This window comes from Cheilinus undulatus, linkage group 10 (genome assembly GCF_018320785.1).
Source record: "Cheilinus undulatus linkage group 10, ASM1832078v1, whole genome shotgun sequence".
Lineage (NCBI taxonomy): Eukaryota > Metazoa > Chordata > Actinopteri > Labriformes > Labridae > Cheilinus > Cheilinus undulatus.
Window position 1 is genome coordinate 1,804,204 of NC_054874.1, and position 144,179 is coordinate 1,948,382.

General features: G+C 38.9%; 2 protein-coding genes across 3 annotated transcripts; both read left to right on the plus strand.

The window, feature by feature from the left end:
* Positions 1 to 5,028: 5,028 nt before the first annotated feature.
* Positions 5,029 to 8,702, plus strand: nkx3-2 (NK3 homeobox 2). The gene is made up of 2 exons (XM_041797813.1): positions 5,029 to 5,634; positions 7,629 to 8,702. The coding sequence occupies exons 1-2, from the start codon at positions 5,262 to 5,264 to the stop codon at positions 8,051 to 8,053; spliced, it is 798 nt and encodes a 265-aa protein (XP_041653747.1). The 5' UTR covers positions 5,029 to 5,261; the 3' UTR covers positions 8,054 to 8,702.
* Positions 8,703 to 20,930: 12,228 nt separating this feature from the next.
* Positions 20,931 to 90,534, plus strand: rab28 (RAB28, member RAS oncogene family). 2 transcript variants are annotated; one of them, XM_041798259.1, is made up of 7 exons: positions 20,931 to 21,361; positions 36,383 to 36,479; positions 44,710 to 44,798; positions 49,285 to 49,414; positions 78,065 to 78,168; positions 80,918 to 80,995; positions 89,069 to 90,534. In XM_041798259.1, the coding sequence occupies exons 1-7, from the start codon at positions 21,287 to 21,289 to the stop codon at positions 89,159 to 89,161; spliced, it is 666 nt and encodes a 221-aa protein (XP_041654193.1). In that variant the 5' UTR covers positions 20,931 to 21,286; the 3' UTR covers positions 89,162 to 90,534. The 2 variants fall into 2 exon arrangements, with proteins under 2 accessions (XP_041654193.1, XP_041654192.1); XM_041798258.1 differs by lacking the exon at positions 89,069 to 90,534 and adding an exon at positions 87,105 to 87,549.
* The last annotated feature ends 53,645 nt before the right edge of the window (positions 90,535 to 144,179 follow it).

The following is a 144,179-nucleotide window of genomic DNA, read 5'->3' on the forward strand; positions in this document are numbered from 1 at the left end:
CAGGAAGCTTTGGGGGGCCTGATGTGGCCCCTGGGCCCCAGTTGATGATCAATGATTTACAGTATCGTGTTTTTCTTTACCATCGATAAGAATTAGAAACCCAGATAAAGAGAATATGTGAACACTGTAAATAAGAACTAGAAAAGGAAGTCCACTATCCTCGTCTGCTGTGTGAATCTGTCAGGAGGAGATTCTTCAGCCAGCAGCAGAATCACAGGAGGAACCAGTGAGACTGAGCCACCGTTTACACACTTAACCACAGGTTTGGCTACTGAATACCTAACCTTACAAAGGAAGGATCGGCCAGATTCCACATCTGTCATCATACTCCAGTCTGAAACAGTGCCAGGTCTGAAAACAGATCTGACCAATCAGCTTCATTTGTGGAGAACAGGGTGGAAACTACAGGCAGGTTTAGTTGTACAGTTAGCCGTATAAACAATGGCTACCGCCGCTGAAAGGCCCAAACACACGTACACGGACGGACTCCACAGAGGTCTGCGCAGACTCAAAGTGGACGTCTGCAAGGCCCGCGCAGACTCCGCTCTGTGTACTGGTGTCACACAAAAACACTGCTCGGCATGTAGTTTTCACATCGACCCGCATTAAATGTGACACCGACCTGCATTTTGTTCCTCTGTGCAGCGTTGACGGGTGAGCGGTGACTCCCAGAGTGGAGAAGGAGTGGGGCTAGGCGCCCAACTACATCAGCGAACTTTTTACGTGTCATTCGGAAGTACTGAAAATGTTTTTCCACGTCAATACTTCGCATGTCCTTCACCAACGTGGCATACTCCCCTTCCTCGTCTCTGGTGGCATTTAATGGCCGTACATACCACTGTCTCTTAACTTTATTGCTTTGCAAAGCCAGCAGGCTTCGTCAGTGTAGGACGCCATGACAGAAAAATGTAAACAATGCGCAAGAATTGCGGGAAATGTAGGATTTCACGGAAATTTCACAGGAAACTACTACGTGGCAGTGCGCTCGACTATGGAAACTCTGATGACTGCAGAGGTTCAGCGCAGAGTCCGCTCCGCTCACAGTACACTTGAGTGTGTTCAAGCCTTAACGATTAGCTTGGATGTAGCCGTAGTAAAGTGGCAGTTTAATCAGAACTCTGAACGCTTTTCTTGTCCTGGCTTAACCCTTTTCACACCGCCGTTCGGCGACTCCCCACCTCCAGTCATTTTAATGAGGGAAGGGTGGCAGACGGGAAGCGGTTTTAACCGCGGCAGTACGACATAGAAGCGGTTGCCGCCCACGTGAATGCGCACAGATTTTACCCTGCTGCTCGGAGTTCAGCGTGTTGAACTTTCTGGCAGCAGCCAATCACATCGAAGGAGGGAGAGAACCCAGAAATAGCAGTTCTCGTGGGTCAACGCAAACAATGGAGGAGCTCATAATGTTGGTGTCGATATCCTGAGCTCTACAACACGGCTCTACCGCCGTACAAAGACAACCAGAAGAAAAACTGTGGAACCAACCACTGAAACGTATTTTCTAGGGGGGATTATTTTGACGACGGAACCGTATTTACCTTCGTTTTATGGTACATTATACATGTTAATATACAGAGATTGTGAGGTATTTTATGCGTTTTTTTGAGAAGGGGGGGTTGTGATGGACTCGTGGGCGGGCTCTGCTGTGACCTTCAGCACCTCTACGTCATTGCCGCCATGTACCGCGGCGGCAGCAGCTGCTTTAAAAAACGCTCGGCATTTCGGGGGACTCCTCCAGCAGGGAGGCGGTTTTCAGGGCAGTTACTGCGGCGGTGTGTAACCGGCTTGAGTTCTATCCACCAACAAGCTCCACCTCTTTTGAATGCAACAGCGCCCCCACTGCCAGCTCAGGTAACTACCAGAACTGCACACGTCCACTACCTCATTTTGATTGGCTGTAATGAATGTGATGGACAGAATGCTCGTCCAGTCACCTTCTGAGAATTTTTGAGAAGCCCTGCCCTGGCCAATCGCTGTGTTCGGAGGTTCCTCAGATGAAATGAATCCATGCATGAATAAAACAGTCTGTGACATGTCAGGTTAGACAGATTATTAGTTAGACAAACTTTGTTATTAGACATAATTTTATCTTTCATTTTAGACCGTGTCTTTATTAACGTCCATGCATGTTAGTATTCATTTAATATTTTTAGGTGATTATTTGGATTAATTTTGCTTTGTCAGCATCTGTTTTGACCATTCATGCTTCTCTCTCACATAAAGCCGTTAAATGAAGCTGTGTTCCCTCCTTCTAAATGCTGTTGTGGGTTTTTAGCACTCACTGAGTCTGAGTGTGGTTTTTCTGACCTCCATGTCAAAAGTCCGGATGAGGAGGTCTGTTCAGCGGCCACTAGATGGTATAATGTATGCATGCTGCAGGTCTGCAGGTCTGCAGGTGACGGACAGACAGCAGCAGCAGTTTCATGGATGGAGTTTGTTTTTCACGATCAGTCTCTAAATGCGGACCTCTTCTGAACGCGTTTACCGGTCCAAACACCGCGAGATTACAACCTTAAATAACTTCACTGTAAGAGGAGATGATCGAACCTGCAGGGCAGCTGGTTTCTCTTTTTATTGACCTTTCCTTTGTTTTACTCCATAAAATGAGCAGCGCGAGCCAGGTTTGTGAGAGCGGCTGGGCGCGTGCTGCTGAATTTATGAGGAAAGTTAAATTAAACTTTAACTTTAGGGTCAAAACAACTGAAGGAGTCAGCCAATAAAAATGAAGATGTCTTTTTATTCTCTGTTGTGACGTCAGCGTCGATGTTTACCTTCTTTAGAGGCGCTCGAGCTTTATTTATTTATTTATTTATTTATTTATTTATTTATTTATTTCAGTGAAGGACACGCTGTTACGTTTTAGATTTAAAAAATCGGATAGGGAACTTTTAGGCTTTATTATTATTATTATTTATTTAACTATCTAATTATTTATTTTTTATTTTCACTATTACTGTTATTATTATTATTATTATTATTTTACTACTATTTTTATATTATTATCATCATTATTATTATTATTGTATTATTATTATTACTATAAAGTTTTTACTATTGTTATGATTATTATTTTATTATTTTTTCTACTATTATTATTATTATTGTAATTCTTGTTATTATTATTTTATTATTATTACTTTTATTAATATTATCATTACTGTTATTATTATTGTTATTATTATTAATATTAATATAACTGTTATTATTATTATTTTTATTATTATTTTATTATTATTACTTTTATTAATATTATCATTACTGTTATTATTATTATTATTATTAATATTAATATAAATGTTATTATTATTATTTTTATTATTATTGTATTATTGGGCCTGTTATCAGGAGGATAATTCTCTCATTTACCTCTAGATGTGAAACTTTCTATCGATGTTTTCTTGCTACCAAATTATCAGGCAAAATAAAATCTAATTATTTATTCTTTTAAACGGACGAATCGAATTTTTACATAATTTTTACGAAACTTAAAATCATTAAAAAAAATCTGATGACCAAAAGGGTTATTTCTGTGGCTGTAAGAATCGAACCAGACTTTGATAAATGTTCTGGAAAGAATTTCATTTAAAGGGAATAAAAAATTAAATCTTCTGTCTCTGGTGAATAAATATTAAAAACAGGCCTCCAAGCTTTCTAACTTTGTTTAAGTCAGAGAGAAATGAAATCCCAGCGATCCACCAGGGCGGTAAAATCTCCAGCATTTGAACATCCTCGTGCGTCAGCAGCCGTTAACCTGGTGATTTTTAAAACCATAATAAAAACTTCTTTTTAATCCGTAGAAGAAGAAAAGTGCAGCGCAGCTGAGATCTCTCTGTGGAGCAGAGGTCATGGAACAGCAGAGGTCAGGGTTCAGATCTGCAGATGAGCTTTAACTCTTAAACTGAGCTCTTATTTATGGAAGATTCTAGACTCTATCATTAGAATAATTCATGTCCATGGTGTTTCTGTTTATTCAGAGAATGGAAACACGGGGATGAAAACGTTCACATTTACTTTAACGCTGAAAAAGCGTCTTTAAGGATAAATGAAAACTGTTCAGAGAGTAAATATTCTGTAGAGATAAATTCACTCTCAGTGTCAGTGACTCCTGCTGAGATTTCTCAGAGGCGTGCGTCTCTGTTTCCGGTTCTAAACTGGAACTAAATGAATTTATAATTAGACGGATGTCTCACATTTAATGGAATAATCCAACAGCAGAGGTAGTTGAAGCTGACAGGAGCTTTACGCGCTGCTTTCACTCAAACATTTTCACTAAAATCAGTGAGTTCGCTCCTCTGCTGAGGCCTACCTGTCCCTGGAGGCTGTGGAAGCAGGCTGAAGATGTGAGGAACAGAAGGCATCTGTGAAAACATGGCACGGACAGGTCAGTGTCCAAAATGGTGCCAAAAAGGACAAACGCGTCAAATTACGCACCGAACTCCCACCGGAGGTGTTTGGATGATAAAGGGTTAACCTATAGAAGGATTTCAAATTCCTACTGATTTATTGTCCTGGTGCTACATTCAGGTTTTGGAGGGAAAATAGGACATGCAAATTTCACGGTTTCTTTGAACCAAAACTCATACATGATGCTTCTCTGGCGCTTCAGACTTTTACGCACGAGAATCTGCGCGCCTTGGTGAACTGATTAAGAAAGTTAGGCGAGCAAAGCAATGTGCCACATTCACAGATGAAATCCAACATAACTGATCAGAATCAATAAGAAATGTTGCCATCACCAGATGTGTGGAGGCAAAGTTCGCTCTCTTTAATCCGGATGAGCTTCGGTTTAAATGTGATTTGGAGAAACGTGCTTGTCATTTCAGTCGGCATTTAAAAAAAAATTCTACTAAAATTTTTTTGAACCTTTTTTCCCAACTCGGTTGAAAGCAGCATGACGTCACGTACAGTGGCCAATCCTGGAGCTACTTTCTCCCTCTCTGGACCAATAGGAGGCGATGAGGAGTGCCTGTCAGTCACAGGTGAGGGTGGATGTTTAAAAAAATTGGGTGAAAAGGGCCGGAAAGTGGAGAGAGCCCGAGCTGATGGCAGAGCTATGCGGAGGAGAAGCATCGTGCCTGTGGATGTAGCAGGAACTTTCCAGAGCTTCTCCCGCGGGGATGTGAGCAGGAACCAAACACTGGAGGGAACCAAGCAGCGCCCAACGGAGGGAGTAGCCTAAAATGTGGATGAACTGACATCCACTCCTCTATCCGGGTTGGTTATTCACGCAACTTGAAGAACCAGAGCGCAAATTTCTGAAAATGGCCGTTCGTGGAAACTCGCTGATGCCTTTTTCGATCCAAGCCATCCTGAACAAAAAGGACGACAGCAGGCACTTACCAGACTTGGACATGTGTTTCTCCAAAACGGCGTGCTGGAAAATATTTGGGGAGATGAACGGGGGCTCTCGCGGAGCCGATGAGGAGGCTTGTGAGCCCGCAGATCAGAAAAGCTACGACTCGGACTCGGGTCTGAGCGACGACAACGACAGCAAGACTCCGGCGGCGTGCAAGTCGGAGAAGGACGGGGATCCTGCATCGGACGTGTTGGAGGAAAGTTTTCAGGAAGAGACGGACCATGAGTCTGCAGCTGCGGAGAACGCGAAGAGTGACAGCGAGCCCAATAATGCCACGGGTGAGTAGGACAAGATGCAAAAATGAAGTAGTGATTTGAATAAAACCGCAAAGACTGATGACTTCTCCTGGCTTTATGGCGCAATTGAAAGCGTCTGTCAGTCTTTAAATAATGCCTTCAGTCCTCCTGGTGCAGCTGCAGATTGAAGAGTGCTCTGGGTGTGTTACTGTCTGATCTCAGGCCTGTTTGTAAACTCTCTGGCATCCTGATAACTTTTACGCACAGCGTTTTTAATTTTACGCACAATTATTGACGGATACCCTTAGTTAACATGTGAAAGGCTGGAGCTACAGCACTCGTTTAGGAGTCTCTCGTGGCTTGAGTTACATTATTTTACAAAAAAAAAAAAGAAGGATTTATGTATTTTAAAATTGGCTGACGTGATTGTGCTGCACATTTCTAGAAAGTACACAACCTAAATTTTAAATTGTCAAACACACTCCTGCTAAGGCCCCAATGATCACTCATGTCAGACATTTTCTGCATTTCTCCTGGCTTTGTGGCGCAATTGAAAGCGTCTGTCAGTCTTTAAATAATACCATACAGTCCTGCTGGTGCAGCTGAGCAGATTGAAGAGTGCTCTGGGTGTGTTACTGTCTGATCTCAGGCCTGTTTGTAAACTCTCTGGCATCCTGATAACTTTTACGCACAGCGTTTTTAATTTTAGGCACCACTATTGACGGATACCCTTAGTTAACATAGAAAAAGGCTGGAGCTACAGCACTCATTTTGGGAGTCTCTCGTGGCTTGGGTTATAATGTTTTACAAAAACATTGTTATGTATTTTAAAAATAGATCGGCTGACGTGATTTTGCTGCTTATTGGGGCACATTTCTGGAAAATACACAATCTAAATCTTAAATTTTCAAACATCACTCCTGTTAAGGCCCCAATGGTCACTCATGTCAGACATTTTCTGCAAAGACTAGTGACTTCTCCTGGCTTTATGGCGCAGTTGAAAGCGTCTGTCAGTCTTTAAATAACGCCTTCAGTCCTGCTGGTGCAGCTGCAGATTGAAGAGTGCTCTGGGTGTGTTACTGTATGATCTCAGGCCTGTTTGTAACCTTTCTGGCAACCTGATAACTTTTACGCACAGCGTTACGCACGACTATTGACGGATACCCTTAGTTTCCATGTAAAAGGCTGGAGCTACAGCACTCATTTAGGAGTCTCTCGTGGCTCGGGATAAATAATTTTTTAAAATAAGGATTTTTATTTCAAAAATAAGTAGGCTGACGTGATTGTGCTGCACATTTCTGGAAAATACTCAATCTTAAAATATCAAACACCACTCCTGTTAGGGCCCGAATGATCAGCACAGATGCAAAAATGAAGTACTGATTTTTATAAAACCGCAAAGACTAGTGACTTCTCCTGGCTTTATGGCGCAACTGAAAGCGTCTGTCAGTCTTTAAATGCTGCCATACAGTCCTGCTGGTGCAGCTGCAGATGGAAACGAGTGCTCTGGGTGTGTTACTGTCTGATCTCAGGCCTGTTTGTAAACTCTCTGGCATTCTGATAACTTTTACGCACAGCGTTTTTAGTTTGACGCACAATTATTGACGGATACTATTAATTTACATGTAAAAGAATGGAGCTACAGCACTCATTTAGGAGTCTCTCGTGGCTTGGGATAAATAAGAATTTAAAAAAAGATTTTTATGTCAAAAATAGATGGGCTGACGTGATTGTGCTGCTTACTGATTCTAAAAAATACACAATCTAAATCTTAAAATGTCAAACACACTCCTGTTAAGGCCCGAATGGTCACTCATGTCAGACATTTTCTTCTTTAGACTTAAACCTTTAAAACTAAAAATTCAAGCTAATTATCATGTAGAAATAAAATACAACAACCTGCTAAAAAATTAGAATTGTTTGGATAAAAACGCACGAGGCTCCCTCCACACAGGTCGATCCCAGCTGTGCTAAGATGACAAACAGGTTCAGGGATTAACCCCCATGTTGCATCTGCCTGTCCCCCCCTCTCCCAGACTCCAGCACCCTGGACGAGAAGAGCCTGGATCAGCCCAAACAGCGGAAGAAGCGCTCCAGGGCCGCTTTCTCTCACGCGCAGGTTTTCGAGCTGGAGCGCCGTTTCAACCACCAGCGGTACCTGTCCGGGCCTGAGCGCGCGGACCTGGCGGCTTCCCTGAAGCTCACTGAGACTCAGGTCAAGATCTGGTTCCAGAACCGCAGGTATAAGACGAAGCGTCGCCAGATGGCCGCCGATCTCATGGCCTCCACCCCGGCTGCGAAGAAGGTGGCGGTGAAAGTTTTGGTGCGGGACGACCAGAGACAGTACGGCCCGGGGGAGATCCTGCGGCCCCCGCTGCTCTCCCTGCAGCCGTCCTACTATTACCCCTATGCCTACTGCCTCCCTGCGTGGACACTCTCTGCGTGCGCGGGGAACCAGTGAGAACTCGGTGACTGTATTTATTCATTTTTCTTAATATTTTCACTCCCAGGAAATTCAAGTTTGTATTTTTCTGACAAGAGGAGGAGCGTCTCCAATGAACTGCCTCACCGCGGTGTTCAGGCCAGATCAGGGTTCCTAAAACATCCCAGAATCCTCACAGTGACTCCTTCTCTCATGTAGTGAGTCTGTCCGGAGGAGCCCGGAGTCAGAGGACTTCTCTGATCCTTTAGACATGAAAGCAGAATGTAAATGAGCGGGAGACTCGCTGGAACACTTCAGTCTTCTCCTGGGAGACTTCTGAGACTCCTCTTAGGGAACATGTGGCATCAGACTGAACATGCCACCTTTATTTCACACGCGCCTTCCTACCTCTGCAGTGATTGGATACAAGCATATTCCGTTGACCTTTCATAGAGTTGTTCTGTTGCAGGGTGTGTTTATGTGTTGTTTCTTGCTGTGTTTGTAAAGGTAAGATATTTGGGCACCTTTGAGCGTATCCGGTTATTATTTCAGTGTAAAAATGTGCTCAGGTGTCGGACTGAGAGGAGGGGGACTTTCTAGTCCTGACAGCAGACAGACCAACTGAACTGTACCTTTATTATCGTGTTCAATGACTGTTTAGACATTAAAACATATCAGGCATAACTTATTTGGATGATATTTTATTTCAAGCTTTTACAGTTTAACGCAATGGCGTCACCAAAATCAGCTTTAACCGTAAATCAAGGATGCGTTGCGCACAATTTTTGAGCAGAAATCTTTACCTAATTATGACGCTGAAGCCTCGCTAGTTTGCCTTTTTGCGCAGAGGGAAAAAGAGCGCAACGTGATTCATCGAAAATGACGTGAAATCGCCATTTTGTCATTTTGAAGCTCCCACAAATAACTTCCAATTTAACCAGAATATCACAGTTTTCTGTTATTATTGTTTCAGACATATGCCCGGCCCACATGGGCTCACATGACTCCAAGAACTCAGACAGAACCAGGATCAGAGTCCATCCCTGTGGAACCGAGAGGAAGATGGAGACGAACTGAAAATGAGTTCAATAAAGTATCTCGTCTTCTTTTAGGTTTTTTACACTTAACGGGGAATTTGTTTTGGTGTTCTTTGGTGCAAAGTACGATTACATGGTAGATAAAATAGGAGAAAATAGATAGATGGGCAAAAGGTAAAAATAATAGAAATAAGGTAAGGTGCATGCATTCATAATTAGAATAAAATAAATGATATACAGTTATTCACATAGTCATAAAATAAGACACAGTCTTTACGTCACACTGTGGGTTAATGAACCCAGCCTGAGTTCGTGCATCCCTGGGATGTCAGTGACTGAGGGGCTGCATGAAGTTAGTGGAGGTGGAGGGTCCAGGCTTCTGAGACAAGATTAGCAAGCTTAAACACATCAAACTTAAACAGACATTCCGATTTTTGCTCATCAGTCTGCAGAATTTCAGGATTTTGACGCGCATTTCATGGAGCAGTACTTCTCTTAAGTCATCTTATTTGGTACAGTGGAACATAATCATAATTATATTTGTGTTTAATAAACTGACAGCTTTCTTCCTCTCCAAAAACCTGCAAAATCAAACAGAACCCGCCCTAAGCCTTAATCTATAGTAATAGAATAATACAGTAAGGTTTGTCCCATCTGTTTTCACACTCATTCAGCTTCATCGTGCGTAATTTTGCGCGTTTTCACCAAACCGGAAAGAGGCTTTTAAAAAAGAAAAGAAAAGAAAATCTCCATACAAATGTGAAGCAGTTTTCATTTTGGCAGATATTTTTATTTTTAGTCTCTAAATGAAATGCGTTTTAGTTTTGGTGACATTTTAATCATTTCTTTCCTTTTTAGTTTTAGTCCATAGAAGTCCTCACATTTCACTCCAAGCATTTATTCTCTTGTCTAAATCTGGTACCAAGTCATGGTCCCGTGTTCTGTGCCAAACCTGGAGTCCCTGCTCTCTACCGCTGAGGCTGACTACACTGTAAAACACAACATCCATTTTACGCACAAACACTGAGTCGAAATTCCTCAGTTCTTTGTGATCTGTTCTACTTATTATAAATAAGTTACTTTTAATTCTTGGCCATGACAGCTAAAGGCTCAACTGACTTGATTTTACTTGGTTTAAAGAAATTCAGTCAAAACGGGGTCAAATTTCAACTCTATTTTTATGAGCTGATAGAACTCATGTTAGTTTTAAGTGAAGGTTTAATTGAAGTAGTTTTTGTCATAACTCATATTATTTGAGTTATGGCAAATCTGCAGTTTTCCCAGAATGCCTTTGGGCACAGAACCTTTATGCACCCTGTATCTGTGGGTACAGATGCATTGTTTTTTAAAGATTTACCCAGAGTGGAGAAATATCACGGATTTAGAAAATCCGTCCAGTGAAATCTACATTACATTTCAGTCTAGTTTTAGTCATCGCGGATCTATTTTTGTTAGTTTTGTTAGTGTTAATAAAAGGCTGTTGAAGATCATTTTAGTCAGAGTTAGAGCTGATGAAATGAACACTGATGTGAAGGTCCTCGTGAAATCGACATTTTCTTAAGAATGAAGCTCCCACAAATAACTTCCAATTTAATATGACTGTTATATTTGTGTTTAATAAACTGACAGCTTTCTTCCTCTCCAAAAACCTGCAAAATCAAACAGAACCCGCCCTAAGCCTTAATCTATAGTAATAAAACAATAGAGTAATGTTTATTCCATCTGTTTTCACACTTATTCAGCTTCATCGTGCGTGATTTTGCGCGTTTTCTCCATACAAACGTGAAGCAGTTTTCATTTTGGCAGCTATTTTTAGTTTTAGTCTTAGTTTTAGTCACATTTTAGTCTTTACTTTTAGGCCAAGCATTTATTCTCTTGTCTAGATCTGGTACCGAGTCATGGTCCTGTGTTCTCTGCCAAACCTGGAGTCCCTGCTCTCTACCGCTGAGAGGCAGAACAGATACAGATGTGTTGTTTTTTATTTGGGTTTTGAATGTCCAATGAAAACTAAATTTCATTTTGGTCATCTTGATGAAAACTAAACTTATTTTTGTCAGTTTTAATCATCACAGATCTGTTTTGGTTAGTTTTTGTTATGGGAAAAGGCTGTTGAACATTTTTAGTCACAGTTTTAGTCGACTAAATGAACACTGACGTGACGGTCCTCGGGATGAGCCCCACACCTTGCAGATGTCCTCCGGGCCACTATGCCCCCCCCCCCCCAAACACAGCTGTCAGGTCATGATGAATAGCTCTGTGAGTCCCGGACAGGGCCATCTGACAGCTACCTTTAGGGCTGCATGTCAACACAAGGAGAGGAGGATTCCGGGGTTAAGGAGGCCCATGTCACAGCGGTGGAGAAGACTCAAGCTGTTCAGATGGGCTGTTGGTGGAAAGCAAACTTAAAAGCTGCTCTTTAGGATCTTGTGCGTAATAGTGGGAATAAAGAATGAACGGGAGGACATCTAGCTGCTCTTCTTCTTTAGTAACAGCCTGGTGTTAAGTCGGGTCAGCAGAGAGCTGCAGAACATTTATCTCTGACCTTATAAAGCACCAACACTGACACTCTAGGAGGTGGTGGCTCTGTATCCGGAGGGGAAAGGCAACAAACACAGATGAGACCAAATATAAATAATATTCCTGTCAGTTGTAAAGGAAAGTTATTTCTTCGGTGTCCTGGTGTCTGTGCAGTGAAAATACCAAATATTATTTTAAACTGAGAGCAAAGCAACATCTGCATTTTAGCAGCTTGCGAAGACGCTGCGCCTTTACGCACACACTTTTACGCACAGGCCTATATAGACACGCTACTACAGCCAGGTATACTGAGGGTTTTGTTTGAGTGCCACATCTCCTTTAACCCTTTATGGTACACACAGAGGGCGCCTATATGTCCTAAAATCTGATCTCCTGGATGCAGGTACAGACGCCACCAGAGGCCATCTCCTGCGCCACTGATGCTCCTCATTGGCTGTGAGAGGACACAGAGGGATACTGAGGTGGACCGTCCCACATCATTCTCTTGTCATACCTGCATGTGGAGATATCTGATACAGAGGGACACATCGAGGCTGTTTTTTCCTTCCTCTGCGTGCGTTGAAATGCAAACACCCTCATAGGTTTGCGCCAACAGCATCCCCGCGTCTCCAAATTTAGAAGACTTCCTGATCCAAGTTTAGCGCGTGGAAAATAAACTTTTACAATATTTATCAAATATGCCATGATTGTACCATTTTATCAGGTTTAGAAAAACAGTTTTAAAATGTTCTCTTTTATTTGTTTCTTTTTCCGATTTCACCAAATCCATTACGCACGCTGAGCAACTTTGCGCACAATTCTGTTGTTTTTTTTTTCGTTACCAAGAGTGACTCAGTTTTTTTTTAAATGCAGGGACAGAAGGAAAAGAAGAAAAAATCGGGTTTAGAAGTTTGGACAGAAAAACAGACTGGCTGTGAAAGTCCAAACAAAAACATTTTCCTTCTTTTGAAATGTCTTCTTATTTTTACGCAGACCTCAGCCCTGCTTTCTCACTTTTATTTTGTAAGACATATATTTGACATTTTTGAATATCATTTGCTTTACAGGGCGTCTGTCGTTCGGTTAACCGAGCTTTTTACTACAATGGCTCCAAACAATGGCTGCTTTAAACAGATGAAGACTGTTTGTGTTCTTTGTTCTGGAGGAGGGACCGCAGAGAGGGGCGCAGTCCTGGGAAGGTTAGCGGACCTTTAAAACGCCACCGTGTCCTCTAGCTGGAAGTCTGAATGGTCAGCGCCAAAAACAATCAGACGAGGCAAATTTACGCAGATATAATAAGTTTAATTTCATTTAAAGGCCTAACAGCAGAGAGCTGTGTGTTTATTGGTCTTATTGAAAAACGGAACACGGAGGAAACATAGGTGCGCACAGAGGAGAGACCCAGACATGGAAACTCTCAGAAAAGGAACATTTTTAATCATTTTCCTGCGATAAACAGAGTCTGACTTTTGTGTCCGAATCAAAAGCATCAAACAGGCCTCACCATTATTATAAAAAACACAAAAATCAATCATTTTAATGTATAAAAACTCAGAGAAACAGAAATAAAATGTGCGCAAAATAAGCGCACTTATGTGCGCATTCTGCACCAAACCTGCAGATTTTACACCTTAAACTGGACTCTGCGTTTCGGCACATAAGGCTGTTAAACCCCTTAGAATTCTGGGTAAATCAGACAAAAATGTAGGAATAGCCAAATTAAACTGAATGCTGAGTCCAGGCACAAAGAAGGAGTTTTTAGAAAGGTGACTCTGAAGGTTCCCTAAACTGTCAGACTCAGACTCACTGCTGCTGTTTATTAATACAGCAGAATCTAAACATGGTCTGTTCAGGTTTAAAGATGAGAATAAAGAAGAGAAAATGAGGATTTATCACCTGTTTTTATGAGGAGAAGTTCAGCTGTTTCAAACTGGAGACTCCAGGAAGGATGGAGGACAGATTTTCATAAAACACAGCTAATAAAAAAAAGACATTATAACAGCAAATAGAGCAGAGTATCAGAACAGAAACAGCAAATTTAAATGATACACCAGTCTGTGATCTCTATGGATGAGGTCCTGGTTCTGGACTAAACTGACTGGATTTAGACTGTTGTAGATGAATGTGATGGTTAGGAGCGAACAGGAGAGCCTCCAATGGTGAGCTTTATTATTATTATTATTATTATTATTATTATTATTATTGTCTGTAGTCTGATTCATGCATTCATGGTCTCTGCTGGGGGTCAGAATCCTGAGAATCTGAGCTTTCTGCTGCTGTTTAACATTTTAGATTGACATTTTGTAAATAACTGAATATTTGCTAAAATTTTTGGCCCTCAGATTTTCATGGATTTATGCTTTTTTATTGGCAGAAATATTATTTCTAAGAATTTAACCCTTTATGACCTGCCGTAGAACAAGTCCACCAGAGCATATCTACATTTTTACATGCTGGAGTGTTTGAATTGTCTATACACCAATACAACCCTTAGAACCCACATTTTAACATGTGTGCGATTAGTCTACAGCGGCGTTACTCAACCAAAGAGCCAAAGTGTTGAAATGCCTTTGCAAGAGCCAAAATCTAAGCAGTGAAGAGTGGCAAAAACTGATGAAAGTGGAAATAAAAGTAAGTTAAAGGTGGCAAATAATGTGGCAAAACAGAGCAAAGTAGGCATAAAATGGCAAAAAGTGGAAAAACAGGGAGAAATAGTGGCAAAACAGGGCAGAAAGTGGCAAAAATGGGTGAGAAGTTGCCAAAAAATGAGTCACAGGTGGCAAAAGAATTGCCAAAACAGCAAAAACATGGCAAAAAAATGAGCATAAAAGTGAGTTTAAATGGGCAAAAGCAGCGAAGAGTGGCAAGAATGCTGAAAACAGTGGCATTTAATGGCAAAGCACTGCTTAAATGGGCAAAAAGTGGCAAAAAAAGGAAAAAAATTGCAAATAGCAGGATAAAAGAGGCAAAACCTGGTGGGATAAATGGGATAGAAGTAGTAAAAAATGGGCAAAAAGTGGCAAAAAGAAATGGCAAAAGTGGGCTTTAAGCAGTAACAATGGATTAAAAGTGGAAAAAAAAGAAAAAAATTGTTAAAAAAAAAAAATTCAAAGAAGGATCCAAACTGCTTAATGTGACAATGGATAATTCTGAGGTCATAGTTTCCCTTTACAAAGATTTTCTTAGGAAATAATATTTCAAATTAAGACACAAAAAGAGCCACATGTTGAGCATCACTGATCTATGGTAACAAATTAAATTCCTGAAAAGTGAAAAAAAAAAAAAAAAAAACACAAGAAAATGAAAAGCGTTTTTCTTGAACATATTTTCTTGAACACAGAAATGTCAGCTGTAGCCCTTAAAACTGTGATTGTAGGAAAGTTGCACAAGATCATTTCAAACCACAAAAAGTATTTTGAGTATGTTCATAACTTTATTTTTGAAATACGCTCATCTTTTTGAACTGTGGCAAAAAACAAAATAAAGTGAAATTGTGCTCAATTTGCAAAAAGACAGCATCTTTAAAAATCTATTTATATTAGTGGCATCAAATCTCTGAGTGTGCCAGAGACTTTTGAGCATTCGTGTGTCTGCAGGAGATCATGTTGAAACAATAATTAGTGCGACTTGTGACCTGCAAGAAAACATCACAGTTATCGCCTGGATTATGTTCTATTATATTGTTTTTGATGTGTGTGCTTTAAACTACATTTCTGCAAAAGAAGGAAGGATCTTTCTAGAAGGAAGCAGAACTCTGGGACACACTGCCTGAGTGACATGTTAGTGTTCCTCCTCTGGTTTTATATGCAAAAAGAATTAATGCTCTATATCGTTTGGTTACGATTCTACCTGCGGTTAAAAATAGAAATGCCAATGGGAGCACCGGCGCTCCCGTAGGTTTCAAAGGGTTAAAGGGCCAAAAATGTGCAGACTAAATTCTGCTTAAAGAATTAAAAGAAACCACAGGGCCTTTTAGACACTAATAGTTTTACTTCTAACAATGACGTTGTATTTTTACAGTGATAAACTCTCATATTAATGAACCATTTTATCTTAATTATGGCTGCTAGTTTCTAAAAGTCTCCCTCTAGAAGAGATGGAGTATTTCCTCCATAACTTCACAGAACATTTGCTCCCGGCAGCTCGGCCTTCATCACGCCGTCCTTCAGCCTGGAAGAGAAAAAAACCATCATCCTGATTTTCCTGCGCTGCTCTCTGACCTGTTGGTGAGCTGTCAGTCACACCCTCATGAACATTTTGTGTCAGTGTAACTCTCCTGACAGATGCTGTCACCTGCTGCAGAGTGGCCCAGGTGCAAATTCCTCCTCACCCCTCATCCTGCAGCAGCATCCCTCCTCTCCTCCTCTCCCTCCTCTTCCTCCTCAGCAGAGAGAATTAAGCTGAAAGAGGAGAAGTAAAACCATAAAGCTCATCAAAATGATCAGGAAACATTCCAGAGGAAGACTCCAACTAAACGCAGAACCAGGCATTTTTTTCTGGAACTTGGGGGGTTTTAAATTGATTTTTGGGCAAATATCTGGATGACCTTGTGTCTTTTTAATTCCAGCCCAGCAGGTTATCCCAAAACCTTCTCTGTCATAATTTCCTCTTAAAAAGATTCCTAACAGCCGTGTTATTTTAAGTGCCTCACACCTCTGTTTTTTCCTTCTATTATTATTATTTTTACTTACATTTTTGGTTTATTGTAACTCATAGAAGTGACAACAACCCTGACCCTGTTTCCTGCAGAATTATATTTCTGAACTCTTTTAACCGTTTTGACTCTGGAGCCTCATTTTCCAGCATGATCCTGCATTTATTTTAAGAACTGAGTCTTGAACCAATTAGGAATAATTTAATAACAGCCTGTGGCGGTGAAGTGTCACAGAGTTGGCCTGCTTGGTCTGATTGGTCGGTGTGATTAATAATGGTAATATTAGTCTGTCATTGGTGGATTCATTAGTGCGTCAGTGAGCGATCACATCACACAGCTGCTGATCTATTTCTCTGAGCTCGGCCGTGTTTTAGCAGAGGATAGAAACAGGCCTGTGTGTCTCTGAGCGGGACGGTGAAAACCTTCATTAACACTGAGAGTGTGACAGTTTGAGGGCAGAGCATTTAGAGGAGGTTTAAGTGTTTGCTGGCTCTGACTAGAGACCGTTTCCACTGCAGAAATCGCTGTTTTTCAGTCATAACCACTCATTCCAAGATTTCTGATATATTTCTGCTAGTGTTGGGGATTTAGGACAACAGATCAGCTGACAGCTGAGTGTAGAAAGTGTTATTAGTCCTCAGATAAAGTCTACTGCAGCTACAGTCCGATCATTCTTACATAAACTATGAAATATTACATTTATGTTTGAATATAAACAGGTTTTAATGATGTCTGATTATAGAGGCATCAGCAGATTTTAGCTTAAAAAGTCCAGTCAGTATTTACTGATATGAACATTTCTGCTGACATCAGCGGTAAATATCTGTTTAACCTCCTCAGACCCTGGATCCACATATGAGGACTTTACATCTGGTTTTGGTATCGGCTGATACCCAGTACCTTGGTAATGGAACATCCCTACTTCTGTTACATGATTAAATAGATTAAACGTGTTTTAGTCGTTTATTTTTCTTTTTTAAAGATTTAAACTGTAAAGTCAACTGTAAAGTCAGAATACGTTTTCAGACCGAGGTTCTGGGTCTGAACTATATTTATATGTTCTGGTATCTGCAGGTCTGACTCTGCGAATGTCTGACAGATTTAAAGATTCATTTTAGAAGATTCTAGAAGATTCTAAGACACAGAATGTTCCTTTCTGAGCCCCTATCCCTGCGTGAACCAGGTCACAGGGATCCTCTGGTGGAGCTCTGCTGGCAGTTCTAAACTCCAGTCTGGGAACCAGAGGAGATCGGAGGAGACCAGAGCCCCCAGACTCTGGACCAGAGGTGACCAGAGGAGACAGAGCCCCCAGACTATGGACCAGAGGAGACCAGAGGAGACAGGGCACCCAGAATCTGGACCAGAGGAGACAGAGCCCCTAGACTCCGGACCAGAGGAGACCAGAGCCCCCAGAATCTGGACCAGAGGAGACAGGGCCCCCAGAATCTGGACCAGAGGAGACAGAGCCCCTAGACTCTGGACCAGAGGAGACCAGAGCCCCCAGAATCTGGACCAGAGGAGACCAGAGGAGACAGGGCCCCCAGAATCTGGACCAGAGGAGACAGAGCCCCCAGACTCTGGACCAGAGGAGACCAGAGGAGACAGAGCCCCCAGACTCTGGACCAGAGGAGACCAGAGGAGACAGGGCACCCAGAATCTGGACCAGAGGAGACAGAGCCCCCAGAATCTGGACCAGAGGAGACAGGGCCCCCAGAATCTGGACCAGAGGAGACCAGAGGAGACAGAGCCCCCAGATTCTGGACCAGAGGAGACCAGAGCCCCCAGAATCTGGACCAGATGAGACCAGATGAGACAGAGCCCCCAGAATCTGGACCAGAGGAGACCAGAGGAGACAGAGCCCCTAGACCCTGGACCAGAGGAGACCAGAGGAGACAGAGCCCCCAGAATTTGGACCAGAGGAGACCAGACTTGCAGAGTCAGCCCCATGTTTTACTTCTTTACATTCTTTTAAAAAAAAAGCTTCAATTCTCTGATTTTTAAGTTTAATTTTTAATACTTGGTCTGTTTTATTTCTGTTTTTTTGTTTTTGTTTATGTTCTTGTATCATTTCTTATTTTTTCAGTTTGCTCTGACTGTGTTTTAATATTTGTTGTCTTCTTTGGTAGTTCTGTTAAAAAGTTTCATACAAATAAAGTATTCTTTTTCTTCCTCTCTTATTATTGCTGTTATCATAATTATTATAATTATCACTGACACATCAGACACCAGCAGTCAGACTATCTCTGCATCTGTAGAATTTTGTTAGAATTAGGATTTATCAGCATGATGTCAGCAGATAAAGAGTTTGTTATTAACAGCTGCAGACATGAACGTTTCTGCTGATGTTTACAGGTTATATATCTTTAAAGCACTGGTTCCCAACCTGTGGTCCAGGCTCCCTCAGAGGGGGAACAACAAGTGAGTGCAGGTCTTTCAGTTAAGATTTTATCGATGAAAACACTTTAAATTTATGATTAGGTTTAATCTAGCGGAGTTTTCAGGCTGGACTAGCAGACCGATGTCAGCTAAAGTCTTAAACTTTGAAGGTTTTCAAAGGACTAAAGTTTATTTTCTGTGTTCATCTTTAAAGCTCAGAATGTTTTAAAGGACTGGAGTTTAGGTCTGGATAGAGATGTCAAAGAATTTAAACTTTTAATTGGGATTAATCTCAGAATTTCTGCAGCTGATCATTAATAATTAAATTCTTTTCCCCACATTTTAATTTTTCACTATTTTGCCTTCAAAACTGTTTTTGTGTCATTTTGGTTTTAAAACTAATCTTTTTTTATCCATAGATGGAATATTTTAACAAGAATTTAACCATAAAAAATAACTTGATATGGACTAAAAAGGACAGAATGAAGCAGAAAAAGGTAAATATCTGCTAACTGAAGGTCCAGAAGTCTTCTGATGGTCCTCTGAGGTTTATCTATCTGTGAGGTTTTAAAGGTAAATGGACATTAAGGAGCAGTGGTGGATTTAGTTACATCACTGCGGCTGCAGAGAGAAGCTGACTTTAACCAAAGTTTGCTGAAAAAGACAAAAAAGAATGAGATTCACTGCATAAAAATGCATTATTTGTGGACTACTTTTAACCTATTTCTTGCTTTGTTGCTCTGTATTACCTCTCTTTTGCCACCTTGTGCCCATTTTTCTACTGTTTTGCCACTTTACACCCATTTTTGTCACTTCTTTTTGGCATTTTTAACCAAATTTTACTGCTTTTTATCCATTTTGCCTCTTTTCCCCACCACATTTCACCTATTTCTTTTTACTTATTTTCAATTATGTAATTATTCTCCATCAGCGCTTTTCAATTATTTCTGTTGTATTTTCTGGCGTCCTGATGCTTTCATAGAAATGGTTTGTTCATTTTGTTTAAAGAGAAAGGGGCTTACATTAAAAAAAAAACTACATTTGTACTACAGCATGAATAAATAAAAGTCATTTGTCGTAGCTTTAATAGGAGTGGTTATTATTCAGGTTAAAAATGAAATACAGTTATCACAGCTGACCTTTACAATGGACCATCATATTTCTGGCCCCCAGTTTGGCAGGACCCTGTTTGTCCACTCTTCCTTGCACTTTCGTCCAATTTCTTCAAATTTGTTTCCCCCTCAGGAAGCACTCTATTCTGCAAAATAATGCAGTACATTTATGATGGATATATATATACAGTATATATATTTATGTGATTAATTGCACCATTTTTAACACATTTCAAAATTCCAGTATTTTGCTCTGAGAACTTTTTTTCTGTATTTTTCTGTTGTCTTTATCTAGAGGTAGCTGAACTCCTGCTTAGAATCCTGTTCATGACATAAACTTAGTCACATAAAAAGGAATATGTATATATCTGTGTATATGAATATATATTAAAAAATTATATATATATATATATCAGACCACCACCCAAAGTAAGGTTTATGCCAGTTAATGCCAGAGAAGCCCAGTGAGCCGGCTCAAATTTGGGTGAATTCAGTTTGAAATTCCTCATTCCTGTTCAAAATGGTAAAACGTGGAGAGCTGACTGAAAATGAAAGGGTCCGCATTAAACACTTCATGATGCTGGATGGTCTCTGAGACAAATATGACAGGTGGTCTAATACATTTGTTAAGCACTGTATTTGTAGTTCTTCATTTTTAACTCTTAAAACTTTGTTAACATGATGCAAAATGTAAATAACTGCCATACATTAAATGTTCTAAGTATTGTGGAAAAATGGGCAAAAGGACAAACTCGCAGGACATTTTCTGGGCTTTTATGGTTGAAATAAGAAAAAGAGTCTAGAGACTCAGGAGTTAAAGGGTTAATCTGTGTTTAGTTTTAGTTTTCTATCACTCTACACACACACACTCTCTCTCTCTCTCTCTCTCTCTCTATATATATATAATACATAATCGTAGAACTATTATAATCATTACATAAATAAGAAATTGTAAGAAATTTCTTAATTGTAAGAACTTTTCTTTTCAGAGCAAAAATTCAACTTTCTTAAACTGACCCCATTCACCTGAATTCACCCGCATATAAAATAATAGAAACTAACACGACCGTATCGTAGTGGACTATTTAAGTTAGTAAATACTTCAAACCACTGATTTAGGATGAGCTATACTGTCAGACTCACTTTAGTCCAGCATGTTTAGGCATTTTACGTTCACACTCAGTTACCATGGCAACAGCTACGCGTCACGCAGGACGCAACCAAAGCAGCAGAGAGGTCTCTGTCCTCCTGTTTTATCCTCCTTGTGAAGGGCTCTGCGGTAAAAGTGGACTGTTTGCTACATGAACCACCAGGTCGTGAGCTCCGGTTTGTGTCCCGGTAGCTGTTAGCTCGGTCTAACCGTAAATCACTGCAGGCTGAAGTGAGTTAGAGTGGAGCATACCGAGCCGAGCCGAGCCGAGCGACGGCGTTAGTAGAGTCAAAATGGCGTCTGTCTGCCCACTCCACTGTCGTTTAATCCATCTGTGAAAGCTCCGAACTGCAGCTACCTGTGCCTGTTTCCCACTGTTTCCTGTTTGTATTCGTCAGCACTGATTCTGTTGGAGCACAGCTCATCATGTCGGACTCTGAGGAGGACAGCCAGGACAGGCAGCTCAAGATAGTAGTGATCGGAGACGGAGCCTGTGGGAAGGTGAGACATCACTGACACGGAGAACTTAGACCCAGTCAGCCTACGGGGGGGTAAAAGACTCCGAGCTTATACCTGTACACACCTAACAGTGTGTTTGATGTCAGTAGGACGGCTGTTACATCAGTCTGCTTCTGTTTACACTGCTCATCCTGACGCCGCACTGTCCTCACAGTCACCATGGAGACCGACGCTAATACAGCTAGCCAAATTAGCTAGCAGCTAACACCATCACTGGCTAATAGAGAAAGACTACATAATGGGATATAAGTAACGCCATAGTGGTCATGTAGGATTAACTGAAGCCTAACAGTAACTGTGTTAGCCTATATACACTAGCTGTAACTTAAATACGTCCTATGGGCCTTCAAATCATGAAACTAAGGCAACATCTGAAGGTTACTTCCTGTGCCTACTGGTCTAAGAGTTGTATAAGAATCTACTCTCTACTGCAACAATCACCCCATTTCTGCTCTATATTCTTATTAGAAAGCTTTAGACTCTAATTAACCCCTTCAGATTCAGACTGTTCTCCTAAAAACATCCATAACAAATACATTACTGCAGCTGTAGGCTGTTTTTAAAAATTAGTTAGGGTTATAATCACACGTTTCATCACTTTAAGTATGATACTGATTCTGATTCTTGGACAGTAACTGAATATTTTCTGATATCACAAGGTCTGCCACAATAAGTTGAGATGCACAATATTTGATATTTGCTAAAATGATACTGTATGATATGGATATTTGGATATAGTTCAAACTTAAATCATTAGTTCTTAAAAACAGTTTAGTGCTTTAGCCTGGATGAACAAAGAAACAAAAATCAGTCCTTAAAATAGACTTAAAAAAATTTAACGATTAAAGAAAACTTCTGCCAACTAGGAGTGTTGGTTTAGTCTAAAACCCGAATGACTCATTATTCATACAGCTACTATTTGACCAGCTGATAAAGGCCGATACTTGCTGGTTACATGGACCAGTATATACAGCAGATGTATGCCAATATTTACAGCTGATATTGACCAAAATTTACAGCTGATATAGACCAATATTTATAGCTGATATTGACCAATATTTATAGCTGATATTGACCAATATTAACAGCTGATATTGACCAATATTAACAGCTGATATTGACCAATATTTATAGCTGATATAGACCAATATTTATAGCTGATATTGACCAATATTAACAGCTGATATTGACCAATATTAACAGCTGATATTGACCAAAATTTACAGCTGATATAGACCAATATTTATAGCTGATATTGACCAATATTTATAGCTGATATTGACCAATATTTATAGCTGATATTGACCAAAATTTAAAGCTGATATTGACCAATATTAACAGCTGATATTGACCAATATTTACAGCTGATATTGACCAAATTTTACAGCTGATATAGACCAATATTAACAGCTTATATTGACCAAAATTAACAGCTGATATAGACCAATATTTATAGCTGATATAGACCAATATTTACAGCTGATATTGACCAATATTTACAGCTGATATTGACCAATATTAACAGCTGATATAGACCAATATTTATAGCTGATATTGACCAATATTTACAGCTGATATTGACCAATATTAACAGCTGATATTGACCAATATTTATAGCTGATATTGACCAATATTTACAGCTGATATTGACCAATATTAACAGCTGATGTTGACCAATATTAACAGCTGATATTGACCAATATTTACAGCTGATATTGACCAATATTTATAGCTGATGTTGACCAATATTTATAGCTGATATTGACCAATATTAACAGCTGATATTGACCAATATTAACAGTTGATATTGACCAATATTTATAGCTGATATTGACCAATATTTACAGTTGATGTTGACCAATATTAACAGCTGAAATTGACCAATATTTATAGCTGATGTTGACCAATATTAACAGCTGATATTGACCAATCTTTATAGCTGAAATTGACCAATATTTATAGCTGATGTTGACCAATATTAACAGCTGATATTGACCAATATTAACAGTTGATATTGACCAATATTTATAGCTGATGTTGACCAATATTAACAGCTGATATTGACCAATATTAACAGCTGAAATTGACCAATATTTATAGCTGATGTTGACCAATATTAACAGCTGATATTGACCAATATTAACAGTTGATATTGACCAATATTTATAGCTGATATTGACCAATATTTACAGTTGATGTTGACCAATATTAACAGCTGAAATTGACCAATATTAACAGCTGATATTGACCAATATTTACAGTTGATATTGACCAATATTTATAGCTGATATTGACCAATATTTACAGTTGATGTTGACCAATATTAACAGCTGAAATTGACCAATATTTATAGCTGATGTTGACCAATATTAACAGCTGAAATTGACCAATATTTATAGCTGATGTTGACCAATATTAACAGCTGAAATTGACCAATATTTATAGCTGATGTTGACCAATATTAACAGCTGATATTGACCAATATTTACAGCTGATATAGACCAATATTAACAGCTTATATTGACCAAAATTAACAGCTGATATAGACCAATATTTATAGCTGATATAGACCAATATTTATAGCTGATATTGACCAATATTTACAGCTGATATTGACCAATATTAACAGCTGATATAGACCAATATTTATAGCTGATATTGACCAATATTTACAGCTGATATTGACCAATATTAACAGCTGATATTGACCAATATTTATAGCTGATATTGACCAATATTTACAGCTGATATTGACCAATATTAACAGCTGATGTTGACCAATATTAACAGCTGATGTTGACCAATATTAACAGCTGATATTGACCAATATTTATAGCTGATGTTGACCAATATTTATAGCTGATGTTGACCAATATTAGCGGCTGATATTGACCAATATTAACAGTTGATATTGACCAATATTTATAGCTGATATTGACCAATATTTACAGTTGATGTTGACCAATATTAACAGCTGAAATTGACCAATATTAACAGCTGATATTGACCAATCTTTATAGCTGAAACTGACCAATATTTATAGCTGATGTTGACCAATATTAACAGCTGATATTGACCAATATTAACAGTTGATATTGACCAATATTTATAGCTGATGTTGACCAATATTAACAGCTGATATTGACCAATATTTATAGCTGATGTTGACCAATATTAACAGTTGATATTGACCAATATTAACAGCTGAAATTGACCAATATTTATAGCTGATGTTGACCAATATTAACAGTTGATATTGACCAATATTTATAGCTGATATTGACCAATATTTACAGTTGATGTTGACCAATATTAACAGCTGAAATTGACCAATATTTATAGCTGATGTTGACCAATATTAACAGCTGATATTGACCAATATTTATAGCTGATGTTGACCAATATTTACAGCTGATATTGTCCAAAATTTACAGCTGATATTGACCAATATTTACAGCTGATATTGACCAATATTAACAGCTGATATTGACCAATATTAACAGCTGATATTGACCAAAATTTACAGCTTATATAGACCAATATTAACTGCTGATATTGACCAAAATCTACAGCTGATATAGACCAATATTTACAGCTGATATTGACCAAAATTTACAGCTGATATTGACCAATATTAACAGCTGATATTGACCAATATTTATAGCTGATATTGACCAATATTTACAGCTGATATAGACCAATATTTATAGCTGATATTGACCAATATTTATAGCTGATATTGACCAAAATTTAAAGCTGATATTGACCAATATTTACAGCTGATATTGACCAAAATTTACAGCTGATATTGACCAATATTAACAGCTGATATTGACCAATATTAACAGCTGATATTGACCAATATTTATAGCTGATGTTGACCAATATTTATAGCTGGTATTGACCAATATTTACAGCTGATATTGACCAATATTAACAGCTGATATTGACCAATATTTATAGCTGATGTTGACCAATATTTATAGCTGATATTGACCAATGCTAACAGCTGATATAGACCAATATTAACAGCTGATATTGACCAAAATTTACAGCTGATATAGACCAATATTTACAGCTGATATTGACCAAAATTTACAGCTGATATAGACCAATATTAACAGCTGATATTGACCAATATTTATAGCTGATATTGCCCAATATTTACAGCTGATATTGACCAATATTAACAGCTGATATTGACCAATATTTATAGCTGATATTGACCAATATTTACAGCTGATATTGACCAATATTAACAGCTGATATTGACCAATATTTATAGCTGATATTGACCAATATTTACAGCTGATATTGACCAATATTAACAGCTGATATTGACCAATATTTATAGCTGATGTTGACCAATATTTATAGCTGATATTGACCAATATTAACAGCTGATATTGACCAATATTAACAGCTGATATTGACCAATATTTATAGCTGATATTGACCAATATTTACAGTTGATGTTGACCAATATTAACAGCTGAAATTGACCAATATTTATAGCTGATGTTGACCAATATTAACAGCTGATATTGACCAATATTAACAGCTGATATTGACCAATATTTATAGCTGATGTTGACCAATATTTACAGCTGATATTGTCCAATATTAACAGCTGATATTGACCAATATTTACAGCTGATGTTGACCAATATTAACAGCTGATATTGACCAATATTAACAGCTGATATAGACCAATATTTATAGCTGATATTGACCAATATTAACAGCTGATATTGACCAATATTTACAGCTGATGTTGACCAATATTTACAGCTGATATTGACCAATATTAACAGCTGATATTGACCAATATTTACAGCTGATGTTGACCAATATTAACAGCTGATATTGACCAAAATTAACAGCTGATATGACCAATATTTATAGCTGATATAGACCAATATTAACAGCTGATATTGACCAATATTAACAGCTGATATTGACCAATATTTATAGCTTATGTTGACCAATATTTACAGTTGATATTGACCAATATTTATAGCTGATGTTGACCAATATTTACAGCTGATATTGACCAATATTAACAGCTGATATTGACCAATATTAACAGCAGATATTGACCAAAAGAAACAGCTGATATAGACCAATATTAACAGCTGATATTGACCAAACTCTACAGCTGATATAGACCAATATTTACAGCTGATATTGACCAATATTTACAGCTGATATTGACCAATATTTATAGCTGATATTGACCAAAATTTACAGCTGATATTGACTAATATTTATAGCTGATATTGACCAATATTAACAGCTGATGTTGACCAATATTAACAGCTGATATTGACCAATATTTACAGCTGATATTGACCAATAGTCACAGCTTATATTGGCTAATATATACAGCTGATTTTGACTGATATTTACCTCTGATACTGACCAAATTTTATAGCTGATATTTACCAGTATTAACAGCTGATATTGACCAATATTTATAGCTGATATTGACCAATATTTACAGCTGATATAGACCAATATTTATAGCTGATATTGACCAATATTTATAGCTGATATTGACCAAAATTTAAAGCTGATATTGACCAATATTTACAGCTGATATTGACCAAAATTTACAGCTGATATTGACCAATATTAACAGCTGATATTGACCAATATTAACAGCTGATATTGACCAATATTTATAGCTGATGTTGACCAATATTTATAGCTGGTATTGACCAATATTTACAGCTGATATTGACCAATATTAACAGCTGATATTGACCAATATTTATAGCTGATGTTGACCAATATTTATAGCTGATATTGACCAATGCTAACAGCTGATATAGACCAATATTAACAGCTGATATTGACCAAAATTTACAGCTGATATAGACCAATATTTACAGCTGATATTGACCAAAATTTACAGCTGATATAGACCAATATTAACAGCTGATATTGACCAATATTTATAGCTGATATTGACCAATATTAACAGCTGATATAGACCAATATTAACAGCTGATATTGACCAATATTTATAGCTGATATTGCCCAATATTTACAGCTGATATTGACCAATATTAACAGCTGATATTGACCAATATTTATAGCTGATATTGACCAATATTTACAGCTGATATTGACCAATATTAACAGCTGATATTGACCAATATTTATAGCTGATGTTGACCAATATTTATAGCTGATATTGACCAATATTAACAGCTGATATTGACCAATATTAACAGCTGATATTGACCAATATTTATAGCTGATATTGACCAATATTTACAGTTGATGTTGACCAATATTAACAGCTGAAATTGACCAATATTTATAGCTGATGTTGACCAATATTAACAGCTGATATTGACCAATATTAACAGCTGATATTGACCAATATTTATAGCTGATGTTGACCAATATTTACAGCTGATATTGTCCAATATTAACAGCTGATATTGACCAATATTTACAGCTGATGTTGACCAATATTAACAGCTGATATTGACCAAAATTAACAGCTGATATAGACCAATATTTATAGCTGATATAGACCAATATTAACAGCTGATATTGACCAATATTTACAGCTGATGTTGACCAATATTTACAGCTGATATTGTCCAATATTAACAGCTGATATTGACCAATATTTACAGCTGATGTTGACCAATATTAACAGCTGATATTGACCAAAATTAACAGCTGATATAGACCAATATTTATAGCTGATATAGACCAATATTAACAGCTGATATTGACCAATATTAACAGCCGATATTGACCAATATTTATAGCTTATGTTGACCAATATTTACAGTTGATATTGACCAATATTTATAGCTGATGTTGACCAATATTTACAGCTGATATTGACCAATATTAACAGCTGATATTGACCAATATTAACAGCCGATATTGACCAATATTTACAGCTGATATTGACCAATATTAACAGCCGATATTCGCCAATATTTACAGCTAATGTTGACCAATATTTACAGCTGATATTGACCAAAATTTACAACTGATATTGACCAATATTTATAGCTGATATTGACCAAAATTTACAGCTGATATTGACTAATATTTATAGCTGATATTGACCAATATTAACAGCTGATGTTGACCAATATTAACAGCTGATATTGACCAATATTTACAGCTGATATTGACCAATAGTCACAGCTTATATTGGCTAATATATACAGCTGATTTTGACTGATATTTACCTCTGATACTGACCAAATTTTATAGCTGATATTTACCAGTATTAACAGCTGATATTGACCTATATTCATTGCTTATATACACAGATATTTAAGTTGATATAGACCAATATTAAATTTGATATAGGCTTAGGCCAATGTATACAGATGATACCTCAGCAGAAATGTACACATCTGCTGATATGATAATAAACTTTTTAAACTCACATCTGCTGATTCTGATTTGATGTTGATCATTTTTATTATCTCTAATGATGAGCTTTTATTTCCATTCAGGAGTTTCTGATTAATACCAGGCAACAGTACGCACCAATATCAACCAGTTAAAACAGCAGTTTTGACAGTTTAGTGGCTGAAAGGTTTCTGTGCAACATAAAGACTTCATTCTTTTTTTAATACTTCAATTAAACTTAAAATATTTAAGGTAAATATAGACTTTAAGCCTAGTTATTGATTTATTGACTGATAATGTTTTGTAGAACATCTCAACAGAACTCAGAAAAAAAGATTAAAAATGAAAATTAAGGGAACCTTTACATGGTCATCTTCCATATCCAACATGAAACAAACGTGGCTTAAATCTTCTGTTCTAAACGCGTTAGGACTGACAGACCATAATAAAAGCTGTAGATGCTGCTGAGGGTAGTGATGTGTTGTAAACTTAATGCTGTTGCAGTAACTGGACACTCTTGTAAATTAGATTTTTGATCTCAATTAGGTTTTCCTGGTTAAATAAATTAAAATAAATAACTCAGTGTTTTGGCGATGCTGTCATTGTATTCTGATGCTGGAAGCTCATCAGTAGGTGTGATCTTAGGGCTGAGGTTTGAGGGAACAGGTCGTTGTTCTTTTTTTACATTTGGCCTGACCCTGATCTTGCTGCATCCTCAAACATTTATTAATCAGCCAAACCAGATCCATCACTCATTTATGGCCTGCTTTGGAAAGTCTATGGCCAAATTAAACAAACAGTTTTCAGACCAACATACGACGTGATCTCCAAGTAGTGTCTTTGACTTAAATGTTCCTTTTAACCGTCTTCTACAGGAAGTTAACGCTGACTTTTCCCAGTCTGTCCAAAACTTTGGGTCTGCAGTCGCTGCCTGGTGATCGGGGGGTAAAACGCGGCGCTGTACAGTGTTACACAGAGTGTGACAGTTACTTAGCCAGACTCTTTTAGCTGCTGCTTGTTTTCCATCAGTGCACCTCTTTTCTCCTGGCCAAGGACCCCTGAATGAATTTGGCTCCAGAGCGAGGCCCCATTTAAGAAAATTATGTCTGGACAGCCCATGTGGGAAATGTTTCTTTTTTTTTTTACTGGGTAGAATAGAATAACAAGAACAAGAAGTGTCTGAAGATGTTTAGTAGAGCTGCCTGCTGTCTCTGTGCTTCATAAGGTTCCTCACAGCTGATTCTTTGCTGGACTGAATCTAACATTCTTTTAAAATAATGAAAATGTTGCAGATTCAAATCATTAACCTACATCCAAATATTTTCCTGGTTACACAAAGCAGACACACTGCAAAGTAGGGCCGGGAAATTAATCTAAATGATATTTTGAAGTATTAAGATTTTAGCTATTGGTCTGTATTCATATTAGGGCAGAGAAATTATTCACAAATAATATTAAATCACAACATGGCCTGCTGCAATATTCAAATCGCAGACAGTGCAATATTTCTTTAACCTGAAATGTGTCAAAATACCAGTCAGGCTACATTTTTTTTTGGCAGTAGATGTTTTATGATCTACACCATATGCAAACATTAGAGTTTCTTTCGTTGTTTTTTTTTTTTTTTTTTTTTTACAAAATCCTTCTTTTCTTCTTCATGTATGTGTTTTTCATTCGTGACTTCTTATCTAAATATTTTTACTCCTTACTTTTCAGATTTTGTGACTTAACAAGGATATCTTAAATCATCAGGATAAGTTCACATTTTTATACTGGAGGAAATCTGCAGACCTCAGACTGATGGGACAGTTAGAACAGAAATATGAGATCATCTTGCGGGCCGGATTTGGCCCCTGGGCCTCGAGTTTGACACCCGTGCTTTGTACAATAGCAATCACACATTACCAAACCGTGCAGCGCTCCTGCAGAGAGGAGGATGTTGTTGATCACTTCTTCTGCTCTGCATCATGAGTTTCCAGAAAGATCTGCGTGAACATGAAGCAGACACCTCAGGTGTCTTTCAGCTGCACATCTTTACCGACTAATCTCTCCTTCCTCTGGGAGAAAGAAAATGAATGTAGCAGTAATAGAGACCTATGAGGAAAATGAATGTTCTCATTCTGGAAAGTTGACATTTTCTTTTTGGGGAGGGGGGATTAGAGAACACACACAACTCAGTTCCCAGTAGATACGCTACATTAATAACCCTCCCCACGGTGCTGCCAGCTCGTCACTGTCTGAATGACTTACCTGCTTGTCTGTTCTGGGCAGAAAACAGGAGCCCTGCCCCCCATTTTGAGCCGGCAGCACTGACTGACATCTTGAATGCTGTTTCCCCCCTTATTAATGTCAATTTGCTCGGCAAATTGCAATCGGATCAGTTTTTCTTGGACAGCCTTTTGGGCGGTATTTTTGCTTGTGGTTGGTTGTCCATTCAGAAATACAGGGAGATGTGGGAAGGCTTGTCCACCTGAGCGCCATGTTTTTAAAATACGGACTCTCACATTTTGCCAGGTTCTTAAGGTGCTGGGACCGACTTAAACACACGTCTGTTTTTCTGCCTGAGTTATAAGCCTCTCAGTTTTTCTGACTATTTGCTGTTCTCTTACCCACAAGGTAAAAAGAGGCTTTATAGAAACAGCTCCCACACATTAAAGGAGACTTCTGCATCTAGCTCAGCGTTACTCAACCAAAGAGCCAAACTGTTGAAAAATACCTTTGCAAGAGCCACAATCTAAGTGGTGAAAAGTGGCAAAAACTGATTAAAGTGGCGAAAAAAAATAACTTAAAGGTGGGAAATGTGGTCCAAAAGTGGCAAAAAATGTAGAGAATAGTGTTTAACATGGGCAAAAAGCAGTCAAGAGTGGCAAAATAGGGCAAAAACACAAGTGGTATTTGGGTAGCTTAAATGGGCAAAAAATTATGACAAATGGACAAAAATGGGATGGAAGTGGCTAAAAGAAGTTGCAAAAATTGGCAAAAAAAGAGAAAACAAGTGGTATTTAATGGGAAAAGGTAGCTTAAATGAGCAAAAAGTGGTGAAAAAAATGTGAACGGGGCAAAAATGGGGAAAAGAGGGTCAAAAAGAAGTGGCAAAAATGGGTAAACAAAATAGGAAAAGGGGGCATTAAATGGCAAAAGGCAGCTTAAATGGGCAAAAAGTGGCAAAAAAAAATGGTGAAAGTGGCAAAAATGTGGAAAAAACTGAATAAAGTAGCAACAAAAATAACTTAAAGGTGGTTAATAATGAAAAAGTGGCAAAATAGGGCAGAATGTTGCAAAAATAGGTGAGACGTTACCAAAAAAGTTACAGTTGGCAAAAAATGGCCAAAAACACGCAAAAACATGGAAAAAAAATTGTGAAAAAGTGACTAAAATGGGCTAAAATCTGGGGAAATGGTCAAAAAGCAGCAAAGAGTGGCAAGAATGCTGAAAACAGTTAACCTGACATGTCAGATGGATTTGTTTCACACATCCATCTGGGAAAGCTTCAATAGGAAACGTTTGAGAAGAGGCAGAGGCTTTGAAAAAGACTTGGAGTGTGATTGGATGAACGTTCTGTCTGTCACATCTCCACTGACCAATCAGAGCAACAAAACACATGACGTAGCCGCCATCAAGCTGCGCGTGCGCAGCTACTAAGGAATAACGCGAAACATGGCGACTGTAGACATGTCAGTACTCGACTTTTGTGGTTTTTGAAAAGAAAACAACTCACTGCTGTTCTTTGTTCTTCTTTTAACGAAGAAATGTCATCAAGTTCTGATAAAACTGGCGCTTTAGCAGCATCCACGCTAATCTCTTTCTCCATAACTGCACCAGCTCTTGCTGCTGCTTGTTTACGTCATGACTCTGCTGCACCTGAAAGTACAGCCCCTCGTCGCTGATTGGTCCTGTCACTTTTTTTTTTTTTAAAGATTTATTTTTGTGCCTTTATTAGATAGAGGAGGACAGTGGATAGAGTCAGAAACAGGATCAAGAGTGGGGGTGAGACATGCGTTAAAGGGCCTCAGGCCGGATTTGAACCCAGGCCGCCCGCGTACATGGGGAGCGCCTTTAACCACTAGGCCACCTGCTCCCTGGTCCTGTCACTTTCTAACCAGGCCAAAACAGTTCAGATGGGAGCTTTGCAAGATGGATTCACCAGTGAGAAACAAGGAAACGGGCGTATCGATCTGCTTTGCAAGGTTAGAAAACAGTGGCATTTAATGGACAACAGGCGACTTAAATGGGCAAAAAATGGCAAACAAGGGAAAAAAATGCAAATAGCAAAAATCAGGATAAAAGAGGCAAAAATCTGGTGGCAAACATGGGAGAAAGTAGTAAAAATGGGTAAAAAATGGCAAAAAGAAATGGCAAAAGTGGGCTTAAAGCAGTAGAAATGGGTTAAAAATTGCCAATAAGGACAATAAGAAATATACATACAAAAAATAAAGGTTTAAAATTAAAGCCAACTGTATTAATGTGGGGATTCAAGCTGATTAATGTGACTGTAATGGATAATTTCTGAGGTCATAGTTTCCATTCATAAAGGTTTTCTGGAGGTGTAATATTTCAAACTGAGACATAAAAGAGCCACGAATCATTAAAAAAGAGCGTTGAGTATCACTGATCTAGCTATGAATACCCGCCACTCTCCATCAGATAACCAGCGTTTATTTTCTCCTGTTAAAGGAGGGAGGTTTTGATACAGCGCCTCAGAAACTGCCCTGCATCTCTCCTATGAGTTGCATCACATGGATTCAGTCAGCATGCCATATTTTTTTCATCCTCTAAGTTTCTTGTTACAGCAGAACTTCCCCCATTTCCCGGCATTGGTATGATGGGTGACCCTGTGCTGTTCTCTGTTGGAGTGTCAGGATTACGCCAGCTTTTACATTCGCTGGTTAGTTCCAATTGTACGCTGGAAAAAAAGGGCTACGTTCAGGGAGGAAAGCCAAGCTACTGGAATGCCAAGACAAATGGCCGAGTGGGCCAACGCCAGCATGTGGAATACATTTTTGCTGTCCGAGCTTGTTATTCCTGTGTTGTCAGTGATTGTTTGGGCTACTTAAATGGCCGATTTTCTCCTTGTTGCGTCAGTCACCTCTAGTAATTTTTCAGTCACTCTTAAGCCTGTGACACGCTCGGCAGGCTAGAATTAAACAAACCTGAAGGTGAGTGAGCTTTTACACGAGTTAGGCGGATAAAACTTTCTGTTACACCTCAGAGGAAATCAAGAAAGCCATTTGCAAATGACAGGGTTACACAGCAAAAAGGATTTTATTGAAAAGAAAAAAGTCTGCATCTCACTTTATCTTCCCTGGAGAAAGAAGCCAAGCTGTATTAAAGACTATTTGGCAAACTGAAGCAGATAAGTGCTTCAACTTAAGTGAAAGCTTGGTTGACTGAGAAAAAGTATTTAGTTGTAAATCCTTTTACCCTCAGAGATTGTCAAGAACGACGTTAAAATGCATTTGCTGCCACATGAACACTCAGGGAATCCCACAGCTTCACGTCTGTGTTGTGTTTATGTAAGCACGCCGCTCTAAAGATAGCTAATAGACGTTCAGCACTTCATTTTTTTCCCTCCTGTCCTCATCCATCAAAATGAATTAAACTTGGCGTGTCAAGTCTGTGCTTTGAATTCCCATGGATTTCAGGAGAGCTCCTAACACTCTGTGTTTTTTTTCTCCCTGAAACACGACAGCGACAGCGATGGAGCTTTTATAATTTGTGGCAATTACTGGGTCTGCAGTCTGGAGACGTGACACATGCAGCGACACCTGTTTTTGTAATTCACGTTGATTTTGGCTGTCAGAGCGGTGGCGGAGCCGTGAGACAGCGGAGGAGGAGACGGACGGTGACATCAGCGTGCCGTCCAGTCAGTCAGGACTTCTCCAAGCTTTATTCAGTGCATTTTCAGAAGTTTTATAACTTCACATATGGCACATTCAGAGCGTTAAATTTAACACTGTCCAAGTGGGTTTAGTCCCATCTGGAATAGGTGTTAACTCGTTTCCTGGTCTTAAAATTTTGGAGTTAATTGATCTTATGATAAACTAAGTTAAATATTCAACACCTGCCTGTACTAAAGAGCAGTGATACTCAACGTAGGCTCTAGAGCCACATGTGGCTCTTTTGTGTCTAAATTTGAAATATTCCCCCGGAAAACCATAAAAAAGGGGAAATTTGACCTCAGGATTATACATTGCAATGTCCTAATTGTTAAACCTTATTTTTTTTGTTTGTGTTTTTCCATTTCCCTTATTTGCAATTTTTTGCCCGTTTTTTTTTTTTTTTTTTACCCTTTTTGCCTCTTTCATCCTGCTTTTCACAATTTTTTCCCCTTTTTGACACTTTTTACCCATTTAAGGTGCCCCTGCCATTATACGTCACTTTTTTCCAATTTCCCCTTCCTTTTTGCAGCTTTTTGCCAATTTTAGTTATTCTTTGCTCATTTTTCCCCACCTTTTAGCAGCTTTTTGCCAATTTTAGTTATTTTTCACTCATTTTTCCCCACCTTTTTGCCGCTTTTTGTGAATTTTAGTTATTTTTTACTCATTTTTCCCAACTTTCTGTTTTTTTTTTTGCCAATTTTAGTTATTTTTCACTCATTTTTCCCAACTTTCTGTTTTTTTTTTGCCAATTTTAGTTATTTTTCACTAATTTTTTGCCATGTTTTTGCTGCTTTAAAAAAAAAAAAATTATTGCCACCTACTTAAGTCATTTTTTGTGACCTCTCACCCTGTTTCTGCCCATTTCTGCCACTTTTTCTCCACTTTTTTGTCAGGCTGGCTACCAGCGGATCAGGGCTGGGGTATGACTTTAGTGAAATAACACTAGACTTCATCAGTTTTAGATAGAATGAGCCATTTTTTGCTCGTATTGCAAATGTGAAGTCATTTGCTTTGTTTAAGGGCGTTATCAGTTTTCTGTCACTCATTTTGATGAAGAAAAACAGACATAAAACATAAAAAGGAAGATTTTTTTAAACCATTATAAAAAACACTTGAATGTTTGCATAATGTGCAAAATCTCTGCCACTGCAAAAAATTGATTTATTAAACTGGTGTTTTGACACATTTCAGGTTAAAGAAATATTGCAACTTCTCTGATTTGTAAATTGCAGCAGGCCATATTGTGATTTAATCTAATTTGCGATGAATTTCCAAGTCCTAATTCATACTATCAAGCATCAGAAGTGAGGAATGCTACGGTGAAACTGATCTCAGACTTTGCATTAAATAAAACTGTTGTGAATGAGACTCACAATTGTACCTTTGTGTTTTTAGAAATGTTAAAGAGAAATAAAGTTAAAAACTTTCTTTGGTGTCCTTCTAGTGTCTGTGAAAGCAACCTTTTTCTACCTCTGTGCACCAGTGAAATACAACTTTCTAAAGAAGTTCTTCTGTTGTGTATTTTCTTTGGAAGGCGTGCTTCAGTATCTTGAATCATGTATGTTAAAGGACTATTTTTACTAAAGTAATATGCACTAAAACACGTTTTATTTATTCTGCAAACATTAGAAAGTTACCTGCTGTAAATGAGGTCTTATTTCAGACCTGCTGATTACTTCAGCTCTTCTGGCTCTCATTCTGCGTCTCTCCCTTTGTGTCTCTGTTTCAGACATCACTCGCCACCAGGTTTGCACAGGAGGCCTTTGGGAAGCAGTACAAACAAACCATCGGCCTGGATTTCTTTCTGAAGAGAATAAGCCTTCCAGGTGAGACACCTTTATAATCTTTAGGGAGCGCTCTCTTTTTCAGAGACTCAGCAACATTACTTGTGTTTTAGACGCTGGCAGTGATTTCCTGTAGACTTGTTCATGCTGAGGATGGACTAGTCTGACTGTTAATTTGGGATTTATACTTAAAGGGGCTCTATGTAAGATTGTTGCTTTAAAACTTCACACTTTTGAGTATATAATGGTGCACTTTTTCCAGATGTGAAGAATGAGGCTCTTTATGTCTTCCTTGTTTGCCTGTATAAGCCTGTGGAGTCATTTCTCTGTGAAGAACTCGGGCCGAATTTTCCGCGAAATCTCAACGGAAGTGACGTCGCGTACTGTGTAATGCGCGCACCCCGTTGTTCTGTTTATACCTGACAACGGCGTGTTGAATGGAGAAGGCTGCTTCCGCGAGTAAACGACCGGCTAGCTCAGCCCAAACACCCACACAAACTCCAGGAAAACATGGAAAAACTGAGACATTTTTACCTGCTGCTAAGAGAGAGTGTGACCGAGGCAGGGGGAAATGGAGGACAAATATCGATGGATCATTTGAGAAACAGAGGGAGCTACGCTCGGGATAAATACTGATCCAGAGATGGCCGTCTTACTGTGGAAAAGGTAAAGCATCACCCCGGACCATGAAATACAAAGTAGTGTTTTATATTGTAGAAACCCTATGCTACATCACGTTAGCTTGCTTAAAAAGATGCTATCCAAACAACGAGAATGTCACGTTGCTCATTTAGTGTTTTCCGGATAATATTGCATCTTTTTCTTGCTTCCTGGCACTGGACTCAACTTACTGAGTTTATTTTTTGATACTTAGTTCATAAAATATCTTCAACACATAATGTCAGCTATCTGATATCCGTGGTTGAGGCACCATTATCAGAGCTACGCAATGTTAGCCTGTTGCTTCTGCTGTAAAATGCATCCCATTCAATACACATCACACATTACAATAAAATTGGTCAATGCTGCACTAAGTAGCGAAGTTATTCATTCATAGAAATGGTCGCGAAAATATCGTCCTTTTTTAATCGCATTTGTGCCGTGTCCGCAGAAGAGGTTCAAATATACTTTATTCATTTTCATTTTTAGTTGTTGGATCTTTTAGGTGTTTCTTCACTTACCTCCTCTGTATACATGATGCCGGTAAATCACCTTGGTCTGCGTGTGTATCAGCTGATAAACCGGAGGCTCGTTCATGAGCAAGGAGCGCGCCGTCGTGGACGAGCAACACGATGCTGTTGTAGTGCCCCTAATGGCCGGCGGTGTCGCTACACTGATACTTTTCTAAATCTTGCATAGAGCCCTTTAACGTTTTCATAAAAGAAGTATTTTAAAGAAAAGTCTAACAAAGAGACCGTTGGCATATTTGTATTCCTCAGATTTCAGGTTTTGTTCCTTCCTCCTTTACCGTTTAGAGCAGGGGTGTCAAACTCCATCACAGCAGAGATTCTGAAGCGTGGATGCTGCTAAAGCGCCAGTTTTATCAGAACTTGATGACATTTCTTCGTTAAAAGAAGAACAAAGAACAGCAGTGAGTTGTTTTCTTTTCAAAAACCACAAAAGTCGAGTACTGACATGTCTACAGTCGCCATGTTTCGCGTTATTCCTTAGTAGCTGCGCACGCGCAGCTTGATGGCGGCTACGTCATGTGTTTTGTTGCTCTGATTGGTCAGTGGAGATGTGACAGACAGAACGTTCATCCAATCACACTCCAAGTCTTTTTCAAAGCCTCTGCCTCTTCTCAAACGTTTCCTATTGAAGCTTTCCCAGATGGATGTGTGAAACAAATCCATCTGACATGTCAGGTTAACTGTTTTCAGCATTCTTGCCACTCTTTGCTGCTTTTTGACCATTTCCCCCATTTATTTTGAGAATTCAAGGTCAACATGATCAGTTAAAAACTCAAAATCTGAGATAAAAAGTCAAACTTAAAAGTTTTAAAGGTAAAAAAATGACATTTAAAGTCAAAATAATGTTTTTAAATGGCAAAATATGAGATAGAATACTGAAACTATGATTTTTAACAGTCAAAAAATGAGATAATATTAAAAATCATTTGTTTTAAAGGTCAAAATATGACATAACAGGGAAAGATATGAGTTGAAATGGTCAGCACAAGGGAGATCAAATTCAAAATCATGATATTTAACAATCAAAACTGGAGATAAACATTGAAATCGTGAGTTTAAAATGTCAAAATATGAAATAAAGTAAAAAACCATGAGCATTTAAGGTAAAAAAATAGATAAAAGTCAAAGTTAGGAGTTGAAAAAAGGTCAAAACATGAGATAAAAATCAAATCATGACTTTAAAAGGACAAAATAGGGTTTAAAAATTTAAATTATATATCTAAAAGGTAAAAATATGAGCTAAAAAGTAAAAGTTATGATATGTAAAGGTGAAAATATGAAATAAACAGTCAAAACCATACCTTTTAGTCACAATTGTGAGATGCAAAATTGAAAATATAGAGAAAACACAAATTTCTCCTACATTTCTGACTTTGTTTCAAATTATATTTACTGTTTCCTTTTTCTAATTTGTAGGACTCAGAGAGGATATTCTAAATCATCAAGGTGGAGTTTACATTTTTATTCTGGAGGAAGTCTGAAGACCTCATACTGGTGGGCCAGTTCTAATAAGAATATCATATGATCTGGTGGACCGGATTTAACTGCACCACGGGCCGGATTTGGCCCCCGGGCCTTGAGTTTGACACCCCTGGTTTAGAGGCCCAGTTTGTTCCTCACCTTTACTGAATGTGTCTTTTCTGGGAGCTCCTCATTGTAGAGTGTCTGCCACTTCTCAGGCTTATTCGCTCTGAAGGCTCTTCTCTCCTGAGCAAACAGCACACTTTTTTATTCTGGACTCCACAAGGCCAATGGACAGCTTATGTCCAAACGAGCGAGCCCTGCTCATAATCCTGCGGGCACAGTTCAGAGTAAATACATTAACATTTTATATCCATTTCACCGGTCCCCGAGTTCAACCGATCTTTGTCCTGCACCACATAAAACATTCATGTTCCTATTTGTTTATGTTGAACCCGCAGGAATAAAGCCACACTCTGTCCCCCCTCAGATCTGTAAAATCATGTTTATTGACTGATGCTATATTTAGAAGAAAGCGATCCATTTTTACTTCCTACCCTGTGAAACTGAGGATTTTCAGCATTTTAAATTACATCTTGAAAACTCTGCCAGTGCCTAAGCTCCAGAAATCTGCAAAGTGCTTCCATTCTTTCATTACTAATAAAACAACATTAAGCGAGGGCGAATTAAGTGCTAAAAGTAAAAGTTATGCCGGTTTGTGAGTTGGCTGCAGGGTTGTGTTTTGATTTTGTGTCAGTTTCAGCTCATGAGGCTTAGGAGAACTAAACCCCCAAAAATGTTGTGGTGAAGTCGGGATGAAAAGAGCCAACCATAAGCACAGGCTGCTCTCAGCTCCTAATGTGAACTCGAACAAATGCTATTAATCGTTTGACCTCTCTTTCCAGTAAGTTTCTCCCCTGAAACCCTCGCCGATCTCTCAGTGTGAAAAGTTTGAATGCAGCGCACAGATGCCTGAATCACAGGAGCAGCAACAACACCAAGGCCAACATCGGAGTTGTTAAATAGCCCATTTTCTGGGGAATTGGGTGTTGATGAGCTGATGAAGAGGAGGGTGGCTCTGCTAGGTGGGTGGTCCTAAACTAGGACCCCCACCCTGGCCCGTATCGGAGAGGTTGTGGCTCTATGGGTCTCGGTGGGGCTGTTAGGGTCTTTTGCAGCGGGGGGGGGAGAGGAGCATATAGCCAGCGTTGGCCCCTCTCACCATGAAGGCCCAGCTTGTCAAAGTTAATGTACATTTTCCAACGCAGGGAGAGGTGAGGCGAGGCCGACTGGCACACAACAGCCTCCTGTGTGTGTGCTTTTTATAACAATACCTCCTCCAGATGTCTCTGCCAAACCAGTGAGGTACAGGCGCTGAATGGGAGCGGCTACAGGGGAAGTGTTCCTGATAACTTCTAACAAACTCTAACGCATAGGCTGCACTCTCTTTATATCACTTTAGACAGGGGTGTCCCAACTTCATATATATAAAGATGTTGGCACCACTTTAATATCCACAAGGTGAGGTATATCAGAGTTTGGAAAATCAATATAATGCTTAGTGATGAAGTATGCCTAAATGTGATTCGCAGCTATACATATTTCTTTCCATTTTTGGAGTCTAGGACTCTGGGTGTGCAAAACACAGTGCAAAAGATAACTATATACATAGGAGACAATTAGTGCAAATAAAGGTGGAAAAATGCATCCTCAACATTCTCAGTAACATATTGTTATTGCACATGACAGACACGCACAAATGCCACTATGTAATGCTATTTTTTGAAAACAAACCACCACTCTAGCTCGCTCTCCTTTTCCTCTCTTCCTTCACTCTCCTTTCTCACTCGTCTTCTGCCAAAGCTGCTGTTTTCGCGGTGCTGTTTGACATTACCGTACTATATTTACCACACATCATATATCGCCAGAAATCACAGATTCTCAGCTCTCTGTCAGCGTTGATATTTTTTAGATTGAGCAAACTTTCGAGGAGTTACGGTGTTGAGAATCCGTGTAGCGGTCTCGCGATACTTCTGGTGTTTTGCTATGAATGCCCATGTCATATGGTTGTGAGTACCATAATGAACCATATATGTGCGCATGCCCACAATTCTCAGCTTTCCAACACCATTGGAATTTTTCTGATCGGACAAACTTTGACAGAGTTACGGTAATAACACTCCAGACGTATAAAACACAGTGCCGGCTCAGTAGGTAAAGGGTTAAATATGAGAATTATATAACAGGGCTTGATGCTAACTCTTTTCCCAAGGAGCACATGTGCTCCTAAGTTGAAAAAGTTAGGAAGTTAGGAGCACATAAAGAAATTTAGGGGCAGAATGAAAATTGATCAAATAATGTGTTTTCCATAATAAATGCGATGCAAATAGACATTTATAAGCAAAATTATTTAATGAATTTGTATACAAAATGTACAAAAAGGTAAAATCATCAAGTTTTGAAAAAGTATTTCAACTTAATTTTGTCTTTAATGTTATTAATTTTGGTACTTTAAATTTACTTAAAATTTGGCAACTTCAGTCGAAGTCGTTCTAAGAGACTAATAGGTGTCATTTTGCATGTTTTGTATCGTCCGGGGGACTCGGTCTGCTTTGGTTTGGTTTGCATTCACACTGCTCTTGGCCAAACGGATTAAAGCGTCTGAACACCTACAGCCTCTGTCCATTAGGGGCGCTATAGTCACAAACAAACGGTGACCAAGAAGAAAAGCCGGCGTAGAAGAAGAAGAAACGGGGAAATCCAGCTCCTTCCACTGGTCTTTTTTCCACATAAACAATGATAAAACACTGAATTACGCTGTCTTGGGGTTTCTGCTCTTGCACTGGGGCATTATGAGCAGCCAGCAAGACAGTGAGCTGTCCCACATGTCGTTCTTAACATGAGATGAATAAATTAGCACGGACGACGACATGTTGCTATGGCTACAAAGAGGCCAAGCAAAGCGTCTCTCCTCCATGGATCTCTCCTTTGGCTGCTTTGGCTGATTTTTTTATGCACACATGTGCCCCTAAATATTTTTTACAGTTCGCTCACATCTATTTTTAGGCGCAAATGCGAGTGAAACGCTCGCACTGTTGAGCCTTGTATAAAAATGATCATTCCCTTTGATACAACAGTTCAATTCAAATGTGCAAATTGAGTAAAATATCATCACAATTTGATATTTTTAAAAAAATTGTTCTGCCATATTTAATCTAACATTGTGCTGGATATCATATAGAATGAATTGTTGCTTGCTTTAGTTGTAAGATGCATGAGATGAGGAACTTGAAATAATCGCTTATCAAACCGCACTTGCAATATTAGAAAAAAAAACGCGGTTAGATTGTTTTCCCAAATCGCTCAGTCCTAGATTTTAGGGGGCCCTGTGGCCCTAGCTGCCACTGGCTCCACCCCTGGAATGCTAATGGCACTGATATTTGCAGCCATAACCATCAAGGAGTTGGAAAGCAAAATATTGTTTTTATTTTGGCCGCCATTGTGTTTACTGTGTACTGTTGTCTCAGTTTAGTCACAAAAAAACACATCAATAAATTCTTGTCAAGATGTTTGTTTACAGAATTAGCATGCTAGCAGCACCTTGTGCTGAAACTATGAAGTGGAATACAGTCAAGCACAAGCTTCATGTTAAAATATGGGCCATGTTTCATTTCATTTAAAGAATTTGCCGAGGGCTGATCCAAATTGTACTGCGGGCCGCATTTGGTCCCCGGGCCATAGCTTGGACACCCCTGCTTTAAGAGGACATTCCTGGTATAAATGGCTGCTACACTCTCACACGGCTGTGACATGTAAAATATCAAATCTGTTGAGTCAGCATGAATCCCTTCAAACATAAATAAAGCCAGTGTCCAGACATGGCTGATGGGTGGGGATGGCTCTCTATAACACTAGGGAGCGTTATTCATCGCACTCCTCAGTGTAGCTTTACATTGACACTGTATAGTCTAGATGTAGTGACTGTGAACCTCAGCGTTTCCTTCCTCTGCTTTAAAAGAGGGCTTATGAAGGGGTTGAGTCGTCCAGCCATGTCCACAGCGTACGCTCTGCTCCCCATCGCCGCTCCAGCCCAGCGCCGGGCCCTCATCCCACCAACATAACCTCCTAGCTGCCTGGTCCTCCCTCTTCCTCTTCTTCAGCCACCCCTTTCATTTTCCAGAGGAAGAAAATATGCGTTTGTTTTTGTGCTCTTCTTCCTCCTAACCTCATTTTTCCTCTTTCTCCAAACATAAGGACAAGAGAGGCTTCTTCTGCCCGAATTTTCTGTTTAATTATTGCTATTTTCACTAACAGCACGTAATTCTCATCACCCCTGAACTTGGCAGAACATGGCGGCATGAAAACAGCTCTTCCCAGGCTAATGAGAAGCAGTTTTTCTGCTACCAGGGTAAATAAGAATGCTTAAATTAGAGGGTACACATACCTATTCATGCTCCTGATCACTGGGCTGGATATTCTTGGATGTGAGGTGTGGGTGACCTGCCAGGCAAAAGTGCTTAGCATGAAAGATTAATGTCTGATTTATTGTTTCCATCATGCACATCAACAACGCTGACTTTTATTGTATGAATCTCCTACCAAAAATACAGGCTCCAGTTACAGCTGACTCATGATTTCTAAGCTTTATTAAAACAACAGAAACAAATCCAGGATAAAAACCCACAAATTACTTTTTTAAAACCCATTTAGACTGTATAGAACAGTGATACGCAACGCGTGGCTCTTTTGTGATGATTTGTGGCTCTTTTATGTCTTCATTTTAAATATTATTCCCCCAGAAAACATTAAAAAGGTCAACTTTAACCTCAGAAATTATACATTATAAGTCACATTAATCAGTTTGTTTTCTACTCTTGCACAGTTGGCTTAAATGTCGACCTTTATTTTTGTTTGTATTTTTCCGTTTATTGCAGTTTTTCCCCATTTTTTTTGCCACTTTTAATCTATTTTTACAGCTTTTTAAGCACAAGTTTGCCACTTCTTTTGCCCCTTTTCACCTTTTAAAAAAAATTATTTTCTTTTTTTTGCTTTTGCTATTCGCAATTTTTTTCCCCTGTCTTGCCATGTTTTGCCCCTTCTCACCCATTTAAGCTGCCTTTTTCCATTGTTGCCACTTCTGTCCATTTTAGCCTCCTTTCACTCATTGTTTACCACATTTTTACAGTCTTTTGACCATTTTTGCCAGCTGCAACTAATATTTTAAATAAATCTTGCCCCTTTTTCGCCTATTTTTTTTGCGCTGGTGGCCCAGGTTTGAATCTGGTCTGTGGTCCTTTGCCCCACTCTCTTCCCATTTCCAACTCTATCCACTGTCCTCCTCTGTCCAATAAAGGCACTAAAAAGCCCCAAAACATATCTCAAACAAAAAAAAGAGGGGGGCAGAGGTAGCCTGCCACTCTGAAACAATTAGCTAATGTCCTAGCATCAGTGCAGTCTGCAGCCATTCTGCTTCAGGAGGAGGAACAGGACCAGAAGTCTTAGATCTTAGGGAAACTCTATGACATATGAATAAATTTACCTTACTTGTTCTTACATCTCCAGCATTCTGGGGTTTGCCACTCATTAAAACTAAGGTATTTCTTCTTCTGTTTCTCCTACAGGAAATATGAACGTCACCCTGCAGGTGTGGGATATCGGAGGCCAAACGCTAGGAGGAAAAATGCTGGACAAATACGTATATGGAGCTCATGTAAGAACACACACACTAACATTAAAATTAGGGGTGAGCTGATATCTGATATTTCTACACTCATGTCAGCTGTGACCGATATACTCACTGCTTTTTATTGTAAAAATACCAAGTGTCTTCAGTGTGAAGAGAGCCCAAGAGAGGAAGTAGACAATCTAGTAGCTGTTTTGCGTTCTGGGCTTTATTCTCTCATGCTGGACCTCTTTTAGTGTGTGGAGTCCTAGACTACCACCTATGCCTGATGGTACAGTTGTGCTGTTTGCTGATACTTAAGACTGACACATGATTTATACCACCTTTATGTATGAGAGTTGTTCTGATTACTACGTCTGACTGCTGGAAATGTGGTCATTGGTTACAGTGAGTACATGCACCGATCCGATCCCACTTTGTTTAACTTTATATTTTGCTTCATTATTTGTTAGCGTTAGAAGCCAGACATTTTTTGCAGCTCAAAAACACTTTACACACAAACTACTGTTTTTAAAGCAGTGAAAAAGAACCAAACCCACTTAGCAGCAAAATTTGGAGACAACATGACATTTACTATTCTCTGCATTTGTAAAAGAAAACCCTTCCAGACTGGAACTGTATACGACCGAGATTATTAGAAGTTAAATAACTTTTGAATCATACATCGCAGCTTCTTTAGCCGCTGTGCTGCTCCTCTGTGTCATTGTTATTTTAATATTCAGCAGTAAAACTCACAATAATGAGCAGAAAAAACAACTTTAAGTGTCACAGAGAAATTAAATTACAGTTTCATTTGTGGCACTTTTCCCCGGCACAGTCATTCTAGAAAGTTTACTCCAGTATCGGATCAGTACTCAGTGGTGGTCGATACACAACACTTTGGTACTGGGATCAGTATCAGGAAGGGACAAATGGCACTGGAACATGTCTAATATGCATGGCTGACATATCAGCTGTAAATATGGGCAGAAATGTTCACATCTGCTGATACTGATGCTTTTTACTTTTTAAGCTAATATCTACCGATACCATGCCCATAATATTGTGCATCCATAATAAAACTTAAAGCCAATTTCTCTGGTGCTTCATGCACCTTTTTCTGCAGCTTCTTCCTCTGCTTTCTGGAAGCTTTTCATTCCTTAAACATGGAGCATGAAGAAAACCAGTCTATACCTCAGTATAATAATAAAAATAAAAATAATAATAAAAATAATAATCTTTGAGTGGTTTAAGGTGCAGGCGCCCCGGGTTCAAATCCGGCCTGTGGCCCTTTGCTGCATGTCTCTCCCAACTCTCACCACTGTTTCCGAGTCTATCCACCGTCCTTCTCTCAGGGGTTCTTAACCTTTTCAGCCCGCGACCCCCAAAATAAAGGTGCCACAGACCGGGGACCCCCACTGTACTTGAAGGTGGTTGGACAGCCAGGAACATTCAAGAATAGTCATGTGCAGACAAGACCATCCATAAGGGGGGATAAAGGGGATTAATAACCACTCTTATCAAAGAAACAAATATCTTTATTTATTCATTTATCCTTCTTTAGATGAAAAAATCTTTTGTTAAAAACATTTAAATGGGGTTAAAGTTGCTGTAATTAGTTAGTAATGGCAAAAAATGGTGAAAAAGTGGGGAAATTAGATTTTCAAAGAACATAAATGAGTTACAAGTGGCAAAAAAAGGGTTAAAGTGGCAAAAATTAAATGAAAGTGGCAAAAAATAACCAAAAATGGGTTAAAGTGGTAAAAATAGGCACAAAAAAAGAGGTAAAAGGGGATTCAAAAGTGGAAGAAATGGCTTTAAAGTACAAAAAATTGGTGGAAATTTGGTGGAATGGGATGAAAAATTGATATCAGCTGGCAAAAGTGGGTTAACTGTGGTTGAAATGGGCAAAAAAGGGGTGTAAAAAGGGGTTGATAGAGGCAATAATGGGTAAACAGAGGCAATGATAGGCAGAAAGTCAAAGTCAAAGTAAACTTTATTGTCAATCAGGCCATGTAAAAAATGAATTAGCCTACACAGACGATCGAAATTTCATTTCCCCAGCTCCAAATGTGCAAATATCACTTAACACACATCATATAACATAATAGGACACACAGACATCAACAAAATAGCAGTAGACACAACAGACAGACAGACAGTGGGTAGCTGCATTATGCAGGATGGAATATTTACATTCACAGTATGCCAGAGGTGTATTGAAAAAAAGAAAATTTTTGAGGTACTGTATGTTAAAAATTTTTGAGGTATGTTGTTGAAGTGCAATTAGTGTAATATGGTAAAGTGCAAGTGCAGAATGGCGGCATGAAAGTGTATGTAAAAGGTTTAAAATAGACAAAAATGGGTTTTAATTGGCAAAAACATGCTACTATTGGCATAAATGGTGTTAAGAAGTGATGAAAAGGGTTAACATTTGGTAAAATTGGTGTAAAGTAGCAACAGTGTCATCTGAAAAATATTCTTAGTTTTTTTAAGGCATCTGGTGACCCCCAAGTGTCTCGCGGCCCCCAAGGGGATCCCGACCCCAAGGTTGAGAACCATTGCTCTAGCTAATAAAGGCACAAAAACACCCAAAATAAATCTTAAAAAAAACCTAGAGAAAAATCAAGAAAGGCTCTTTGATAAAAGTACGTCTTAAGAAGAGATTTAAAAGAAGTCAGTGACTCAGCCAATCAGATTTCCTAAGGCAGGGAGTTCCAGAGCCCCGGGGCCCTGACTGAAGAAGTCCTGTCCCCTTTAGATTTCAGCCGGCTCCTGGGACAGTTAAGAGACCCCTGCCTGAGGATCTCAGTGTACGGGCTAGTATAAAGATTTTAAATTGACATAACTACTGTAAAGTTGTTTTATTGTGAAGGAACCTTTGCAAAGGAAAATGTTGACTTGTGATCTAAAATGCAAAATTAAAATGCCTTTTATGTAGGTGATGTTATGGTGTTAGGCAGGAACATTAAAAACAGAGGCATGTTAGTCATGCATTTACAACTACATAAAAGGGAATAAGCACAACACTCCCAAGTTATCATCTGAGTGTGGTTATTGCAAGACTCAGCAGCACTTCTACTCTGCAGTCTTTCATAACTGTAGATGTTTGTTTAAAATTACTGGAAGCACAAAATAGATGAGTGTATTATGACTCTGTTCAGGTTTGTTATCACAGCCTCGGCAGCTTCATTCAGAGCCTGCCACTCCCTCCATCGAGAGCCAAAACATAATAAACTGTTATTTGGATTCCTAGTGAGCACAGCGTCTCTTATGTTTTAAGTCAGACTTAAAGAAATGAGGATGATTTTGTATTTGCACACAGTGTTTGGGAATAAGAACTTAAATTTAACACACATCAGACAACTCAGTAGATTAAAGGACAACCAGCTTTCTGATGTTTTTGCTGCGACATGAGAGTTGACAGGTTGCTTGTTGTTGCAGACAAGTGCTATCTGTCACCTCCAGAATGCCTCTTGTTTGAAGAGGCTTACTTAAAGATCTCGCTCCGTCTGAGGCTGCAATGAAGATAGAACATGGCGGCAACTACATGCAAGCACACTTCTGCTATTAAACTGGCTTTAGACTAGAAAAGGTGGCCATATTTCTACAGTTTCTGCGCTATCATACTGCTTCTCATACTCCATCCATGTCTGTAGCACTCCCTATACCGTCTCTCCTCTAAAGCAATATGTCGTACATCACTGCCACATTACGACACTTTGCTCAGGGAGTTTCTCGTCAGCGTTTCATGGAACTTTCACACCTATTGTTCAGCACTGTGCGTCCTGTAATCAATCATGGCTGTTAGCAGAGACTGGCCGTAATTGTCGGAGGCATGAGCTGTCGTCACCAACCTCGCGTGTTGTGACAGTGCGTGTCTGCCGAACAAAAAGCAACAGACACCCCTTCAGTCGTGTTGCATCATGCAGTAAAAGTCGAGACATTCACCGCGGCTTACCTTAATTTCCAGCAGAAGCCCGAGCGGTAATCGCAGACAGTTGAGACATGTGATTATTTATCTTGAATCATGCCCACAGCTCTTGTATCTGTGTTTACCCTCTGATTAATTTATGTGTCCGTGTAAACCGGCCCAGTGTTTGCTCAGACACGGATCTGGTTTTGTTGCATGAGTGTTTCTGCTGTGCATGCAGTGTTTGGGATTACACAGGGAGGAGGGAAATATCTTCAGGGCAGACAGCCTTCATTCATTAGCTCAGATAGTTGGAGCTACACCTCTGCTCTGCGGTGAATTCTGGACCATGGGTACTAAGCTGAAATGGTTTCTGGAACTTTTATTATAGAAAACCTTTTATGAATTTACAGTCTGTCTTACACTGAAACGATCTGTATGATACCTGAGATTATTCGTGACTGTGTCTCCTTCTGTCTGAGTCTGTCTTCATCTTAGAAGAGGAGCAGTGCCACCTACTGTTCCCTTGCTCCCTGAGTATTACTCATGTTGATATGTGGGCACATGAAGTGAAGACATGATCTGTTTGAATTTATTTCCCTTCATGCTTTTTTCTTGCAGGGGGTTCTCCTGGTTTATGACATCACAAATTACCAGAGTTTTGAGAATCTGGAGGATTGGTTCAGCATGGTGAAGAAGGCCAATGAGGAATCTGACGTCCAGCCTGTCGTCTCCCTGATTGGGAATAAAAGTAAGAATAACACGTGCATTAACCCTCAAACATACATGTTCTTATAGTAGAAAGGCTTTATTTAGAAGTAAGCTGAAAATTAAATCAGGTTATCTTATACAACACCAACTTCCAAAAAAGTTGGGTCACTGTGCAAAATGTAAGTAAAACAATGCAAGGATTGTTAAATCTCATAAACCAAACTTTTGTTCACAATAGAACATAAACAACATATCAGACGTTGAAAGTGAGACATTTAACCATTTCATGAAAAATGAAGCTTGGCGTAAGTTCATGTAAGACACCGTAGTCAGACACCCAGCTGTGATCAGCTGACAGCCAGCTGATCCTAATTACCTGCTCCCAGCTCCCACAGCCAATCAGCTCTTTCTCTCAACACCCGTCCACACGGAGACGAATTCAGGAGTACATGCAAAAGTTTTTGTCGTATCATCCACATGGAAACGGCATTTTGAGTGACTATAAATGATACTTTTTGAAAATAGGTCCCAGAGTGCATAAATCCATAAACAACTACCGTTTTGTCTCCGTGTGGATGGCCAACCGCATCTTTCTTGAAATGATTATGTCACACATAGCGTAGCTCTATCTGAAGACGCCTGTGCGGGTCTGGCCAAAACAACAATGATGGATTACAGCGGTGTGTTCATGCTGCAGAAGCTACTGAGCTTGTTATGGCTTTTACAGAAAAATCTAATGCTCCTTTACCACCACTGCGAAACGCACACACCATATGTTCTTAAATCCAACGGGGAGAACAACCAGAGGGGCAACTAGGAGGAAGTTTGTGTCAGTTTTCTGTGATCTTCTTCCCTCTTTTGGTGTATTTCTGTGGCAACGTTACAGTGGTTCCGTGCTTACACGGATATTTCCTGAAACTATCCCATCTTTACAGAAAACTTTTTCAAAATGAAACGGCAATATTTCCTTTTCATCTCTGTGTGGATGGGGCCTAAATATGATGTACTTTTCACTTATCCCTGCCTGCATTAATGCTGATCCACCATACTGCTGCTGCTGGCAAAGCCTAACCTCCTCCACCCCAGCCTCCTCCTTTATGGTATAATGCTTGTTGCACCCTCATTTTCAGATTTATGCTACTATGGATTAATTGCTTGTGAACTAATTTTATAGTATTTACCACACATCGTCATAAATGTATCTATCCATATGGGGTTTCTACCCTAGAAAGTCAACACATGCTGCTGACTAACCCAGGGAGCATCTTTAGATCAGAGCCTTCTCCAAAAAGTATAACTGTAGATCTATTTTGCAATAAAATGGTTAAATGTATGATGAGTGTTCCTGACTGAAATATTAGCTCATTTTGAATTTGACAGCAGCAACATATCTCAAAAAAGTAGGGATGGAGCAACAAAAGGCTGCAGAAGTAAATTTGACTTATGAAGAACAGCTGGAGGAGAATTTTGACACTAAGTAAGTTAATTGTTAACAGGTCAGTAACATGACTGGGACCATTTTAGAGAGGCAGAGTCTCTCAGAAGCAGCGATGGGCAGAGATTCAACAATCTGCAAAATACTGAGTCCAGAAATTGTGGAACAATTTCAGAAAAATGTTCCTCATTGTAAAATTGCCCAGACTCTGGATCTCCCTCCATCTACAGTCCATAATATCATCAAAAGATTCAGAGAATCTGGAGAAATCTCTGTGAGCAAGGGACAAGGCTGAAGGGGCCCTCAGGGGCCACTGCATTAAAAACAGGCATGATTCTGTAGTGAAATCACTGCATGGGCTCAGGAACATTCCAGAAATCATTGTCTGTCAACACAGTTGGCTGTGCCATCCACCAATGACAGTTAAAGCTGGATCATGGAGAGAACAGGATCTAGAAACACCGCTGTCTTCTCTGGACCAAAGCTCATTTAACATGGACTGAGGAAACATGGAAAACTGTTCTGTGGTCAGAGGAAACCACATACGCCGTGTCCTGTGGACTAAAGAGGAGAGGGAGCATCCAGCTTGTTCTCCTGGCTCAGGTCTAAAGCCTGCATCTCTGATGGTATGGGGTTGCATTAGTGCCTATGGCGTGGGCAGCTCTAACATCTGGAAAGCAACTATGAATGCTGAAAAGTAGAGAGAGCTTTCAGAGCAACATATGCTCCCATCCAGACAACGTCTCTGTCAGGGAAGGCCTTGACTGTTTCAGCAAGATGATGCTAAACCACATACCACATCCATCACAACAGCACGGCTTCAGAGGAGAAGAGTCCGGGTCCTGAAGTGGTCTGCCTGCAGTCCAGACCTTTAACCAACAGAAAACATTTGGAGCATCAGAGAAGGAAAAAACAGCAAAGAAGACCCAGATAGAATCCTACATTAGACGCTCTCCTCACTTCCCAGACGTTTACAGACTGTTTTTAAAAGACGAAGAGATGACCACAATGGTAAACATGGCCCCGTTCCTACTTTTTTGAGATGTGTTGCTGCCTTCAAATTCAAAATGAGCTAATATTTTCCTGAAATGGTGAAATGTCTCAGTTTAACATCTGATGTGTTTTTTTGAATAAATAAAAAAAATATGAATAAAATATGAGCTTATGAGATTTGACAATCATTGGCTTCAGTCTTTAGTTATATTTTACACACCGACCAAACTTTTTTGGAATTGAGATGTTGGTGCTGAAGTGAAGTTTGCTCCTTGCATGTCTTCCTGGTGCATTTGCGTGTCTTTGTCTGTGTTTGTGTGTGGAGGAGTGTGTGTTTGATGGTAGCCCGTGTTTGCTAGAGCGCCAGATAACTGATTGGCGTGATAAGCGCGTTGATAAGAGAGCGATGGGAATGCTGATGTTTGTGAACTCTGGGGAGTGATGGACGATGATTTAAGATCGACCGGCAAACGGACCAAGGGCAGTGCTTATCTTGGCTTCCTTAGCCAGAGTCCGTGCTTCTGTCCCGCGTTGCTGGTTAAAGTGAAGACCTGGACGTTAACCAGACGGCTCTCCTCCTATCAGCCCGCGCCCATCCACCCATCCCCGAAATAAAGAGTTATAATGATGAGTCCTTTTAAACATCCTTCTGACAGATGTGGAGTCATGTCTGCCGCCATGTTATTGTAAAGTGGGGCGTCGGACAGTGTGTTACCGTACACCTTCCCGGGCAATGATGAACAGTCAACAGAGTGGTGCCTGCACACAGGAAGCGCTCGCTAATGTTACTCAATGAGGGGGCCACAGGTCATGGTTTAATTCGCCTGTCTAGAGCAGATTCGCTTGTCTCGCGTCCGTTGCATCACCTAATGCTCGGGCTTTAACAGTGGGCGCCTCAGTATTTAGGCTAGGAGGAGATTTTGTGGGTGAGTGTGTATACTGTAATATTTTTTAGGAGTGTTCGCCTTGCTGTCAGCTTCCTCACCCCCACGCTCGCAGTCTTCCTCCTCTAAGAGCTCAGAGAATAGCTCATGAGTGTTTTTTCTGTCTGGAGAAAATAAAAACAAAATCCCACACAGATTTCCCCACCAGGAGCAATCAGTCATGAATCCATGAACCCTCCCGGGCTCTGCCTGTAACAGGGAGCTATATGGTCCAGCTATCTCTCTGTACATGTGCACAATTTTATAATTTTCTCTTAAACTTAGCTTAATGGTGTTATATTTTTGTCTATTTTCTAATCTTTCCACACATTAATAAAACACAAACCATTTGAACACAGAGGAGTCTTTGGGAGCGAGGCTAGATTCCTTTTTAATGGCTCCCATGATGTGGGACCAACATGTTTGTGACAACAGAAATAGAAGGACAGACATAACAAGGAGCTTATAAAAACACAGCAAATTTATGTCTCTGTGAGGACCCGTCTTTGGGGAGATTGTGGTTTTTCACTCCTCTGAATTTTTAGTGTTTCCACTTTAAATAAACCCACAGTGAACATTAACAGTTGATTATTTTTTAGATAGATTTGAATAAAAGTGTTATACATCCAGCTGATATTTTCCCCTTGTACTAAAGATCAGCAGCGGGTCACACCAGTGGTGTAAATTAGGGCTGGGCATTTAATCGCAAATTAGATCAAACCACAATATGGTCTGCTGTGATTTACAAATTGTAGAAGTTGCAATATTTCTTTAACTTGAAATGTGTCAAAATACCAGTTTAATAATTTTTTTTTTTTTTGCGGATATTTTATGCACATTATACAAACATTTAAGTGTCATTTCTTTATAATGGTTTATAAAAATCCTCCTTTTCATATTTTACTGTATGTATGTTTTTCTTAATCAAAATGAGTGAGAGAAAAATGATAATCTCCTTAAACAAAGTAAACGACATCACATTTGCAATATGAGCAAAAATAGTTAGCTCATTCTAAACAGAACTGATGAAGCCTAGCGTTACTTCATGAAAGTCATACCCCAGCTGTGATCAGCTGGTAGCCAGCCTCACCTCCCCCATCCCAGCCGCCTCCTTTATAGCTTAAAGCTTATTGCACCCCCATATTCAGATTCATGCTACTATGGATTAATTGCTTCTGAAATAATTTATTTTCAGTGAACATGGTCTTATTTATAGAATTAATTAAAGCTTGAATTTGTCAAAAAATGCATAAGATTGACGGAAGGATATTTGCATATTTAATTGCAATATTGGGGGAGAAAAAAGTTGCGATTAGATTATTTTTGCAAATCATTCAGTGCTAGTGTAAATCCTGAATTATGACCTCATGCCTGACTTTTATTTTATTGACTTTTATTGTGAAGAACCTGATAAAAACAGCGGGTTTATCACTAATTTAGCTTAGCTTTAGCAGCAGTTCCAGTGAGTTTACACAGCTACGTACATATGTCATGGCCTTAAATAAGTGAGTCGTGTTAAAATACACCTTTAAACAGTTGGTTTAACCTTTTTAGACAGATGTCATATTATACAACAAGAGGAGACATTTTTTATTCAAAATTAAATAACTTCTAAATCATAGATCATAGCCAATTACATTATTTTGCTCCGAAAGCCCTTCATCCTGCCGTTCTAATGATGCTATCCACGCTTTCGTAGCTTTTACAGAACTTTTTCTAGCCAGCCTGGAACTTGGATGTTATGCCAGGGTCTACTGACACTAAATTCATACCATTAACTCTGATATTTAATGTCTTTTTATCCATTTACAATCTATTTTGCAGTCTATCCTGCAGCTAGCGGTGAATGCAGTTGCCATATTGTCTGTTTGTATCCCAGAATGCATTGTGACAGGCTGTGACAACCAATGGCAGGCTGTTCTGTCATCATGCTTTGCCAAGCAGCACGTGTGCACAGACTTACAAACTGGAGAATAGCCTGGATGACTTATCGTAGAGAGAAAGAGACACAGAGAGGCCGTGACGTGTCCCTCAGAGTCTCTGCAGACAGGAACAGCTTTAAATAATGACTCAAATTCCTTAAAGTGCAAGGACTTAAAAAAGTTAATATTTTGAAGACTTTTTGTCACAGAATGATTATTTTTAAACTTTTGGGTCCAAAAGAGATGGAAGAACAAGTTTGTGCAACAAAACCTTATTTATTATTATTTACTGTCTATTAAACAGAAAAATTTTGTCTTTATAATCCTATATCTTTTTTTGTTTTAAATCCCAGTGACATTATAGCAGCACACATATTCTTAAAGCCCAGGTTGTCCTGAACAAAAAGATATTCAGAGCTTGACTGTGCACCACAGGGTTGATGTTTTACAAGCTCTTTAAGACAAAAGTCCAGGAGAGACACACTGGTTAAATAAATAGCATTGGGTTTAGAGGGTTAAAAGACGAGTCACTGCAGTGCTGGACGAGACACAAATTGAGGTGATCCATTGCTGCACAGAGTGTTTGTTAAAGCCTGGACAGGCCAACATTGACAGACAGCTCTACAAGTATGCACACTTGCTGTGTTGCTGACATTACAGACTTGGAGAGGAAAGAACAAACATTTACCTTGTTTATTAGCTGCACTTCAATTATAACGGTACAAGTGGGTGTTTTTGGTTCGTTACTGGCTGATGCTGATGACTGGAGTTAGGCGGAGCTGTTGTCTGTCAGATATCACTCTGCTATGCTAACAGTTATGCCTTCTGTGTGCACCACAACAACACGTGCATGTAAACCGTTGATGGCAGTGTTTCTAAAATTCCTTCCTTTGCAGACGTTTTAGAGGTGATGGTATCAATACTGGTTTACTGCTCACCACTAAGCCACAGTGATGAAAGCTCAGAGGACGGTCAGAAGTCATCAGAATCTACTTTACCATTCTCTTATATCCTTTTCAATCCATAAAAAGCTCCTTTTTGTGTTTAAGTTCATGCCATAATCTCTGATCTACTAAGTTCTTTATTTTCTTTCAAAATAAAGCAGGTCTGTATGAGGGAGATTAATTCTGATTAACTACAGAATTATTAAGTTAATTGTGATTGAAAACTGTATTCATTTCAAAGCTGTAGTAAGTATTTTTGTATAGAATCAGCGTGGAGTTCCAGAATGAAATGCGACTCTGTTTTGCTCGGTAACATTATGTGTGCTACAGCGAACGTTGAGCTTATATTTCCTGAGTTTCCGGCCATGCCTTCCACTTTAATTGGAACACTGTCTTCTTTGCCCAGTGTACGTACGGTAATTGAGCCTATGGAGCAGCCCGCTTCATTAATGATGCTGTCCCCTCCTCTCCTTACCCTGGCCTGACTGCCCTCCTGTGCCATGTCACAGCTGTGGGAACAACCTTTCCTTTCTTCGACTCAGCGTGGCCGGCTGGGGTTAAGTGTGCTTGTTAAGCACCAGTATGCTGCACCCCCATGCCCTCTGCTTGCTGCCCAGAGCCTTGTTTTAAATAATGGCACCACTTGTAACAATTCGGAGAGGAAGCCAGTGAAATGTTTTATTGAAAGCACACACAATTATTTATGCAGCAGCCGTGCATGCTTACACACAGACAGCGTCAGGGAAGCACGCATGCAGGTGAGACACACTGGTGGAGTTAGTGAGAACAGGCTGGTAATGGAAGAATGCTAAGCTCTTGGTCTGTCTAAACACACTATAACTGTTTATTAGAGTGAAGGCCAGTGCTATGCTGTCGGCTACACACGAACCTCTCAGGAGAAGTCAGCCTGTTGCTCAGTTATGTCCCCTCCACTTAAGTGTTTCGTTTTTAGGAGACTAATAAGTGCTTTATGTTTTGATAAGGCTTTAAATGATTAATTCTGCTGCTCTTTGCTTAACAAATGTTTAACGGATGTTTGCGTCTTAGAAGAGGAATCGACCAAACTCACTAAAAACAGCAGACACTTAGCAGTTCAGATTAAGGCTGAGCAGTTTATCAAAATGTAGAATAAATGGCAGTATTGCCCACGGTAATTTTCCAATCACAGCAGGTGTGATATTTCTGAATATCTGAAATATGCGTAAAAATACCAGTTTAATACGTTATTATTGCAGCAGAGATGTTCTGATCTGCTCATCATGCAAACATCCAAGAGTCACACATTCTTGTGGAATAGTTGTAAAAACCCTTCTTTTCTTATTTTTGTGTTTTCCAAAATCAGAATGAGAATGACATACATTTTGCAATTTGCATTAAAAATAATCAAAATTAGATTTTTTTTCATAATTGTTCAACACTAAGTGGGTCTAAAGTTAACCTGAAATCTTTCCCAGTGGTAAAGGCAGATATTTGTTCTCCTTTATTCTCCTGCACTTCAGTATGTGTGACGTTCCTGACTGTTAGCTGTATTTCCTATGTTTTTATTTATTTCTAAAGACTGTGTTGCAAAGCTCACTGACAGGATTCAAAAGTGCAATTCATGTTTTTATATATCATATCTCTGACAATGACTTAGTCTGAATTCTCCCCATGGTAAAGGCACAGATTTGTTTCATTGTTTCTCCTTTTTGGATTTTGTGATTTTTTACTGACTCTCCTATTATTGTTAACTTTAGTGATTTATCACTGACTCTCATATAAATGTTAACTTTAGTGATTTATTACTGACTCTCATATAAATGTTAACTTTAGTGATTTATCACTGACTCTCATATAAATGTTAACTTTAGTGATTTATCACTGACTCTCATATTAATGTTAACTTTAGTGATTTATCACTGACTCTCATATTAATGTTAACTTTAGTGATTTATTACTGACTCTCATATTAATGTTAACTTTAGTGATTTATCACTGACTCTCATATAAATGTTAACTTTAGTGATTTATTACTGACTCTCATATTAATGTTAACTTTAGTGATTTATCACTGACTCTCATATAAATGTTAACTTTAGTGATTTATCACTGACTCTCATATAAATGTTAACTTTAGTGATTTATCACTGACTCTCATATTAATGTTAACTTTAGTGATTTATCACTGACTCTCATATAAATGTTAACTTTAGTGATTTATAACTGACTCTCATATCAATGTTAACTTTAGTGATTTATCATTGACTCTCATATTAATGTTAACTTTAGTGATTTATCATTGACTCTCAAACTAATGTTAACTTTAGTGATTTATCACTGACTTTCATATTAATGTTAACTTTAGTGATTTATTACTGACTCTTGTATTAATGTTAACTTTAGTGATTTATTACTGACTCTCATATTAATGTTAACTTTAGTGATTTATTACTGACTCTCATATTATTGATTAATTACTGACTCTCATATTAATGTTAACTTTAGTGATTTATCACTGACTTTCATATTAATGTTAACTTTAGTGATTTATCACTGACTCTCATATTAATGTTAACTTTAGTGATTTATAACTGACTCTCATATTAATTTTAACTTTAGTGATTTATTACTGACTCTTGTATTAATGTTAACTTTAGTGATTTATTACTGACTCTCATATTAATGTTAACTTTAGTGATTTATTACTGACTCTCATATTAATGTTAACTTTAGTGATTTATTACTGACTCTCATATTATTGATTTATTACTGACTCTCATATTAATGTTAACTTTAGTGATTTATTACTGACTCTCATATTATTGATTTATTACTGACTCTCATATTAATGTTAACTTTAGTGATTTATAACTGACTCTCATATTATTGATTTATTACTGACTCTCATATTAATGTTAACTTTAGTGATTTATTACTGACTCTCATATTATTGATTTATTACTGACTCTCATATTAATGTTAACTTTAGTGATTTATTACTGACTCTCATATTATTGATTTATTACTGACTCTCATATTAATGTTAACTTTAGTGATTTATTACTGACTTTCATATTAATGTTAACTTCAGTGATTAATCACTGACTCTATAATTTTGACTCTTTCCTTAAATAGTTACTTTTAATAGACTTTAATAGACTTTTAATCTCAATATCACTGACTCTCATATTAATGTTAACTTTAGTGATTTATCACTAACTCTCATATTAATGTTAACTTTAGTGATTTATAACTGACTTTCATATTAATGTTAACTTTAGTGATTTATCATTGACTCTCATATTAATGTTAACTTTAGTGATTTATTACTGACTCTCATATTAATGTTAACTTTAGTGATTTATCACTGACTCTCATATTAATGTTAACTTTAGTGATTTATCACTGACTCTCATATTAATGTTAACTTTAGTGATTTATTACTGACTCTCATATTAATGTTAACTTTAGTGATTTATTACTGACTCTCATATTAATGTTAACTTTAGTGATTTATCACTGACTCTCATATTAATGTTAACTTTAGTGATTTATCACTGACTCTCATATTAATGTTAACTTTAGTGATTTATCACTGACTCTCATATAAATGTTAACTTTAGTGATTTATTACTGACTCTCATATTAATGTTAACTTTAGTGATTTATCACTGACTCTCATATTAATGTTAACTTTAGTGATTTATTACTGACTCTCATATTAATGTTAACTTTAGTGATTTATTACTGACTCTCATATAAATGTTAACTTTAGTGATTTATTACTGAATCTCATATTATTGATTTATTACTGACTCTCATATTAATGTTAACTTTAGTGATTTATCACTGAATCTCATATTATTGATTAATTACTGACTCTCATATTAATGTTAACTTTAGTGATTTATTACTGAATCTCATATTATTGATTTATCACTGACTCTCATATTAATGTTAACTTTAGTGATTTATCACTGACTCTCATATTAATGTTAACTTTAGTGATTTATCACTGACTCTCATATTAATGTTAACTTTAGTGATTTATTACTGACTCTCATATTAATGTTAACTTTAGTGATTTATTACTGACTCTCATATTAATGTTAACTTTAGTGATTTATTACTGACTCTCATATTAATGTTAACTTTAGTGATTTATTACTGACTCTCATATTAATGTTAACTTTAGTGATTTATTACTGACTCTCATATAAATGTTAACTTTAGTGATTTATTACTGACTCTCATATTAATGTTAACTTTAGTGATTTATCACTGACTCTCATATTAATGTTAACTTTAGTGATTTATTACTGACTCTCATATTAATGTTAACTTTAGTGATTTATTACTGACTCTCATATTATTGATTTATTACTGACTCTCATATTAATGTTAACTTTAGTGATTTATTACTGACTCTCATATTAATGTTAACTTTAGTGATTTATCACTGACTCTCATATTAATGTTAACTTTAGTGATTTATAACTGACTCTCATATTAATGTTAACTTTAGTGATTTATAACTGACTTTCATATTAATGTTAACTTCAGTGATTAATCACTGACTCTATAATTTTGACTTTTTCCTTAAATAGTTATGACTTTTTATCTCAAAAAGACTTTTTATCTCTTAATTTTGACTTCTTATCTTATAATTTTGACTTTTTCCTCAAATAGTTATGACTTTTTATCTCATAATTGACTTTCTAGCACATAATTTTGACTTTTTATCTCATAATTTTGACTTTTATCTTATAATTTTGACTTTTTCCTCAGTTATGACTTTTTATCTCATAATTGACTTTTTAGCACATAACTTTGACTTTTTATCTCATAATTTTGACTTTTTATCTTATAATTTAGATTTTATCCTCAAATAGTTATGACATTTTACAGCATAATTATGGATTTTTATCTCATAATTTGAATTTTTATCACATAGTTAAGACTTTTTATCTCATAATAGATTATTTATCTCATAATGTTGACTTTTTTTTTTTTAGGGGTACACCGATTGATCGGGCAAAATAGGAATCAGTGCCGATTTCCTTAATTTTGCGGGATCAGTGATCGGTTGATACTTAGATAAGATTGGTGGATAAGATCGGTTTCATATGTACCTCTACCTACTAAAATGTGAAAAATGAAAGACTAAAGGAACTGATATAGTTTAGTAGTTTGGACAGCAATGCTCTAAACTTTTCATTTATATTTGAGAGAACTACCTTATCTCATAATTTTGACTTTATATCACAATTTTCTAGCTTTTATCTCATAATTTTGACTTTTTATCACAAAGATAAGCCTTTTTTTTTCTCATAATTGACTTTTTTCTCATAATTTTGACTTTTTATCTCATAATTTTGACTTAATCTTATAATTATGGCTTTTTATCACATAGTTAAGACTTTTTTTATCTCATAATTGACTTTTCAGCACATAATTATGGCTTTTTATCTCATAACTTTGACTTTATATCTCATAACTTTGACTTTTTATCTCATAACTTTGACTTTTTATCCTTTAATTTTTACATTATATCGCATAATTTTGGCTTTTTATCACATAGTTAAGACTTTTTTATCTCATAATTGACTTTTCAGCACATAATTATGGCTTTTTATCTCATAACTTTGACTTTATATCTCATAACTTTGACTTTATATCTCATAACTTTGACTTTTTATCTCATAACTTTGACTTTTTATCCTTTAATTTTTACATTATATCGCATAATTTTGACTTTTTCCTCAAATAGTTATGACTTTTATCTCATAATTGACTTTTCAGCACATAATTATGGCTTTTTATCTCATAACTTTGACTTTATATCTCATAACTTTGACTTTATATCTCATAAATTTGACTTTTTATCTCATAACTTTGACTTTTTATCCTTAATTTTTACATTATATCGCATAATTTTGGCTTTTTTCCTCAAATAGTTATGACTGTTTATCTCATAATTGACTTTTTAGCACATAATTTTCCCTTTTTATCTCATAATTTTGACTTTTTCCTTAAATAGTTATGACTTTTTGTCTCATAATTGACTTTTTATCTCTTAATTTTGACTTTTTATCTTATAATTTTGACTTTTTCCTCAAATAGTTATGACTTTTTATCTCATAATTGACTTTCTAGCACATAATTTTGACTTTTTATCTCATAATTTTGACTTTTATCTTATAATTTTGACTTTTTCCTCAGTTATGACTTTTTATCTCATAATTGACTTTTTAGCACATAATTTTCACTTTTTATCTCATAATTTTGCCTTTTCCTCAAATAGTTATGACTTTTTATCTCATAATTTTGACTTTTTATCTTATAATTTAGATTTTATCCTCAAATAGTTATGACATTTTACAGCATAATTATGGATTTTTATCTCATAATCTGAATTTTTATCAAATAGTTAAGACTTTTTATCTCATAATAGATTATTTATCTCATAATGTTGACTTTTTTTTTTTAGGGGTACACCGATCGATCGGGCAAAATAGGAATCGGTGCCGATTTCCTTAATTTTGCGGGATCGGTGATCGGCCGATACTTAGATAAGATTGGTGGATAAGATCGGTTTCATATGTACCTCTACCTACTAAAATGTGAAAAATGAAAGACTAAAGGAACTGATATAGTTTAGTAGTTTGGACAGCAATGCTCTAAACTTTTCATTTATATTTGAGAGAACTACCTTATGTGCAGTTAAAACAAGTTTGTATTGTTTCACGGGTATTGTTCAATGTTTTTCAATAAAATAAGATTGGAACATTGAAGGTGTATGCTGTCAGTTATAAAAAAAAAAAAATCAGTATTGGCCAAAATCGAAATCGGCAGGTCAGGCTTTTTAAAGATCGGTGATCGGCCAGAAAATTGCAATTGGTGCAACCCTACTTTTTTCTCATAGTTATGACTTTTTATCTCATAATTTTGACTTTTTATCATAGTTAAGACTTTTATCTAATAAGAGACCATTTATCTCGTAATTTTGACTTCTTTTTCCTCATAGTTATGACTTTTGATATTATTATTATGACTTTTTACCTCATAATTTTGACTTAATCTTATAATTATGGCATTATATCTCACAGTTATGACATTTTATCTCATAATTTGTATTTTTTTCTCATAATTATGACTTTTTATCTTATTATTTTGACTTTTTATCTCATAATTTTGACTTTTTATCACATAGTTAAGACTTTTATCTCATAATAGACCATTTATCTCGTAATTTTGACTTCTTTTTCCTCATAGTTATGACTTCTGATTTTATTATTATGACTTTTTACCTCATAATTTTGACTTAATCTTATAATTATGGCATTTTATCTCATAGTTATGACATTTTATCTCATAATTTGTATTTTTTTCACATAGTTATGACTTTTTATCCTATTATTTTTTACTTTTTTCTCATATTTTTGACTTTTTATCTCAAAATTATGTCTTTTGGCTATTCTGTTATATTTTAGAATGACCTAACTTTCACATTTTTCTTTTTGAAGTGGCAGAAATGGGCTTCCATGGATCTCTCTAAAGCAATATGTGCTTTTAATTCAGGTTCCATAACCACTATCCAGTCTTTTAGCCTCTTTTTTCCTATTGTAACATTTCTCCTAAGCACATGTACAGATGTTGACTTGAGTACTGATTTCTGCTCTCAATCAGGTATTTACTCTGTGACATGATGTTACAGTGTTGAGTTTACATTATTTATTATTCGTTGCAGTCTTGATTTTGATAAAAGGACAGGACAGGATAGAACAAAGGTTTGTTTGAATGGATCGTCCAGCCCTCGGTCAGATCTACGCTGCAGGTTTTAGCTGCAGCATATAACCACCACTTAAAAACGGCTCTGGTTGCTGTTCTAAATAAGAAAACACATTTCTCCGTAGACATGAAGCCTGTGTCGTTTATCAGTTCCATTTGTTGTTATGAAGTGGGGATAGCAGGACCCCTGCTCGGTCCCCACCCATCACCCTTCCCATCGCTGGAGCTCTCTCCCTCAGGAGCTCCAGAGCATCCATCATGGGCTCGTACAGCCCTTATTTGGGTGACTTAAATGGGTTCAGTTCTCTTAACCCCTCCTCATCACTCATGGCTTTTTGCTCAGAGGTTCTATGGCGTTTCACTGCCGATCCACTCAGGCCTGCCATGGGAAACTTTCTCAGGAGATAAGGTCCCCGCATGAGCAGAATTTGTACACTCAATTACGTCTTACCTGTCCTTCTCTTCTGATCTGTTTCTTTTTCCACCGTCTTTATCTCGCACCATCTCTCAAACACACTTGGACATTTATTTTCCCCCCTGTGCAAACATGAACTCTCTCAATCACTTAGACTAATGCTTATCGCTCACATGTGTAGACCAACACTTCTGCTGTTGCTGCTTTTACTAACAGTAATGTCTTTTCATTGGCTCCACGTCTCTGTTGTGTTAAACAACATGCGTGTGTTTGCTTTCTGCACGCCACGGCAGATCTCACAGCATACCGTTACCCGTCGCACTTCTCTCTCCCCAGTTTTCCATCCGGCCATGTGAAAGTTGAAGCGAAACATGGATCTCCCCAAACTCTTGATTCTCATGGAGCATGTCCTTGCCACCAACATTGTTGGTCTTGAGTTGTTTGGCCTCTTGGCAAGACCTCTCCCCCCCTCGCCCCCGTCACCTCCCTGCCCCTGTAAAGCTGCCACAGTTCCTGTCTGTTCAGTGCAGGCCTGCACATTTCTTAATAGAGAGATGCTCAGAAGTCCAGGAGCGCTGAGGAGCTCAATGCGCTTCTGTTTTTGGTTTAGCTCAAAAATGTTTTTCCTGGCTCAGCCCACTCGTACTTAGGTCCTCTTACAACAAACTAAAAGGTCCTAATTGCCCCCAAGGGAAAGGTTAGCCACAATAGACATGTGGTGGGACAAAAGCCCAGTACTCTTACCCTGCACCCTCACCCCTCCCCAGATAGAGGGGATGAACACGTCAGCAGTGTCTGTTTTGCACTGTGGGCACTGCAACCACAGGTTCGACACTGTAAAACTTTATATATACAGTATATAGAGCCAGTAAGGCCGGCTGTACGGTTGGGTTAAGATCAGGAATGTTTACAGTTTACAACAAATCCACTGTTTCCTCTTTCACTCTTTAGTAAAAGGTAAAGGGTCAGATTGTCTTAGTAACTGCACTGTCTTTCTTTAAGTCTGGAAACATGATGGGAAATAGAGATTTAGGTTACATCAGGAATGACTGAAGAATACCAGCTGGACTACACTGCGGCTGATAAGTCTGAGTCCCAGCTCCAGATGCTGGGACTCAGACGTGTCCCGCAGCCATTTAGAAAAGGTTTCATTGGAGCCTACTCAGGTGGCTGATTGAGGGATTTTCCTACTCAGCTTAAAGCAAAGAGCACAAGATGGCCATTTGTTGCATGGCTCTGAGATGAAATGGTAGCAGCAGTTTGACCCGGCTCTCTTCCCCTCTCTCATCTCTCTCCACTCTCATGCCTGTCGGAACATGGAAAGTCCTCATTCATTTTAGCCATCCATAAAGCAAATATTGTTGCACATGCAGAAGATGATCAGTCTTCGCGTACCGTCTTGTGTGGTAAGTCATGGGCCATTTGAGCTGCACAGCAAAGCTTAGCCACCTGACCTGAGAGCAGCCTGGAGGCCTCATCACGCTGAGGCTGGACTTTATTTCTCTGCTGCTCCACAACATTGATATGGAGGAATTCCTGGACCAGGTCTTGCTGACACAGGGCTGGGTAAACAACCGATTGATCTGGATCCCCAGTAGTGCTGCGCGATGAATCTAACTGCAAATGCAATCGCAATGTCAGGCTGCAAGTAGAAGGCTGCAAATTTTATAACAAGTATTCAGTAGAGCTGGAAAGGTTTACAGAAATATCTGCAGAAAGGCTGTAAGTTCACAACAGAACCACTAATGCACTTTCTAGAAGAACCTTTATTAAAAAAAAACTTCTATATTTTGGATGTGAAAGACGTACTGCAATTGGAGATAATCACCAAATCATGCAGCACTAACCCGACTCCTACTTTTAAAATGTCTGTAAATATCGACAAAGGTTTTTTGTTGTTAGATTTGACTCCACTGTCTCAGGTTTTTATTTAGCTCAGTGTTTCTCAACGCATGGCTCTGCAGCCACACGTGGCTCGTGGTTATGTCTTTTTAAAATATATTTTAGATATTATATTAAATATTATTCCACCAGAAAACCTGGAAAAAGGGAAACTTTGACCCCAGAAGTTATCCATTACAAGTCACATTTATCAGTTTGTTTTCCATACTTAGTAGGCTTTAACTGTCAACCTTTATTTTTGCCTGTTTATCTCCATTGCCTTGCCCCTATTTTCCCCTTTTTATTGCCATTTTCTGTCACTTCTTGCTCATTTAAGCTCCTTTTTGCCATCAAACACCACCATTTTGTCATTTTTACCACCCTGTTGCTGCTTTCTGCCCGTTTTATTCACTTCTCACTCATTTTTTGCTGTTTTTGCCACTTTTGACCATTTCACCACCTGTAACTCATTTTCTTGTCACTTCTCACCCATTTTTGCCTCTCTCTGTCCTTTTTTGCAATTTTTCTTCTCATGTTTGCCCCTTTTCAACAATTTCTGGCCTATTTTGCCGCTTTTTGCTATTTTTCCCCTTTTTTTTTGCAATTTTCTGCAACTTCTTGCCCATTTTTACCACCCTGTTGCTGCTGTTTTCCTGTTTAAGTCACCTTTCACTCATTTTTTGCTACATTGGGCCACTTTTGACCATTTTTGCCTCCTGTACCTTATTTTTTTGTCTCTTCTCACCCTTTTTGCCCATTTTCACCCATTTTTGCCACTTTTATCCTGCTTTTTGCTATTTTTCCCCTTTCTTGCCATTTTCTGACACTTCTTGCCTATTAAAGCTGCATTTTGCCATTGAATGCCACCATTTACCCATTTTTCAACCTCACCTTTATCTTCCTTTTTTAATAATTTTTGCCACCCAGTTGCAGCTTTTTGCCTGTTTTAGTTACTTTTCACTCATTATTTGCTAAATTTTTTTTACTGTTTTTGACCATTTTCACCACATGTAACTCATTTTCTTGCCACTTTTCACCCATTTTTGCCTCTTTCTGTCCTTTTTGGAACTTTTTCTCCTCATGTTTGCCCCTTTTCTCCCATTTTTTGCCATTTTCTGCCACTTTTTGCCAATTTTGCCATTGTGATCTTCCCGTCCATTTTTCAGTCACATTGACCCTTCCATTTTTACCACCGTGTTGCTGCTTTTTTGCCCCTTTTAGGATACTTTTCACTCATTTTTGCAACATTTTTTTACCATTTTTGCCACCTGTTACTCATTTTCTTGTCACTTCTCACCCATTTTTGCATCTTTTTCCCTCATGTTTGCCCCCTTTCACCCATTTTTGCTGCTTTTATCAAGCTTTTTGCTATTTTCCTTTTTTATTTTTGCCATTTTCTGCCAATTTTGCCCATCTTTGCCACCTTAATCTTCCTTTTTGCCCATTTTTACCACCCTGTTTCTGCTTTTTGGCCCATTTTAGTCACTTTTCACAAATTTTTTACTACTTATTTGCCACTTTTGACCATTTTTCACCACCTGTAACTCATTTTCTTGTCACTTCTCGCCCATTTTTGCCTCTTTCTGCCCTTTTGTACTACTTTTTTTTTCCCTCGTTTGCCCCCTTTCACCCATTTTTTCCACTTTTTTCCCAGCTTTCGGGATTTTTTGCCACCCTTAACTTACTCTCTTGCTACTTTATCCTTTTTGCCACTTTTTACCACTTAGATTGTGGCTCCTGCAGAGGTATTGTTCAACAGTTTGGCTCTTTGGTTGAGCAGGGTTGAGTAATGCTGGTTTAGCCGATGTTTGCAGGGGTATTTGTGAGTACACTACTCAGTAGGCTGGTACAGGCCAGTCTCAGGCACCACTGCCCATAGAAAGCCTCTCTAACTTTGACTGGAGTTGTAGGGATGTGATTATGAAGACTCCCTTGTGCTTGGTATAATTCTTACAGCTCAAAGTTGCTCTGCTGGCTCTCAGAGGCACGTATTACCTCTCGCCCATAAAAGACCACTTAGTTTAACAGCGACAGGAGAGCTTGGAGGACATGGCCAGTGAAACCCCGGGCAGCATCTTGTGCGGTCGGCTCAGAACTGGGCCTTTTGTTCACTTTTCATGAGTCCTGGGAGCCCGTTAACCCAGCCTGCGAGGCCCTTTGGCCCCATGTTTTACTGTAGCAGTGACAGCCCAGCTCTACAGCTCTCCGCCTGCCTGCAGAGCTACCGCCGGACACTCTCTGTTTTACACGCTCTGACCAGGGAGGAACAGCACATTGTTTTACTAGCCTCCGCGGAGTGTCTGATTGGGTTTAAAGTGTGAAAGCACGCCGTTGTGTGTGCGTGCGTCCACATCTACTCATGAAGGACGATCAAATGACAAGATGAGCTGTGATCAATGAGCTGTCGACAGAACACTTCTGACCTAGTGGAAAGCGAGTCCCCTGACGGTCCCGGCCCGCTTCAGGCCACCGGGGCAGGGGCGCCACAGCACAAAGAGCGCTCTGTCTCTGTCAGGATTCCCCCGAGGACTCCTGCACGGGCCCCGCTCACCTCCACAACACCAGGCTACTAACAGCACTTCATCTGTCCGTACTCACTCCAAAAATCAGATTATTAACGGACCTTCAATGTGCCGAATCTTTCCACAACAAGTTTGATACTCAAAATATGCTGAACACCAGTACTAGGACAGAGCTAGCATCTAATAACTGTTAAAATCACGCACAAATAACAACTCATGTTAAAAACTCCATTTTTGTATCAAAATCAGTTGATTTGCTGGACATCTCTGTTTCTCAGTATTCTATAAACAAACGTTCTTCAGGCACACAGTACCCACACTGTTGGAGTCTAATAAAATCTGTAAGAGTCTACATTAGTTGACTTCTGAACGCTGTAAAGAAAACACACAGCTTCTTCTTCTACACTCGTGTGTGAGTTTGTGAAACTGGGAGCAAGCCAGCTCTGTAGGAGTCACTGTTTGCATTTACGTTCTGTTGTCTAAATTCTAATCCAGGTCAGAGAGTTGTCATTTTTTAAAGCTCTCAGTTTTTATGAGCATGCTCAGAGTGGTGTAAACCAGTAGGGCCCGATCATTTAAAAGCTTCTCATAAATTCTTCTAGTCATTTTGTTTTATTGGGCACTTGTGCTATGAAGGTGAAATTAATGTCTGATTCAATCAGACGTCACGCTGAATGATTCGTTCTAACTTTTACTGACTTTTCTGAGCCAATAATGGTTTCTCTGAGTGTGGACCTGAAAATTTAAGGGTAAATAAAATGTCTCTAGTAGTTAATCTTGGAATATTAGACTGCATTAAGATGTTTTGATGATTCCTCCAGTTTAAATATTTACAATTTAGATAGAAAGTAAGGAGTCTACAGTCAATGTCAATAGATAAATTTTGCTTTATTATTATTATTATTATGATAACTATTATTATTATTATTATATTAATCTTATTATTAATCTGATTTGTATTATTTTTATTATTATTATTATTGTTATTATCATTTTGATTATTTTGATTATTTATCTTATTCTGATTTTTGTCATTATTGTTATTATATTATATTATTATTATATTATTATTATTAATCTAATTATTATTATTATATTATTATTATTAATCTGGTTTTTATCATTATTATTATTGTTATCATTATTTTGATTATTTCGATTATTCATCTTATTCTGATTTTTATCATTATTATTATTATTAATATTATTATTATTGTTATTATATTATATGATTATTAATCTAATTATTATTATTATTGTTATCATATTTTGATTATTTGAATTATTAGTCTGGTTTTTGTCATTATTAATTATTGTTTCTATTACCCTTATTATTATTATTATCATTATCATTATATCTATAATATATATATATTTAATTTTTTATTTTTTTTTGCATTTTTGTATTCTTTTACATGATTTCCATACAGGAGCATACATATCACACGTTTTTAAAAATATTTTCTCTGATGTTGGTGATACTGGAGCTTTAAACTACCTCTCACAGTTAAAGACCTCCTCTAGTTCTAGTGAACATCCCTACAGATAGAAAATACTTTTATAAGCAGTTCATTATCTATTACTTATCATTACTAAAAGAGTACAGTGGCCCTATTCAGATTAATGGAGTAACTGATTGTTTTCCAGCACACTCATAAAGTTGAGTGTAGGGCTGGGAAATCCATCCCAGTTTAGACTACTTTAAAAATGTCTTTCTGCTATTTTCATATTGCAAAAGGTGCAATATTTCTTTGACCTGAAATGTGTTTCAAAAGATCAGTTTAATAAATTTAAAAGGCAGAGATGTTATGCAAACGAAATTATTGAAAATGAAAAAAGATAAAATGATCATTCCCTTCAATATAACATTTCATACTAAAATTTGCAATCAGTCAAAATAATCACAATTTAGATATTTCTTTCAAAATTGTTCAGCCTTGTGGAGTAGTTGGCCTAGTGCAGGGGTGTCAAAACTATGGCCTGAGGACCAAATGTGGCTGGCAGTCCATTTATGATTGGCCTGCAGCTGTTTCTAAAACTTCAATGAAATCTGGCCCACATTTAGACATGAAGCCTGTTCATGGCAGGGCTACCATGCTGATTCTGTAAACAAACATTTTAACAAGTTAAAGTTATTGGTTTCAGTTTTTGTGACAAAATTGGCAACCAAAATAATAACATTCTGATTTATAGTGCCCTGAGGGAAATAGCAGGGGCGGAGCCAGTAGTAGCCAGGGCCAACCAGGGCCAACCAGGGCCCCCTGAAATCTGACTGTAGCCATTAAGTAGCCATTTAAGCCCACCCAATCACTAAGCTAGGCTATCTTAACCATCATACGTTTGTTTTTTACTAACTTTAATATCCTCAGGGTAAGGTATATGAAAGTGGCCCCGCCATATTTGTATATTTGTGTTTATTTATTTATTTATTTAAATGTATGATGAGTGTCCTGGCTGAATGTAGGCCATAATATGGAAGGATTTATTGCTTGAATTTGTTGACAAATACTTGATGAGGAACCAAAGAACAACCACATATTAAATCACAATCTCAATATTGGGGAAAAAATGGTAATTCGATTATTTTTGCAGATTGTTCAGCCCTATTGTTGACCTTAAAGCATAACTAATGACATCACTGGCACATAGTTGGTGTAACAGACTGCTGGTCTTTAAGTTAAATCAGTATACAGATAGTTTCATGACTAAACTTAAGCAGAAAGTAGAAACCCAAAAGTGGGTCGTGAAGCCATTTTTCATGGGACAAAAACTACACAGAATGATGTGCTTTTATTTTGAAGGACTAGTAGAAGATGATAGAAATCCCCAGAATGGAGCAGCACTAAAGATCTGGATGTTTTTAACGCAGGGTTGATCAGTGATCTATTTTCCCTGCAGTCGCGGGTCGTTTCATTGGGAGCTGGATGTGGTTCGATCATTCTCACCCATACAGAGTGAATCTGAGAGAACGCTGAGGCTGACCCTCTTCACAGGGTCTTAAAGACGTAGTGTGAGGTAATGTTGGAAGTGATAGGTCCTCCCCCGGGGTTGATTAGGCTCAGCCCTGTAACTTTCACTTAATGTGATATGACCCTGCAGACACACATGCCATGACTACCACACACAGCCACGTTCACACACCCCACCCTCAGACCTCAGACTCCCAACCCTGCCCACTGCTGTTTAGTTTAAAACAAGACTGCCGCCAATTAACGGTGTTATGTCAAGCTCATTCTCTGGCTGTTACTGGCTGGGTAAACTGTTCCAATTGGTCCCCAGCAGCCGGCCCGATAGAACGGTAAGTAGGTGTCTCTGTTATCACAGCATGGTTTTAAAAGGCCCACTGAGAGCCACAGTGCAGGGTTGGGTTTCAGACTAACACACAACTGTTAGCTTATTTTTCAGCCTATGAAATGTGATGGTAAGAACTCTTAAGGAAAAAAATCCATCTTTGAATCCTCCCATTGTTCACATTTGGCCTCGTACTGATGAGAATAACGACGAACGTATCTGGAAAACAAGTATAGTACATAGAGAATAGTGTTTGGGTTCTGGAGGGGTGATATCTCCCCTTTTTTCTGGAGGAAAAAATCTTGAAATGTAGACATGTGAACATCCTTTAAACCACTGGTTCCCAACCTGGGGTCCGGGACCCCCGGGGGGTGGGGGGAGGTCAGAGATCTTAGGGGGTGTGCAAGGCTTCATCTGCTCTGAGGCTGCCAAAATTAGATATGGACTAAAACCATGATAAAGCAGTTATGAAGTAGTTTATACACAGGTCTTTAGATAAGAAGCATGCATAGGCCTCTTTAGGGTTTTATCAGTCAAATAATTTAAATCTATTTAGATTTTTGGTGGCAGTGTGCTATGCTTTCTGTCCATCCATCCATCCATCCATCCATCCATCCATCCATCTGTCTGTCCATCCATCCATCCAACCATCCATCCATCCATCCTCTTCTGCTGATCCGTGGCCATGTCACGCTGGTAGCAGATTGAACAAAAACTTTCCAACTCTTTCTGGAGGATCCTGAGGCATTCCCAGAACAGACAGAATGTATAATCCCACCAGCACATTCAAGGTCTTCCCCGAGGTCTCCTCCCAGCCGGGTGTACCCGGGAGACCTTCAAATGGAGGCACCAGGGGGGATCCTGACCAGATACCAAAACCACCTCAACTCGTCCCTGATGCGAAGGAGCTCTACTCTTAGCCCCTTCTGGATGTCCTCACCCTATCTCTAAAGGCTCAGTTAAGCTTTCCGGGTGGACACAAACTGACATGGAATTATGACGCTGAAACGTCTGGTGCATTTATACTAGAGGGCCAGATTCCTCTTTGCCCCAAACTGATCCAAAAGCTAGGGGGCAGTGTCTTCAAAAATCACACCTGTAGCATGTTTTACTGGAAGTTACTCCACTGTGTGTGATATTTCAAGCCAGGAATGTTTAATCATCTGTCTGACAGTGTGATCCTTCAAAGAAGAATCATACAGATGTTAATATTTTCTGACCTACGTGACTAAAAGTACTTCAAAATCGTCCATCTTGACGTCTGGCCAGTCTGTGTCTGAACAGTTTCTGAGATCGGAGCAGCCAGGTGAAAATCACAGAGTGGGATCCCCGTAAATGGGCCGTGTCTTTAGAGTTTACGTCATGTTTACTCTTTCGACTCCGTGGATGCGTCAAGTTAAAAAAACAGACTTTTGGCTGAGCCCAGCCATTCTTTGAGGAAAACTCATTTCAACTGCTTGTATCCGTGATCTCATTCTTTCCCAGAATTCATGACCACTGTATCGATCCAGCTGGCAATCTCACATTCTCTTTTACCCTCACTCGTGAACAAGACCACGAGGTACTTGAATTCCTTCACCTGTGGCTGAGACTCACCTTTTCCTGGCAGAGAACCATGGCCTTGGACTTAAAGGTGCTGACATTAAAGAGCAGCAGTGGACTTATTCTACATGACTGCGGCTGCAGGGAGACGCTGCAATGACTTAAACAAAGTTTGCTGAAAGGTACGATAAAGTATGCAAGAAAATAATCACGATAAAAAAATAGAACATTAAATATAGATTGTAGTTTAACAGATTAATGCGATTAATCTTAACCTTAATTAGAATATTACAAAACTAAAAGAGCTGATGAATTTAAAAGCAGATTCAGGTGTTACAACACCCCTCTCCCTCTAAAACAACCGTGTGATGGCATTATTTAACTCATGTTCATTTCCTGATATCGGCCTTCACAATAAAAGCACTCAAGTAAAATAACAAATATAGGTTTTATTGTAAGAAATGATCTTAAAGAGCTTATTTATCATTGGTTTAATTTTGCTTTAGCAGAGGTGCCAGTGTCACCGTAATGTATTGTAAGTAGTGCATTTATTTCATCACAGCCATGGTTTTAGCAGGGGTTGCACGCTCTGGAAAGATCTATCTAAAGATAATTCTTCCACTTTACTAAATTAAGATTATAAATGGCATTAAAAACTCTCTAAGTCAGTCTAGTTTCAGGATAATCAGGTCTGCCAGTGAAGATTTTTCCAGAAAGAAGCAAAGCTAACATCCACAGACACCAACCATTCTCCATATTTTCTTCTCATTTGGCTGTTTCCAGTCGTGTAATGGGTCGCTGCAATAACAGTGGAGTTATTTATGGTAAAAGCTTAATTTACCCCGCAGATATTCATCTCTGCTGTTGTCTTGTAATTCAGCACAGTGACAGGCAGACCTTTTAAACAAACACTGACGGTGACCAGAGCGCAGCAGGGCCATCGCTCCAGACGACTGATGATCCCCTCCACTATCTCGCCGCGCTCCCAGGCCTAAACAGTTTAGTCCGTGTTTGCAGTCACTTCCTAGGGGTTGTTAAGCTGATGTACAGTTTGACAGAAACGGAGGGAAACCAGATCATGAGAGGAAGATTGTTTTGACCTGATAAGTAGAAATGGGTACATTAGGAAGAAAAATGGAGCAAAACACTAAAACTGTGGGATTAGTCTTGTGTTCAGTTTACACAGACAGATGACACACTGCAAAAATCTTTTGGAAAGAGTGGGAGCTCACATGGCTTTCTGTGTGCTTGGTTATCAATCTTCATTGTTGGTAAAAAAGTTATTAAAGACTGACTAGTTCTTCTTTATTGTAATCTCCAGAATGTATGGTTTTAGTAGACATTCAGAGCTTTAGCTCTTACATTCTGATCGTTCTCACAGCTATGATGAATACACTTTATGTTCATTTTAATCCAAATATTTGACTGAAAATGTAAATAATCTATGATTCATAATAAACTGGGCCAAACTTGAGCTCCTGTGATGAGTTTTAGTTGGTTATTACACATCTCTCCAATTTTATCTTCCCTACATTGGCTCCCAGTATGTTTTAGAATTGATTTTAAGATTTTACTGATAACTTTTAAAGCTCTTAATGGCCTAGCTCCTACCTACATCTTAGATCTTTTAACCCCTTATGAGCCAGCATGTACCCTGAGATCCTCGGGCTGGGGTCTTCTAGTTGTCCTGGGGACTTGGCTGAAATCTAAAGGGGACATGGCTTTTTCGGTCAGGGCCCCGGGGCTCTGGAACTCCCTGCCTGAGGAAATCAGATTAGCTGAGTCAGTGACTTCTTTTAAATCTCTTCTTCTCCTAAGACAAACTTTTATCGAAGAGCCTTTCTTGATTTTTCTTAAATTTTAACTCCTCTTATTTACCTGATTTTATCTGAGTTTGAAAGAAATTTAGATGTTTTCAAGCTGATTAGGAGTTTTTTTTTTTTTTTGAAGAGTAGGCGAGAGACAGGGAGAGACAGAAACAAGGTTTCAGCTGTTTGTGGATGAGGGGAGAGAGCCGGATATGGTCCGGAGTAGATGATTGTAAACAAGACACTTTTTCATGAAAGTCAGTCGTGACAGTAACAGTCAGCCTCCTTACTTTTAAGATCCGTGCAGCTCTAAACTCTCCTTATGAATATTAGAGGATGCTACATTAAAGCACGTCAGAACTTATGTTTGATAGCGAGAGCAGAGCTCAACCACAGGATGAATAAACTCTTAAACCAACCAGTATAACTCATCACATATCATGTTAACACGTTTTTAAAAAGAGCTGATGCTCTAATAAACTCTTCAGCAACGAGTGACACACAGCTACCTGTGTGTCTGTGTGACCTGCAGAGAGGATCTCATGCAGGGTCTTTGGATCAAACCAACTACAGGGAGAGGGGTGGATGTTTTTGAGGTTTGGATATAAAGCACAAGTAGAGGACTTGCTTTGACTTGAAAAATATCAGAGATGACAGGACCATACTTAAAAATAGGGGTATAACCGGCAGAAATTACAAGTCAGGAGTAGAGCGGGAGACATGGTAAAAAAGCGTTTGTAAAATGAAGTAAAGTTGTATGTAACGATACTGAACGTGATTGGTCTATGGAATGTTGAGATGGGTGGAGTCAGACACCGAATGTTTAGTGCCGCCTGAACTGCACACTGCAGTCAGGGGCTTCTCTGCGAGTTAGAAGTGTTGCAGAAGTCACGTGTGCATGACCGCCAATGAGAGGCAGATTTCAGTTGAAACTGATGGCTTGTTTGGATTTTGGCAAATTGAAGCAAATAAAGTGAGTTTTCTGACCCAAAATGAACTAAGTCCACAATATTGGTCTACATATTTGCAGATCTGTAAATGCATTTGCAGATTTGTGCACAGATCTTAGTACCGCATTTGTAAACACTTTTGCAACAACAATAACTCCATATTTTACAGAATGTATTTATTTGACTCTAGTGTTCTATGTTTAATTGGACGGGACATTGTTTGCATAGGAATATCACTAATTTCCAATGACCTGACTGCCTGTTACTGATGTTTTCAGATGGTCTCGCTGTTTATTGATTAGTCAAGCATTAGACTGCTTTAAGTGCTTGTTCATTAATGGTTAATACATTTTTAGAGTTTTTATAGTGAAATTCATCCCCCTAGAGTACTTTGAATTTCGATGAGCACCTCATTCTCTCAGTGTTTCATTCTCAAATTACACTTTACTTTTTACTGTATTTCTGTTTTAATTACACCTGCTGTAAACCTTTTCACATGCAATCTATGGAGATTAATTTAATTAACTTGTTTTTAACCTGTGTTTTGGAGGTCAGGCCTTGATTCTGAGAGGGAACAGTGTTTAATGAAAGAAATCAGGATAAAGAGTGGGGAATAACATGTAGGAAACAAGCCACAGGTTGGATCTGAACCTGCACTGTCCACTTGGAACACTAGCTTCCACATAGAGCACGATCTGACCGCTATGCCATCTGCACCCCAACTTTATTCACCTGTTTTAAAGGGATTGCACCTGCAGCTTCCACCATGAACAAGCATACTTTTGTCTATAAAATGTATTCCCAGAGTCTTCCCCTCATTGCACATACCTGCAGGAAAGATTCATAAACCTCTCTTGACTTTTTTCTTCAGTAACGTGACTTCCATGGTTCCTGAGCTGCTGTGTTAACGTTGGCTGATCTGACTGTGGCACTTGATTGATTACCTTTCCCAAGTGTGCAGGATCCAAAGGATTAGCAGTGTTTACATCTAGTAGCATGCTGGGTACCTCTGCTGTTAATGACTGATATTAATAACCTGCTGACGCCTATGAGACAGCTATGTTTATGCACGGGCAGAGACATGACAGTCTGCACTGAGGAGTTGTAAAAGTGTCTGCCCTTGACCAGGAAGGTTTGTGTTTATATGTCACGTGTGATGACGGTAATATTCATTTAGCCTCAAATTGATTCCCTACAAATGATTCTTGTTGCTTGGATTGGCGTTGTAGAGTCATCTAGCTCACTGAGATATTAATAACACTGCAGTGTTTACATTTCTCCCTCACATGTATCTGTCTCGCTCTTTCTCTGCTGCTGGATATACCCTACCCCTCCCTCAAAGGGGCATGAGAACAGGGAAAATCCTTGACAACTTCAATGCAATCTCACACAAAGAGTAAAACTCGGGGGGACGAGGGAAATGCAACACCGTACAGTAGCCTGACCTCCTCCAGCTACCATAGACATACATGCACCAGATACCGGGCGTGGTCGCCTCTCCGCACAAAGCCAGAAATAAAGAGCCAAGCTATTGCTTTCAGCAGTGAGACCCCCAGGTGACCTTCTTCATCGACCCCTGCATGACCCCATAGCGAGGAAGGCGAGAAGCAAAGCGCCTGGTATCACTGCACAGGAGTCAAATGTACATCACAATAGCTAAAAAGGAAGGCGCTGTCATTGTGAGCGCTCACTAAATCAGCGTGAAGGTGACAGTCCCAGTTCTTGGTCCTGGGTGCCCACCTTAAAGGCCGGCACACTCATAAGTCAAACTGTTTTCTCCATCTACATTCTCACTGTGAGTGTAGCCCGAAGACTTGGCTTTGTTTCTTAAGCATTTCTCCACAGCTGGCCTGGTTTGTCTGTTTCGGGTCAAATAGAGGTTCATGGCTGCAGGGTTCACCTCTACTAGGTTTACACTGAGGAATGTGTCATATTGAGCTTTAATACCACCAGGGAATGAAAGCTGTGGGCTAATGAATCGATCATTTCCCCCCTTACACCTCCTGAAATCACTCCCTTTAAAATATAACCCCAGAATAATCAGCGCACTCAGCAGCTGGTTTGAAAGCAACATAACTGCTGAATGATGCTCTGTTTTCACAGGCATGTAGGCACTACTTCTATACACTAGGCAGATCCTCTTCCATATTAACCGAGGTGTAAACAGTTATCCTCTGTGTTTATGTCCAGATACGCAGCAGTTAACCCTGCCAGAGAGCTGTTTATCCACTGTATAAATCTATTTATCTGTCCTTGGAGGTTTTTGTTCACGTCATCCTGTCTTTCTTCCACAGTCGACCTGGAGCACATGAGGACAGTGAAGGCTGACAAACACCAGCGTTTCTGCCAAGAAAACGGCCTCATTAGCCAGTTCGTATCAGCCAAGACGGGGGACTCGGTGAGTCAGTTTGGTATTTTTACACTACTAGATTTATGAACTGGTGTCAGTCATCCTTTTTAGACACTTAGTGTTGGAAAAATCCCACTGCTATCTCTACATTGTTGATCAGTGAACAGTCGGTGGAGGCAGTAGAAATACCTGGGACCTGTTGTAGACGTCAGCTTTGAGCTCCAGCTTGATGCTGTCTGCAAGAAGTTAACCAGAGAAAAGCTCTGTAATTTTAATGTGGATCCTGTTTTGATGAAAATGTTTTACAATTGCTTTCTCTAATCCAGTGTTACTCAACCCTGCGTAAACAAAAAGCCAAACTGTTGAAAAATACCTTTGCAAGAGCCACAATCTAAGTGGTGAAAAGTGACATTAAAATAAGTTAAAGCTGGCAAAAATAGTCAAAAAGCTGCAAAAAAGTGGCCAAAAATGGGAGATCAGGGGTAAAATAGGCAGAAAACTGCAAAAACTGGATGAAAAGTGACAAAAAAAGTGGAGAAAAAGTGGCAGAAATGGGTGAGAGGTGACAAAAAATGACTTACAGGTACCAATAATGGTAAAAAAAAAAAAAACTGCAAAAATGTGGCAAAAATGAGTGAAAAGTGACTAAAATTGACAAAAGCAGCTAAAAGGTGGGGGAAAATTAGTGAAAAATAACTCGATTTGCAAAAGGCAGCAAAAAGGTGGGGGAAATTGGGAAAAAGTGATGTGTCATGGCAGGGGCACCTTAAATGGGTAAAAAGTGAAAAAATGCAATTTGTAAAAAGCAAGATAAAAGAGGCAAAAACTGGTGTAAAATGGCAAAAATGGGATTAAAATGGCAACAGTGTTAATTTTGGCAGCTATTTTAATTTTAGTTTGGGTTAAGGCTTTAAATGACATTCATTTTAGCTTTAGTCACATTAAAGTAATTTCTATCCTTTGAGTTTTAGTCTAGTTTTAGTCAACAAAAACTCAAAACATTTTAGTCTAGTTTTAGTCCATAAAAAGTCCTCACATTTTAGTCGTTACTTTTAGTCCAAGCATTTATTTTCTGGTCTAAATCTGGTACCAAATCATGGTGGTGTGTTCTCTGCACCCTGCCTAAGCTGGGGTCCCTGCTTTCTACAGCTGAGAGTCAGAATAGATACACCTGATCCGTTTTTTTGACAGATTTACCCACAGTGGAGAAATATCAGGGATTTTGAATGTCTGACGAAAGCTACATTACATTTTAGTCTAGTTTTAGTTATCACAGATCTATTTTTGTCAGTCTTAGTCTAGTTTTTGTCATGGAAAAACTGTCGACGAACATTCTTAGTCATAGTTTTAAGCCGGCCACACACTACAGGATTTTAAGCCCGATTTGGGCCTCCCCCGACGATCGTGGGGGCGTATCCTGAGGGGAGCCTCGTCGCAAACGACTGTTTGTCTGAGTAGTCTGCATGTGTGTGATGTCAACACGATTGTTTTACAGCTCCAAATTGCGTCTTAGCCTCCAAAATCCCGAATCATAAATATCAAACTGACGAAGTACCCACAACAACCAATGAGATCGAACAGACAGGGTAGCGTCACAGCCAGATCATACGTACTTTCACCACTCACAACCATGAACACAACTTTAACTTAATTTCAGCCAGGATTTCATCCCGAGTCTCTCCCTTGTTCTATGATTGTTGCTGCACCTGTAACACATGCCAGGACAGCCCGTTGTGGAGAGACAGCAAGACAGTATCGACAGACATCCGTGTTTTTTTTTTCTGAAGTCGCGTTATCAAGCGAGGTCGTAGGCAGGTCGGCAGGTGTGTTCAGAGGATTAAAGATGAAAAATTGTTGGAAATTGTCATAAAGTCTGTGGTCTCCCACAGTTTAAAAATCGTTTCAGATCAAAAACTCGTCTAGTGTGTGGCAGGCCTTAGTTGATGAAGTTAACACTGAGTGGCAAAAAGGGTAAAAAAGGGCAAGAAATTGCAAATAAGGGCAATGGAAACATACAGACCAAAAATAAAGGTTGACAATTAAAGCCTACTTTATAAGTGTGGGAAACAAGGGGTCAAAGTTTCCGTTTTTATGGTTTTCTGGGGGGAAAATATTTCAAATTTAGACTTAAAAGAGCAGAAAATCCTGAAGGAGAATGTCCGGCCATCAGTTCATGACCTGAAGCTCAAGCACACTTGGGTCATGGAGCAGGATCATGATCCCAAACACACCAGCAAGTCCACCTCTGAGTGGACTAAAGACTAGATGAAGCTTCTGGAGTGGTGTAGTCAAAGTCTGGACTTAGATCTGACTGAGATGCTGTGGCATGACCTTAAACAGGCTGTTCATGCTGGAAAACCCTCCAATGTGGCTGAATAAAAACTATTCTGCAGAGAAGAATGGGACAACAGTCCTCCACAGTGATGAGAAAGACTCACTGACAGTTATCACAAATGCCAAGAATGGACCAACCAGTTATTATGTTTAGGACCAGGTAGGTTTGATGGATTTACCCTTAAAAAATGAAATAACCATTTAAACTCTGACTTTAGGATTTACTCAGGTTATTTTTGTTTGATACTAAAATTGGATTGATAATCTGAGACATTTAAGTTTGACAAATATCCAAAAAAAGGGAATCTGGAAGGGGGAAAATACTTTTTCAAAACAGGAAGATTTTCAGGAGTTCCTGTGTGAAAAAGGCATTAATTAATTCACAGTAACAGAATCAAAATGAGGGGTACAGAGTGATTTAGTTTGCCATAACTCATCCTATTTTTCTGTCACCTCTCTCCAGGTATATCTTTGTTTCCAGAGAGTGGCAGCTGAGATTCTGGGTGTGAAGCTCAACAAAGCAGAAATCGAGCAGTCCCAGGTGAGCAATAACTGCTGCAAGGTCGCTCTCTCCAGTTTCACCAGAAGGTTCATGTGGCTGTCCCTTCAGCAAAACTTTAAATGTTTATTTTCCCTAAATAAGGCGGGAAAAAGAACGCCTACTTTGCACATACCCAGCTACTGTTGCTAAAATCGCTGTGCTCTTATTTAGAAAGTCTTTGGTAAAAGAGTGAAAGTGTGGTGATTTCCTCTCTCCAAGCGTGACGTGTAACGTTGTGTCTGAACTTAAGGGAGGTCACGGTGAGTGTGTTAGGTCAGTGAAGGTCAGCACACTCTGTAGAAGACCTTCTGTTGTGTAAACAGGAGTTTGTTACGTCTGCCTCCTGTGATGGTTTACCTGCCGCTGACACTGGCCATCTGTAAATAGCTCCACATTGACCACATTAGTGCGTGAAGTCAGAGGTTAAAGGATGGTAGTCGGAGAGGTGAGGAGGTTAGGAGGGGCTGTCTGATTTATTTGGTTTATCTCCCATCCTTCTGGGGCAACACGGGGTCTCAGACTGCCAGCCAGACCAAGGTGCCCGATGGTGGCAGCTGGAGGATTTACAAGGTCACCTCCCCCAGAGGCATTAATCCTGGGTCTGATACGTCCGCCTGGAGCCACACTGGCTGAGTAGGAGTTGATGAGCCTGGGGGCTTCAGAGAGGTCAGGACCCTGAGAGAAGGGAGAGCATGTAAGGGAAGGACTGGTCAAATTCTCAAGACCCTGTCCCATCACTAACACGCCTGCTGACTAGGAGAAAATGACCATCCACTAATGGAGCTGTCTACTCTTCCTCCTCAGCCCTGGTAGCTTTAGGGATGAAGAAGAGGGCTTTAGTCCAGGGTTATCAAGGAGAGAGGGGTCTTCCTCTATTTATCCCACATGAAAACCAGAATTAGAAAACTTATGAACTCATTATCAGAGCACAATTTAGCAGGTTCTTTTTTTCTTTCTTTTTTACAACATAAACCAGCCACTGTGTCATGTCGAGTTAAAAAAAAAATTCTATGAGAAAACACAAATAAAATCAGTACTGAAAACACATATTTATAAAATGGGATTAGCTGGCAGGATTCAGTTATTGTGATTTTTTGACTATTTATATCTTTATTAATGTATTCTTGTTAATTACATTTACACCATTAAAAAGTTGGTTTCAAAAGTCCTGGAAAGTGAACTTTTATACCAGTAAATTATCAGGATTTTCTGAATGAAAAAACACAATTAATACGTACTAAATGGATGCCCCTTTAGTTTGTATTTCTGAAGTTGGGTTGTTAATAGGGCTGAGCAATTAATCCAAATTTAGATTAAATCGCAGTATGTCCTACTGCAACTTTTAAATGTGTTAAAAGACCATTTTAATAAAAAATTGTATGCAGCAGTTATGATCCACCCATCATGCAAACATCTTGGTGTCACATTTATTTTAGGATATTTATCAAAAATCCTACTTTCCTTATTTATTGAGGTTTTTCTAAATCAAAATGAGAATGACATGAAAATGATCGTTCATTTCAATACAACAATTCATACTGAATTTGCAATTTGAGTCAAAATAATTGCAATTAAATATTTTTTCAAAATCATTTAGCCCTACTTTAATCTGTTTAATGTTGTGGTGTTTAAAATATAGAATGATTTACTGCTTGTGTTCATTGAAAATACATAAGATGAGGAACTTAAAAAATAATTGCACATTAAATCGTTATTGCAATATTGGAAAAAATAATCGCATTTGGATTATTATTGTTCAGCCCTAGCTGTTAAAGGTACTGGGCAATAGCATTATCCTCCAGAGATTTCAGTGAGTGTTGTCCCTTTAAGGCGCTACAGACGGGTACAGCTGCTCTGCATAATCGAGCAGGTTTTAGGTTAAAAAAAGGACGATACAACTTTCCCCCTACGTGATCTTCCACCACAGCGTATCATCTCCTGATCAGCTGTTTGGGTTTGTGGGCTTTGTCAGAGAAAACAGCGACAAACTCGACTAAAACTAGTTATTTCAGCTCAGTTTTCCTTTTCACTGCTGACACTTTGTTTTTATAAAGCAAACATATCGTACCGACTGTAGCTAGTCCGGTTATCAGCCATAAACTTACCTGATGGAAACGTTCGATTCAGCTCTTCTGGTTGGAGTCAGTTTTTCAGAAAGTTTAAGAAGGTCGATAAAGCTTGCCAAACACAGAGATTTTTTAAAATCTTAACTGATTTTTTCATTGTGAGAGACCTCACATAAACATTGTAGACAAATATTCACTGATTCTGTCCACTGACTGCCAGAGTCTCTGCTTGGTTTTGTCTATCAAAACTCCACATCTTGTGCGGTCATACATGACTTTAGCATGAAAAGGCTACTGTTGTTAGCCGCTAGCTACATGCTAAGTCTATTGGGGTTGACATGTTGGCCCAGCTCCCTCCCTTGTCAGTTTGTCTGTTGTCAGTTTTACAGAACACGTTGTTAAATACTCATTTTTTTGCCACAAACCAGCAAGTTTCTCCTCCATTCTCCTGACATCCAAGTAAACTTTTTGCTTCCTGTTTACCAGTACTGTCTATGGCACTGCTCTTTACTGTCGTTGCCATGGCTGGGCAGGAGCGTTAGTTTTGGCAGCTTTTTTTAATTTTAGTCTTAGTTTTAGTCTTTAAATGAAATGCATTTTAGTTTTAATCACATTTTAGTCATTTCTATCCTTTTTAGTTTTAGTCTGGTTTTAGTCGACAAAAAAACACAAAACATTTTAGTCTGGTTTTAGTCCATAAAAAGTCCTCACATTTTAGTCTTTACTTTTAGTCCAAGCATTTATTTTCTGGTCTACATCTGCTACAAATCGTGGTAGTGTGTTCTCTGCACCCTGCCAAACCTGGGGTCCCTGCTTTCTACAGCTGAGAGACAGAATAGATACAGATGCATTGTTTTTTAGACCCACAGTGGAAAAATATCACAGATTTTGAATGTCCAATGAAAACTAAATTACATTTTGGTCATCTTGACGAAAACTAAACTTGTTTTTTTTTAAGTTTAACTCTTCACAGATCTATTTTTCTTAGTCTAGTTTTTTTCATGGGAAAAAGGCTGTCAACCAATAGTTTTAGTCGACGAAATTAACACCGCTGCGTTGTTGTTTTACTTCCTTCCTCAGTCAGCGTGCTTCCTGACTGGATATTCCTTCACATCCCATCACAAGTCTAACCTTGTCTGCTGTCCTTGGTTCTCATCACACACAACAGGATTTTTGGTTGTAAATATTGAACATGTTAGATAATTTAGGATCTTGGGTCGGAGCGCCTCCCATCAGATCACAGAGGAAAATTTTCACTCAAAACACACCGAACACTACAGGGTAATCTCCAAGATGATCTTAAGAACCACCTGATCATTGGGCCTTTGCTGACTTAGGTCAGAAGGGAGGATTCAGCCCAACAGTCGTGAGATTATTGTGTAGTGGGAGGCCCACTTAAAACACCAGTGTTCAGTAAGCAGGGAACTCAGGATGGGGAGTGATGCAGGCTGCAGGCATCTGTGAGCCGCTGTTCACCATCAGAAATGTCCTGAATAAGGCTTAAACTAAGTCTCACTCCTACCAGCAGTAGCTCTCATGTTCATGGGCTTACGGTTTCCACACCTACACCACCAGGTAACCCTCGCTAACCAGTCTACACTACTCTCTTTCTTTCCTCTGAGTCTCCATTGGTGGGAGTTCCTCTGAGTACTCCAGATCCTGAAAGCATCCCTTGGTATCTACAATAAACAGATCATGAACACTCGAGACAAAAATCTTTAGTTTTAAGCCCACAGACCCAAACAGCTGATCAGGAGATGACGATATGCTGAGGTGGAGGAACACATAGAAGGATGCATCTCAAAATAGTGCCAAACACAGAGGCTTTTTATGAGGCGTAGATCTGAGCCTGCAGAGAAAACAAAAGAAAACACAAACAATTCAACCAAAAACAGATCCATACACAGAAAATAATTAATTATCTAAAGCACCACGGTGTCTTTACAGGTTTTATCAGCTCCAAGCTACGTTCTAAACTTCTCACACTTAAGCTTAAAAATACCCAATGAAGGAATTTTTATTCTAGTTCAAGTCAAGTCTACGTAGATGTAGCTACCAGTGAATCAAGGAGTGAAAGCTGATGTAAATCCCTGTCTAAAGAGACTGTCATGTTTTATGAAGCTTTAGACTCTAAGTTTGAATACAGAAACCAGTCTCAGAGCCTGTCCCGGCTCTGGGTCCAGCCTCGAGGCCAGGAAGGCCTCATTATCAGCTGTCGGCTTTAGAGAGCTGAACACGAGGGTCATGACCCCTGACAGTATGATATCTGCCTGGTAGGCCTCTCCGTCATGGTCATCTGTCTGCTGGATCAGATAGCGAGGCCTCGGATCACTCGCCGACTCCGACACCAGGCTTCAGCAGCTCGTTAATCAGGCAGCCAACCAGAGCCTGCGATATAGCCGTGTGGTCTGGTCATGGATGTGCAGAAGAAGGCTGAGCAGATTATGGATGCTTCAAACAACAGAAGAAGAACAGTTTAGACCAGTGTTACTCAACCCCTCTCAACCAACAAGCCAAACTGTCAAAAAAAAAAACCTTTGAAAGAGCCACAATATAAGTGGCGAAAATGGGTTAAAGTGGCAATACAATAATTAAAGTGGTGAAATGGTGAAAAAATGGCAAAAAAAGACTTAAAGTTGGCAAAAATGGGAAGAAAAAGTGGCAAAATTGATTAAAAAATAAGTTACAGGTGACAAAAATGGTCAAAACGGTAAAATGTGGCAAAATGAGTAACTAAAGAGGGCAAAAGTGGCATTCAATGGCAAAAGGCGGCTCAAATGTGCAAGAAAAGGCAAAAAATGGCAAAAAGGGGAAGAAAAACTGAAAAAAAACAAAAAGCAAGCTAAACAAGGCATAAATGGTGAGAAATGGCAAAAATTGATAACAAAAAAACAAGTTACAGGTGGCAAAAATTGTAAAAAACGGACAAAATGTGGCAAAAATTAGTGAAAAGAGACTAAAATGGTCAAAAACTGGTAAGTTAGTGGCAAAAATGGGTGAAAATTGGCAAAAATGTGGTGAAAAGTGGCAAAACTGATTTTAAAATGAGTTACAGGTGGCAAAAATTGTCAAAAACTGAAAATTTGGCAAAAAATGAGTGAAAAGAGACCAAAATGGTCAAACACTGGTAAATAAGTGGCAAAACATGGGCGAAAATCGGCAAAAATGGGGAGAAAAAGTGGCTAAATTTATTTAAAAATGAGTAACAGGTGGCAAAAATTGGTCAAAAACGGTCAAAATGCGGCAAACAAGTGAAAAGAGACTAAAATGGACAAAAGTGGCAAAAATAGGGGAGAAGTGGAATTCAATGGAAAAAGGCAGCTTAAATGGTAAAGAAGTGGCAAAAAATAGCAAAAAGCAGGACAAAAAAGAACAAACTGGTGAAAAGGGGCTAAAAAAGTGGCAAACATGGGCTTTAAAAGCTGTAAAAATAGATTTAAAAGACGCCAAAAAGGGGGGACAATTGCAAATAAGGGCAATGGAAATACACAAACAAAAACATAGAGGTTGACAATTCAAGCTAACTGTACAAGAGTGGGAAACAAACTGATTAAAGGATCATTTCTGAGGTTAAAGTTGGCTTTTTTTTAAAGGTTTTCTGAGGAATAATATTTCAAATAAGGACATAAAAGAGCCACATGTTGAGTATTGCTGGTTTAGACAATCTTAGTTGTTTTAATGTTTGCTAATCCACCTATGACATATGAAGGAATATCTTTTTTTTTTCATCATGAAACATGAGGATTTATCACATGAAATAATATCTCTGTGTTTCAGGCTGCAAGTCTGACAAAATTCACCCGTTTTAGTCCTGGAAAATTCTCTTGTTATGATTAAATGCATGCTGATTAGAAATTGATAGATACAGTCTGCCTGTCTGCTCTCTGTGCCATATTTTTGTTCAGTTTCTGCTGATTTTCATCACTCTCATTTATCCATCCTTGTTTGTCCTGACTCCACTGTGGTTTGGTGTTCTTCATCTCATTCCTCCGTCTCTCTGCTCCCTCCATCTCTCGGCTGCTCTGATGTGTTGAACCGCTCAGAGGATTGTGAAGGCAGAGCTGGTCGACTACCCACAGGATGAAGGACCAATTAGACACGAGATCCCCCAGCAAAGCAAAATATGTTCTGTTCAATAAGTACGTCACAGCTGCATAGAAATGTGTCAGTAGATCAGACATAGATCCTAGAAGGTAAAAACAGGAGTAGATCTAGATGATTTTAGTCCTCTGTGGTAGAACATCCCTCAGACTTTCTCCCTGATCAGATTCTCTGTTGTCTGTGTGATCTTAGAGCTGATGCTGTACAGTGATCTAAGCCATGTGTGTTTGCTGACTGTTGTTAGAGATATGTTGTTTAAAACCCAACTAACGTTACTCTCACCTTTTACTCTCCTTTGTGGCCGTGCACAAATCAGTCTTAAATTGTTGTTGTGACTTTGTTCCTTTGCACAGATAAATTAAAGAGGGATTTTTTTTGGAGCTATGTTGTTAAAATTCTTCCTCTTTCATTGGTTGTTTAACAGTGGTTAACAGTTCTGGATGCTCCAGGCTCCTAGATCAGTGTGTGATTGCCTTTTTCTATGTTCACCTGCATTCGTCGCATGATTCTCGCACCCAACAGTGATGGCTTGGGACGAATATTAATAAAGTTACACACATAACCCATAATATTAAGAACAATAGATAATACTTTATTTAGTGGGCCCTAATTACCGAGTAATTATCTAGTAATTGTAGAGTATTGGTATCTAAGTATTTACCTAGTAATAACCTATTAATTATCGAGTTATTACTCATAATTTTGTGGCAATTTTCTGGTATTAGGGTTTTTTTCTGTGTAATTTTATGGAAATAAGCTGATAGTTTTTCTGTAGTGGTAGTTTGATCATTCCCAGGTCTTTTTTTAAACTTTTTTGTCCCACTAAATTGAAGTGAGTCCCTCTTGAATAATTTTAAGTAACTCTAATTTCTGAATGCCTTCATTCATAATTTCTTAAACTTATTGTTCACAAGTTAGTCTTTTATGTAACTTAACACAAGACTGTTTTTTTTTATAACATAGAAACTATGTGGGAATTATGGAGTAAGGGCTCACTTTAATGTCAATGACTGAAAAAATAATCAACTATAAAGGAAGTTTTTGAGAAATCATGAATTAATTCTATTTCATTTTAGTTAGCTTTGTAAGCTCACAATACAGTTTTTGTTAGTTTTCGTTTTATTTGTAAAGCTCAGTTTTTATTTAGTTTCAGTTAACTAAAATGATTTTTACATTTTAGTTTTAGTTATTTAGTTAATTTTAGTTAACTATAATAACCTTGATTCAAATGCACATTCACAGTGTATAAAATGGTGACTCGCCTACGAAACTGCAAACTTTTGTTGAAAGTTTTCCAGTTATTCTGCAGAGTTAGGCTAATGCCCTGCAGCCTCGTGTTCCACATTCAGACTTAGAGGTGATACTGGTCTGTTACCAGACAGTGAGGAGGTTTATTACAGGAATAATAATTCCTTCGCTCTTACTCTTGCTATGAGATCTACACCATTTTGCATTTTGTAGTTTGTAATTCACAGTAGATTTGCTCACTCCCTGGAAGTTTTCTCCAGTATGGTTGATTATTTCCTACACAGAATGACTGTTTCCAACGATGGCACGCCTCTATTCTTGTATTTTAATAGACATAAAACTGTAGATTGGCATTGACTCTTTCTACTACCTCAGATTTTTTTTTTTATCATAGTTTGAACTGTTAGAGGCATGTAGCTGAACCGAGTGTATTTAACTCTTTTCTTTGTTCTTTCTTGTTTTTTATGGATGCACAGTTGATTTTTTCGAGTAATGTTCAACAGTAATAAAGCTGTTTTATTTCTCATTCTGTATTTTTATTTATGGCCGTGGTGGATGTATTAGAGCATAGACATATGAACATGTAACTCCATACTGATCCAGCCTTAACTCATGTTTCTCTCAGCTTTCTGACTGTTTTCCTCTCCTGCGTTTCCAGCGTGTGGTGAAGGCCGACATCGTGAACTACAGTCAGGACACCGTGGCCCGGACAGTCAACCCCCCTCGCAGCTCCATGTGTGTGGTGCAGTGACCACCTCCTACACACACCAACACCAAAAAAACACACACTTTCCGATGTCAAATTGTCTTCAGTCAGTATTCCTGCTCTCCGGGGTGTCTGCTGCGGCTGGATGAAGAGTGTCAGGAGTTTGAGTGAGATGAAGAGCAGACTGTGTGGTTTTCGAGGCCTTGGCCTGTAGTTCGGATATTAAGCAGGGATGGTTTTTGTGGGTGGCTCACCAAAAAGGAAACGGGATTGCTGTTTCCCTTAAGTTTACACGCAGCTATGATTTTATTTCTTTGATTGATTCTAATTAATTCTGAAGACTTCAGACGATTATTGATTTATGTGTTGGTTTAGAAGCTGTCTGCTCTAATCAGTCACTCTGGTCACGGAGAATATTTTTATATATGATTCTATTTTCCTCTGTCATAGTTATTGGAGACATCAGATCCATGATTAGATAAACTGCAGCATATTTCTAAATCTGTCAGCATTAATAAACCCATCTCTGTCCCAGCACGGCAAGAGTTCATGGGACGTACACAGGGAGGAACCAAACGCCCCCTTATTGGACTTTTCTTCTTCTTTTGTGGTGCTTCTCAGTAAAAACGAAGGTAATTGGCTTTAAAGTGCTGTAGTGAACTGAGACGAGTCTCTACTTAAACAATTGCCAATTAGAGGCTCCAACTCTTAGTGTAATGTCTGATCTATTTACTTTCATTTTATATAGAAATATTCTAATTTTTAAAATCTAGAAACAACACTGCATTGTTATTTTTAATGTGTATTCAGAGCTGTTTTTTCTGTAGCTTCTACTTTGCATTTGATGGTTTCCACAGCGAGACATTCCCGGGTTAGTCCTGTTAGAAATTGAGACGCCGTATTGATAAAGTGTTGATAAAGCTCAGTGAACATGGCTCAGGAGAAATCTGAGAGTCCAGCCCAGCATGAGCTGAAATGTACAACATTTTAGTAGCCTTATTCAACTGTCCGTTCTAGAACAGAAGTTTTCAGTGAAGATCGACTCTGAGGCATGAGACGCTTCACGGGTCTTCATGTTGGACACATTTAGCTAGCCCGTTTAACAGTATGTGTAATGTTAGAGGCAGCTGAGCTTGTGTATTTGATCAGATTTGTCAGAGTAGTTTCTACATGTTGGCATGATGTGATTTAACATGGCGTCCATCTCCTAAACTCTCTGCCATATGTGTAAAATATGTGTTTGTAATAAAAGCAACCTCCGCTGCTCTTCAGATGAGAAACTGTCAGAATGCATCCTGTAAATCCTGATCATGTAAACAAGATGTACGCTTAAAAATACCCAAGAATGTACAGTTTAAAGTGAATGTTTAGTTGATGTTACGCAGAGACACAGGGTTGTGTTTCTAAATAAAAATGTTTCTGGAAAACAAGAAATGATTTGTGAAATGCTGTCATCCTTTTAACCTGCTTTTACTTCATATAACCAGGAAGTCTTCAGACATTAGACTCTAGTTTTCAAGGAAAAGCCAGCCAAGAAATGAATGAAAGAATGGTAATGAATTTAATCTACATAAATATTAACACAGAGTTCAAAAGCAATTAATCTATAGCAGCATGAACATGAATTTGGGTTCAACAAGCTTAATACTATAAAAGAGGAGGCTGGGGTGGAGGAGGGGAATCTTTATGCTATAAAAGAGGAGGCTGGGGTGGAGGAGGTTAAACTTTATGCTTTAAAGGAGGAGGCTGGGGTGGAGGAGGTTAAACTTTATGCTATAAAGGAGGAGGCTGGGGTGGAGGAGTTTAAACTTTATGCTATAAAGGAGGAGGCTGGGGTGGAGGAGGTGGAGCTTTAGTCTATAAAGGAGGAGGCTGGGGTGGAGGAGGTGAAGCTTTAGTCTATAAAGGAGGAGGCTGGGGTGGAGGAGGTGGAGCTTTAGTCTATAAAGGAGGAGGCTGGGGTGGAGGAGGTGAAGCTTTAGTCTATACAGGAGGAGGCTGGGGTGGAGGAGGTGAAGCTTTAGTCTAAAGGAGGAGGCTGGGGTAGAGGAGGGGAATATTTATGCTATAAAGGAGGAGGCTGGGGTGGAGGAGGAGAATCTTTGTGCTATAAAGGAGGAGGCTGGGGTGGAGGAGGTTAAACATTATGCTATAAAGGAGGAGGCTGGGGTGGAGGAGGTGAGGCTTTAATCTATAAAGAGGAGGCTGGGATGGAGGAGGTTAAACATTATGCTATAAAGGAGGAGGCTGGGATGGAGGAGGTTGAGCTTTATGCTTTAAAGGAGGAGGCTGGGGTGGAGGAGGTGAATCTTTATGCTATAAAGGAGGAGGCTGGGGTGGAGGAGGTTAAACTTTAGTCTATAAAGGAGGAGGCTGGGGTGGAGGAGGTGGAGCTTTGGTCTATAAAGGAGGAGGCTGGGGTGGAGGAGGTGAAGCTTTAGTCTATAAAGGAGGAGGCTGGGATCGGAGAAGGGGAATCTTTATGCTATAAAGGAGGAGGCTGGGGTGGAGGAGGTTAAACTTTAGTCTATAAAGGAGGAGGCTGGGGTGGAGGAGGTGAAGCTTTAGTCTATAAAGGAGGAGGCTGGGGTGGAGGAGGTTAAACTTTATGCTATAAAAGAGGAGGCTGGGATGGAGGAGGTTAAACATTAAGCTATAAAGGAGGAGGCTGGGGTGGAGGAGGTGAATCTTTATGCTATAAAGGAGGAGGCTGGGGTGGAGGAGGTTGAGCTTTGCCAGCAGCATCAGCATTAAAGCAAGGAGGCATTAGACTACGTCATATTTAAATATGCCACTGTGTTGAGATAAAGAGCTGTGATTGGCTGTGGGATCTGGGAGGTGATAATTAGGATCAGCATGGACTAACGTTGAGCTTCACTTGTCATATCTACACTTTTCAGTATTTAGATATTCTTGCCATGAGAATTATTACTTTTGCTTCTCCTTGTAATTGTATATCATTATTATACAACTCCAATTCCAAAAAAGTTAGGACACTGTGTAAAATGTAAACAAAACTTTTGATGCAAAGAAGGACTGTGACCATACAACAACTTTGGGCTTTTAGGCTGTCATGCTAACTGACTTCATGTTACTTGGTTTATTATTGCGGCTCCTGATACTACAGCCCTAATAAAAAAAACAGTCACTGTAAAATATAAATATAAACTTTAGTCAATGATTGTCAAATCTCATAAACCCATATTTGATTCACAGTAGAACAGAAACAACATATCAGATGTTAAACTGAGACTTTTACCATTTCATGACAAATTTAAGCTCATTTGGAATTTGATGGCAGCAACACATCTCAAAAAAGTTGGGACAGGGTATAGCATCCTGTCTTCTTTTAACAACAGTCTATAAATGTCTAGGAAGTGAGGAGACCAGATGGAGTTTAGGGAGAGGAATGTTGTCCCGTTCTTGTCTGTTTAGGATTCTAGCTGCCCAGCAGTCCTGGGTCTACTGGTTCTTTTCTAATGCTCCAAATGTTTTCTATTGGACTGCAGGCAGGCCAGTTCAGGACCCAGACTCTTCTCCTGTGAAGCCATGCTGTTGTGATGGTAAATAAGTACTTATTTGTCTGATTTGGGTATGTCCTGTAGCTCTATAGCATTGTCTTCAGGAAGGAGATGCTCCAAAAAATTTTTTAAATTGCCTGGCTTACTAGAAATGGGGGAAGGCCCTCGTGTTGGTCTTTGCCTGGTGTTTAAATGACTTAAACCACTCCTGCTAATATAGACTGACTGACAGCAAAATGTACCTGGTGGGTGCCTTGCCTTGAAATCTTTGTACCAAAATTTGTCTATAATCTCTTTTAAGATGTTCAGTTTAAGCAGCTTTACTAAATTAGCAGATATCTTTATCTCTAAAGCACAATTCAGCCTCTCATTCTTGCGTTTTATATATTTAACCCTTGTGCCCTCCTCAGGCATTTTTGGCCATTTTTCTCACCTTTTTTTAAAATTTGTTATCATTTTGTCAATTTTACAGCTTGTAGCATGGATTTTTACAGGAACTTTTCTTTCTAGTTACATTTTTGAAATCCAACATGTTTTACTCTTTAATGTCATTCATAATCTCTCAGTGAATTTTGTACCCTCTGGACACCTTTGAGGCAAAAATGTACACGTACAAAAAAACTGCTTTTAAATCACCGTACATCAAGATTTTTTTCTACCTTTTTTTCCCCATAAATCTCTTTAACAACTTCAGACCTGCTCAAAACTACGAAACATTCAATAATTTTCAAGATTTTAACCCTTTAAATGCCAGTTTGATTATTTGAAATTTTTTTTATTACAAAAAAACACAGAAAGTGAATTATTTTCCATATAATTAATAGTGGAAAGAAGGGGCTTCGGTGCTGATGAGAGTCTTGGATGGGTCAAAGATTAGCAACAAAATTGATTTTAATTGCACTTGTATTTTTTATGTAGTGCCAACTTTAACATTAGGGCACCCTCTGGACACCTTTGAGGCAAAAACGTACACGTACAAAAAAACTGCCATTAAATCAGCATAAATCAGTATTTTTTCTACTTTGTTTCATAAATCTCTTTAACAACTTCAGACTTGTTCAACACTACCAAACATTCAATAATTCTCAGAATTTTAACCCTTTTAAACTTACACAAAAACTCTCCATAATATAAAAGGCAAAAATACAAGAATTTGGTGCATGGTCCTACAATGAGTAAATGGTTGAATCTGGTGGAATATGGTAAAAATATCAAATTTCACTAGACTTCTTCACATTGAAATACTGACATTAAAGAATGCATGATTTTATACTGCAATGACAGTGAGATTAAAAAAACTGGTTTTAATGGAAGTCACTGGGGGCATTTTTTCCAAGAGGGTATTTCTGACATTACGTAAAAAATATTAATGGAATCAAATCAGTTTTGTTGCTCATCTTTGACTCATCCAAGACTCTTATAAGCACCAAAGCCCCATCTTTCTACTATTAATTATATGGAAAATAATTTACTTTTCGTGTTTTTTTGCAGTAAAAAAATGAAATATTTCAAATAATCAAACTGGCATTTAAGGGGTTAAAATTCTGCAAATTATTGAATTTTTTTGTGGTTTTGAGCCAGTCTGAAGTTGTTAAAAAGATTTATGAAAAAAAGTAGAAAAAATGTTGATGTATGTGGATTTAATTGCAATTTTTCAGTTTGTGTACATTTTTGCCTCGAACGTGTCCAGAGGGTAGTAAATCTGAGGATGGCACAAGGGTTAAACAAGCTGTCCATCTAGGCCGGCCACTTAAATGTGACTTAAGAATAAAAAAAATAGCTATAAACCATTCACTTTTAGAAACTAATTACTATTAACTAGGGCTGGGAAATTTATGCAAAATTAGATTAGATCTCAGTATGGCCTGCAGCAATTTTTAAATCACAGTCAGTGCAATATTTCTCTAACCTGAAATGTGTCAAAATATTTTAATGCAATTTTATTTGGCAGCAGAGATATGCAAAATACACTATGCACACTCTGAAATGCATTCTTTTAGAATAGCACAAAAACCCTAATTTATTCTTTTTTTTTAAATATATTTTTTAACAACCAGAATGGTGTAAAAATGATCATTCTCTTCATTTATTTTATTAATTTATTTTTATTTATTTATGTTTGTGCAGTAGAAATTTTACAAGTGTTGTACAGCTTTCACAAGGAAAGTTGATTATGCGGATTTGTGCAAGTGAGGTAAAGAAAACCGAAGGGGCTTTTAATTAGACCTCACCACGTAAACTGGTCATCGTCATTCGAGAATGATAATAAGCGTAGACATTAAAAAAGAGGAAACACAAAACATGGAAATAGACATTGATAATTCAATTAGAAATTGATATCAAATTTGCAATGAGCCAAAAAAATTGCAATTACATATTTTTTCAAAATTGCTCATTCCTGGTTTAATTTATCTAATATTGCACTAGTTAATATACATTTTTGATTTTTTATGTTCATTGAGTAACCTTGAAATAATTGCATACAAAATTGCATTTGCAATATTAAAAAAAATTGTAATAAGATTATTTTTGCATATCGTTCAGCCCTAGTGTAACTATGAAAACTAACCATGAATGGTCATTATTTTATTAACTAATAAAATAACTAGTTTTGTTTTTCACTCCTGCAGAGGATCGGGTCCTGAAGGTGCTCATGTGAGCAGCAGATGATGGGAACTAGACTTTAGCTGATGAGGGCTAACAGATTAAGGATCCATGTGCTGAAATTTAAGCATAAGGACTGAAACTTGAACACCCCAGAGATCCCCTCTATAGAGGCCATGCTAAGTCTCTGGTAGCTAATGAGCCACCTGGTCTTTGTTCAGTAAATCTTCACTGAAACAGGCTGTAAATCCACTCTGGACAGATGAGACAAACTGCTTTATAAACGGTTGTAAGCTGTATTAATTAATCACCTGAATAGTCGGGCCTTTTGTTGCTGTCACACACACTGTAAGAGGGTTCTGGTTTTGGGTTTAGCTTCTTTTTTCTGCTGGGTGGGTGTCACTGAAACCGCAGGTGTATTTAGGAGGATTAAGAGAATTTGAAACCTCAGAAACAAAGACTATCTTTACGGGAATATTGGCATTTTATCTCCTTCTTGGTGTCGTTCGGCGGTGATGTCTGCTGCAAACAACACGGCATCTCGGAGGAGGGCGAGGCCGCCCAGCTGGGGTCATTCCAGCACACGTGCATTGTCTCGCTTGAGTGGACGTCTTAGGGATTGTCTCTGCTGAATTTTTGTCAGGAGCTGTCACCGGCGCTGACAGGCGAGACTTGCCCTTGGCTTTGCTGCTGTTTAGACAGGTGTTTTTGCAAAGAAAACAACTGCAGCACAGCTCAGATGCTCGCCACGCTGACGTCCCGCTAAAGACGGAAGGAAAGAATATCACAGTGGATAATGCTAGGGAGGGGTGAGGCGTCTGACAGATTTGCAGAAGTCAAGGGTGATTTGCGCCAAAATGAATTTGTCTCCCTGTTTCCTCGGTGAATCATTTTGTTGGTTTTTCTCTGTTTGCTCTCTCTCTGTTTGTTTGGGTTTGCACACTAGCAAAGATGCAGAAGTAAACATGCTAACTGTAGGATGTATTTGTTCATATTTAGTTAACCACATTGCTCCACTTTGTAGTCTCAAAATAAGTTTTGGTGTGCATAAAGCCAAAACACTTCTCCTCTCTGTAGGCTCCTTCAGTGGGCACCAGTCTCACTCTCCTTTTCTTCCCTCATCTGTGTTTCTCATCGCTGAAACTCTGTGATGACAGTCTCAAGAAACCGCACACGACAAGCTGGTAAGAGGGCCATAGTTGTGGGCTGTGCTTTTTTATTTCGTGTGGGCAGAACGGGGCCAACACCCTCATGATTACCCACTCACCCTCTTCCGTTTTCCACCTGTGCAGAGTGCCAGACCCACAGCGTGGAGCGAGCAGGCAGGACTGAGTCAAGTCTTGTGATGAGCTCCAGTCCCCCCGGTCCCCACACTGGCTCCTTTTCTCTGTTACACCACTGACAGGCGAAGCAACAGTGAGGCAGAGCTGAGCCGGGCCAGAGCTGGCATCCAGTTCTTCAGAGCCCGGAGAGGAGCCAGCAGCGCACAGTTCCCAGGGTACTTCAGAGGGCTGCTCTTTTCTAATGCCTGTGGGTGCCCCTACGTACGTGTTTGTGTGTCGGTGGAGATTGTGTAGACTGTCCGGGTAGGTGCCATGAGTCTGCTCCAGCTGAAAGGCACATGATTTATTTTAGGGGCAAAGGATGTGGGCATTCAGAGGGGTCATATTTATAGTCCGCTGGTCTGCTGAGAAGACCTGCCAGTAAAAGCACAGATTCTGAGAAAGAGGCATGGGGACAGAAAACTCAAAGTCTTTCTCTCTTCAGAGGCCATGGATGAATGCTATTTTCAGTGGGCTGTAGTGAACAGCACTAAAGAGCTGAATAGTGCCTGTATGTGATTTAAGCAGCAGAGAGAAGCCGAGCAATCACAAAGCAAGTACGGCTCCAGACACTGAAGCCTTTTTCACACATGCACGCCTGAAAATGTCAAGACAGGCTGACCTGAAATAATCCTAGTCTACATGTTCACACATGCAGGACAAGGTGAGACACTTTCTCTGATGAGTCCAGTCGAGACCACAGATGCACAGCAAGGACTTTCAGACTGCTGATGACGGCAGAATTGTCCTGTCTTGAATCGTATTGGATCGCATTGAATTACATGACACTGAGAGGGGGTTGAAATAACAAAGATTTTTAAAATGGATTTAAGTTATATATTTGACCTATTTTTGTACAAATAGAATGTGTTAAATCTAGAATAAAAGAAGGGTTATTGGTGAGATTTAGGCTGAAATCAGAGTAAAGTTTCAAAAATCCTTAAAACGTTAGTCTGCACATGACTGTTTTAGAATGTGCATGGCTGTGTTCAACTACACCTCAACCACCCTGGGTACAGAGGGGGACCCTCGTCCCTGCCTGTGGCTGGGTTTCCATTACACTTGGAAATGCGCAAAATCAAAATAGCGCAATAAAAACCTGGTAATGGAAACAACTGAATTTCACATGACCAGTCACTCAGAGACAACATGGTGTGGTACGTGTAGACCTAAGAAGAGATGAGACTTTTCTTAACATCATACTTCTACCCTTATACGTGGCTTTTGCCATACATACGGACTTTACCTCTGAACTATCATCTGTTGCCTTCGTCTTTTGTTCAAAATTATCAAGGCAATCGCTGTAGATGTAACCAAACCATACCATCCCTGCAGCAGATTCATGCGAGATGAGATTTTACGAGAATTGCAAGGCCTATGCCCAAAACTCCCTTCAATGGAAACGCATTCAAAGCGCAATTTTACTTAATTGAAATTTAAGAAATATCGCTTTTATTTTGCAAAAAACTGCAACGGAAACCCAGCTACTGTTAGTTTGGGGTTACAGGCTGAAAAGTTTGGGAACCCCTGTCCTAGTAACCTTGCAAAGCAGATGGATACGGCTGTTTTCGTGTTTCTCACTGGTGAATCCATCTTGCAAAGCTCCCATTTGAACCATTTGGGCCCGGTTAGTGACAGTACAGGACAGTGACAGGACCAATCAGCAACAATGGGCAGTACTTTTGGGCATGGTGGAGTCGTGACATAAGCAAGCAGCAACAAGAGGCTGGTGCAATTAGGGCAGAAGACATTAGCGTGGATGCTGCTAAAGCACCAGTTTTATCAGAACTTGATGACATTTCATCGTTAAAAGAAGAACAAAGCACAGCAGTGAGATGTTTTCTTTTCAAAAACGACAAATATCGTGTATTGACATGTCTACAGTCATCATGGTTCGTGGTTCATGGTTCTCTATGGAGTTTATTCCTCAGTAGCTGCGCACGTGCACCTCGGTAGCAGTGACGACATCACGTGTTTGTTTCTCTGATTGGCCCGTAAAGATGTGACAGACAGAAGGTTCATCCAATCACCTTCCGAGTTTTTTTTCAGAGGCTCTGCCCTTTCCCAAACACCGTCTATGGGAGGTTTTCCAGATGGATGTGTGAAACACATCCATCCAGCATGTCAGGTTACTGTTGTATGGTATTGCATGAGAAAAGATTGTATTTCATTGCATGGCATGGCGTTGTATCGCACTGTCTCCAAATGCCTCATATTGTAACATATTACATGATATTGTCTCTCATCATCTTTTTATTGTATCCTATTAGTTTTGGTAGTACTTTATTGTACTATCGTATCACATTGCATGGCATGGCATTGTATTGCATCGTATCATATTGTCTCTTAATGTAATGTGTCGTATTCCATCCTACTGTATCCTATCGTATAGTATCTTGTTGTATCGTATCTTATCTAGTTTTGTATTTTTTCCTATTTTATCGTATCATTTCTTATCGTATTGCATCATATCATATCATACTGTTATGATCTTAACGTATCGTATCATATTGTAATACAGTGGTTCCCAAACTTTTTCTATCAGGCCCCCCTTTGGCAGGTGAAATTTTTTTTGCCCCACTCCACCCCACACCATATCTATCCACATGCAAATACACTTAAGTGCATCACAAACACAACATTATTCACATTTTTTTCAAACAAATTCATTAAACTTAAAGAATTTAAGTTTTAAAATATGTCTCTCTGAAGATGACGTTTCCTAAAAATAAAATCTTAATGCACATCTTTCAGATTTATACACCCAGTCCTGCAATAATTTCAGTGATGACTGTGGGCTTTTTTGGTGCTTCAGATCTTTTTGCATCTTGGGTGCAGCTGTGAGACTGCATCTCTCAGTTCATTTCAATGTCCAGCTATGATCTGATTTTTTATTGTAGAGGTATCAGCCCTTATCAGCATCCTCACACAGGAAGGCTGTTGAAAAAAGGAAAAAGTGTGGCAAAGGCTCTCATGCCTATTTATTACTACTCATGTTCCAAAAATGCTGACAGTGTCTTTGACTTGAACTTCAATAGTGTTGAATCAGAGGTGACTTCCATAAACTTCTCCTCTTCTAGAGAGCTGAAGTCACCAGTTGGTGCTGCTTAGCCTGGCCTTGCTGCGCCCCCTATTATGACCCTGCGCCTCCCTGGGGGGGGGGCCACGGCCCACTTTGGGAACTACTATTGTAATATATTGTAATGCATCGTATCATATTGTTTTGTATCATATCGTATTGTATTGTGTTGTATCGCATTGTGTCGTAACATATTGTATTGCATCGTCCACTCATGTCTCGTCTTGTCTTGTATGGCTTCATAAGGTATTGCATTTACCACACTGGATTGAATTGCATGGCATGTTATTGCATTGTATCCTCACCTTATATTCTTTATTTTACCACATTGTGTCATCTTACTTTTATTGCCTTCTATTGTCTTTTATGGTATCATATGGAATTGTATGGTATGGTATCGTTCTTATCTCCTATGGTCTCATGTTGTATCTGACTGTATCGTGTCATGTGGTACCTTACTGAATTGTCTGAGCTCATCTCTTATTGTCTCACATTGTATTACATCCTTTCCTATCCAGCTGTCTTTTATCACCAGAGCAGAAGTTGTTGAAGCTGAGCAGTGCTGGTCTGCACTCATCATATTTTGTTGTTGTTTTGAGTGAGAGCCCCCTGGTGGTGGGCTTGTCATATTGTACATTTAAAGACATAAAAAGCTGAAAAGGTACCAAATGACGAGTTGTTATAGAGCTGAAGGCTTTTATAGTGAGCTGCCAAATGATCCACATCTCATAAGAGAAACACAATTCCCATCTCTGACAGCCAGGCTGGAAATCTAAGCTAGGTCTCAGTGGTAACAAACTAAAGAGTTCTTCTGTGCATAGTTTACATATTTGATATTTAATCTGTTAGATCAGTGATAATCAATGCCTGGCTCTGGAGCCACATGCGGCTCTTTTATGTCTTAATTTAAAATATTACATCCCCAGAAAACCTTTATAAAGGGAAACTATGACCTCAGAAATTACCCATTGCAAGTCACATAAATCAGTTTGTTTCCCACATTAATACAGTTGGCTTTTTACATTTCCATTGCCCTTATTTGCAATTTTTGCCACTTTTAACCCATTTCTACTGCTTTAATCTGACCTTTACCATTTCTTTTTGCCATTTTTTGACCATTTTTACTACTTTTATCCCATTTTTTGCCACCAGGTTTTTTGCCTCTTGTATCCTGCTTTTTGCTATTTGCAATTTTTTCCCTTGCCACTTTTCACCCATTAAGTCACCTTTTGTCTATTAAATGCCACTGTTTTCACCATTCATACCCCTCTTTAGTCACTTTTACACTGATTATTTCTGCCACGTTTTTGCTGTTTGTTGGCCATTTTTTTCCACCTGTAACTCATTTTTTGGTAACTTTTTGCCCATTTTTGCCACTTTCTGCCCTATTTTGCCACTTTTTCCTCCCTGTTTTTCTTCTTTTAACCCTCTTTTTGCCATTTTATGCATACTTTGCCCCTTTTTACTGCTGTTTGACATTTATTTGCAACCTGTAAGTTATTTTTATTGCCACTTTTAATGCATTTCAACTGGTTTAATCCCACTTTTGCCATTTCTTTTTGCCATTTTTTGCACATTTTTACTACTTTTATCCCATTTTTTGCCACCAGTTTTTTACCTCTTTTATCCTGATTTTTGCTATTTGGAATTTTTTCCCTTTTTTTGCCACTTTTCACCCATTGATTTGCCTTTTGTCCATTAAATGCCACTGCTTTCAGCATCCTTACCCCTCTCTGCTGGTTTTTGACCATTTTCCCCACATTTTTGCCCATTTTTGTCACCTTTTCACTTTTTTTTGCCATGTTTTTGCTGTTTTTTAGGCCATTTTTTTGCCACCTGTAACTAATTTTTTGGTAACTTCTCACCTATTCTTGCCACTTTTCCTCCTTTTTTTCCACTTTTAACCCACTTTTTGCCATGTTATGCCTACTTTGCCTCTTTATTAACTAGAATCAACATTTTCCTCCTAGCACCCACTATCAGCCTGAGCTGAATTCACCAAAGACTGCAGAGCTGGGTAGGTCCAGAGCGGGTCTTTAATATTCACCACATCTGCTGGAAGATGGATTTAACATAAAGGAGTTCATAAACACTGAAAACATGAGCAAGGAGGCAGATTACAGAGCAATTACTCATCCCCGCTCCTGTGTGTCTCTTCTTCTTTGTGATTCCTCCCTCATTGTCCCAAAATAGTTTGGATAGAAAACCCGATCCCAGAGCTATTCAGTGTTTTAAGTGCTATTCATTACAGCCTGGTGAAAATAGCATTTATCCAGCGATGACACTTTGAGGCTATTCACAGGACTACTTAGGAGATGCTGCAGCACTGTGAGACGTTAAAAAGTGTGAATGTGGATGTTCCACTGTGGCTCATCTTGAGGAAGGAAAGAATTACTCTGGGATTAAGTACGTGTGGAGAAAAAACGCCTCTGCCAAAATGAATTGAGCTTCATTGCTAATTACAGAGGGCATATCCCTGCTGGATTTGTGGAGCTATGCTAATTCCATGTTGATCTACACCTCAGATTATGTCCCATTTAACATGCGACAGAGTGGAACTTTCACTCCATATCTGACTGGAAAATTCATTCAGCGTGGAGCCTCAAAAATGAGTCAGGCCTTGCTGACCTCGGTGGAGAAACAATAATGTGTGAAGACGGCACAAGTCTGTGTTTATTGACACCCATGAGTGACTGCTTCAGGTGTTCATTTCTCTCAGGGGTAAAAAAAAAAAAAAAATCCTGTAGAGAAGTGTTGAAAGTGTGTGGTCTCTCTATCCAGCCTCCCTCTGAAGAACAAAAGGCGCAGGAAAAGAATTGTTCCACCAGGTGTCTTTAGAAACAGCTTCATGATGTGTACAGAGACTACATATCATCAGTGAACCTCCACAGTGTCAACGTTTCAGGAATCCAGAAAGACGGCTTTTATTTTTAGCTGGAGAGAAACATCTTATCCAAACAGACCAGACGAGACGCTGGGCTCAAACAAGAACAATAAATGAAACGCCACATTTATCTGACGAAAACATGATAATCACCAAAAGCTGAGAGTGATGAGTTTGTTGCTCAGAGTTTGTTGCTCAAAGTTTGATGAATGGAGCGAATATTCTTATGAGCAAACACAGTTATTCCTGGCAGAGACGGAGCAGACTAGGGGATTGTGACTGTATGGAGGCAGTGAGGAAGGTGAAGATGATGATATACTGGCATCCTTGCTTTTTTATTGGCTGACCGCTGAGGTCATCCCTACAGATGGCTCTGTCTGTGCCTGACTGACTGACTGATGCTGCTTTCAGAGTCATACTATACAGAGTTGGGTTATACAGAATCTCAAGGTTTTATCACTAACTCTCCATCACAGATTTCATCCACAGTCACTAACACTGAACCTGCTGAGAGTCACGTGACTTCACTACCAGATTGACGTTTCTTTATGACACGACAAAAACTGGAAAAACAAGTAAGGAAAGACAGGAGTTAGAGCTGAATATTCCAATCTGATGTGGTTGTCTTTATATTGTCTTAAAGCAAAAATCAAACTGATCAAAGCTCAGACTGACAGTAACAGACTGCATTAAATTAGGTCTCAGCATATTGAATCGTGTTGTATTCCATTGTTTGTTTTTTACCTTATCTTATTGTCTTTTCATGTCGTGTCTCATTTCTTGTATCTTGTCTTGCTGATCTTGTTTAATCTTGTTTTGTCATGTTGTCTTCTCTTGTCTTGTGTCATGTTGTGTCTTATTGGTCATATCTTGTTTTATCTCATCTTGTTGTATCTTGTTTTATCATGTCATGTCTTGTTGTGGCTTATTTGCCTTACTTTGTCTTCTTATGTCATGTCATGTCTTTTGGTCGTATCTTGCCTTGTCTTGTTGTATGTTGATGTATCTTGTCTTGTCATGTGCTAATATTGATATAAGTGGTCTTGTCATGCTGTCTTATCTTTTCATATCTTATCTCATCTTGTCATTTCATGTGTATTATCTTGATGTATCTTGTCTTGTCTTGTCATGACTTGTCTTGTGTCACGTGTCTTATTGGTCATATCTTGTTTTATCTCATGTCAAGTCTCGTCTTGCCATAACTTGTCTTGTGTTATTTTGTGTTTAATTGGTCATATCTTGTTTTATCCCATGTCAAGTCTTGTCTTATTTGTCATATCTTGTTTAATTTTGTTTTGCTGTATCTTGTCTTATTTTGTCCTGTCGTCCTGTGTTATTTGTAATATCTTGTCTCATCTTGTCTTATCTTGTCATGTCATGTCTTATTTGTCATATCTTTTTTTATCTTGTGTTGTTGCGCCTTGCCATGTCTTGTCCTGTCATGTTGTGTGTTATTTGTTGCATCTTGTCTTCTCTTGTTGTATCTTGTTTTAACTTGTCATGTCATGTTGTGGCTTATCTTTGGTATCTTGTCTTGTTGCGTCAAGTCTTATTGGCCGTATCTTGTCTTTTCTTGTTGTATCTTGTGTCATATTGTGTCTTACTGGTCGTATCTTGTCTTGTCGTACCTTGTTTTATTTGTCATGTCATGGCTTATTTGTCGCATTTTGTCTTGTTGTATCTTGTCTTGTTGTATCTTGTTTCTTCTTGTCATATAATGTCTTGCCTGATTGGTCATATCTTTTTTGTCAGATCTTGTCTTGTTGTGTCATGTAAAGTGTTATTGTCGTATCTTGTTTTATCTTGTCTTGTCATGTCGTGTATTGGTTGTATTGTATCTCATGGTACCACCTAACTTTTTGTCTGTATTACTAATGTTGCAGCTCATCTGCATGAACAGTCTCTCATTGGCTGAGCTAATCTTTTGGACAGATGAGGCTGTTTTATTTTTCGCTGTAGTCTCACGCATCGGCATCAGAAGTATTTCTACAGATTGGCCCTTTCCCAGTGAATCAGTGGGCTGCTTTTTCCAACCAGGCGAACTGGATCTCTTCAGTGCTTCATCTGAGATGGCAGGAATTCCATATCTTGCTGAAGGGCACCTCAGCAGGGTGGATTCTGGCTGTCAGGGAGAATTGAGCCCAGGCTGGCTGGCTGAAGGACTGTGACACCAAACACAACACCACCCTGCTGGTGCAGCCAACAACAATCTATCGTCAAACGCAGGACTAGCACGATACAGAGCAGCAGTGAAATGTTTAAATCTGGGGAATTATTGCTTGAAATGTTTGAAAGAAATGTGCTTGGACAGTGCTTTGGTCATTCCTTGGTGGTAAGAGACAATGTTCTTTCTCTGAAATGCCAGAAATAAAAATTGTATGCTGGAAAATGTAGCAGCCTCACATTGAGAAGCACGAAAGCATTGATATAATGTGAGGTGACGTTAGAATTCCTTTTCTCTGTCCAGTACAATGTGGGCAGTGTGGAAAATCTGCATGGTGTGACTTTTTTCAGAGAATCCATCACGGCGTCACAAACCCTGCAGGTCTCAGTCGGTGTACGTGGGTCTGTTAATCAGAACCAGCCTGCTGTGGGGCTGGAAGGTCATCAGCCGAAAGGAGGAAATCACTGATGGAAATAAAGGTGCTGGACTGCCCCAAAGGTCGCTGGATGTGGAGGTAGTCGACAGGCTGCGTTATGAACAAGGCCGAGTTGTTCACATCTGATTTAAGGGCTGCTTTTGTCAAGACAGACGCCAAAGATGGGCTCATGCTTTTATTGGCTGTTTAGTCTGTTTCCATTTCTTGACCTGCACTGAACGTCCACTAAAAGTTAATAACTCTTTTATGTTTTCTTACTTTGAAAATTGCTTATGGACAGAGTGGAGCCTGTGATTTACTAACTTCAACTGCTTGAGCTGAACATCATGGACCTTTTTTTCTATTAGAACATATGAAATCACTTATAAGTAGCTACTAATTCACAGCGGTCTGTCAGAGCATTTTAATCCAGACATGGACTCATTACAGCGCGTGATGACATTGCGTGTGTGCGAGGTATGGCAGGCCGCCATAATTTGGAAAGAGAAGTGCCGCATAGAAAAGTGTCACAAAGGAAGAAAGGGAGCCGTGAGGGTCAAGTTCCCGTGTGCAGGCTGTTGTGTGAAGTGTCTGCTGATTGCCAGGCTGTTCTGAAGACGCTGCCGGACAGGGAGGTGAGAGGCGGGTTAATTACTAAACTGAGAGGGAAGGGTGAGGTGCTTTACAGGGCCCTTTGTGGCCTGCGGTCTTGGGTTTCTAGCACAGAGAGGGTTGAGCAAAGCGTGCTGGTGAAGATGGCAGAGGGCGATGCTGCACGGGCCAAGTCCTGCCTAAAGTCGTCCCATCGATCATACGTGACAGCAGCTGTGAGTCCCGTGTGAAAAACACTGTGAGTCACTCTGCTGCCCCAAGCATGTGCAAACACCGATGCTCCAAATGGGACAGTCAGACGGCCTGATTACAGCCCCTGTACAAAGTATTCACCCCCTGGATGTTTTACCCTTTTACTGATTTTATAAAGCAATCATGGTTTTAGTATTGCTTGTTACCATCACACCATAAAGACAAAAGAACACTCCACACAACTCTGAGAAAAGGTTATTGAAAAGTCTCAGTGAGGGGATGGATACAAAAACATCTCCAAGCCTCTGAACATCCCCCAGAGTTCAGTGAAAGCAGTGAAACTCAACGTGTGGCTCTTTCTGTCTTAATTTTAAATATGATTCCCCCAGAAACCTTAAAAAAGGAAAACTTTTTTTTTTTGCCTTTTTCACCATTTTTGCCACGTTTCACCTATTTAAGCTACCTTTTGACAACAAACCTTTTTTCCTATTTTTTTGCCACTTTGCAACTTCTTTTTGCCACTTTTTCCACCTTTATCCCATTTTTGCCCCTTTTCACATTTTTTTCCCCAATTTTTTCCAACTTTTTTTGAAACTTTAATTACATTTTTGCCTTTTTTTAATACAAATTTTTTTTTGCTACTTTTTGTCCAAATAAGCTACCTTTTGCCATTAAAAACCAATTGTTTCCTTCCCCCCCAATTTTGCCTCTTCTTTTTGCCACGTTTTTCCAATTTTTGCCTTTTATCACCATTTTTTGCCACATTTTGCCCATTAAAGCTACCTTTTGCCATTACAAAGCACTTGTTCCTATTTTTTACACATTTTAGTCACTTTTCACCATGTTTTTGTAAAGTCTTAGTGTCGTATTTTGTCTTGTCTTGTTGTATTTCGTCATGTCATGCATATTTACCTAACTTTGTCTTATTGTGTCAATTCATGTCCTATGGTAGTATCTTGCCTTGTCTTGTTGTATCTTCTTTTATCTTTCTTGTAATGTGTCTCATCTTGATGTATCTGGTCTTGTCTTGTTGTATCTTGTCATATCTTGTCTTGTCATACCTTGTTTTAGCTTGTCATGTCATGTCGTGGCTTATTTGTTGTATCTTGTCTTGATGTATCGTGTTTAATCTTGTCATGTCATGTCTTATTGGTCGTATCTTGTCTTGTACCTTGTTTTGTCTTGCCACGTCATGTCGTGGCTTATTTGTCGTATCTTGTCTTGTTTTTGTATCTTGTTGTCATGTTGTGTCTTGTTGGTCATATCTTGTCTTGTTTCGTCGTAAGTTGTTTTATGTTGGCATGTCATGTCGTGGCTTATTTTTCGTATCTTATTTTATCTTGTCTTGTTGTATCTTGACATATCATGCTTATTTACCTGAGTTTGTCTTGTTGTGTCATGTCATGTCTTATAGGTGTATCTTGCTTTTATCCCATTTTTCCCAGTTGTTTTATGTTGGCATGTCATGTCGTGGCTTATTTTTCGTATCTTATTTTATCTTGTCTTGTTGTATCTTGACATATCATGCTTATTTACCTGAGTTTGTCTTGTTGTGTCATGTCATGTCTTATAGGTGTATCTTGCTTTTATCCCATTTTTGCCTTTTCACAATTTTTTTTGCCACTTTTTGCCCATTTAAGCTACCTTTTACAATGACACAGCACTTGTTTCCTATTTTTTGCCCATTTTTTCAACTTCTTTTTGAAACTTTTATCCAATTTTTGCCTTTTTTAAACCATTTTTTTCTGCCACTTTTCGTCCAGATAAGCTACCTTTTGCAATTAAGAACTTGTTTCCTATGTTTTGCTGATTTGTGCTGCTCTTGCTTGCTTTTTGCCAATTTTAGTCACTTTTCAATATGTTTTTGCCACTTTTAGACCATTCTTTGCCACCTGTAACTCCTTTTTTGTCACTTCTCACCCATTTTTGCTACTTTCTGACCATGTCTACCACCTTTAACTTATTTTTATTGCTGCTTCAAGCCCTTTTTGCCACTCTTCACCACTTAGATTGTGGTTCTTGCAAAGGTATTTTTCAACAATGTGGCTCTTTGGTTGAGCAGGGTGGAGTAACACTGAGTCATGAAGAAAAGAAGGAATATGTCACATGTGTAAATCTGCCTAGATCAGGCTGTCCTCACAACCTGAGTGGGCGTGCAAGAAGGAGACTAGTAAGAGAGGACACCAAGACACCTTTGACTACTCTGAAGGAGTTCGAAGCTTCGGCAGCTGAGATGGGAGAGACTCTGCAGACAACAACTGCTGGCCGGGTTCTTCACCAGTCAGAGCTTTATGGAAGAGTGGCAAAGAGAAAGACTGGTGAAGAAAACTCAGATTCACTCTGGACTAGAGTTCAGCAGCATCATGCTGTGGGGATGCTTCTAAGCAGCCAGCCAGGAATTAAAAATGAACAAAAGAGGCAAATATGAGTTAACTGAGGCAAAAAATGTAGGTGGATAGGGCAAAAATAGGTAGTAGAGATGGTGAAATAGGATTAAAGATTGGCAACATGGGTCAGAAGAGAAAAAAAATGGGTTAAACATAGGCAGAAAATCTGCAGAGTGGCATACATTGGTTGAAGGGGGAAAAAACAGTCATAAAAAATGGTGAAAAGGGGGTTATCAGCATCAAAAATAGGTTATAAGACTCAACACTTGAGCAGAATAAAGTGATGCAAAGGGGAAGCAAGTGAAAAAAATCAATTTAGTGGCAAAAAAAAGGATAGAACAGGTTGTAAATTATGATTAATAAGTGGCTAAATAAGGCAGGAAAGTGGGACAAAGACTCCATTCTCTGGGTTTATCAGGGTCCATTCTCTGGGTTTATCAGGGGCCACTCTCTGGGTTTATAAGGGGCCATTCTCTGGGTTTATCAGGGGCCATTCTCTGGGTTTATCAGGGGCCATTCTCTGGGTTTATCAGGGGTCCGTTCTCTGGGTTTATCAGGGGCCATTCTCTGGGTTTATCAGGGGTCCGTTCTCTGGGTTTATCAGGGGTCCGTTCTCTGGGTTTATCAGGGGTCCATTCTCTGGGTTTATCAGGGTCCATTCTCTGGGTTTACCAGGGTCCATTGGCTGGGTTTATAAGGGTCCATTCTCTGGGTTTATCAGGGGCCATTCTCTGGGTTTATCAGGGGCCATTCTCTGGGTTTATCAGGGGCCATTCACTGGGTTTATCAGGGTCCATTCTCTGGGTTTATCAGGCTCATTCTCTGGGTTTACCAGGGTCCGTTCTCTGGGTTTATCAGGGGCCATTCTCTGGGTTTATCAGGGGCCATTCACTGGGTTTATCAGGGTCCATTCTCTGGGTTTATCAGGCTCATTCTCTGGGTTTACCAGGGTCCGTTCTCTGGGTTTATCAGGGGTCCATTCTCTGGGTTTATCAGGGGCCATTCTCTGGGTTTATCAGGCTCATTCTCTGGGTTTATCAGGGGCCATTCACTGGGTTTATCAGGGTCCATTCTCTGGGTTTATCAGGCTCATTCTCTGGGTTTATCAGGGGCCCAGCCAAATCTGTGGCTGGGCTGAAAACACCAGGGGCCAGGTGTGTTTGAATGGATTATTTTCCTTAATAAATGAAATCATCAGTCACAATTTGACTTTTGTATTGACTCAGGTTATCCTTGTCTAATTTTAAAATGATTCAGACTAGATTGAGGGGCACCCGTATTCCTCCACAGAGACCCCACTGCTGGTTTACTTCTCTTTCAGGTTTTGCTCCACTTGGATGACCTGTCATTCCCTCACTCTTGCTCTGTGTCTCAAACACTTGTGCACACACATGGAAATATCATTAATACAATCCAAATGGTTTCTTTGGATATTTTCTTTAATCCGTATATTTGCCCCAGGCCTCATGAATCCCTTCATTATTTTTCCAGTGGAGGGCCAAAGGGAGGAAACACTTGATTTACAGTCACAGAAAGCAGCTCCAGCCTGTCTCTACAGGTAGATTAACAAAAGCATAAATGCTGATATTTACTTTCTACTATTAGGCTTCCATTAGAGCTCTGTATGTCTAGAGACCACTATGTTATGTCTCAGTTTATTTTCTTGCCCCTGAACACAGAGCAGTGTTTTTTAGAGTTCATTAAGTAAATGAACAGGTGTTTCCCCCCCTCAAGTCTTCATACACCACTAATGAGCCAACTTAAGTGTGTTTAAATTATTAGGCAATTAGGGACGGGAAATGTAGAGAGCACTGAACACAGGAAAACATTAGGGGAGTGTACAGGCGCGGCCAGCTCGTACAATGTTGAGTTTTCATGAGCACTCCAGGAGAAAATCAGCGTGTGTGTTTGTGTGTGTTTTCAGAACGAAATGTTTCATTAGTGATGATGCACGTATGAAAAACAGCAGAGATGAAAATGATGTTAGTTCTGCTCTAAACTGACCACAGCCTCATTCAGGCTCATTGACCTCTTTATTAATGAGAAGCTAATGGAAATGAAATACACTGGTGCTGCTCTGTGAGGGTTTGTCAGGACGTTGTAGGACAAAAGTCCTGTGGAGTAAAACATCAAACCGGGGCACTGTTGGTCCCAGTTCGATCATGTCCCAAAGCGGGCGACTGAGGTTCAACTCCAACCTGAGGCTCCGTTCCAGCACGTCCTTCCCTACCGTCTCCCTGATTTCCTCACAATCCACTGTCCTGTCAAATAAAAGTTAAAAAAACAAACAATAAAACTAAGGTCTTCCTCTGTCTTTAACTGGAATACATCTCAATCAGGAGGGGGGCATAAAGAGGAGAGATTTCTGGGACCCAGCCAAATGGGGGACCCGTGAAGGTCAACAAAACGACGATTGATATGGTTGAGCTGTGATATCCATGTTTTACTTATTTTTATTATTCTTACCTGGATAAAAACCACTCTTATCAAAGAACCATGTTTTTTATTTAGTCATGCTGTGAAACATAAACCCCCTTTCCTTAAAATAGAATTAAAATATGTTAAAAAAAAAAGGCTGAAAGTGGCAAAAACAGGCTGAAAAAGTGGTGATGATGGGTAACAAGTGGTAAAAATGGACAAATGAATAGTAAAATATGCTTACACTGGCAAAAAGTGTGCATAAATAGTAGCAAAAATGGGTAAATGTGGCAAAAATGGGTAAAAAAATGAGGCAAACATGGCAGTCAAGGTGGTAAAATGGGATTAATTAGCAGCAAAATTTGGTTGAAAGTGACAAAACAGGCAGAAAAAGTGGTGAAAACAGGTAACAAGTGGTAAAAATGGGCAAATGAAAGGCAAAATGTGATTAAACTGGCAAGAAAGTGCATAAATGCAAGTGAAAAGGGGTTTATATGGCAAAAATGGGTACAAAGAGGCAACAATGGGCAGTCAAGGTGGTAAAATGGGATTAATAAGCAGCAAAAATGGGTTAAAAGTGACAAAACAGGCAGAAAAAGTGGTGAAAACAGGTAACAAGTGGTGAAAAGGGGTATATGAATAGTAAAATGTGTTTAAACTTGCAAAAAATGTGCATAAATATTAAATAAAAGGGGTTTATAAGGCAAAAATGAGTAAAAAAATAGACAAAAAATGGGCAGTCAAGGTGGTAAAATGGGATTAATAAGCAGCAAAAATGGGTTAAAAGTGACAAAACAGGCAGAAAAAAGTGGTGAAAACAGGTAACAAGTGGTAAAAGTTGGTATATTATTGGTAAAATGTGTTTAAACTGGCATAAATTTACTTAAATAGTAGTGAAAAGGGGTTAATATGGCAAAAATGGGAAAAAGAGATGCAAAAATGGCCACAGGGAAACTGTATCTGTCATTCATATTTAACAGAACAGCCTCTGTCCTTGTTGGACAGATGAAACAGGATTAGACTTACAAATGTAGATATAAAAAAATAAACAGTTTAACCTGCATTTATCTGACAGAATGGCACATTCTCATGTTCTCCTACTGTTAGCATATAAAGCTTCTGTCCTTCAGATCTGAGACTGGAGCTGATGGAACCTGACGTATCCCAGAATTTTGCCATGAAAATGTTCCACTTAGTTCAGCCTGCAACGTGAGACATTTTCCGTGAAGTACTTCATTAAGCTGATTTAGTTCAAAGCAAACACAAACAAAACATGTGACGCGCTCGCTGACAGACGAACGCCGGTTGGCACTTCAGCGCGCCGTGTCTCAATAATTCACCACGGTCACAGTTGCCGTATGAAAAAGAGAAACGATGTAGCGCTCTGGAGGAAAAACCTGATCCGCCTCCTAACAAGGGGGAAGTGTGAATATGACAAAGCCGTCCCATCTGACACCCAACCCAACAAACAGCCATCTGTCATCATTATAAGTGGTGCCTGATGTGCTGCACTTAAGAGGCACCTTGAATCTTTTATGCTCCAACGCCAATTAAGCTGGGCCAATTATCTTCTGAATTATTGAATCAAATTTAGACACCCGATCACTAATTCATAAACGGCCCAATAGCTACGTTTCATGGTCAGAGGTGGCTCTGATGAAGACCGTCCAAAGTCTACTCACTGTGTTACTTATTCATACATTTTCATGAGCTAATCCTGCGTCTTCGTGTCAGCTACCTGCCAGCGTTTCCCCCGTAGCGACGCCAACTCTTTGGTTATTCATATTCCTGGCCTCGGACAATAGGAACCTCTTCAAACTCCATAACGGATAATCCTCTCCCTGCAAAAGTCACCTGTCTCAGGTGTATGGAGGGAGAATGTCAGCTGAAACATTATCGACCCTGCAAAAAAATATGTTCCTCCTTTTTGTTCATGTGACAGGACTTAGCAGCACTTACAGGCTTTCTGACAGCTCCAGGAGTTCCATTTTCCACCATTATGTTCAGGGGTGTGGAAATTAACTCATGCAGCAGGGGATTTGATGACAGCTAATATTCATTTTAACAGGAGTCATTAATATCTGTGGTATCCTGTGACTAATCCCAAAACTGGCACAAAGAAGCGGGGCGGGGGGAGCTGCTTTTTCTATCCGTCTCATCATCTGGCTTCCTTCGGCTGAGCAATTCCACCAGAGAGACGTCTGAAAGAAATCAATCCCCACTGGGAGGAATGTGAACGAAATCCAGTAAAACAAGTTCACTATGGTCTGCACCATATTTCATTTCAGTAGGTTTAGAAAATTCAAAAAGACGAACTCTAGAGCTTTGTGTGCTCTGGCAGATGAGCACTGATTTATCTCTGTGGACTCTTTACTGGTCAGAGCCATTTCAGAGTTTCTCCAGTGATGTTTGAGGTGATTCCCAGCACCACCCAGCCCTGTAGCAGTGATTCAGAGTCTCTGCCAAACATCAGAGCTGCTGGGGTTTAAATGGGGATTATATTAAGTCTTTATGTGTGGAAGTTTATATAGTGATGAGCAAACAATTACAGAGAAAACAATACAGAACACTTTATTTTAGTGGGCCCTAATTACTGAGTAAATACCTAGTCATTTTAGAGTTATCACAACAATTTTATTATAGTAATAATTACATTTATTTAGAAATCTCACAATAATAAGGTGATTACCTAGCAATTGGAATGGAATTTTACAGAATCACTCAAAACTATGCATTATCTAGTAATTCCCCAAAATATTGTGGCAATTGTCTGATAATAGGGCATTTTTTTACTCTACCCCAACCCCCAAACCTAACCCTAACCCTAGCAATATTGTGGCAATTCTTTGGTAATTAGGTGTTTTTTAACTCTACCCCCTACTCCAACCCATAACACTTACCCTCGAAATATTGAAGCAATTTTCTGGTAATAAGGGGGTATTTTACTGTACCCCAAACTCCCAACCCTAACCCTGGTAATGTTGTGGCATTTTTCTGGCAATTAAGTGATTTTTATTGTACCCCTAACCCTTACCAAACACCTAACCCTAAACCTAGTAATGTTGCTGCAATTCTCCGGTAATAAGGTGTTTTTTTTTTTTTTTAAACTGTACCCCTAAACCCAACCCCAATTCCTAACCCTTCACCTAGTAATATTGTGGCAATTTTCTGGTAGTTAAGTGTTTTTTTTTTCACTCTTCCCCCAACTCCAACTCTTAACACTTACCCTCGATATATTGAAACAATTTTCATGGCAGTAAGGTATTTTACTGTACCTCCAACCCCTAAACATAGTAATATTGTAGCAATTCTCTGGTAATTAGGTATTTTACTATACCCTTAAACCAAACTCCTAACCATAACCTCATAATGTTGCATGGATTCTCTGGTAATTTGTTGTTTTTTCACTCTACCCCAACTCTAAAACCCACCCCTAACCCTGGTAATATTATGGCAATTTTCTGGTAATTAGGTGTTTTTTTTTACTCTTCCCCCAACTCCAACTCTTACCACTTACCCTTGAAATACTGAAACAAATTTCTGGTAATAATTAGGGATTTTACCGTACCTCCAACCCCAAAACTCCTAACCCTAGCTAGTAATATTGTGGCAATTCTCTGGTAATTAGGTGGGTTTTTAACTCTACCCCAACCCCATCATTTCCTAACGCTAAGCCTAGGAATATTTTGTCAACTCTTTGGGAGTTAGGTGGGTGTTTTTTACTCTACCCCAACTCCAAAATTCCTAACCCTAAGCCTAGGAATATTTTGCCAATTCTTTGGTAATTAGGTGTTTTTTTTAACCCTTCCCCAACCCCGATATTCCTAACCCTAAGCCTAGTAATACTGTAGCACTTTTCTGGTAACAAGGTGGTTTCTTACTTTACCCCTCATCCCATTACTAACCCTAAACCTTATCCTTGTAATATTGTAGCAATTATTAGGTGTTTTTTAACTGTATCCCCAAGCACAACTCCTAACTCTCACCCTCAAAATATAGAAACAATTTTCTGGTAATAAGGGGGTATTTTACTGTACCCCATTCCCAACCCCTAACTCTGACCCTAGTAAAATTGTGGCAATTCTCTGGTAATCAGGTGGATTTTTACTCTACCCCAGCCTCTGAAAAAAACCCCTTACCCTAATCCAAGTATTATTGTGGCCGTTTTCTGGGGATTAGGTGTACCTGATGGAACCATGACTTCTGCTCTCTAGCAGAAAATCCTGAAGGAGAATGTCCAGCCATCAGTTCATGACCTCAAGCTCAAACACACTTGGGTTATGGAGCAGGACCATGATCTCAAACACACCAGCAAGTCCACCTCTGAATGGACTAAAGACTAGATGAAGGTTCTGGAGTGGTCTAGTCAAAGTCTGGACTTAGATCTGACTGAGATGCTGTGGCGTGACCTTAAACAGGCTGTTCATGCTGGAAAACCCTCCAATGTGGCTGAATGAAAACTGTTCTGCAGAGAAGAATGGGACAACATTCCTCCACAGTGACAAGGAAGCCTCACTGACAGTTATCAGTTATTGAGTTTTACCTTTATAAATGAAATCATCATTTAAAAACTGACTTCTATATTTCCTCAGGTGATCTTTGTCTAATATAAAATTTGATGATCTGAAGCATTTAAGTGACAAATATGCTAAAAAAAAAAAGTATTTAAAAAAATAAGGATAGGGGCTGTTCCTTTTCCACAGCCCTGACTTTTGCTATGATTCTATGAAAGTTTGAACTGGTATAAGGAAAACCCTAAAACACCAGTCCTTGTGACAATGCTTCAACATTTTTCTTAGCAGCCCCAGCATCAGGCTTTGACCTCACCAAACAAAGCGAAGTTGAATGTGAATCCAACCCCGACAAGCCACCAGCTGTGAAAAGTGTTACCCTTCCAGACCTGTCTGGTGACTGACAGCAGCTCTGAATATTTGATGAGGGACTTGGGATGAACCAAAGGCAGGTCTCTGAGAGTGTGTGATGCAGGGAACACCCACACCTCTGCTATTGTTCCTCGTCCAGCCCTGCTATTCATGGAGCGGAGGAGTTTCACCGAGGAGAGGAGAGAAACACAATGAAGACAGGATAACAAAGGTCGCTGTGGCCTTCTCATCCCTATCATGTGAGCTCCTACAGAACAGGATGGCAGAGTGATGGACAGCTAAAGTGGAGGAGAGGGCTCGGCTAAGTTTTCTGCAGATCAAATACTCCCGAGCTTAACATGCATCAGTCTAACACACATGCCTCGCTGTTATTAAAGAAGTAAGGATATGACTGTATGCAGATGACACGTTTTTCTCTGTGAGCTTAGAATCAGATATGAGAAGACTAAACGTAAGCAGCATGTATACAATAATGAGAAAAACCCATACCAGTTCATGGGTTTTAACCCTTTGAGTGTCAGAGTTTTTTCAAAAGAAAAAAATTCAATTTTAAAATCAAGATTTCAAAAGGCTGTAGCTTGAAAGTAGTCAGAGATAAAAAGTATACTGTAAATGAGAAAAGTCTTCAGTATGACCCAAAGTTTGTGATGGGAGTAAATTCACTCATCTAATTTGCATATTCTGATGTCACCAGGCAGCCTCTACCGCCATTGGCTGTGCGTTTTCTCCCATGGCTTCTACCCTATGCTTCTAACACATCTCTTCCTCGGCGGTGGGTTCGATTTCCAATCTCAATATTAATATTACAAATAAAATCAATATTTGTAGTGTTTTGACCCCCACCATGTCCCAACGTCCCCCCACCACGGCATTCGCCGATAACTGCCAACCCGGTGAGTGGAAAGCACGGTGAGGAAAAGCATCAGCTTCGCTGCGTGTGGACTGTCATGATGCACAGAGTGCCTGTTGGTGCCAACAGATGAACCAGTCTCACTCATGGTCTCACCGGATGACTGAAAGTCATGGCAGAAGGTGAATATTCCTCTATTCCTCCCAGCATTGTGAGTACTCTCGCTACAATTCGCTCTCTTTCTCTCTGCTATACTCCGACTCGTCTCATCAAGCGGGTGTGCGTCTTTCAAACTCTATAAACTCCAAAATTTTTAATAGAAACACATCCAAAAATGCTGCTGGGATTGAAGTTACTCATGTCCACCATCTCCTGGTGTAAAGTAGTAACAACATTAGGCACCATATATGCAGCTAGAGCCTGTTTAATTCATTAATGTTGCTTGTCGCAATTTTGCGATTTTGGCGCTTAAAGGGTTAATAAACAGATCATAATCATTAAAAAAAATCCTCATTATTGTGAAATTTCATTTGATTCTGTCAAATTCAGTTATGAACAGTTAGATATTCTACAGATATTTCTGTAGATAAATGGCCACACAGAAATGTCATAATGCCACAAATTCAATAAATTATCGCAGTCGTTTTTGAGTTCTTGTTAGACATCTAAAATTTACTCCCTGTTTTCATGACTTAAATGAGACACTCTGTGTTTGCTCTCCGCTTTCTTTGTCTTCATTGTTGTAGTCTTATCCAAAATTATTTGAGCTTAATTTTCATGTTTTTACAACTCCAATTCCAAAAAAGTTGGGACACTGTGTTAAATGAAAAAAAAAACCCAATGATCTTTAATCTCAAAATCCAAATTTCGTCCACAATAGAACAGAAACAAAAAATCAGATGTTGAAACGGAAACATTTTAATATTTCATGAAAATATGAGCTCACTTTGAATTTGATGGCAGCAATAAAAGTAGGGACAAGGCAGCAGAAGGCTGGAAAAGTAAGTGTTATTGATGAAAAACAGCTTGAAGAGCATGCTCCAACTAATTAGGTTAATTAGCAACAGGTCAGTAACGTGACTGGGTATAAAAGGACCATTTTAGAGAGGCAGAGTCTCTCAGAAGTAAAGATGGGCAGAGGTTCACTATTTTGTGAAAAATGACATGTAGAAATTTGTATTTTATTTATTTTTAAAATGGGACAGTTCATATTAATGAACATTTACAAGTAAATACGAGAGATTATAGCCATACGGCTAATTTCCATCTTGTTGAGGAACAATGTTCCACAATGTAAAATTGCTCAGACTTTGAATATCTCATCATCTAACAGTCCATAATATCATCTAAAGAGTCAGAGAATCTGAGGCCCCATCCACATGGAGACAAGTTCAGGAGTATATGCAAAAGTTTTTTTGTCGTATCGGCATTTCATCCACACAGAAACGGCGTTTTGGGTTACTGTAAACGATACTTTTTGAAAATGGGTCCCAGAGTGCACAAATCTGTAAAAGACTACCGTTTGGTCTCCGTGTGGACGGCCAACCGCATCTTTCTTGAAACGATTTCGTCACACACAGCGTAGCTCTCTTAAGGCGCCTGCGCGGGTCCGGCCAAAACAACAATGGTGGATTACAGGGTTGTGTTCGTGCTGCAGAAGCTACTGAGCTTGTTATGGCTTTTACAGAAAAATCTGACACTTCTTTACCACCACTGAGAACAACCAGAGGGCAACTAGAAGAAAGTCTGTGTCAGTTTCCAGTGATGTTCTTCTTCTCTTGTGGTGCATTTCCGTGGCAGCATTACGGCACCACGTACAGGCCTAGCATATGCACTACAGCATTTCAGTGGTTCCGTGCTTACGCAGATTTTTTCTGAAACGATCCCGTCTTATTGGAAACATTTTTCAAAACGAAACGGCAATATATCGTTTTCGACTCCGTGTGGACGAGGCCTGAGAAAGCTCAGGAACAATTTCAGAAACTCTATCAGCTGGTCTCTTCACTTTCCAGACATTTACACACTAGTTAAAGCAAGAGTGGATGCTACACACTGGTAAACATGGTCCTGTCCCTATTTTTTTGAGATGTGTTGCTGCCATCAAATTCAAAATGAGCAAATATTTTCATGAAATGTTAAAATGTCTTGGTTTAACATCTGATCTGTTGTTTCTGTTCTATTATGGATGATATTTGGGTTGATATGATTTGACAGTCATTGACTTCTGTTTTTATTCACATTTGACACGGTGCCCCAACTTTTTTGGAATTTGGGATGTATTATGTTGTGGGAAGGTCTCTCATAAAATCCCAATGCTTGTAACTTTTCAGGAGATTTCCTTCTCTTCTGGGGCCAAAATGGATTTAAAAAGGACATGAATTAAAAAACTCCTCACAGTGAACTGCATGGACAATCTTCATTACAGTGTTGTGTTTCTGAGAATCTGTCGCTTTTACTTTTTTAAGGTGATGTTTATTTGGACTGCTTGGCTTTTTCCTCCTACACCTATAGAACTGTATTCACCTTAATCTGCATCCTCAAAATGTAGAAATCCAGTGTGATTCTTTGTACAACATTCAAACTATCCCAGTATTAATATAATGAAGTAAATATGTTTTAATATTCAGGGTTCATTTAGACTGTTAATGTCCTACAGTCTGGCTTTAACTTGAGTGGTAGATGAATGTTTAATGTCCCACCATCACATGGGTCCTGCCGTCATCACCAGCTGAGCTGATTCCAGATTTGTTCCACCAGCTCCATCCTGTTATCTCAACCCCCGTTAACCCCCCTACACCTCAGGGACCCCTGACCTTTGACAGGCTGAGCATGTAAGTCACAGCTCAATGTAGCAAGTTCCCACTCTCCTGAGTGGTTGTTGAGGGGTCATTTTGGAAAAACTGCTGACTAACAAACAAAAAAGAGAGGTGAAGACAAAAGGAGATTAAAGTTGAGTAGGTACCATTCTCTGATTTTTCCTAATCTTACAGTGCCAACACCTAGGACTAGATTTATCAGGTTTTACTGTGTGATTATGGAAGCTCCCCTACCTCTTATGAGAATTTTACAGTGCTTATAAGATATGATATATATATAAGATCCCCCCCCCCCCCGGATGATCACCATGAAGACAAAAGAACACTCCAGACAACTCAGAGAAAAGGTTATTGAAAAGTCTAAGTCAGGGGATGGAGACAAAAACATCTCCAAGTCTCTGAACATCCCCAAGAGTTCAGTTAAATCCATCATGAAGAAAAGAAGGAATATGTCACATGTGTAAATCTGCTTAGATCAGGCCGTCCTCACAAACTGAGTGAGCGTGCAAGAAGGAGACTAGTGAGAGAGGACAGCAAGACACCTTTGACTACTCTGAAGAAGTTCCAAGCTTCAGCAGCTGAGATGGAGAGACTCTGCAGACAACAACTGTTGGCCGGGTTCTTCACCAGTCAGAGCTTTATGGGAGAGTGGCAAAGAGAAAGACACTGTTGAAGAAAACTCAGATTCAATCTGGACTAGAGTTCACCAGAAGGACTGTGGGAGACTCCATGGTCAAGAGGAAGACAGTTCTTTGGTCTGATGAGACCAGAATGAAGCTTTTAGACCATCAGACAAGACGCAAACACTGACATCACCACAAACACACCATCCCTACTGTGGAGCACAGTGGTGGCAGCATCATGCTGTGGGGGTGCTTCTCAGCAGTATCATGCTGTGGGAATGTTTCTAAGCAGCATCATGCTGTAGGGATGCTTCTCAGCAGCATCATGCTGTGGGGATGCTTCTCAGCAGCATCATGCTGTGGGGATGCTTCTCAGCAGTTGACTCTGGAAGGCTTGTAAAGGCAGAGGGTAAAATGAATGCAGCAAAATAGAGGAGAATCCTGGAGGATGATCTTCTTCAGTCTGACAGAGAACTTTGGCTTAGAGAAGATTTATTTTCCAGTCAGACAATGAGCTGAAGCATCCAGAGAAATCTACACAGTAATGGTTTAAAGACAACAGGGGGAATGTTCTGGAGCGGCTGAGTCAAAGCAAAGAAGTTGAACTTTTAACTAAAGAAATGTTTACAGTCCTGCCTCCCCAGGTTAGTATTTCATCATGGCTAAAAAGAAGAATGAAAGCAAAACTAGAAAAACAAACATGGACATTTTCTGTCTTCTTACAACGTTGAAACCCTGATGATTCTTGAAGATCTTTTCTGCAGCAGTCTTACTCCAGATGATGATGAGCTCTCTCCCTGATTTAGGGCTGAGTTAACTGACAGTGATGCTGATGTACCTGAGGTGAAACAGACTGGATCAGATGTCCTGCAGGTGTCCGTCTGTGGCTCAGTGTGGATCGGTGGGATTTACTGCTGGACTTAGAGGTGCGCCCTGCTCATGGCTCCTCTGGCAGAGAGCCTAAAGGAGTGAACAGGTTTAGCTGTTTTAAAAAATAGCTGTCAGGACATCCACCAGGGATTTCTGTCAGGTTGGAAAGAAACTGAAACTGATCCTCCTCCCTTTTTTTTGTCATCCTCTGCTCAGCTCTTAATCCATAAACCATCCTTGAACGGGCCAGTCTGGAGGCTCCTCATTCACTCTCGCCTCTCAGCTCTCAGGACGAGCAGCGACACCCCTCAGTTTTTCTTTTCCACTCTGGGATTTCACTCTGTCTGTAATTCAGGACTATTTATGTCACTATTACTGATTTCCTCTTCTGTTTTCCTACCCTCTTTAAACAGCTCAGTGTTACACCTATAGTCAACAAATCTCCTCAAAAATCCTCCCTATGATTTAATAGGGAGGATTTTTGAGGAGATTTGTTGTCCTCCCTGTTCCTTTAGCATCTCAAACTGTTCATACTGATGATTTTTGTCATATGTACGGCTAAATTACAGTCATGTCATGAATTAAAACTGAATCTCTAGCACAGTGGTTTTCCAAGTGTGAGGTGGACCTCCCCTGGGGGGCGCCACAGAACTTCAGGGGGGGCGCGGAGCCATAAACCAGAAAAAAAAAAAAAAAAAAAAAAAAAAAAAGTGATTTGCGTTGCTAACTTCTGCATGGAGTAAAATAACCAGACTTACAGTAACTTTAAGGCAGTGATACTCAACGTGTGATTATTAGTGGCTCTTTGATGTCTTCGTTTTAAATATTATTCACCAAGAAAACCTTAGAAAAGGGAAACTTTTTTGCCCCTTTATACCATTTTTTGACACTTCTCATCCATTTGAACATCTTTTTGTCACTAAATACCACTTTCTTCCTACTTTTTGCCCATTATTGCCACTTCTTTTTGCCACTTTTTCTAATTTTTGCCCTTTTGTCGCCTTTTTTTTTTTTTTTTTTTTTTTGCCCATTTAAGCATCCTTTTGTCACTAAATACCACTTTCTTCCTACTTTTTGCCCATTATTGCCACTTCTTTTTGCCCCTTTTTACAATTTTTGCCCTTTTCACTGCTTTTCTTGCCATTTAATTCATTTTTTTTTCTTGTTTTTGCCACCTGTTACTCTTTTTTTGTCACTTCTCAACCATCTTTTTTTTCACTTTTTATCCCCATTTTTGCCCATTTTTTGCTGCTTTTTGACCATTATAGCCATCTTTAAATTAAATTATTAGATGGATAGTGGCTCTTGCAGAGGTATTTTTCTGGCTCTTTGGTTGAGTAACACTGCTTTAAGGATTATCAGAGCAGAATAATAAGGTAGTATTGGCAATAAATTCATTCCTGAAACCAAATAACTGATGACCTGGTGAAGACGGATGTTTAAGAACATTTGCAGACCAAAATATCAAAGATATAAAAATATTAAAAGTATTTAAAATTAGACATAAATGTTTGAAAATATGGTGAAGTTTTTTTCCTTTTTAAATCTGAATCTTATGTGGGTGGGGGTCCACTGAGTGCATAATTTTCTCTTAGGGGAGGCTCACTCTCACACACTTTGAAAACCCCTGCTCTAGCACACTATTACTCTAGCACACTTGTACGTACGGCTGCACGTCCACCGTGCTGCCGCCTGTCCTGACCTGGACACTCATGAAAGACATTCTTAATCTCAGCAAAATTTCCCTGAAAAAATGAAACATGAAAAAGTGAGTGGGGTGTGCTGACGGCTCCATGCTTTATAAAGCTCTGTCATTAAACGGTTCATCTTTACAGGGCCTATAAATGTTTTTGTCAGACTCTTCGTCCTGCTACACGCCGTGTCTTCCCCGTCTGCATCCTCACAAAGCCACAACACAAACAGCAGCGGCCATTTTGAGCCTCAGCTGCCGACATGTCTGCTCGGTGGCGTATTTATTTAAACCTGCCGCTGGCCCTGGCCATGGCGCTTGGGCCTTGCCGGGGGCCTCCCCGGCTTGTTTGAGAATCCATTCACACCTGCGCATTAAATTACTGACACTAACGTTCGCAGTAATGCTTGGACGGCCTCCCACTCTTCTGGAGCCATAAAGCTGCAGGAGTGGGGAGAGCGGGATGACTCAGACGTCTGTTTTATTTACAGGCTGGTGATGTTTGTGTCAGTCTGGAGGCTCTGTGCTGTGACTGGACGATAAATCATGACGTCATCAGCGTGAGGCTAATCCCTGCATTGATATCATCACTGGGGCTGACAGTAAAAACAGAGGACACTGCTGCCTCAGGGTGGGGGCGGGTGTCACATTGTTTGACTGTTACCTGGTTGCTATGGCTTTTGAACTTGAGAGGTGTGGAGGCATGAACACCTGTGCACTCCCCCTCCTCCTCAGGATCCCTTTCAGCTGGTCTCGGTGTGCGGCACTCAGCGAGCGGCCGAGAAGAAAAGAAAGGAAAAGTATCCAAAGACGTCTCCAGGTTGTCAGTGACGGGGTCAGGGCTCAAAGGTCGGCACAGAGCGGGTATGTCAGGTGTTAAGTGGAGTAGACAAGCCGCTGTAGGGATTGTTAAATGCCTACCTGGCGACCTGCTCACCTGCAGCCAGGTGGGAACACAAAGCATGGAGCTTTAGTGGGAGATTAGCCAAGCAGGATGGAGATCAGAGACAGACCTGGTATGGTGATAGGTAGAGATACCGACTCAGACCGGGGGTTACTGATAGGAAAATTCCAACAATTAATAAATCATTAAAACTTTTTACCCATTTTTGCTACCTTTAACCACTTTTCACTACTCTAAACACCCATTTTTGTCACTTTTTGGCCTCATTGGACTATTTTTCACCACTTTTTTTCCAATTTCGACCTTTTTTGTTCCTGGAACAACCTGAAGGAGACCCACAGTTTTAGTAAGGATGAAACTATGATCTTCAATGCAATCCTGAGAAAAAATGTCAGTCAGTGCATGAAAACAGCATTGTCACCAAGGATGGAGAAAGCTCCACAGAGACAGACCAGATCCAAGACCATGTTGGTGGTTCTCTCTGACATTAAGGGGGTCATTCTGAAGGAGAGGGTGGATCAGGACTTTTACAGATAGGTTCTAAAATAACTGAGAGAAAATGTCTGAAGAAAGAGAGCACAACTGCGGAAAAAAGGTTCCATTCTTCTTCAGGACAACGCTCCAGCTCACACTGAGCTCTTAGTAAAGATGTTTCAGTGGTGATCACCTCCCGCTTCTCCTGATCTAGCACCGTGGGACTTTCTCCTTTTACCTCAGACCAGATCTGAGCTTAGAGGAACATTTAGTCCAGCGTTTCTCAACCCTGCTCAACCAAAGAGCCAAACTGTTGAAAAATACCTTTGCAAGAGCCACAATCTAAGAGGTGAAAAGTGGCAAAAACAGCTTAATGTAGCGATAAAAATAGGCTACAGGTGGCAAAGATGGTCAAAAACAGCAAAAAAGGGGTGAAAGGGGGCAAAAATGGGGATAAAAAGTGGGAAAATAGTCAAAAAGTAGCAAAAATGGGTGAGAAGTGACAAAAAATGAGTGAAAAGTGACTAAAATGGGCAAAAAGCAGTTAAGAGTGGCAAAAATTGGCAAAAAAAAAGCAAAAAGTGGCATGCAGAGGCAAAAGGTAGCTTAAATGGGAAAAAAGTGGCATAAATAAGAGGAAAAAATTAGGACAAAAGGAAACAAGTTATATTTAATGGAAAAGGGTAGCTTAAATGGATGAAAAGTGGCAAAAAAATCGTTAAAAAAAAGGGCAAAAAATAGGATTAAAGTGGCAAAAATTAGAAAAAAGGGTGAAAAAGACGTGGCAAAAAGGGGCAAAAATATGAAAAAGGGGGATTAAATGCAAAGGCTAGCTCACATGGTCAAAAAATGGCAAAAATGGTTAAAAAAGGGCAAAAATTGGGAAAACGTGTCAAAAAGTCATTGCAAAAATGGGAAAAAAATTGGAAATAAAGGGATACTTAATGGCAAAAGATAGCTTAAATTGGCAAAAAAAGTGGCAAAAATATGAAAAAGGGCAAAATGGGATAAAAGTGGAATAAATGGGGAAAAGGTGACAAAACCAAAGCCAAAAAAATATGAAGAAGGGGTATTTAATGGCAAAACGTAGCTTAAAATGGCAAAAAAGAAGCTTTTCATTTTTTTTAGGTTTTCTGGGGAAATAATATTTAGAACTAGAAAAGAACTTGGAGAGCGCAGACCTCCACTGTTAGCCTTATCTCCCAGTAGTATAGAATCCTTTAAAAAATTCCAGGATCCAGATGGTGATCCAGATCACTCCCAAAATCTAATCAGTTCTTCCTTATACCATTTCTGACATTTCATGAAAATTTCATCAAAATCTGTCCTCAACTTTTTGAGTTATTTTGCTAACAAACAAACCCTGCCGATCACATGACCTCCTTGGTGGAAGTAACTAAGACAAAAAGAGCCACACACTGAGTTGTTCTGAGTCAGAGGACCGACTGCACAAATCTGATCAGTGAAGACCTGAAGCGGGGGGTCGATGCAGAAGAGGAGGAGACTGAAGGAGGAAGACAGTAAAGAATGTTCAGTAAAAGTGGATTACAGCATCAGTCTAGCTTTTTTTAGTAGCCGTACCTCAAACAGCACTGAGTACCTGTTTGTACGTGGATGTAATCCTGCAAAGACGATCTAAGACTGGTGCTGCTAACACTGCTCATGTTAGCCACATTCTAATTCTAAACCAACTTTGCAGCCAAGTCTGCTCAGTACAACTATAACTTGCGTTAAATCCAATAATAAATAGTCTATGAACAATGCTGGGGAGGATCATAACAAGAATCTGGTGTCGGCTGCTGAAAGGCTTGTTGACTTTCAAGTTGTGTGTCTGAGCTCAGGGGGGAGGTGAGACAACATTAACGATGATCTGTGACATACGGGGGGGGGGGGGGGGGTCCACTTGTGCATATGGAGTTGGCATTCAGCTGTCTATTTATTGATGTCTATTCATGCCGTCTATTGTCCTGTGGGCACAGCATGGAAACGCACATGGCTGAGGTGAGAACACTTCAGCTCTCAGCAGCTGTGGGACCGTGGAACAACGAGGAGATTAAAAACAAATCTGTTTAGATATTTCAGACTAACCCCAATGAGCGGTTTTATGAAGACTCAGCTCAGTAAACCAGTTTGGTTAGTCTCTCATTAAAACACTTGGAAACCCACACCTGTGTCTGATTATAATATGCAAACAGTGCACTGCTGCTTTAGTATTTCTAAGTCTGTCAGCACCAGGCTGGCAGGTTCCACACAATGCCTTGTGCACCTGTACCATAAAGGTCCGTTTCATATATTTATTATTATTCTAATGACTTTTTAAGTGAGACCTATGTTCAGTTGTTTGTGCAAACACTACATGAGGTTTGGTTTAGTGGAACAAGAAGAAGGCACATGATTATAAACAGCTGTCTAAGGTAATAAAACCCTCCAACTCTGCTGTAGAAACCAGAGCTGCAGCCATGACTCTATTTATCAGACCATGGGAAAAACAGCCGGGCTGGTCAGAGGTACTCTCAGTAATTTTACAGCAAATAATGCTCAATATTTGTCCGTTTCAGCTTATTAAATATGAGGAATAATCCTGTCTCTTTATCATTTATGACAGCTGATATAAAACAGCCGTCAGCCTGCGTCTGAACCCTAAAACTTTGGACATTTTTAATTTTAACGGCTGAAGTATGTGGAGTGTTTATTTCTTCTAAAACATACTTTAGACCAGTGATACTCAACATGAGGCTCTGGAGCCACATGTGGCTCTTTTCTGATGATTTGTGGCTCTTTAATGTTTTCATTTCAAACATTATTCCCATTTTGCCACTTCTTTTTGACCCCTTATCCTGCTTTTTGCAATATTTTAGCCCCTTTTCACCCATTTAAGCTGCCTTTTGCAATTAAATGCCCCTATTCCACATTTTACCACTGTAATGCATTTTGCCCATTTCCCACCTTTTTTCAGGTTTTTTCACATTTTAATAACTTTTCAATCATTTTTTGCCACTTTTGGAGCATTTTTGCCGCCTGTAAAGCATTTTTTTTTTTTTAACCACTTTCTCCCCTTTCCTTGCCACCTTACCCCCTGCATTGTTGCCCATTTTTGCCACTTCTTTTTGTCACTTTTCAACCATTTTTAACCCTTTTATCCTGCCTTTTGCAAATTTTGGGCCCCTTTTGCCTATTTTTGCCACTTCTCACCCATTACCCTGCCTTTTGCAGTTAAATGCCACTTTTTACCCAATTTTCCACGTTTTTTTTTAGTTTTTGCAAAGTTTTTTCCACCTTTTTTTCTGATTTATGCCATTTTTTTTATTGGTTTAATTTATTTTTTATTTATTTTTTGGTCACGTCCCATTAATTTTGCCATATTCTGCCCTTTGTTGCCACTTTTTTCCCCAGTGTTTGCTGCTTTTTGACTACTTTTGCCAACTTTAACTTATTGTAACTGCCACTTTTCACCACTTAGATTGTGGCTCTTGCAAATGTATTTAAGCCATTTAAGCTACCTTTTGCCACTGCATACCACTTGTTTCCTATTTTTTGCCCATTTTTGCAATTCTTGACTGCTTTTTGCCCATATTAGTCACTTTTCACTCATTTTTTTTCACTTCTCACCCATTTTTGCTACTTTCTGACTATTTTCCTCCCCATTTTTGCCCCTTTTCACCTATTTTTGCTACCTTTTCACCATTTTTGCCACCCTTAACCTATTTTGATTGCTACTTCAAGCTGTTTTTGCAACTTTTCGCCTCTTAGATTGTGGCTCTTGCAAATGTATTTCTCAACAGTTTGGCTCTTTGGTTGCACAGTGTTGAGTAACACTGCTCTAAAACATACTTTAGACAGAACAGAACATGTTCAGAGTTGTAACTGCATTGGACTGCAGACTTTTATCATTCTCATTTCTTCTGTAAATATCAGTGTACCAACAATCAGCAGTGTTTTGTCACTCAGCTGATCAGAAACCTCATCTCCTGGTGCTACAGGTGATCTGCAGGTCATCTGGTTCAGTTTTCATCCCTATGGTGGTGGTGGTGGGTCTCAAAGTGAGAGTCTATTGTCCGCCTGATTGTTGCCCCCCTCTTTAAGTTCTTCAGACCAGGAAATGTTTAAACAGGGCTAATTAGCAGTTATTCCCTGCAGTGCGTGGCTGTGGCAGTTCTTCTCTGTGGCTGATCTGACAGGAGTCATGCCCTCTGGGTCCTCAGGATCAATTATGGGGCTGCTCTCTGCCCGCCATTTTGGAAACATTAGACACGCTCGATTCCAGATCTGCTTTTTACTGCTTTTGTGTTCAACTTTGTTTTCGACTCAGGTTGTGACTTTTTAGAGAGATAAAGGGTTAAACTTTGCTTTTGAATGTGGGAAGTAAAAATAGCACAGAGAGGTAAAAACCCTCAGCCATGGGTCTGACCTTGAAGCACAGAGAGCCAATTTGGATGAAAGGAGGAAGAAAAAGCAGGGACAGAGAGCAAGATGAGGATGATGAAGAAGAAAGCAGGGACAGAGAGCAAGATGAGGATGATGAAGAAGAAGAAAGCAGGGACAGAGAGCAAGATGAGGATGAAGGAGGAGAAGAAAGCAGGGACAGAGTGCAAGATGAGGATGAAGGAGGAGAAGAAAGCAGGGACAGAGAGCAAGATGAGGATGATGGAGGAGAAGAAAGCAGGGACAGAGAGGAAGATGAGGATGAAGGAGGAGAAGAAAGCAGGGACAGAGAGGAAGATGAGGATGATGGAGGAGAAGAAAGCAGGGACAGAGAGGAAGATGAGGATGAAGGAGGAGAAGAAAGCAGGGACAGAGAGGAAGATGAGGATGAAGGAGGAGAAGAAAGCAGGCACAGAGAGCAAAATAAGGAATCATGAAAATGTATTGCTGTTTTCAAAACAATGTACCATATTTTGCTTGGCTGGGGGGGCTGAGGGGGGGTCCTGTGTATTTTTTTTATAGCTACACCCCTGCATGTTCACACACATACAAACACACACTGACCTACAAGCACACATTTATCATTAAAACCAGCCCTGACTGGGCCTCACAGTCAGACTGTAAACTAAGCACCGTCCCACAACAGGAGGAATACACTCACAGCTGCAGACACATGAAAACCAACGAGCACACTTTTTGATTTTAAACTATGTCTGATGATTTAAGCTCTGGGGGATGTGCTTCTTGTCCCTGTATGAAGCTCTGGTCCAAAGCTGTGACTGTAGACCCAGTCAAGGCCCCCAGCATGTGCTGTATAAGAGTATGACAGAAAGACCCCCACTATTCCCTGCTGACAGTGCTGTACTCCCTCTGCTGCCTCTCCTCTGTAAACACAGCTCTGTGTCTGCTCATTGACATTCATTATGGTTTCATAAACTGCAGAAAGAACTGGACAAAGCCTGTGACATCAGCTGTTTGATTACCATAGGCAGACTCAAACAGCTTTTGAAGCCAATCTGTGGCGGCCTCCTTATTAAAGGGGACATATTTGACCTTTTTAAGACAAGTTTATATCGGCCTCAGAGGTTCCCAAAACATGCCTGTGAAGTTTGTTGCTGAAAATACACTCCAGTATTGGAATTTGCGTGTCTTAAACCCTTCTGTTTCAGCACTGCTCAGAATGAGCTAAATGTTACTGAGCTGTCTGACTCCGCCCCTGACCACACCCCTCTCAGGAAATGGATGTGGCTCTCCTAATGCTACAGATCTGAGACAGGGTCTCCAGATTTCCCCGAAAAAACTAAGACTAGTTTTTAAATCACACCGTTGCCACTTTACACAAATTTAGCCAAATTTAAACCGATTTTCGTCATTTTTTCCTAACAATTTTAACACCTTTTTGCCAGTTAAAAACTTATTTTTGCCCACTTTAAACCCTTTCCACCACTTTGTACCTCAGCCACGGAGGTTATGTGATCAGGTGGGTTTGTTTGTTTGTTAGCAACATAACTCAAAAAGTCATAGACGGATTTTGATGAAATTTTCAGGAAATGTCAGAAATGGCATAAGGAAGAACCGATTAGATTTTGGGAGTGATCCGGATCAACGTCTGGATCCAGGAATTTTTTAAAGGATTCTGTACTACTGGGAGATAGGGCTAATGGCGGAGGGCTGCGCTGTTACCACTTTACACCAGGAGATGGCGCACATGAGTAACTTCAATCCCAGCAGCATTTGTGGGTGTGTTTCTATTCAAAGTTTTGGAGTTTACAGAGTTTGAAAGACGCACGCCCGGTCGAGGAGACAAGTCGGAGTGTAACAGAGAGAAAGACAGCGAATTGTAGCAAGAATATTAACAATGCTGGGAGGAATAGAGGGATATTCACCCTCTGCCATGACTTCCAGTCGTCCGGTGAGACCATGGGTGCTTCCATCATGACAGTTCACACGTAGCGAAGCCAATGCTTTGCCTCACCGCGTCTCCACCCCACCGGGGAGGTAGTAATCAGCGAATTAGATTTTGGGAGTGATCCGGATCACAGTCTGGATCAAGGAATGTTTTTAAAGGATTCTTCACTATGGGGAGACAGGGCTGATGGCGGAGGTCTGCGCTCTCTGAGTGCTTTTCTAGTTTCTTCCTGTTTTTGCCATTTCTAAACCAATTCTTGGGACTTAAGCCTAATGTTGCCTCTGTCTACCCATTGTTGCCAGTTTTAACCCCATTTTACACTTTTTATGCCTGATGTTTCCAATTTTAACCACATCTCACTATCTAATATGCCCATTTTTTCCAGTTAAACCAATTTTCACCAATATCTGCCTTTTTATCTTTCTCAGTTAACAATTTTTGCCAGTTTATACCAATTTCGGTAATCCCATTTCACCAAATTTCCCCCCATTTTTCCCCCTTTGAAGCTTTTTCAGCCACTTTCTAACCACCTTTTACCACTATTTATGCCCATTTTGGCCTTTTTTTAAGGTTATTTTTTGCTATTTTAATCTCACTTTGCCACTTCTAACCCATTTCTTCTACTTTTTAAAATCAATTTCCCCTTCTTTTCCATCTGTTTTTTTTTTTGCCATTATTAACCAATTTTTGCAATTTTTAACCCATTTTATTTTATTTTTTAATGAGGGATTTACATTTTTAAGAAGGATATTTACTACACAAATGATTAAAAAAGATATGTTTTTTTGATAAGAGAGATTACATATAAAGTATAGATATCACAGCTTAACAGTGGACCATGATTTTGCTGACCTCTATGGGTCACCAGTTTGGCTGGGCCCCAGAAAACTTGCCCATTTATCCCCCCTTGTCTGCACATGACTGTTCTTGATTGTGCATGGCTGTTCATCCACCTTTAGGTACAGTGGGGTCCCCATTCTCTGGCACCTTTATTTTAGGGGTCTGGGCTGAAAAAGATGAGAACCCGTGCTTTAAGCAGCACTGGCTGTTCCACATGTTACTCCCCCACCTTTAAATGAAGGCCCAAAAATAAATAAAAACACCCTTAAAGTGAGATAAAGCCACACTGGTGTGACTCGACAAAGCTCCAGTTATTTTTCCTGTAAGAAAAAAGACATTGTGCCGTGGGGAGCTTTTCACAATGTAATTTGTCCTTGTGAAAAAAAGTGTGCCTCAAATTATCTGAAATGTAAGATAAACAAGAGTCAGACATGTGTCACCTTTTCACCAATTATCATTAATAAGGGCCGATTTTCAGGGAGAGCCTCGAACAAAAACACTCGGCCCGCTGCTCCTGGCTGATCAAATTAAGCTGTCATTGGAGCGTCTGTCTCAACACCGCACGCTTACGGGAAAAATAAAGACCATTCTGGGTTCAGAGTGCCATGTAACATTCAATTACAACTTAACAGACCGCTCTCTATTAGCCCGTGTTCATTTCAGGGTCTGAGGCACCGGGTCATGACCTGCTCCTCAGACAGGTGCTTATGTTAGACTCGGGTTTAAGAAAACTACAACCAAACAGAAAGATTAGGCTCAATACAACACACACCTGGCTGACACCATCTGCACATCATCCTTTCCCCAGTCTCTCCCGCACACACACTCCGGTGGAAATTCAAGCTGACAGTCAACATCTCAAATAAATAGATTTCTCCCTCTTTTTGTTTTAAGATATTAAAGTAATTTCAATAATTGTTTGAAACAAGTCCACTTTTCCTAATTCCCATCTGTGTCCTTGACAACAGAGGTCACAGCTGAGTCTCTCCTCGCAGCTGCACCAGATGTTGAAGAGAGAGAGAGGGCGAGAGAGGGGACTTTTGTCAATGTCAGGTAGAGAATTGGTGTTCCTCCCTGCCTCTACCTGTCTGTCCCGTCCCCCTCCCCACCCTAAAACCATGAACTGATACCTTTCAGGCCATAAAGGCGAGCGGTGGAGGCCCCGGTGAAGGGTTGGAAAAATCCCTACCTGTTAGAAAGTGTTTGAACTCCTAATTGTGCAGAGCCTTCAGCAAATCAGGGGTGTTAGGGAGGAGGCCTTGTCCAAACAGAGAAGGATAAGACAAGCATCCCTGTGAGCTTTGGAAGAACCCGGGTGAAGACAAACAGCAGCGATGAAGATGCTGATGAAAGATGTTTTCTACCTTCAGACAGCATGTCCTTCACTGACGCTCCACTGTGACTGATCTATGACTCACAGTTACACAGAAAGACAGACAGAGCTTCGTAACAGTAGAAGGATAAAAATAAAACATGTTTTTGGAGAGTGAACTGTGACTTAAAAAAAATCTGTATCATGCTTTATTGGCTTCAGATTCATTTCAAAGTTTCTGTTTTTAATAGAGAATCACTCACTTTTGCTGTATTTTACTTTGAAATTCCACTGTTGTGTATTTTAAAGTGTTTTTGTTTAATTTGGGATTTTTCTTAAACTGACTTCCTGTCTGGATACAGACCTGCTGAAACAGATTCAGGTAGATGGAGGATTCTGATGTATTTGTTCTTTGTGTATTTCTTTGTTTAATTTTGTCCAAGTTCATCCAATTTTTTAAATCTTCAATCCTATTATTATTATTTTTATCTGTTTCTAATTTTATTATTAATTTAATTGATCATTATTAATATTATCTTTTTTTTCTCTACATATAACCCCCCATACTAATGACCATATCACTCTAACGCAGTGATACTCAACATGTGGCTCTTCAGCTCTTTGGTGTCTTAATTTTTAATATTATTCCCCCAGAAAACCTTACAAAAGGGAAACTTTTTTGCCATTTTTCATCATTGTTGCCACTTCTCATCAATTTAAGCTACCGTTTGCCAGTAAAACCACGTTTTTCGCTACTTTTTGCCACTTTTATCCCATTTTTTGCCCATTTAAGCTACCTTTGCCATTAAATATCACTTTTTTCCTACTTTTTTGCAATTTTTTACCCATTTTTGCCCATTTTCACCATTTTTTCCTCCCCATTTTTATCCATTTAAGCCACGTTTTGTCATTAAATACCACTTTCTTCCTCGTTTACGCCCATTTTAACCACTTCTTTTTGACAATCTTATACCATTTTTGCCCCTTTTTCACGATTTTTGGCTACTTTTCTCCCATTTAAGCTACCTTTTGCCACTTACGACAGATACAAAACCACAAAGTGTTCCACAACTTGTAAATTTGTTTTGTTGCATGTTAAAGTGTTTTGTGTTTTCAAATGTTTTGTAAATGTACATTTAAAAATTACAGTGCATTTTTTTTTCATTTTGAATTTGTTTTATGAAATGTTAAAATGTTTCTGTTAAAAGTGTTCCAGACTGTAATTTTTAATCAGAGTTAGTTAGTGTCAGGTTTTCTAAAAGTTTTTCAGATTTTGTAATATTTTAACAGGCATATCATTTTTGTAAAATATAAATTTGTTTTGCAAAATATTGATTTATTTTGGAAACATTTTAATTCTTTTGTCATTGGTAAAAGTGTTTTGCTTATATAAATTTGTTTAATAAAATGCAAAAATGCTTTGATTAGCTTACTTTTTTTCAAGTCTTTCAAAAGTGTTTCAGACCTTGTAACTTTGTTTTGTAAAAGGTAAATTTGTTTTGTAAAATAAAAGTTTGTTTTTACAATGTAAATTTGTTTTATAAAATGTACATTTGATTTGTAAAATGTAAACTTGTTTTGTAAAATTAAAATTTGTTTTGTAAAATAAAAGTTTGTTTTGTAAAATGTACATTTGATTCGTAAAATGTAAATTTGTTTTGCAAAATGTAAATTTGTCTTGTAAAATTTTAATTTGTTTTGTAAAATAAAAGTTTGTTTTGTAAAATGGAAATTTGTTTTGTAAATTGTAAACTTGTTTTGTAAAATGTAAAAATGCTTTGATTAGTTTACATTTTATTCGAGCCTTTCAAAAATGTTTCAGACTTTGTCATCTTGTAACGGACCTTGAAAATTTGTTTTTGTTAATGCACATTTGTTTTGTAAAATGTAAATTTGTTTTGTAAAATAAAAGTTTGTTTCGTAAAATGTAAATTTGTTTTGTAAAATGTACATCTGTTTTGTAAAATAAAAGCAGAAATGTGTATTGTTGTTTGTAAAGGTTCTTTGCTTATATAAATTTGTTTGATGAAATCTAAAAAAGTTTGGGTTAATGTAAATTTGTTCCAGGCTTTGTAAAAAAGAGTTTCAGATTTCAGAATTTTGGCTTGCACTTCCAGGCCACCGTAGAAATGCTTTATTTCTCTAACTTATCAATCTTGATAACCTACTTTTATCATCAATGAATGTTCATCTTATCATCAATGGTTTTAATCCCTAATTATTAATAGGAAAATGTTTTTTTTTTTTGTTTGTTTTTGTTTTTTTTTTTTTACCAAGGGTGACTAATAGGGGCAATTATTTTAAACAGCTATCCAAATTTTTTTTTTTTTCCTTTTTAAAATAATTTACCAAAATAATGTAGATGTGCTGAATAAACATAAAATAAGGAAGGGAATGGCAACACAGGACATAACCATGATCCAGGTATTTAAAGACAGTATCATTTTGCTGCCTCTGTTTTTAAGCAAACACTGTCAGATATGATTTTAGATCTTTACGTTAAATCCATCCTGACTGCTCCTGATTTCCTTCTCAAGCAGACACGTTCAGAGGCAGCACTTTAAAGAGAAGAGCTGAGAATGTTGTAAGTAGGTGTCAGAAAGTATTCCATAAATAAACAGAGTGGGGTTAACAGGAACCTGGTTAGAATAAGGCTCTTAGAACAACAGAGAGTGAGTCAGTCCTCAGGAGAAGCTAACCAGAGCAGCTCGCCCTCTCTCCTCTGACAAAGAGGCAAGCAGGCAGAGACAGAGCAGACTGAGACGTTTTTAAAGCCTCGCTCTCTGTCCTCTCACAGAGTCACTGCTCTCAGCTACAAGAGTGAAATCTGGTTCTTATCTCACTGAGTTGAATGGAACCAAACAAGAGCAGAGAGGAGAGGAGAGTGGGTACCGGTCCGCACGTGTTCGGTCCCAAAAGAAGCACAAAAAATAAGCTGAGGGCTGGCTGACGACATCCTGAGCTCTGCGGGGGATTCCTGGAAGGGCGGACTGCTGCTGCTGAGGAGATCACGCTCGTTTTAGACTCTGAGTCTGAACGGAAAGAAACAGAGAAATTACATCTAACAGAGCATTATTTTCCTTCATTTTAAAAACTTTTTTTTTTTTTTTTTTTTAGTTTTAGTTTTCTTTTCCTTACTCAATGCACTTAATTTTTATCCTGATGTTTTTTAATTTATTTATCAGAGCTTGCATGTGAGAAATCACAACTGATCTAAGCACAGCTTCCCAACTCTGCTTTATGGCGCCCCGACAAACTGGGGGCCATGGAATCAGCAAAATCATGGTTCATTGTAAAGTTAAACTGTGATATCCATATTTCATATTTAACCTGAATAATAACAACTCTTATCAAAGCAACAAATACATTTTTTTAGTCATTTGTGCCATAGTATATAGCCATCTTAAAAATGTAAATCCTTTTTCTCATAATCAGAATTACTGTAAAATGAGTTAAAATGGCAAAAAAAAAAGTGGTGGAAAAGGATTTTAAAGGCAGCAGAAATGGGTTAGAAGTGGCAAAAATTAAATAAAAGTGGCAAAAACTGATCCAAAAAGTGGTAAAGGGGGATTAAGAAGTGGCACAAATAGTGGCAAAAATGGGCGTACAAAGCTGCAAAAAGGGGTTGAAAGTGACATTAATGGGTGAACAGAGGCAACAATATGTGGAAAGTGGCAAGAATTGGTTTAGAAGTGGCAAATATGGGCAGAAAAAGGGGGTGGAAAGGGTTTAATATTGGCATAAATAGGTTCAGAGTGGCAAATATGTCTTAAAATTGGCAAAAATTGGTGTGAAAAAGCAATGAAAAAGGGTTGAAATGTGGATAAGTTGGTGTAAAGTGGCAAAGTGGGTAAAAAGAAGCAAAACGTGGGTCCAAATTGTGCAAAACTGATGAATAGTGGAAAATGACAGTAACAAATTTGGGTGGGGGAAAAAAACATTTAAAATTACTATTCATTTTTTTAATGCATCTGGCGATGCCCTCCTAACTAAAAATAAATAAAAATGTACAAATTATTGTGGACGTCGTCATAGGAAAACAGCTGTTATGTGTTTGAGCTTTGTTTGTGGATTTTTATTCCTTTGGTACCTGCAGGAGTCTAAGACTTATTCCCCTTTAGAAACTATAAATCCTTTCATATCATATCGGAGGATGGCAGCACATCCTGTGGAAGTCTTCCCAGAGATTTATCAGCATTATTGCTAGAAAAAGAGATTAAACAGTGCTTTAGAAAGTTGCAGACTTATTCTCTGACTCTAACTACAGTATCTCAATAAACTGTGGGAATAGATGGGTCTGAACATTCCTCTCTACTGCCCGTCTCTCTCACATGAACACAGGCGTCAACCCTGCGAGTGCCATACTCCATTACAGATGCAATCAGGCAGCGTTTTGTCCTCAGCAGCTGGCAAAAGTCTCCTCCATTCATCCCTCCATCCATCTCCTCCACTCGCAGACCTTTCCCTATTATTAGTGCTAGTACAAGGCCAGAGGACATGGAGGGAAACAGACCTGGCAGTGCTTAAAAGCCCAAATGTCAGAGCGTGACGTGCTGCCAGCTGCCGGCCGCTTTGATACTCTGGGGCTGGATGATGCTTGTTTGATGGTTTCATTAGAACATTTGGGCTAGGTGTCAAAGAGGTTCCCTATGTCTGTGCGGCTGCTATTAGGCTCAATTATAGCTGCCAGAGAGAGAGAGAGAGGGGGAGAACTGAGCTGGCTCTGTGCGCTGCAGTCAGAGTGGCCTTACAGCCACTGAGAGTCACAGAAATTGCTATTCATAACACTTAATGGCTTATGAATTAAGTTTCCCTATAATTATTCTTAATCATGCATGCACACTGGAGGAAAAAAGCCGATCACACGTTCAGTTTCTGAGAGTTCAGCAGTAAAGTTTGCCGACTAATCCCACTGTGTTGGTCATGTTTTTTATTTCAAACGTTCTAGGAGTCGTCTGAATAATTGGCACTTCTAATTGAGATAATGGGCACTGAAGGTTTAACGCCTGGATGATAGAAGTAGTTTTTAAAACAGGGTCTGGACCAGACTAGACCACAGAGGGCTACAGAAAATCCTGGACTAAGTCTGAGTATCCTCATCCATTCTGTTACTGACCCTCTTTATTTTGGCAGCTAGTCTTTACATCAAAATGTTCTTCAGTTTAGGCCACGTTTTAGTCCATTTTATCGTTTATTTTAGTCGAGATTTAGTTGATAAAAACTGGAAAACTCTTTAGTCCAGCTGCAGACATTAAAATCCTTAGATTTCAGTATTTTATTTTGGCATTGGTTTTTGTTTAAATAATTTACTTAGCTATATTTTATTACAAATATAAATGTAAACACTCTTATTAATGCACTGTCAATATAATATTTAGAACTTCTGCACTGAAATATCTTTATTCAAAAAAGTGACCATTCATATGTTATTGATTGCTTTAAATTGAAGTCTTACAGTGTCTCAGATATTTCTTAAAGGTTTCAAAGACAGAGAAATAGTTTAATACACGGGTGTCAAACTCAAGGCCCGGGGGCCAAATCCGGCCCGTGGTGCAGTTACCTCCAGACTGTCCCTGTCACTGCTTGTCCAGGTCACGGGACTTTGGAGACCAATCAGACACAAGTAATAAAACTTAGCAGCTCCACTCGCACTTATATGAACCTTACCATGTCATCCTTCTCAAGATTGTTAGAAAATATAACAAAAAGTCCTCTAAGACAACACGTAAGTACCACTACGTGTGAAGACCAGATTTTACAAACAAAAAAGAGAAATATTTCTATGAAAATCTTTGATGACTTGTATTTCTTAAATTCTCTCATTTCCTCTATCTGATTTTTTTTTTTTAAGAAAAGAAATTAGGCATTGTTTATGTTGTACTAGTAGTTATCTTACTTTTATTTTGTGCTATAATTATTCATTGTCATCTATTTGATTTTTACCTGCTTGTGTAGCCGGTCTGGCCATACACGCTGTCCTGCTAACAGTACTCGACCTCTGCGTTGTGATGAGGAGAGAGGAGGCAGGACTGGAGTTTTCATGACCGCTGAAGCCGTTTATTTTCTGTGCAAAACACAAAACTTTAAGTACAGCAACTGGTTTCTGGACTTCCACGTGCACACCTAAATGCATGCTCTTCATTTAAACACTGTTACTCATGTCAAACAATGACGAAGAAATTAAAATATGTAACCATTTTTATGCTTGATGATGAACAAAAATACATTTTAACAGTTCACAGTGCTACTCAACTAGTAAGTCGTGATATAAAAACAGTATAATTCTCGCACAAAAACACAGAAAATAATATAAATTAATGAAAAAACCGACAAGTGGCTCGCATACCTGTGCAAAACACAATACTTTAAGAACAGCAACTGGTTTCTGGGCTTCCACATGCACACCTCTGCAAGAGAGACAGAGTTTGCAGCATTCTGCATTAGAAGCCACACACATGCTTCACTGGGCTAGCTTAGATCAGGAACCTAGCATGCCAAATTAAACGCTGTACTTGGCTCAGAAACACTTTTAAATGTTTCACAAAACGTATATTACTTATAGAAAATATCTGTGAGCATAACAGTATGCAGTTTGAAACACTTTCTAGCACTTTAAACCAAGTTTTAGCTATGAATGAACAGCATAAACAGACACTTACCTCTCCTCAGTGGGGCACTTGCCATCTGAGGAGAGTAGCGCGAATGAACAGGATGTGACGTCATCACAGGAAGTCAGAACAAAAAACCTCTTTTCAGAATAAAAGAAATAAAATACAAATATCCATGAAAAAAACACTCAAACCTGGAAAATATTTAACAAAATGTAAACTGATACTGAGGATGGACTTTTGGTGAATTATAACTTTTGTTTTTTTCACATCTGTCACACTTCCACAAACATTTTCATTTAATTGAAGTTTTTAAATTGAGGTAAATTCAAATTTAAGTTATTGAGTTAAATTTAATGGATGTAAACTTCTGAATGCCCCGGATACATCATTTCATTTGCCTGAAATGTGTAGCTTCTAAAAAATTTAGTCTTTTATTTTATTCTTTCTTCAAAAGCATGGGTGTCAGCGTTGGTAAAATTACATTAAAAAGTATCAGTACCACTGGTGGTCTCCACACTTCTCTGAGTGAGTTGGTAACTTCACTCATGGTGCGGGAGTCTCTAATGTCCAGGGGCATTCTGGGAAAATTATGCAGATTAAGGGATGATTGTGAAGTAATCTGAGTACAATGACAAAACAGAATGATTGTTGACCTGAAACTAAAAATGTGTTCAGTCAGCTCAGATAAATAGAGCTGAAACAGCTGCTCTGGATTTTTAAGTCAACACTTTTTTTTAGCAGCTCAGTCTCAGTGTTTTTACCAGAGCAGAGCACGTCTACCGCCTCATCCTGTCTTGTTGTTTTGAATGGCCGATGATGAATGTGACAGACAGAACGTTCGTCCAATCGCTCTGAGAGAATTTTTAAAAAGTCCGGCCCTTCTCAAACGCTCTCTATGGGAGTTTTCCCAGATGGATGTAAAATACGTTCATGCAGTAGAGATATGAAACAGTCTTGTGAGTCAGGTTACCAAAATGTAAGGCTCGTATGCACCTTATTCCCATCCCCCATGATTCTTTGCGTGAAAAATGGGTGCAACTTCTGCTCCCTTCTATCCAAATGGGACTTTGCATTGAATATGAGATATGAAACCCGATTCTTAAAGCAATTTGGACATTAAAAAATGTAACTTTCAACTGCTTCACCTCATTGGGACAATATTATTATTTCTCTGCCCTCTTCTAAAGAGTCCAAAGTGACGACATTACCTCGGATAACCTAGACAAGCATATTTAGCTAACTTTCTTAGCTTCGTATCAGTATAGTAATAAACGGTCACATTTTGTTAAATGAGTTTGGACACCACCTTCAGATAACATTTCTAGTTTGTGGGGTTGCTGAAATCCTTTTTCCACCAACTAATCCCTCTTAAAATATGGGAAATATGTTAAATAAAATTATCCATGACTGATGTTGTCAGCTCTTCAGTTTGATAAATGTCAAGTTTGGATTTAATGATGAATTAATACTGAAAGAATTTCATCCCAAATGCATTTAAACAGTGATCAGCATGTTTAAAACACTGTTGTTAAAGACAGATATTTAACTTTGTCACGTAATTAGAACCACAACCGAAGCAACAGGTACTGAGCATTACAGAAAATATCATTTAAACATTCAGCTCATTTAACTTTATCGAGTTAACAAAAATGAAGCAGTATTTTTTGCAGCAAATATTTATTTCAGAACAACCACTGCTGTAAATCACTTTAGTAAGCCCTTGGAAAAGTTGTGTTTCGCTATTATTGCTACTGTATTGGAAGTTCCAACCACATTTATAGCAGTAGACCCCCCAGAATAATGTAGTATCAACCTTATTTACTTTACAGCTTACAAAACAAACAATGTGAACATGTGATTTCAAAAATATATCAGTATTTACAAATTTGTGGTGAATTCCTATCAAACAACTGTCATTCGTAGTTAGCATCTATCGTTAGCTGCTGTATTAAATTACATGTAATTATGTACTTCGCTTTAGCACTGGAAATTTTGCCCATATTCAGATTTACAGCAGCGGCCCCAGGACTAAGGTGGATTGTGATTTGTCTCTTAACCCTTAGAGCTCACAGCTATTTCTTTCATCATGTCTCGTCTGGACTTTTTTTCTTAAAAAGCTTCTAAAACATCAACACTATGGTGCACAGGCAAGCTCTAAACATCGATTTTTTGGGGGTTTTTTTCAGGACAACCTGGGCTTTAAGAATATTTCTATTACAGTAATTTCACTTTAAAAAAAAGTTATAGGACGCTAAAGATAAAAGAAAAAACAAATTACAATTTGAAACTCAAAGACTTTTACTGATAACACACAGTAAACAATCGTGACTCAGCCTTTTCTTTGCACAGATTTGTTCTCCCATCTCTTGGGGACAAAACAGTAAAAAAAAAAATATTCTGTGACTAACAACTTTCAAAATATCTACATATATACAAAAAAGTCCATGCACTTAGATTCATTTGTGCCATTCCTTTAAGCTGTAGAGACACATCTTGCTATTGGAGGACAGCCATTCCCACAATGCACTGCATGTAAACACTGCCCTCAACAAATATGGTGCTGCCCACCGAAGAAAGCCCAAGTAAACGATCAAAAATGGATTAAACATAGACAAAAAGATGCTTATTATCAGATCTAACGCCGGGGATTTAATCTTCAAAGACCCCGAAAAGTCACAGAATTTCCGATCTCCCTAGAACAGCGTCCTGTCGGGCTACGGAGACATCGAGGGTAGCAAACAAACGGCAAAATGGTCAGCTTTCAGAGGAAATGTAAGTGTCTATGACTTATGGTTCAAAAGTTTTTAACGTTTTTCTAAACTGTGTCACTTCTTGTTGTATACGACAACGCAGTCCTCAGAGACCCTGGGGAGTCAGCCAAGGTCCAGGCTCTCTAGAAAATGTTCTGTAAGACCTACAAATGCATGAAGAACATATTTAGAAAGGCACAGCACAGAGCTTTCACAGGAAAAAACACCTTAGTGACTATGACTTACAGTTCAAAAGTTACCAAGGAATTTACAAAGGGGTGTTCCTGCGGCACGGATCCGTGCTGCGTGAGCTCCAAGGGTTAAACTAAAGAACTCTAAAGCTGTACGTTGGTCATTCTGTTTATTCTCTGTATAAACCGCTTTCTTTTTATTTGTTCTCTACTGGATTTACAATACATGAAACCTTGAGGAAAAAGCTTTCTTAAAACTTTTTTAAGATTCATTTTGGGGCTTTTGCACAGCTCAGGAGTGAAAGGAGAAATGGAGAGAGATAATGGAGGAAGAGATGCAGCAAACAGTGCTGAGGAGGGGAATCGATCCTGGACCCAGGACTCCAGCCTCTACCATCTGAGCTAAAACAGCTATGTAGATCCAAGAAAACATCCTCATTCTGACTTTGAAATCTAGTCACACAAATGTAACACGACTCCTTGCAGACTGTTTATTATGAATTAAAAATCTGCATGAATGATCCTCAGTACTGTGATATGTTGCAAATGTCTTCTGCAGAGCAGACGATCTACACAGGAAAAACAGAGCGGCCGTATTATGATTTCATATGTCCATTTCCTAAATTGCCTGTATGACGTGTGTGCTCATACATGCAGCTCTTTTTTCCCCCGTTTTTTTGGAGCCACTTACAGATTAGATGTAATAGACGTGCCGGGAAATGTGCCGCTGCTGGAATGTCGACCACATGTTCAAAAATAAATAGACCTGTGAGAATTGAAACAAGCACTCATAAGGTTAATCAAACGTAATTTCTCCATGGTTTCTCTGCTTTGGTCCTCCAGTGTTTCCCCTGTCATTTTATTATTTCTAGATTTCTTTCTGGGCTGCAGTAATCCAGGCATAACTAGGCCCTGCCACACTAAATTAGCGGCACACGGACGCAAAACAGAGCGGGGGTGTGCATTTCCCACCTTCTGCACAACTCTTTCCAAAGATAAAAACGCGTCTGTAGGAGAGAAATTAACTCATTAGGGAATGAAAGGCCTGGCGTAGAGTTACAGCGGACACGTTTGGAGCTTCCTGGTGCTTCTCCTGTGGTCAGTGCGGCGCCTCCTCATCCGGAGAACCTCTGACGTGATCATCCGACTGGTCAGAACAAAAGAAAAGAAAGGATAAGAGAGGTGGTCGGAGCCTTTCCTCACAGTTTTGGGCTCCACTCAGGGGTGGCGTCTCTAGTCTGGCACAGACCCACGCTAAAGGAGTGTTAAACCTCTCCAACAGGACCCCCTCAAGGGTCAGTGTATTTCCTGGTAGATCCGTTTCCTGGTTGAACCAGACTCAAAAAATGACCAAAAATGGAAAAAAATTAAAAACGAAAAAACAAGTCTTTTTCTTTGTTTTTCCACATTTGACCACAAAAGGAAAAAATGAAAAAATGAGCTGTTTTTGACCACAAATGGAAAAAAATAGTCATTTTTTTTGTTTTTGACCAAAAATGGAAAAAACTGAAAAATTAGCCTTTTTGTTTGTTTGTTTGTTTTTTTAACCAAAAAAAAAAAAAACAAGCCATTTTTCTGTTTTTTGTTTTGTTTTGTTTGTTTGTTTGTTTGTTTTGTTTGTTTTTGAACAACAATGGAAAAAATGAAAAACCTAGCCATTTATTTTTGTTATTGGACCAAAAACCTGGAAAAAACAATGAAAAATGAGACGTTTAAGCTTTTTTTTTTTTTATTTTGGTCACCAAAATTAAAAAAAAACCAAAACAAACAAAACAAACAAACAAACAAACAAACAAACAAACAAAAAAAACCCCCCAGAAAAACAGAAAAAATATATATATTTTCTAAAATGGTCCAATTATTTATTTTCAATTTTGTTATTTTGTTTTCTTCATTTAATGAAATACTTGAGGCTTTTATTTTGAAAAAGCTCACATTACCCAATGGGTCACATGATTTCCTTTTCCTCAAGTATTTCATTCAATGAAGATAACAAAATAACGGAATTTGAAAAATAAATTTGATCCCTTTTTTAAAATGTTGGTATTTGTTTTTCGCGTTTTTGTGACCAAAATTAAAAAAAAAAAAAAAAAAAAAAAACAGAAAAAAGAGTTTATTCCATTTGTGTTCAAAAATGAAAAAACAAACAAACAAACAAACTAAAAACCGTAAAGACAGCTTGTTTTTACATTTTTGGTCAAAAACAGAAAAAAGGAATAATGGCTCATTTTTCTGTTTATTTCTTTTTTGGTCAAAAACGAAAAAAAAACCCAACTGAATATCAAGAGTTTCTCCCATTTTCGAGTCTGGTTTCAACCAG

Excerpts from the sequence above, each read along its gene's own strand:
- nkx3-2 (XM_041797813.1), top strand. The coding sequence starts at position 5,262 with ATGGCCGTTCGTGGAAACTCGCTGATGCCTTTTTCGATCCAAGCCATC. Across the intron at positions 5,635-7,628 it reads CGAGCCCAATAATGCCACGG|ACTCCAGCACCCTGGACGAG; the intron begins GTGAGTAGGACA and ends CCCCTCTCCCAG.
- rab28 (XM_041798258.1), top strand. The coding sequence starts at position 21,287 with ATGTCGGACTCTGAGGAGGACAGCCAGGACAGGCAGCTCAAGATAGTA. Across the intron at positions 21,362-36,382 it reads GAGACGGAGCCTGTGGGAAG|ACATCACTCGCCACCAGGTT; the intron begins GTGAGACATCAC and ends TCTCTGTTTCAG. Across the intron at positions 49,415-78,064 it reads CTCCCTGATTGGGAATAAAA|TCGACCTGGAGCACATGAGG; the intron begins GTAAGAATAACA and ends TTTCTTCCACAG.